Here is a 144,179-nt window from a genome sequence, read left to right on the forward strand (position 1 = left end):
CAGGTCTTCGTCAACCGATGTTTGCGCCGCATTCTCGGAATTTACATACTCAGAACTGTTGGAGAAATGCCGCGAAAGCCCCATTGATCGGCAGATTAAACGCCGCAAATGGGGTTGGATTGGCCACACACTCCGAAGGGATCCCGACCACATTCCCAAGCAAGCCTTGGATTGGAATCCTCAAGGGAAGAGGAAGCGTGGCCGTCCTCGTCAAACGCACTGTGATGGCTGAAGCGGCGAGCATCGGTATGACGTGGAGCGAGATGAAGCATGAAGCTCAAGACAGATCGAGATGGAGAACCTCTGTGGACGCCCTCTGCCCCATCTAGGGGACATAGGACTTTAAGTCAAGTCTAGTGGTAGGTATTTAAAAAAGGAAAAATCTTCAAATTTAATCTATAAACAATATTGGAGAAATTTGACAGTTCCTATGTGGTAACTTGATGAACTTGATAGTTCGCCTAGTTGCTTAGGGATAAATGATCCATACTAAAATGGAGTCCTCACACTTAAGCGGCCTGACAAACTGCATTCGTCCCGTGCACCCATTTATTTTGACCGCGCGCTTGCTATGGGCGCTAGGGTAAGATTCGCACACGGGCGCCAAATGGGCTAGAAACGGCCCTGTATATTAACCAAATTTAGATTGTTATTGTAATATTACCTTTAATTATAACCAAAACTAGATAGTAAGTATGTTAGATCATAAGTGTAATATAACCTTTAATCAAATCTACCTTTAAAATATAAGTGTGATATTAAAATTATCAATAAAAAAATCTGCTTGAATAAAAGTACGGTATTTTTATTCACCTTCACACAACTAACCCGCAGTGAGCTAGCGTAGTGATCAACGCTCAAATGTTTCCCTATACCGGAAGAGCCTTCTGCCCAACAGTGGGACAAATAGGCTGGTATTATAACCTAATTTGCTCCGTACAGGTAAATAAAAGGTCTCATTTAACTCAAATTTGTATTTTCATTTCATCCTTACCTTATAACAATATTAAATAAGCTTAATTTAAGTATACAATACAATATTCATAGATTATTTATTTAGGCGTGGCACTTAACTACGGATTATAAAAATTACATTCCATATAATTTTGAATAACGTGGCCAATAAATGCCTTCATCACAAACTTAGGTGTAACTGATAGTTCCTACGTACAGACACTTCCTTATTAATACGTGGACTACAGCATTCTATCTACTTGTTTCCTATTAAATTGTCTTTTCTGAGCACATAATAAATTTTTGAGAGGGAAATAAAAAGACGACCGTCACGCGACACATGGACACGACTAACGTGTGTATTTTGGCAACATTCTTTTGGCTCATACACCAAAACAATTTATTAAATTAGGAATATCTACATACATACTATAAAAGTTTTTTTTTAATATATATTTACCACGACAACAGCAAATAATTTAAAATGACTTTAGTATCTTTTTAATTCAAAGACTACACTAGGTAGGTACGTTCTGAGCTCGTAACAAATTGAATTTGAGTTTTAAATTGAGAATGTTAAAAATTAAAAAATATATCACAATCGGAACTATATCTAGGGCACGTGTTTTGTATGTACTCTTACACATTATACTTAGACTAATATTACGCGTAAACGAATGTAATGGACAATTTCCTACAAATATAATTTAATATAAGGAACGGTAATCCTACTGAGCCAATACATTTCTCCTAGCGCATATACATATAATATATGAGTTAGGTATACATATACACCAACAGAATATACAATAGATAGAATGATACGACTAGACTGCCGACACAGTGAGCATTGGGATAAATATTTCCACCTTATTTACGTGACCGTTTCATACAATACGTGATCGGACCTTATTTGCACCCACACAATACATTAAAATACAAATATTACCCAACATTTGTCCAAGAAGGTTTTAATAGATGAAAAAATGTTTCAGTTTATGATTGGATACCTTAGGGAATTGGTATATTAAGTTACACAATATATTATGTTATTAAATATTTTATAGTGGCATTGTTATTCAATGTAAAACAATAGTGCCTATAAATATGAGTATGTGCCTAATGCTAGTGCTATTGATAAAGCACGTACGACGTATGTATGTGGAAATAAGTAAAAAGAAATAAGTAAGTATTCTAATTTTATGAGCGAAACTTCGTATCCTCAATCAGTTCACGACTCTTGGCATCACGTAAATAAGGTTATATTAATGTAACATGCATTAAAATAAAGGAAATGCTCTGCTCGGTTCCAAATAAATTGGAAGCAAAATAAAGTAAATAATAGTCCACCATAACATGACATAGACATTCTCATCCATCCCTCTCTACACTTATGATATTTGGCGCAATATATTGCTAATAAACATAATTTATATGTGGGTTAAATTTTTTGTAAATGAACTAATTTATATCATATTATTACTTATATTTATTTCTGAGGTGACTCTATGTTAACCGGATACGGTCCAAACTTTGCATTCCCAATGTGTTATTAAATATAATAAATTGCATTATTGAAGAATCTGCACAAACATAAATGCAGCAGAAGTTGTGATAACAAGGTGTCTAATGAAGTGAGCAACAGCGGAAGACGAACCGTGATCGATTGAGCAGACATCGAAAAATTTATTAAACAATAATAGGTATTGTGATTCCTTAAATTAAACAATTTATGTACATTACTTTATATGTGAGTGCGGCCACACTAGGCGTATCGTGGCTGGCTCCATTGGCTCACGACAGACCAAAACAAAGAGCATACAAACAAGAATACACACACATACGCCCAATTTGGTCGTTGCAAACCTTACGCCAAATATTCCGAACAACGCACTCTAGCTCACTTTTAAACAATTTTAATTAAAAAATTATCTAACCTATGTCGTGGCGTTAACCTTTGCCTTCGTCCGGTATCGTTATTGAAACTGTGTTAGGTCTTATTTGTCTGTTGTCCGCGCTATGAACACTAGTGTTTAGTGGGGCACTGCGATGGATTTCGTCTGTAGTAGTTAGTTTACACTCGACCACTCGATAATTACACGTCGGGGATCCGCAGTCGAAGTCTGGACGCATAATAACTGCATTCGGGATATCTTCGAGGCACTTTGATTCCTCTTTGAATGGTGGACAGCTGTGGAGATAAGCAATTGTCTTAAAATATTTTATTGGTCAATAAAGTAGATAAGAGAAAAAGTTATTAAGAACTAAAAAGAAACTACTCTTTATCAGCGAACTACGCAAACATTGAGCAATATGAATGTAGGTAATTCAAAGTATCTCTATAATAGAGATTTTTCCTTCCCCTTTTTTCCTTGTGTGAAGTCCACGATATTAGACATAATATGACAGAAAGAAGCCACATAAGTAATCACATATGACAAAGTCTAGACTTGATAACAAGTAGGTTTAACATTTACCTCAATGGTGGCGGTGTCGGCGAGCGTGATAAAGGAAAACTGGCAACCTCCCTCGATATCGCGAGTGATTTGATCGAGCCAAAAGTTTGTTCAGGACTTAGAGGAGCGCCCAACACTGACGCCATGCCTCTGTGAAAAAAAAACAAGATTTAAAAACCAAGAAACTGATTAAATAGAATAAAAATAAAATAGAAGAAAAACAAATTGTGGATCATCATCGGCCTAGCCTTTTACCAACTGTGTTAGGGCCGGCTTCAAAAAAAATGTGGATGATATAACTATTTCATAAATCTACGATTAACGGAATAAATATGTCTACTTACACAACAGAATCGGAGGGCACTAAGAAAGGTAAAGGTGGCGGGCACGGGGCGTCAGCGCGGGCCGGTGAGGCGGGCTCCGCGGAGCGCGGGCACCGGGCTACCTCGCCCTCCTCCACCAGGCCCAGCCAGCTGCGCAACCAACGCCACAGCCCTGACGGACTGCCTGCAACGCAAACGCAAATCCCTGCATAAACATTTAGTACATATTTAGATAGTATGAGGCAGTTGATTTTTATAGTGTGGGCGGTATGTTTTTGAGCATCAGATTAAGGATTTTTGATTTTGAAGTGCCCATAGTTGATAATAATATCAGAAATAGGCGATCTCGGTGTTTGAACATGTCCTGTTACATATCTTTGTACTTCCACTCCACCGCAACAAAAAGTTTCAAACCCAAGTATATATTTTCCACATTAAATAATTTCGGCTTAACAAATATGGTGAAAAACAAATAAATCAATAATTTATCTTTGCACGAAATGTGTATGTATATAATAAATATTGATACACGAAAAGGTTGTGCGTCATTAATACAAATCGATTGACAATTCATTTATAGAAGTCGTTTAGTAGTCTAGTCTAGACTCTGGGGAGCTATTCTATGTATGGTAGTTGAATATTGTAGCAGGTTACGGCTGTTTATTGTAGGATTCATGTCATATTAGAAGTCTATTTCGAGAACAAATACTCCTTGGACACGTTGGTAGAAGTAAATCTGATCAGCTAGATCACACCCAAACGTAAATACATGTAAAACTCATCATTATGTCGATTATCATGTGACTTTTCGAATTAAGAAAATAATTCAATATAAAATAGGCTGAAAAGATCTTAAGTTGTAATGGGTTAAAGTTGAAAATTAATTACTTACGAGAATATTTTCTGCTGTTTTGCGGGCTTAGTGGATAGAAGTCTCCGTGTATGGGACAGTGGAACGCCAGCCTCCGCTGTCGACGTTGGGCAGCTCTCATTAATATGCAGAGCACGATACCTGTAATAGACATAACAATTCTTTGAATTCCTGACCACTATCACCTGTGTCTCTAATCGCATTAGTACCTAAATAGTATAAGGCATTGAATAAACAAATTTTAAACGACCTAAATCCTAAACCTTCAAGAAGCTTTCGGTTGTCAAATATATTTTCATTAATAATTTTCATCAATAAAGCATGTCTTAACGAGATTATGTTCTAACTTAAAGGGAATCGATACCCTTATTTTAATTGCAAATGATCTGTCTATGAATTAGTCATAGATGTTAATCTGGCTCTTAGTTCATCGCTTACAAACAAAGCTAATACGATCAATATCTGACGTGTGACCCTTAAGCCTTATCTCGACCTCGTATTCGAGAGCTCTCGCGTAAACTCCACTCTGTTCAACTTACGGTTTCTCCAAGTTTTATCGACAAAGTTTATTGTGAGATGTATTGTTTTGAGCACCTTACGTAAGACAGAAGACATGCTCCTATGTAGTCTATAAATATATCATCATTTTGGTATGGAAAAGTTTAAATTGTATGCGCGAAGCAGTCACCTTTTTGTAATTAGACTCCTTGATTTGTACGACCGCATTTGGAAAACTAGGCCAAAATACTTTTCATTAATGTCACCCCCAATTCTATCCAGAAAGTCAAACTACAAAGTCCTCGATAAGTCCATGTAACTGTGTAACAGTTTGTTGTATTCGCTTCGTGTCGTTTGGGGTTAACTGTTCGGATTCTGCGGGCCTAATGACGTATTTACGTGCACTGCGTAATCAGCGACCTAACACCAATGTATTATTCTGTCCCCTGTAACTCCAGTAATGGCGCACTTCCGACAATTACGTGTAACAAGTCACAAGCCTGTTTTGTAGTTCCTACTTCGTTCTTGCTCATAAAAACTTGATTTCATAGATTCCATATAAACTGGTGCAAGTAAACGAGGCTGATTCCCAAGGTTGCGAATTCAAATCAAAGTATCCATTTCAGTTATTTTTTAAACAATACTGGTTGTCGACAACATACCCCCAAACGTGCTGAAGCCATGTACATCATCAACTCTTAAATGAAAGTTAAGTCAGTTATATTAAACCTTCAAAGAACTCCACATGTTGATTCTTCAGTAACGTAGAACCTTTTTAATTGTTCCCGTGAGTACTTTTATAAGGTGTAGCAAAAGTATTTTATTATTTAAGTACTTCATAAATATTATGACCGAATACATTCAAACAATACATTCTCATGTCGAAACGCAGGTATTGTATGTGAATATATTCGCCGAACCCTGCATGCATATAAAGTTATACATAGCCGCCTATGTGTTTGACTCAATACTATTCATGTACTTACTTCGACATTCCTATTTGCCAATGTATACAACGGGAACTATACTATACATTGAATAGAACATGGCAGTTTTTATTGCTAGAGACCCGCATAAAAGTTAGGAGTGTACCCATGTAAGTAGCTCCGTGGATTTGTTACGAGTCCACAACATTTAATTTGATGGATTTTGTTAGAAAAAGTGGTGGTATTGAATGATTTTAATACCGGTTTACTAACGACACTGGTCTAACGTTTCTTGCTTTTTTAGGGTCTTAGTTTATTTTGTAGCATACGTCTTTTAGTAAAACGTGTCTACTTGGTAGAAATATAGAAGGAATAAAAACAATCGATTTTTACAAGTGTTGTCTATCCCAAGCATTATTATTTTAAAGTTCAAAAGAATATTATATATTATAATAATGCATTTATTGCTTTATGTTTTATTATATTCTTTTAATATAAGAACAGGGGACCTCACACCACCTGTAATATTGTTGCAGTAATGGAAGCGAGGCAGCGCACTTTTTCACACACACAAATGTTTGTTCTTCGTGAGTGAGAACCCGCGACACGTCCCACACATTGGGTTTGGCGTGGTGCTCACTCGGCTACACATACTTATAGGATATATTTTAAGAGGTGATAAGCGCCTGCTCTTTGATAAAAAAAGACAAAGAAGCCTGGTTATAGATCAGTTACTTACCAGCAATGGTCATGAGAGCACCAGCGACGATGCAGACAGGGCCCAGCACACGAGAGTTGCCGGTAAAAGCGATGCGCGCCGCGTAGTGGTCCGGCTCCTCATTTTCACCGCAGCCACGATACGACGCCGCTGGAAATGAAAAAAAAATCTAACGTCATTTGCTGTAATCATCGTCATATCAGCCGTCCAATGCTGAATGTAGGCCTAAAAGAATGCCCACCATGCCGTTCTCAGGCATCTTCTATCCATACACTGCAAGCCCCTGTTAATAATCGATTCATAATGTCGCAAACTGTCCAACACTTATACTATCACTTTGATGTAATTGTGATGTGAAATGTAACAACTTGACTCGGAGACACTAATGTTGTAACGAGTGATGAGTATTTTATGAGGTGACCATTACGTGTGACACCAATCGTAAGTTATGAAGATAGCAAAACTTCAAAAGTGTGAAAAGAATTAGTGAGGTTATAGATACTGTAGTTATAGTCTAAAAAATTAACAGTTCGCTTCTCAATAAAGAAATAAATCAGTTTGTTTATGAACCACAAATCGTTTCACTCATCACACTAAAATTACAAAGCACTTTAGTAGATTTCATTAGATGCCAAGATTTTGAATATTGAGAGATAGTATTAACCATTCGCAACCACAGAGGTTTCAGCTGAATAACAGACATTTACATCGGTTACTAATACGTTCCCCTGGTCTGGACGTAATTAATTTTGTTCGGGTAAAGACGCTCTAGGCTAATATCATAATACCTAATACGATATTATCGGTAACAGATATTATATAACAGTTGTATTTTGTGTTGAGACTAGCTTGAACGGGAAGCGTTTTTGTTTATGTTATCTACATAACATTCTGACATTGTATAACGATATTGATGTAAAACATTACATGGTTTCCTAAAATCTAAGCCATAATTTAAGAATATTCTTTTACAGATACGGTTCTGAGTAGAACTATTATTAGTATTTCGTTCATTATAATTATCGCTTCTCTCCATTTTGCTTAAATTACGTTCATAATATCGAAAAAATAACTTTAAAAAGCTTTTTTTCAAATAACCTTTTCAATTCAATTAAAAGTCTTTATTTCTCTCATATTACATTACATTACTTAATTACATCCCCGCAAAACCGTTTATTTTAAACGGAAAACCATTTTTTTATCTTAGGTATTTTCAATATAAAACTTACCGGTTAACACGCATCCGACAAGCATAAATAAGAATCCAAATATTGGCAGGACTATTTGACAGTTAGCTGCGACGACCACACCGGCGACCGCCAGGCCTCCTTCCACCTTTTCTACGCGAAGGCGAGATATAGCGGGCGGACATCTTGGCTTGCCCACCGGGGCCCGTACTAACGGCTCCCCGGGCGGTGACGTAGTCCTACAACAATAAAAAAACACACGTTAGTAAAACAATAAAAAAATAAATGTCAATAAAATAAAATAAACAAATGAATGACAATGACTGTGATGCGTTTTTGTTTGATTGGTTTGGCTTGAACGAAACTTTTTAGCTTTTATGCATTATGTGATCTATGTATTGGCTGTATAAATGAGTGCTTTTGGATGATTAGCATATTTGAATTGGTATTCAAAATGTGAATATTTTATGAAGATTTTTCATAACTACCGTTGTGATAATGCTTTGTACTAAAGGAACTACAAAGATACATTTTACTGTTACCGGTTATAATTGTGTGCGTTTTGGGATTAAATGTCAAGTAAGTATAAACTCGGCTCTACCTTCAGATTACAATTTTGTCCAGGGAATTACGTTATTTTTGTTACTGTCGTGTTACTCGTAATTGGTACTATCCTTGCTTATTTGTTTCTTATTTACTTTGCGTCCTATTAACTACGTAAACACACGCCTATCCTATTACAGCTTTATTTGTACCCACAAAGAAAGTTGAGCATATGTAAGTTATGCAAATATGTGCACTATATTCCTAGAGTCCCCTACGTTACTCCGCAGGGATATAAAATCGAGTGCTATTTTCGAATGTAAATGGAAAGAAATGAGAATTCCGTTCTCGCTTTGTACGGCGAAACCATTATAATGATATTCTACAAGTATTCACGAAAACGCGATAAATAAGCAACTTTATTTCGACGGAAACCTTCCAAATGTGTTTGAGTTATAAAGGTGGGCTTAAAAAAAACATGCGAAGCCTTAATGTACAGGTGGTAAAGTAAACTGAATTGCGTTTGCGTAAGAAGACCACGTGAACGAATTGTTTAATTAGATAATAAAAGAACAGTCTGCCGATTACACAGTTCAATGCTATTTAAAAACAAAGAGTAACTACAGACAGAATTTTTTAATGTTAACGGCGTTTAAAATACGACAAAACACTGTACCGCTAATCTATCAACGTTTGGTTTTACGAGGCTACGCGAATTGCTCGTAAACCATGGCCAGATGCAATGAAGACGTAAAGAATAAAAAATGTTGTAAAAACTCATTATATTTCGAATTAAAACTATATTCTGTTTGAATTTCGAATAGTTTCAAATTAATAGTAAATTTAAAGAACCGTTACATATATGGCACGAGAGACAAAGACGGATAGATGCAAGGGGACATCTTGGTTTAAATAAAAAGTATATAATGTGTTTTCCAGCTTATAGCAATTGAAAGGGTATCTTAATATTTTCTAAAAGGTACGTAATAAAACTTCAAAGAGACTTACACATGTTGTTTCCTATAGTGAATAATTTGTGTAATTATGTTTGTAGGAGTATGAAACCAAGAATGTAGAAATAATGTAAAAGAATAACGATAACGTACGCTAGCTATTTTAAGTCACCGTGCAAAGTTTGACAGGAAATTTTTACTTGTTAGTTTCCGTAATCAATTTACAAATATTGGTTCCAGTTTATTTGGCCGCGATAAATCATTGATTCGTCTTAAGTTTGTAATTTCAACTAAGAAATAACTGCAATTTAGATAGGGACCAACCGTGACGGTCTAGGTTAGTCTAAACAGATTTACTTAAAGTTTACCTTTGTGGAACATGAATCATGGTGTATTCTAAAATTTATAATTTGGTATTGCATCAGTTATGGAAAATTTTATGGAAAACCGTTAGACCTGCTGTTGCAGTTGTTTAAGAGAGCCTCTATTCTCCGTGTGGCTCCCGTATTGCTTTCACAGCTAAACGGAGTCACTTTAAGAGGTGATGATTAAATTCTTGTTTCCGAAGATTTAGAGGCGAGTTCCTAGTAGGTATCGGCAGTTCTGGGCCATAGGCCGACTGATATAGACTTCTGAATGTTTAATTGTACTTATAGGTCAAAGGATCCACAGTTTTATAATTGTAGGTTAAGTAAGAGAAGTCTAGATTCTATGACAAACAACTGAAATCATTACTTTTTAAATTGTTATGGTAGGTGAGTATGATACATTAAAGTACAGGAAGAATATTATTTAGTAGTGTTGTAAATACAATCATTAACAAACCGTAATGACAGTTTAAGTGCTTTTTGCACAAATTACAGAAAAATATACATTTCAGAAATAGCTTTTACGTATTTTAATACAAACGTGATAAACACGTTTTTTTGAATATTGTAAACGTTTCAACGTAGGTCTTTGATGTAAGTGATTACTATTTAGTTATGCAACTATGTTAATATGGATAGTTTTAGCAGATCTGGTATTATGTTACATCTAATCTTCTAGAGTCAGAGTTTTTGCGTGTTTATCTCGAACTGCAATATGAATGAAGTTAATTTATTTCTAGTGTTATCAAACATGAATAATATTTTGTAACACCTAGTGTATTAATTTATCTTAAATACTCTTTGAAGCTACATACTTATTCAAGAGTCACATTTCTGTTGACATGAAATAGTTGTAAATCATACAGTTTTAGTACAAAAAGAGTTTTATTAATTCGTGAGGCACGAGCATCAAAACGTGAGCATGTGGTATTCTGTGACGTATTTTTGGCACTAAACCTATGTCGCATAATTGCGACCTATTGGCCAATATAACGGCGATGCGGGCTTTAAAGCTTGTTACAATCTGCTTTTGAATTATGTGAAAGTAATACAATTCATATATGACACGGAAATACGACAACTTTTTGTATTAATTTATAACCAATTACAAAAAAATATGAGTGCAATAACTTTTTGTTTAAACAACTCTATCTATTTAATTGTGGTGTCGCTCGGGTCTTACCCAACATTCAAGTCAAATGCACAAAAACACAGACTCAGACCAAGCATTCGAATGTTCTACACGGGAATCGAACACGTGACACGTCGCGCATAGTGGGACCTTAATATATCCATATCTATATTTAAACTAAAAAAGGTAAATTTTTCATATTGAAACGTTCAATTACCTTTTGTAATTGTATTAATACAATTTAGAAGTAAACATCGTCATGTCGCCCTATTACACTTAATGGGAGAATACACTTTTTATTTTATTTTTGGTGTTTGTCTCCAATTTAGTCATTTGAATAATTGATATCATTGTGTTATTTTATAAAGCTATCGTTTTGTTCAAGGTTTCATGAATATTTAAAGTGACACGCATAACCATACCATAACCAAATACGTGAAGGTATGTGCTAGACATGTCTTAGTCAACTATTTAAGGCTAGGTATTCTTAAATCAATTCAATACTTTCTAAATGGCTATGATTATTATAATTATCATTGTGTTCATACAAACTATTAATTTCAATCGTTGAATGATCGTTTTGCATACAATAGATCAATAAGTTATCAGTGTTTTTACATATTTTGCTCGCTTATATGAACTTGTATTTACAATTGACTCTTCTGAGTATTGGACCAAAGGAAGTCGACTATACCTTCTGCTTTTTAAAGCGCTACAGAGGTTAGAGATGTGTACTATTCCACACTCACGTAAAGGACCAAAATAGCACTTATGTACAGGGGTGAGTTTATTGATATTTGTCGTAGGTGATTCCACACCCCAGACGACTCGTAAAACTTCTATGTTCAAAGGGTCGTGGAGAGTCAATCATTTTATTATTCCCCCGGACTTGAACACAAACAAATAATAAACGTAATGTTTAGAGAAAGATGTACTTTGTGTGTTTTTTATTAATAGAGGCTGAAAACGGGGTATTGTTTTGGCGAAATGAGCATTGCCAGAAAAAGTAATAAAACTCTATCGCCTCTATGCCGTTGTTGTTGCGTTAAACACCCATTAAAAAGGAAAAAGATCTTTTACAAGAGCAAATCACGATTTCTTATCAAACCTTGCATCTAAATATCTTTGTCATTTAATTCTAGATCGATGTGATTGTCGCAGTTGTGGGTAGGACCTTCATTCCTTGTTACCAATTTGGAGAACAATACAGGTGTAGGACGCTTAATAATGTTAGCAGTGCACGTCACTTCCGCCGCACGGAGACGGACGTCAGTTTAATGCGACTTATACAAATTTATGTATTCGTTCATTCCTCCTGAGCTGTCTGGGTTTTTGTCATTGACAGGAACACGCTATTTTCAGTCCTCGCTCCGCATATAGAGATTTTCTCAATTATTTCTACCCTTGCTTGTAAGATGTAAGTCCTACAGACTCCCGACACGTCCCTAACCTAAATTTATGAGCCCGCACAATTGTGATTTAGTGTAGACGCGAGATTTCGCAAACAAATGGGGTTGTTATTTCCTTTTGTTGGTGTTGAGATATTTTTGCTTTTGTTATTGAGCAGCCCTTGTGATTTAGTGATGGACGTAAAATTATGTTGCAAAAGTAGGTTGTATTTTTAGTGGTATAACTATAATATAGATAAAATGCAAAATTTGTATATACATGAATATTTGCGAAATTATGTGAAATCCTGACTTTGTCATGATTTAATTCTCAGTGTTAGTACTAGGCTTGTAAAAATTTCGGGACCTACGATTTCGCCAGTTCCTAGTCTATTAATATATCAGCGAAACAGTGTTCTAATTGTTTTCAGGACTCATAGAAAAATCCGACGAATTTTCCAGAATAAAGTACTGGTTTATAACAAATCAATTGGCGGCCATGTTGGTGACATGACAACAAAGAATGGCGGGAACTTAACGGTGGTTCCGTTTCGGTAATGACAATTAACTGTGGTTTCCGATCCACTGGCCGTAGATAAAACTCACTATTATGATGGATTCCACATAGATTTAAATATATAATCTACTGATAGGAAACTCAGTAAAAATGATGGTTCAGGTCAAAATGATTTGAGCTGGATATGATTTTCAACAAATAATGAATTTGCTGATGAGGAATAATATGAAAACTAGTGTGAGGTATATTTATGTCACTCTTATTAATTAACCTGAAATACAATATTTCGGTCAATTGTTTTACTATCACTATTTTACAAATAACTTTTTATTTACATACCTAAATTAAGTATTTTCAAATACCAAACACGATAATATATAGTCAATTCAAGTACGACGATTCTGTTACTTTAATAGTCTTTAAAATCTATATAAAGCCATAATTCGTCGCGTTGATTGTTCCTCGCGTCGTTGTATATCTGTTAGTTTATTCTGGTAAGCGAGGGGGGGCAATTTAGTGTCATTAGCTGGAGCAGTCTGTTCAAAAATAGTAACTGGCGTCCCCCACACGGTCAAATGACGGAGGACGTGCCGGACGGCCGCATCCTGTAGGTACACGACCACGGCTAACAGACAAATGAAACGGAAAGAGAGTTCCTTATAATCTTCGTAGTTCTACCATCAAAGCAAATTAGGTCACATGAGGTTATACTTCTATAACGTGATGCGATATTGTTTTCTTTCTCATAGGTTATAGTTGCCTGGGAAAATTATACGAACAATAATAAAGCAATTATGTTTTCCAAGGTGACCTTAAAGAGACGATAGGTTGTTGACTTAAGTGTTACCATGTATAACGGGTGTTGGCCAAAATCGGGAAAATTTATAAATAAGATCTATTTTAACGTCCTGTTTGCGTTATGTCAATATTTTTACGCCTAAAGATAACCTCGTTGGTAAAAATCTGTATCGTCGGGTGACGCACTTGGCTCATACGAGAATTCGGAGTTTGGCTCAAAGCGGGAGTTCTTATGAATATTTTACTATAGTATCTACCTTACGTGTATTTTGCTTACGTATGCTTATAAACCGATGTGTTTAAAAGTGTCTTCTTTGAAATCGTTTCTCGTATAAAACTTTACGATCAGAACAGCGGAATCGTTTATATTACTGGGAACAAATCTTGCAGTTACGATAGGGTTAACACAAACCACGTCATAAATAAAAATAACCAATTTTACAGCGTCGGAATTTATGTGTCAGTAAATAAATCGTGAAATACATAGCGTTAGCCACGCAATTTGCATCAGCTGAAATGGAGAACATGATTTATTATATTTTTAAAGCTCAGTCGTTATATTATTGTCTCCTTTCTCGGCGAGTTTTATTAATGTTATAAATTAATCTTATTTATTGCATTGATATTTGTGTTTACTGTACGGATAGCCGAGTGGTATAGATCACCGTGGCAAACATACTGCGCGCGACGAGTCGAGGGTCGGGTCGCGCATAGGACTTGACAAGCATTTGTGGGAAACACGAACTCTTGATCTGAGTCTGGGTATCTTTGTGTATGTATTTTGAAGTTTGTAAACTGTGGGAGTCCCCAAGAAGTCGAGAAAAATATAAGTAACAACAGTACAGTAGTTGTGTACCTACTCGAAATTTTGTTTCAAGCATAAAAGTGTATTTTTGCATGTGTGTATAAATGTTTAATACCGTGTAACATGAACGAAGTAATTAAGTTTTAGCACCCATGTTGTCACATCGTATGTAGCAATTCCAATCTCATGATACGAAAGCACTTAAGCATCAAATATGCAGACTCAATTTCAAAGTCAATGTTCAGTTTCTCGAAACAAATTAATTTATTACAGGGTGTAATAACACAAGACGTGTTAAATTCAATGTTAGGGGAAGGTGGGGTAAGACGGGGACCTTAAGGTATTTCATAAATAAAACCCATCTTTTTTAATTGCACAACGTAGGAACTTTTATTAATTAAATAATCAGTCTTTCTTCTTTTAATAACAATCAGTCAAAACAAAAAAAAATACGTTCTTCTCATAAAAATATAAACTTTTAAAAAATAACTGAATCACCCCATCTTACCCCACCTATAGGGTAAGATGGGGTATACCCCTGGGGTAAGATGGGGTATAGACTATTTAAGCGCCGTCATCTTCACAAACCGGGCAGATATGTTCAGCTTCGTCATCGCTGTCTTCCACTCCTGCACAGACACAATGCGCTCACTTGCCTCAAGTACGATAAGTGATACAAGTATGATAATCGGAATACAAGCCGCGACAGTATAGACATTCTGTATCTTCTTCTTCTGTGCCTTTTCGCTTTTTCAAGTTCTCTTTATTGTTATTTTTGTCATTTACTTTTTGTTTGTTACATGTGGTTTTAGTTTCTACCTATTTTAGTTTTCCTCTCATTCTTTTTTATATAGAAAAGCAGTAATAATAGCTGCTTTTCCCCTTCTTCGAACTTGTCTTGGTCTTTTTTCGGCGAATCGCGAATAAGGCATTAACTTTTTCGGGCTAACCAGATGGAATGCATCATTATCTATATAATCATTTACTGTTGCCTGCTTGAGACATGAGGTTGAAGCAGTTGGTGGAGGTGGAGAGTTTGCTAAATGATTTACGGCGGTGTAGCCATTTAAGCATCAGGAAATGACAACATTACTGTTTTTGGAACTGTACTATAAAAAAATAGTTAATGTTGAATGCAATCTCAATACAAACTGAATAACAACTCAGCGGATAAGATCGGGTACCTACCCCGTCTTGCCCCACATAAGTGTCCCATCTTTCCCAAACTGGACTTAAAAGTTGTATTGAATTTTTAGAGGTTATAAATCAAAAGAAACCGGCATGAATTAATGAGTTTACAATAGTAAAATAAATACAAATTAACAAAAAAAATATGTCACACATTATGTTTATCATACATTATAACAGTCATGCACTTTATATGCTTCAATAATTAGATAAAACCACTTCAAATTTTAAAAATGTACTTACCATGAAGAATCGTGCGCTCCTTCGAACAAACTTTTTGCGACTCTAACAAGTACTGATAAATACGACTAGATGGCGTCAAAATAACTTTTCAATTAATACTGTATTATATATTTTTGGAGGGTCCCCATCTTACCTCGCTACCCCGTCTTACCCCACCTTCCCATATTGTGATTACAGTGTGGTAGGTACCTACAAATATTGTTATTTTAATGTTAATCCTTTATTGAAATAACCGATAAATCGCAAGGGACAACTTATACAAATTAACTAATTGTAAGTATACTATGTCAAAAGACAAAACGTAATACGTAATTAGTCTTGGTTCAAGATCTAACATAGCGTACGTATATAGAAATGACACAATTAGCAGCCATGCTGTCCTTTGTCATTGTCAAGTAGCATGCAGGCAAATAGACATTCCATAATGTCACTTAGCTAACCATCATTCTAACATATGGCTGTTAGATCTGATCTCAAAGCAACCCTCCACACTTTGGGCCGATTTCGAGACTACGTGCGGAAAAAGGAGCCCTTCTTCAAAAACCAGTATAAACAGTAGATCTGATCCCTTATATTAGGTATATAGGTACAGTTTGGGGCTCAACTTGGTATTATTTTATACCTCGAAGCCATCCAAAAGGAACATTTACAACGTAATCTACGCACGTGGGACCGCGTTCCGAGTTATAATTAGATTAGAGAAGGCATTCCAAATGGTGGGCAACGCACAATGAAATAGCCACGAAATTCATCTTAACATTGTGTAGGTAACAACTATTTATAGGACCGTATATGATGATATGAAGTGCCGCATCCATTATCTATTCAATTAGGATGCGAAAAGCCTGGTCACCATTTTCTTCTTTTTGAGATTGCGTTAGTTATTTGAGTATCAATGAATAGGAAATCGTACAAAATATTTCAATCTCGGATTATCAATTGGTATTGTAATCCACAATATGATAAAACCATACGTGTATCTCGATCTTTTTTCGGCTTTTTAACTTTGTTATTATTGTGGAAAACCGCAAAGAAAGGAGACATTTGAAGACGACTGAATAGGGATGACGACAATTTTTTTTTGCAGTGTCCGTCTTGTAGTTTTTTGTATAATAATGGATACGTTTTTTTAATTTGTCCCGCAAACATAAATTGACCAAATTACAGTGAATGAAACTTACGCGTGACGTCACGATTGTGTATAAATTTTACCATATCGTTACGTCACAAGCCCCCTCTCCTAAACTTTAAAACAGTTAATCTTTGTCAATTCTAGTTTTTCTGAAAAAGGAAAAAATACGTATCTAATACTTTTCAATTATCCAACTGAGGTACTTATGAGATTTTTTCTTTTTATACCCAGTCGCCATCCCTATTACAAGAAGCCGAAGACGTTCACAAACTCTTACAAATACAATTTAACTGTTATTTAACTTTATATCAGTCGCTTATTTTCCATAGCATGTCGTAACAATTAAATCATAGTGTTCGCAAATTGCTATAACAGTAATATTTAAAAGCTTTTACTACGACATCTCTACAAAGCTATTGTCACGAGACGTTTGTTTTATTGGTATGTTTATAGCCTATCGTTGAAGATGATGGGAAAATATATTTGCAAGATATTTCTGTCTTCTTCCTCTACTTGTAGCTGGAAGAAGCAGATATATTGAAGACTATGTTAAATCAATCACTTAAAACATAGGCTTTAAGATAATAATAGCATTTATTATTTAGTCAAGCCTTTTTAATAGCTTCCTGTTAAATTATAATGGAATATACGGCACTACTTTTATTGAAATTGGATTCTAATTGATTGGGTCCCATGATAAGGACTCTTCAAATGCATATTTGATTCATGAATTATTGTGACATTGTTTTAATGTTAATCAATTACATTAACATGATTGTATTAAGTAATCGATTACTTTTGACATTACAGTATACTTCATGTATTTGTCAATGTCGCATTAAATATTTACGTAAGATATAATATGATTGATTTGGAAAATTTAATAATATCCGTTAACACAGACAAATAACGATGATGTATTTGTAGATAGTATTTATTTGATTAACTCTATTCTAATATTTTTATGTTCATTGATAGGAGTGATACATTTAAATAAGTGTGTTTAAATATGTTTTTGTCAGCCTAGCTAACTTAACTTAACTTAACTTTTAACTGGTTTGAACATATTATCACTCTTATAGGGCTGATGTATATCTAAGCTATTAGATAGTTGACCTTTCTTCTTAACAGGTTTAAATTACAGTAAAAACACTTTACAGTCAGGATTACTATTTGTCGTATAAAAAAACGTGTCCCGCAGTTATCATCGTGTCGTGAGGGGTTTCATACATTCAAGTCACATGCGCAAAAACACCCAGACTCAGACCAAGCATTCGTGCACTGAGGTTTGTTGATGACCTCAACCACTTGGCTGGAAGTTTGCACATAACCACAGTCTTGACAATACCTATCTACTTCTATGTGCCTCTTATTTGTGTCTCCATGAATGTTAGGAATGCACTCTTCGATAATAATGTAATTAAAATAACGCGGACATCACAAAGCATTCTCATTTGTACCATAAACGAGCTTCCTCCAACAAGCCGCGTTACAAAGAGGAAGCGAGTGGCAATTAAACACAATTCACTTTAAACGGAACACACAATAGCATTGTAATACAGATTTCCTTTTCTGAGCGGAACTTTCTGCGTTATCTGAATTCTAATGAGGATCCGTGACTTCACGATCGATGTATTAACAGCGAGATCCGATTTGAACCGTGACTTGGTTTTATTTGAATCTATAGGAATATTAACATTCTTTTGTTTCTATACATGGATTCCTTATTTATTTTAATTATTAGTTTTCATTTAATTGATATGACCAGCTCAAAAAAAAACATAACCTAATCGATTGCTTTATAATGAATAGGCTCTTTTTTCTTGTATTCTTAACGGTAAGTCTAACATCAGAGATTTAGAAGTACGCAAAGGTTACGTAACGGAAGATAATTAGGTATCTAAGAAACCATTACAGCGATTTAGAAATGTTAATGTTAATTTTACAGATTGTAAGCTCTATTGTACTATAGCTATTAATATTTGTAAGCGAATTAAGCGAGCGGCTATTACATAGATTTGGATATAATTATAAAATAGACTGGTACTGCATAAAAACTCCTTACATAAGAAGCTTCTGAATAACCGGTTTGCATCTATGAGATAAAAGTAATCGAACCGATCTGCAATATTCTAGACACAATATTATCTTATCGTCAGCTTTATCTAATATTGATAACAAAGAAGCAGTATTTTAGGAGATTACGTAGCTTTAAACTCATTAAATCTGAGAACTGTGTTATCTTTCGTCGGTTTCTGTTTACCGTGTAAGTTTCCGTCGGCCATCTCTGTATTTATTTATGGTAGCTACTAGGAGCCAGACAGACTGATTTGGCACCTGCTGGCACGTAGGATGTCGAATAATGAATTCATTACCGTCAAGGTTGTAAGGTCAAACCCCTGTCCTCTCACAAAAGAAACCTCACCTTCTCATAATTGAAAAAAGGTCTTACTTGTTAACAAGATTGACTTCACAACCAAGTAAAAAGATTACATCTAGTATTTATATATCGAACAGTTAACAGGTTATACAAAACACATGTTTTACACGTACACATGACGTGGTTTCATATGTCAGCACCGAAATTATATTATGGACTGGAATTACATTCAAATCTGCGCTGGTACCGCGTCTCTACATTGCGTTTCCGAATAAATCTTTCACATTTGCATTCAAATGTTGGACAGATTTCATATAAGGGTTCACTTTATTGCGACATTAGATAAAGTGAGATAGATTTGATCTATTTCTTACGTTAGGTGCACCTTTAGGTTTAAACAAGTGTGTTACTTAAAAAAAAAATCAATGTAATAATATTTGCTAAATTTTGTCTCTACAAATATAAATTACTAATCGAGTTGTGGTTTCCTACTTTTCAATATATCGAGTTGAATATCGGGATGATTATCGAGTGCGGCAGGTGAATAAATGGCTGCAGACGTGCGGAAGCGGCGATGTGGAAACCAGACAGGGTTCAATGTACTTGTCCCGTTGTGTCCCGGCTCGGCGCCCGCGCGTGTTACCAAGCCGTACTTATAAATATTACTTACACACTACAATTCAACATTGTATACGATATGGTAAACAATAGTTATGTAACATAAAGTTCATTGGAAGTATTAGTTTTCAACTTGAAGTATGTTGTTGTTAATTTAATAACAGAAAGAGCTTTTTCTATAAATGAATCGTAATTTTTATATTCAGTGATTCTCTATAGTGTAGATAGTAGGGTATTTGTTTTGTTACTAAGAATTATATTTGTTTAATCTTTTAATAATAATCTTCCTACAAAGACTAGTTAAAACTATAAAAAATCTGTGTTCGAACAAAAGAAGGTAAATCAATCGACACACATTTAGGGTATAAGTTCCTTGCACACATTTCCTAAGCTACGTTGTACGTTTTAAGAATGTAATAAACAATGAAAAAACTCTAATAATCGTTGGATGGTGTTAGTGAGGTAATTTATCGGAATCAAAAGCAGGTATTTCTATTATTTTTTGTACAATAAAATTCCTTTCGAAGGCGATAATCTATAAGTTCACGCGTCTTTGTAATGTCAAGGGTAAATGCGTATAAATGCGATCGTTATTAAAGAAATTTTGTAGCGATATGGTTAGGCACGTGAGTATTAAATCACTGCTTTAACAATGCCAGGAAAAGTTTTAGCTTCCTCAATTATGCGACGTTTATTCATATAATATTTTACAGGCAAAGAAATTTTTAAGTGATGGTAGAGAATGAATAAAATGTTCCATCAGATTTCATTCCTTTTCTTGTAGTGAGTAACAATGTGACAAATAGATGCAAATTGGCATTTCAAATACTTAAAAGTTAGCTTAATAGAACAGTCATACTGTTAGATAGTCATTTATTGGACAGTCAGCTGATATTACGTAGATAATATCTGACTAATATTATAAATACAAAAGTATGTATGTGTGTTTACATTTTGTGTATGTTGCTTCTTCTTCACACCCAAACGGGAAGAACAATTTTGATGAAGTTTGGAATGGAAGTAGCTTGGACACCATAGACTACTTTCCATCAGACCGGTAGGTCTCATCTCTTTCACATAATTGAGCAAAAAATTTATTGACTCTACATTACGGTCCGTCGATTGAATAAAAACAAAATTACTATAATATTTATGTAGCGCACATTGTTACTATTCTTACATAATAATATAGAACATATGTAATATATCGAATAGACCCATTTTGGCGATTTAGTGACTGGCAAATAGCCAATTACTGGGTAACTAGTTCAATTATAAAAATCTTGTTATCTATTGTTACTAGCTCAGTGATTGCCTAGATATTGGTGTATTATTGTATTATGACATGATTTCGAGGACCTATTAGTAACAATATGGGTAAGGAGTTTTTATGTTAAAGCAGTCTAGATTTGTATTGATAAGCTTTAGAAATCAGAGAGGGTTTAAGAAAAATACACAGAGTTTTCAAATAGTTCCTAACCTACTCTCGGTTAGTATTTCGAAGTGAAACCTTAAAATCATGCCATTGTGAACAATGAAATGACAATAACTTTGAAAGGTAAGACGAACAGATAAAAGCAGATAAAACTCAAATCCCACTTTTCAAACGCTCATAAGTTAAGTCAATTAATTCGTTTCATGAAATACTGTGATAAATTTAAATTAGGAATACGACCTGAGCCTCTTGACACTTACATTTTTACAAGCAATAACGATGATCAAATCGCTCAAATGTATGAGAATGACAAATATGTCACTTTGACTTGTTTTACTATCTACGGGTTCTGGTCTTTTATCCAATTGGTTTTGCCAGTATCTAAGCTCATAAAACGAATCGGTTGCAGCTCTTCCTGCAATGAGTGGAAAGTCAGGAAACGACACTAGACTTTCCACTAGAAGTGACTCACTCAAATGAAAGGATCTTTTCCTTTAGTTTTTTTTTATTTGAACCTTTGTAGTAAAAGTGAATCGAGGAGTGTGACTGCAGTAAGTTCAATAATTGGGATGAGCAAGCGCAAAATGACATCATTAAAGTCATAATGCATGAGTGAATCAGATTGTAAGATTGAAACTTCGAATATGCGGAATTATATATTGATGACAGAGGACTTAATAGAAACCTAGGTGACTAACACAAAGATTAACATTAGATTTCAAAAAGCTCTGTGTTTGTTAGCTGGTAATTCAAAGACATATGGATGACTATCCTTAAAATATAATAATTGCATTATAAGATATATTATTATAACTATAATAGATAGTCAACGACAAGAACCCATGTATTGACGTCGCACACACACGCAATCGTGACGTAGACGTATCGCCACATCAGACTAGTATTATTTCCTTAGATATATTATTTATTTTGACGTAAGTCGGACCACAAAACGTGTGAACTTGTGATTTACTACTTACGATTATTTAGCGTCTGCTGGCGGGTTTAAAAATACTATCTCTGTCTGACGTGGACAATAAATGTATTTGACTAATTTGCATGTGAGTTTGTTGGTCTCATGTTACTTTTTTAACAGCGAAATATCTTTAAAAACAATCAATGACTATATAGTATGTACCTGATTTTTAGAAGGATTAACACTACTAAATCATTTCAATAACCTAATTCACGTGTAGGTAGACCAGTGGAAGTTTCTGAATCTTAATATATGCAAAAACATGAACATAATTTAAAGTATTTTATGTAGAATTTAAGGATTGTCGTGATCGAATTTTAGTAGAGTACTAATATGATTGTGTTCACTAAAGTCTTTCACGATTTCTAACACGAAAATAAAATACATGGTTTTGTCGTTGTGTAAGTAAGACGGCGCGCTATATTGGGTGTGGTGGCATCTTGCTTCCACACAGTTGACAGTTTTTCTGTAGTCCGCAGTAGGAGCGTAGATCATCTGACTTATTTCGCTCACTTGATTTATTCGATTGAAATTGATCAAAATACGCTGTGAGACATTTTATTGAAATATATGATTCACTCTCTGTGTGTAACTTTCTAGTGGGCGAATTTTAATTTTATTTTATTCAGACGAACCTATGTATATAATAATATTTTTTTAAATATATGTACTTTTATTTTACTTTTGATAGAATTTTCAATAGGAGCTATATCAAGTTGGAAATAAATAATGAAGTCATTCTCGTATCTTATTTCAAGAGTTTTCCAAGTATGTGGTTTTCCCTAATATTTCTGAAGTAATCTAATAAAATGATATGATGAAGGGTATCTCCGTTTGCCTGTAGCATTAATTTTAGGCAACACTGGAAAAGAGGTTGACTAATATTTGCTGAGATTTAAAATGTAGAGATAGTAATGTAACAAAATTTACTGGTTTTTGTAGTAAAACAATACATAATATTATGACGTGGAAACCTGGTTTTACCCAGTTCTGAATATTAATGGATAGTGCTAATTTATTAATATATCGCCGTTCGCTGAAAATATGCTCTACATTCAGGTGACAGTCTCTATATATTATAACTAGCTGTTGCCCGCGACTTCGTCCACGTGGTTAGAATTTTACCCGTTTTTTCCACATTTTCCATTGTATCTTCGCTACTGTTAGTCGCAGCGTGATGCTATATAGCCTATAGCCTTCCTTGATAAATGGTATAATAGAATTTTTCAATTCGAATCAGTAGTTCCTGAGATTAGCGCGTTCAATCAAACAAACAAACTCTTCAGCTTTATATATTAGTATAGAAGTATAGATGAGTATCGTAGAGCGATATTCGATAAAGTAGGTACTTAACAAAATGATTAGTACCTGTGAGAATAATGAACCGTTAGAGCACCATACACGTCGAGAGCATGCTGAACTGTCAATGAATATCAATTACATGTGTAATACGTACGTGGAGTGTTACGAGATAGTTTTGACGAGGGTTGTGAATGTCACCTGGCCTATTTATAGCCTCACATTCTTGACATGAATGTATGAGAGGCGGTGACGAACCTACTCGGTACAGCTATTGTTAAGCGCGACTTCTAAAGTTTCGTTGCGAAGGTGATATTCTGACGAGAGAACGCTCGAAATATACTTTTTAATTTTACGTTGCCTCGTCTTGGCTCTTAAAACTGGAAGTGGTTCTCTTGTTTACCGATGTAAAGCCAATTGGCATAAACTGATTGTTGAAAAAACCTATTATCAAATATAAATTATTCGTTTCTCAGCGAAGATTAGCTGGTTTTCGCAAATCGTCGCATGTTTTCTGATAATCGTACGTTTTTCTTGTTTTCTAACTATATATCTCGTGTAGAGACAATTATATAAATTTGCGAAACTACTGAAGTTCTGGCAGGTTCGTGTTTACAAAGTTTCTAAGAGTAACGGATGTACACGATTACTAACAATGTTATTACATGAGTCTTCGTAAGCAGACGTAAGTATGTGCTGCATGCTAAGATGTAAACGCTTTGAATCTGTTTTGTGGATGGCGTGTTAGTACTGTTCGGTCAGGAATACAAGTTGCTCTTACTTTGTTCTTCTGTTGCGTGTTGATCAGTGGCATTGAATTATTATTGAAAACTAGTCAGACATGCTGACAGCATCTTCTGTACAGAGCCTTGTGTTCACCTCACCTCATTAATATAGGTACTTTAGTTGGAAGTTATTTAATTAGAGTAGAAAGTTTTAAGCTTAAATAACATATTGAACCCTAATAAATAGTGTTCGTTCTCTACCCGTACATCTGGAACTCTCTATAACGAACAGCATTTATCCGCTAACGTGAATAGTCATTCATCTCGCGTTAATAACATCTTCCGGTTCATTAAAACGTTGCAGCCGCGGCGCGTCAGATGATTGGCGTTAAGTGTACTGATGATCACTCTACCGGCTATATATTATGTACTTGCTTGTACTGCGCATCAATGTCATGTTCACCTAAATGTACAAGGTGCTACAGCTCGCATTGAGGAAGATTTGTGGTCGATAGTCATTTGTTTTCTTTTAGTATTACTTTACTCCTGGTGCTTACACCTGATGTATGATGTTAGCCGTTGCATGACAAAGGAAACAATATAAAAATTATAATATTATTTTAATAACAAGAACATACAACCGACTTCATATAAAAAAAAAACTACTGAGCCAAACTTGATGAAATTTTCACCTGCCAAAGACAGCATTTGAAGTTAAATAAAAAGTAAAACAGCATTGGTTCTAAGGAAAATACAGACGAAAGGAGATAAGAATCTCCCTTTGAAGTTGGTTGAAAATAGACATATAACCCAGTAGTATAAGACCACTTTCTTAGGTTATTTACAGATGACATCATCTCCGCATTATGGCACATTGCTGAGAATCGTGATTCGCAATAACAGGTAACGTGTCTTGCATGCAACTGTTCATTCCACTTAGATGCCAGTAGCTATTCTAGCTAACTGAAGCTCAATCTCGATTTAGCTGTTTACGAGATACTCTGAAGTCTGACGATTTATTTCTTCATTCGACTAAATCAAACATGTTTCCTTAATAAAGCTTTGATAGTTGAGCATAGTTTAGCTACTCATTTGGACACCTACCGAAAAATCGATTGTTAAATTCTGTACGTGTCTTAGCATTTCAATAAGCTAACAAATACGTCAACACGAAATCCTCTTTAGCTCGTTAAGCATACTAAATAGTGCTCATGTATAACGTCCGTTCATTATGGGGCTTAGCGAAGCCCTGCAGGGTTACGGTCGGCTCGAGGTCGCGCGTGTACAACAAGAGTGAATGCGTCACATGATTAAACTTAAAACACTGGGATGTAAACGAAGCATAAACCTTGTTTGTTTATTTTCTTCCTTATATTTTACGCTCTCTTTATAATGTGTGCAAACTGTTAAGGTTCGGCCTGTTTGGTGAATCAGAGATGGATTGAGGTGGTGTCAAAGGTAATCATTCAATATAAAATTTATCCAGAGTAGAGTCTACTCTTAGACAGTTGGAGTAACGTAGTACGATGAATAAAAAAAGAACTCTACAAAACATTGAAAATAACATCAATGTTGACGTAATTATAGAGCTAAAGCCATAAAAGCATTAGTTTCAATTTCGTTCGTTCCTGTCAAGTGATCTGACCTCTAACTTATTTGTTTAGTTGACACTATCGTTACTATTTTCACGGAAAAATATTATTACGTGACATTTATATTGTAAACTTCACGTCGAATTGGTAATACGAGCCTTATTTTATAAATACTTCTTGATTGTTCGTATCACGTGTATAGAGTTGAAGTCAAATCATCTTCACAATGAATATTCGAGGCTACGATGCTCATTTCTTTTATAAATTCATTGGTGGAACGAGTGAGCAAGGAACTTTATGTTTACCTCTCGAGGCGCGACTCAACACTTTACGATCTTCAGAACTGAGTGACTGAGAATACTTTCGGTACCTGCGACCAATAAACTCTAAAGCTCTTCAGAGAATTGGGAAAGCATTGAAAATTCCTTGTACCGCTTTGGGCCGTTTGACTCAATTTAATCCTTCAATTCAAGTACTTTCCTTATTCAATCTTTAAATATACTCAGTGTAATCACGAATGTTTACAAATTATATCGACCACGAGTTCATCACGTGGACGCTTAATGCATCAAAACATTTGTTTTATGATTAGATGTAACAACAATCTGACAGAAGATTGATAGTCAAATGCCAAGCTTATTATTATACACTTAGTCATGGGCTATGACAAGTTTTTTAAAGTTTCCCTTAAAAAGTTTAGAGATTTATATAATGTTTTTGGAAATATTCGATCCTTTATATTAATCAAAAATGTTGATGTAACATATGTGTTTTAAAACAATGAGGGCGGTTGTCCTATGATGACAATCAGAGTTATTCGAATTAGCTTCGTTCTGCGATTTTTACTAGAAGCAAAGGAAAATCTCTACATCAGGGACGATTATTACGAAGTAACTTTCTGTTTAAGCAAACTTGAAGTAGATTCTAATAGGTGTCTTGGCTACGTACTTTCAATGGCTACTTTATGCGAAACCGCATTAGAAATCTAAGTGACAGTGAAAATACGTATAAAGATATGCATTTACGATATATTATGCATAAACGCAGGTACGCGTTATGCAGTTGTAGGTAACATTAATTTAGCCAAATGTCCTAATAAAATTAAATATAACTCTGGCATGGCTCAGGGTCAGAATGTAGGGCACATTGTCTATTTAAAATGTAAATGTAGAGCAAACCCCGAAACCAGCATGCAGCCCCAGTCGGTCAGATCAAAACTGGTCGCTTTATTTAGATGCAGGTGACGTCATGGCATATTAATATCTTATGATGATATTGAAATATTATATCGTGACGTAGGTATATCCCTAGAAATTAAAGTAAGCAGGGTAAACGGCAATAGAAATTGGTTCACACAATCCCATTAATAAAGTCTCATGTAAAAATTGGTGTGTGTTTTTACTCTACTAGGTATCAAGTATTAAGTCTATTTTGTTACCTAATAGCGCAAGAGCACTCATTGATGTGATTGCAATTCCATCCATCTTCTACTTTATTTAGTACTTAGTTTGACAAAGGATGATATTGTTAACTTAGAATTAAATAGGGTTCGATAAGTACTTGTTCTGCTTTTCACAAGACTGATTGCCTTAAAAATAAAATTAGCCTATTTAATCTCCTTACAGTCAATTACTCTCATTAAATTCTGTCCGGTTTAGAGACTAGGTAATCAGATTGGCCTAATTTTTTGATCAAGAAGAATATTTTTACCTTTTTTTATAGATATATTTAAATTATCAGTTGCATGATTTATAAGACAATTTGCATACATTATCATGTAAGCAAAAAAATAAACGAGAATGTTGAATAAATTAGAAATCTTTTCTATTTAAAAACGTTGTGAGACATTATTAAGGATACTAAATGCCATTAATCTTGTAGTGTAGGGCTGCTTCATCACGCTACGGAATGAATAAAAGAAGAAAGCTTTGGAGTTACGCATTCGGGCAAATCGTTCAGGGTCAGGCCTGGCGTGATTACGTCTTATTAGAAGCCGCTCGTAAAAATTACTTGGCAATAGATTACTAAGGGCTCACGACAAACTAGACTTTAAAAAAGGTTTTAAATTATTTAGTGCATAAGTGCACACAACTCTAGATTCTATTTTATAAATATGGTAAATTTCTATTGTTTTCTAGGTAAGAAGGTTAGTCGTTAAGTTTTATTAATTTTGTTTATGTAAAGTAAGATCTTTGATCTTTTGAGTGTACTAAAAAGCCGAAAGCGATACATATCATAGTTATACAAAGGATGCAAAGAAATTTCAAAGCATAATCGAGAAACATTCTACAGAAATATGTTTACGGCCAATCGTAACCTAAATTTTCCAATTGTATATTTTATTTGAGTGTTGAAAAGGCTACATCTGGTAAATGTAACACAAACATTGATTTTATCTTCAAAGACACGTTTCAAACGTATCGAGTTTTCGTAGTACGAGTAATAGATATTCTACGTGTTCTGCAGACATTATACGTTGGGTTATAAGAGTCGTGTCGTGCTAAAGGAACAGTTTTAAATGGTGGTTCTTCCGAAATTAGCCGTTTTGCGTGAAAGCCATGACCCTTGGCTTGTGAAGGTCGGATCCGTGGCAGTCGGCGACGTAGCTAAAAGGAAAATTACACAACGGTACACAAAGACTGTGTCAACCTCTTTTATATGCGCTTCGTCGGCTGTCGAAGAAAACCGACCATGAAACTGCTCCAACATGAGACATCACCACTTCTAGTTCTAGTTATAATATACAAGTAAAACTATGACATAATATGTTATATCAGAGACAACAAATAACCGAACTAAAATTGTAATTAACTTAATTCCGGTCGACTGTACAACTTTGAATATCATAAATTAAGTTTTGATTACGAAACCAATCGTTCGGAGCCCAGGTTTCGCTTAAATAATGAGTTTTGAACAACACGAAAATATTATCTCATTATATAATTACCACGTGTAATTTGTATATCGCGTGTGACTTTGCAAAATGTACAAGTATTTATCAACACTTGCTTTAAAACCTGACGAACGATTAGAGACATTTACATAATTATTATGCAAGCAGAATATTATCTAACTTTAAGCTTCGTATTTATCAAAAGAAATATTAATAGATACACCCACACAGTTTTAGATTATCACACATTTTAAGCTCTGCTTATTTATAGACAGTTTGACCTGATTCAGGGGTTACGCGGCCTTAGGTTTACATAAGAAACTTATTTAAATGAATCCACTGTATATTTCATTCATATATTTATTTTCATGCGTGATCTATTTGTGTGTAGTTTATCACGGTTAACATAAAATAAAATGCATTTGTATTGAGATGGAAAATTGTGTTAATGGGACCGAAAATGTATTTTTGTAAGTCTGTCCGTCCGTGGAATATTTTTTTGTAACTTTAGAGATTAGGTTTGATTTAATTTTCTGTGCAGATAATTGGTTTCTAAAAAGAGCGGCATTTTTTTCCACAAATGCTACAGACAGATAAAGTTAATAATATAATTTGAATTACAAGATATATCACTGCAGTGCCCGTATTCTTGTCTGCAATGATATATGTACTCCCATAGATATGATTCAATTAGCTGTTTTCGTTTTTATCCTCTAAAGTAACAAAAGTAAATGATCTCAGGCTCAAGTTATTCAAAAACAGATTTTGTAATAACGATAATCACAATCCCTTATACAGATAAGTGCTATTAAAGCCCGGGTAAGATCTCTTTAATACCTTACGGCTCACAATAACCGTGATCATAAAAGAAAATCCTCAAACAATGATAAAGCCGAACCGTCTATTTGCTAACCAAATTGCTACCGAAAAAATAACCCCAATCAAAGAAAACAGGTATAGTCAATTCATTTCTGCGCACGACGCCATGTTTGGGGATTCCTCGTAAGTATACAACGACGTCTATTGCTGACAAAACTTTCATTCATGTGTCACTGTCACACATATTAAAGCTGCAATAATAGACAAGCGTTGTCAATCGCACACACACATTTAGTCGCGCGCACAGATGAATTGAACTATCTGCGGAATCTAAGCATTCAATTAATTGGTACTGTTTAATTGTATTATGTAAATCGCGGCTGTATTCTGTAGTGTGAACGAGCCGCAATGCGATGTTCGATGCCGCAAAGGGCAGATTTCACCGAGTTTAATTGCACGCGATTTTATTTAAAGATTTCCCGACGGTTTTCTCGCACGCATGTTCTTAATCATCAATTGCATAATGTGGTTTGTACGAGTCGAATTACTGAATACAGTACAGCATACAATTACTTATGAACTACGAAATTAGATCTTAGTGGAAAAGAAATAGTGTTTATTATCTTCTATCAATGCAATTACAATTGATCTTAAGTATTGTTTTAATAAGAGATATCTTCATAGAATCAAGTTCATTTTGCTTTAATTTGATCAGTGTCTGTTACACTAAAGGCAGATAGCGCATCGATCTGTTCCTATTCGATGTATTACGGCAGCGCCATTGTTTCACGGCCAATGCGGCTTGCGTTAATCATTGGCTTCCTCAGGGCATTACGTAGGTCACGATTTCTTTATTAACTACAAGTTTATTGTATAATGTAGATATGTACTTAACACCGTAGAATGTCTTGTGGGAAAATAACGCTTATGATTTTATAGTAGACCTTGTCAGTCATTTGTCGCTATGAAAGTCAGTCAATAATATTATGCCCATAGTGAGTAAATCCTCGCTCTTCCTATAAAGCAATAAAAGGATTTGTTGAGAGTATTAAGGTATTACGCTTACCTAGTGAGTGTGCCCCAGTAATACTAGTAATTGACAGCTGGGAATGTCACATAATTTTCTTCCCACGTTTTTATACAGTCACTTTTCTTGATTAGCATCATACACTTTTACACTCAAATCATTTTGAATAAAAATGAATAATCAGCTTATTCTTACCTAAAATAAATTAAAATTAAAACACTGTTTGCCATTAATTAATATAAAGAAAGAAAAATAAAGTTCATAATTTATTTAAAATTTCGAGATAGTTCGGAAAAATAAATAGTATTGCAAATTAATTAAAGAAATATATACCTATATTACCTATGTACAGAATTAATAATTGAAAGAGTTTTTAATGAGTCGTTTAAAAAAAAAGCGATTCTCAAGAACTGAATCTTTTTGATACTAAAGATAATTGGATGAAAGAGACTTGTTTGCTAGGAGTTATGGCGGCAATCGCGTGACAGACTGTAGTCACTCCCAGCTATTATTCTTGTTTGTTTGTTATGCATTACAGGGACTTATGTTATTTTTTGTACAATTTTCTTCATGAAAAATAAGAAAACTTAACTAAAATAAATGCATCGTCTAATTTTGAAAACGCATTTGGACAGGTTAGACGGTATAGAAGTTAGCGAATATATGCGATACACGAATTGCTGAAATCGATTCCTCTTGAGTAACAATGTAGTTAGTCTACAATAGTCTACATTATATGCGTAGTTAATGCACAGGGAAAATAATTATTAAGAAAATTTCTTTAAACATTTGTATCTGATATTTCCGAAGTATATTGAAGTATATTTACTTCAATTAATACTAATAGTAGGTACCTTTCTAGCTAAGTACCATCGTAAATGTTAGACGATGAGGGCATAAGACAGTGTTCAACAAATATCTTCCAAAATCAAATCACCTGACTCGTTTAGATATTTCACTTGTCCCTCTATTAACTGAAACATTTTACTGACACGTCACTTGGCTAAAGAGGCAGGAAGCGAATACTTCAAAGAACTATTTTGTCGCTATGAAAAATTATTGAGTCATCATATATGAAATGGGAGCTTTGCAGTTATAGAAGCGAGATGGAGTTATGACATGGTGTCTCTCTTATAAGAAATTGAGTAAGTATTAAGCATAGATACGCGAAAATTTTCAAATTTCAGTTTCGGAAATTTAACTGTACCTATATCTAGACAATATGTACAATCATATTATATCACTATCCTTCATTATATAATTTAATTTATTACTTAGCTCAACCTTGTTTATATTTTTAATAATTGAAATGGAATTCATCATTATTATCTTGCTTCGTAAGTTCGTAAGTATCTGTACATAATCTATTAAATTGGATGAATCTTTTGCCAACTATCAGAACAAAAATAAAACAAGTTTGACGTTGCACAAAAAATGCCCAGGTCAATGAACTCGAATTCATGATAGTCAATGTTATAACTATTACCTTTTTTATTGTTTGGTTTTTATAGAAATAAATAAATATGTTGCTATTTTAAATGGGATAAGTCTGAACAATATTACAAATATTTCTATCGAAAGTCCGAAAAGACTTTGTTTTAAGCTGATAACTTTTTAAATCTCTTATTTAACTATTTATGGACTTTTTTTCATTGCTTTGAATATGTTTTGCTAAAAGTAGCTTTAAATCTGATAAATAAGGTTACATTTACCAACCAACGGCACACATGCAGCGGGTACAGCGTGATTTAATTATAAACATGTAAACTAACCTATTTAATACGTGTGAGAAGCAAGTCATCAGACTCGTTTATAGAATCACTGGCTTTCTACGAACGGTTATTTCAGTCAGAAACGCAATACTGCGGCTGTGCGACACACTGGAGCACCTGTACCACGAGACTGCGTAACAAAATAAAAAAGAGATGGCATTCTACAGTGCGCATAGCGGCGTCTTTCTTCCACAATATAAGGCAAGCTTTATGTCCATAGTAACCGCGCAGGCAGGTGTCCAAACAAATTGAATTTCAATTGGAATCTGTAAGTGATGTTGGGACTGTCACCAGGTGTTGCCCCAACATTATTTATTTACAACGTACCCTCAATTTGTATTGTTTTGTTTTGTTTAAATCGAATGTACTCGTAATGTAATCGTGCGACACTTATGCAAATACAACCAACACTGTTTATAATTAGCGGGAGTAAATTTATGGTAAATGGCAAAAGTTTTTAATTACGGTACATTTTAACTATGTTGACACTGATGTGAGTAAAGTTAAAAAGTGATTTTATTACAATAGCATAGGCTTCAACGTCTGCTACTGTTTTTAATACGATTTCAATCCTGACAAAAGTGAAACGAGATAAATATGAATATTAAACGTTTGCTTCATTAGAATTGAAATAGTAACTTCGTCTTTATTTGAAGGCTATAAGATTGAGTTTAATTATAACGATTAATTTATAATCCATTGTACCTACTTGTTCTATAGTATGCATCATCTTAAAATGTATCTTTCAGTTAAATGATCCGCCACTAACTACACTTCCAAACGCTTAGAGTATGAAGTAGGCTGACCTAGAAATCTCAATCTAACATTTCGACGCACTTTTCGAATGTCTACATTTGTTAAGGGTAACGGTATCTCGGTTGTAGTAGTGACGTACGTAAACATGAACTAGACGAGCACTCGCGAAAACTAGGATTCGAAAACGATGCTAAAAAAAGTTTATGTTTCATTGCGGCTTCCTGGGGCATATATCTTGTGGTGTGTTATGTAAAGGGAGCAATGTACTGCGTATGAAAGTTCAGTATAGGTAGTTGTGTATTGCTGACTCCAGGCTCATGATTCATAACATGAACCGTTGTCTCGACAAATAATTAGCTTACTGACCTGCGCTAATTCCATTGCTATTATTGTTTGCTTTTCTTACTAATTAGCAACGGTATGAGAAACTCTTTAAAAAACTTTTACTCGAAGTCCTTCCTATTGAAATGCTTAAATAGAGCTTGAACTTTGCACCGTTGACGGTATTGAGCATGCAACTTAAGTAGAATGAAGGTCAATGCCATTTGTTACAATTAACTACAGGCAACACACGTTTATTGTGTTTAAACTTAGTTATAAGTCATTTGTTTTGATATTCTCCTACTTTTTCGCGCCTACTTCATGCGTTATACCAAGAATGTTTTATTTTTATAACATAAGTAAGAGTTAGCGGCCATGACCACTTCCTACGTGCACCATAGATAACTTTCGCTTCGATTTACGAATTCTAGATTTGCGCGGGAAGTTTACACTGTTCTATGGAATGATTGACATTCCTACTCTGAAGAGAAATTTGAATTTAGAACACTGAGTCACTGATACATTAGACATATTTAGTCACTTTATGAGGTTATGGGAACATTTAATTAGTAATACATAGTCGCAGTCTTAGTTCGTTAGTTCTATTCAGTAAATTGCTCCCAACGAGTTTTTGTGGTAAAGTTGGTAAGTTCACCGGCCTACTCCAATTGGAGAATAGTTCCGTTATGACTGATAGCCTACTTGAACAGTTCTAAAATCGATCTTAACTATACTAATCATTTTTAGGGTCATCTACAAATGATAATGTACTTGAATAACGGTGGACTGTAATGGTTTGTAACAGTAAACAATTGTTTATGACTACTACCACGATGTTATTAATGTACCACTAGCGGTCTTAACAAAATATATTATATGTATAATATATTTTCATGGAAATTGCGCGACTATAAATGCATGTGCCTGTATATTTGTTCTTGAATTAGCATCGCAAAGTCTTTGTGATGCGATTACGAATGCTAAACAAGGCTAAAGGTGAAATCTTCACAAATAAGTACCTATTACGTATTGTTGGCATGTGCACGTTGCATGAGTGCATGTTGCACTCATGGGTTCGGAGTACTCTCAGTACATGATATGAAACAGTTGAAATAAAAAAAAGACAAAAAATCGTCACGTATTCACGTTTAATTACGATAGCAATCACACACTGTCAAAGCCTTCGTGAATGATTCTTGTAAATAGGTGAGTTTGTCAGGTCAAATGTTTTTTAGGTTCAGTATGGCCGTTCGACCGACTAATTAATTGGATGCTATATGATTACTTACATAATTTCGATGATTAAATCGCTGGAGAGTTTTTATAGTACCGATATTATGCCTATAGAGTACGCAGCCATTTTAGGACGAAGCATATTAAACAGTTCACGTTCTTTTTTGTCGTTTGTTTTAAACATCAATTCATCATGATGGATTAAGTTTGAAGTGTTACTTACATTTAAGTAAGTACCGTTGCCTTTTTTGTCATAACTAAATAAATGAGTATTTTGAACCTGAAAATTAAGAATATGCAGGTACTTATGTAGCGTAAGCCAATATAGATTCCTTACTCGTAATACTTAGTGGAGAGCCCTTTTTTCCGCATATAGGCTCCAATTGGCCAATTATACGAACAAGATTGCAGTATAAAGATTATTTATTTTAATTACCTATAATGACACGTTTCATATCTCTAATAATATTATAAATGCGAAAGTAACTCTGTCTGACTGTCTGTTACGCTTTCACGTCTAAACGACTGAACTGATTTTAATGAAATTTGGTATAGAGATAGAGTTGACCTTGAGAAAGAACATAGCATAGTTTTTATCCCGGGCTTTTGAAGAGTTCTCTTGGAATCGCGATATAACCGACCTCGACGCGGGCGAAGCCGCGGGCGAAAAGCTAGTATTTAATATATTATGCTTTTATCAAGTTTCTATTGTTCACGCCATGTTTACAAGTAGATAGTTAGATTACGCCAAGGAAAGCGGTCACATCAATTGACCTACAATTGTATCGTCGACCCCTTATAAAGATTTTGATTTTATAGTACCTGAGACATTTACGTAAAATCGATAGGCATTGTTTATTTCTTTGAAACGAGAACTTTTACATATCGAAGGAGTTCGGCGAAAATGAATGTTCCCAACTAATTCGTTCACCACCTGTACTGAGAGTTCTAAAGCAGAAATCATTCTGTTTGGTAAACAAGATGCTAATACATTAATGTTATGCTATCTCTCTCCCACCACGGCAAATGTCCTGCTTTAAGAGCAGAATAGTACAGGAACATGTTTTGAATTCGCAACGTGTTTAAAGTGAGATTAAACTCGACATACTTTAGAAAATAAGCTTGATATGTGAAATCAGCGTAATAATATAGCTGGTAGAGAGGAATAATGATACACTTTTGCCTATCATCAGTTGTAATCAACTTTATTGATTAAAGTAGCGACTTTCATGGTAGTAATTTCTATTTCGAAAATTATAACCTTGACACAAGATGATATTGTTCAAAAAAACGTAATTACCATCTAAATACATATATTATACACTACACAGGTTCGACGACTTATGCTATTTAGTTTTGGCGAGTTGTATATTTTTCTATTGTTTTTTTTTGCCATAATTTGATGATAGTGCAATCGTAAAAAGTTTGAATGCCATTGAACTTCAAAAACTAGTTTTGTTAGATGTTAAATGGTTTGTTTTTCAAGTAAAACGTGATTCTCAATCCTACGGTAGATTTTCCGGTGAAAATTTGCGTTTCTTTAATAAAATATTTCGGTCATTGCACTTATCTTTGTGTGCGAAATCAGAGCTATAGAAAAATATTTTCGATTTTTTTTTGTTATTCCCTGTCCTTTCAAATAAGAACCATTTTAAAGGTTGTAAATTGAGCAAAAAGTGAGAATCTAAGCAAAGCTGTAAGATTTGACTCAAAGTCAATTTCGGGGCAAATTGTAACTTAAATGTAACTTTTCGTAGTCGCTCCACTTTTTGGCCAATGACGTTTCATTAAGTTATTCTTCTTTACCGGATAGGGTATAGATTCTCCTCGACATTTGTTGGGTTCCCTCTTATTAAAGTGCTATCGTGTGCTCACAGATTAAATGAGCTTAACAATATGATAAAAGCCCGACCCGGCCCGCCTTTGGAATGTTTCATGTCTTTTTTGTGGTCAACACGAGTTACGGGATTGGTCCATCCGACGATATTATAGAGGTCACGACCTAAAAGAATTACTGTATAATTTAGCCAACACAAAGGAACTTTATACAAAATATTATTCGGGATTAAGGATCTTTGTTGTTGTTTCCGCGTGTGTTTATCTCTGTAAGATACTTTTATGTAACAACACATCTCCGGAATTCTAATTTGGATGAATACATAAATTTTGGAGACCTCGTTCGAAACAGGGATCAGCACTCAAATCAGCTTGGGTTATTGACACTATTTATTAGCATCTATATTTGGAATATTAATATCCTTCTAAGTCAATTAGAGGCTCGCGACTGCGCACTGCAGTTTTGCCATCAATTCAATTTATGCGATAGAGTCGGGCGTCGCGTCGGTCGGGGACATGCCCTAAACATCGTTAATATTTATGGCGACAGTTATCTGCATTTAAATTCCACTTTGATAGCGTTGGTGACGGCACTGGAGCAGTTTGGACAAAGCTTAGATAAGTAATTTGACTGCTTGCTGCTTAGTGATGTAACACGTCTGGTCGTCAGCTGTTTCAAATTAAGATTGAGGTTGTCTTGAAGTTTGTTAGGAATTAAACTTAAAGCTGGTTGTCTGGAGTAGTTACATACATGAAGAGGATTAAAGTAAGATACTTGATGTGTTAAGACTTGTTATCTCTTTGGAATTGGTAGTTTATTGGGTACGGTATAGTAATAATAGTAGAAGTTAGTACTTCTAGTAAGTAAAGCATGAATTATGATGTGTAAAATATTTTAATAGCTTGTAAAATATATTACATAGCAAACATCTTCTGATATAACAAGTAAAGACATGTGGTATCATCTATACAACATTGTTATCTCCCTAGAACGCAGTTATTCATTCAAAATCTTCCGAATTCAAAAACAGAATCAAACTCAACATCAACCTCTTTCGTTTTCAAACAAAAAAATGATGAAACGTGTCTTTTCGCTACACATTGCGTAACTATAGGATTTCTTAAGAGCGAACAATGTGCTGCCGGCTAGTGTAATGAGAGCCGACGTAAAAGGGTACGCACACAATGCCCCCTTCCTGGTACCGTTTAGATGATGACGATTATGTAGCCTTTGTTATAACGCTTTATTTCTCTCTCTCGCCTCTATATACGTGGGGTGTTTACTTGATTACATTTTCAACATCATTTGTTTTGAATGAAGAAGTATTGAGTTAAGTTATTTCGACGTATAAAGTGATTGTCTTCCTTCATTTTTAAAGGTAATTAAATTTCTGTGACTATGCCTTGCAATGTCTAGCTTATACAGCAGCAGCTGAATTTGCTAAGTTAATATCATTTGACACTACATAGTTCAGAATTCATTTCCTCTTTTAAAACTGGTTGCATGCATTTTAATTTCAAAGCTGTAATCACTAGAAAAGTTCAATTTCAGATTCGAAATTTAAAACGCCCACACATTGTCCGATGTCTATTTATATTTTTATGTTTTACTATAAAATTGAATATGGTGCTTTGGATGAATAATAAGTCTACGAAAAATAAGTTTAATCATGTTAAAAGATCTTTTGATCATCGCCCGCGGACCACGGCCTATGTAAGGAGCCATCCATATCCATCCATTCCTTACTCTTTTATAATATCCTTTGTGACGCATAGGTTAACATACGGTTCACGGCCGTATATCTCTGTATCTGTGTATGTGTGTGTGTGTAAAGCTATCAAGGAATGTTGACAACGGTACCGATAAAAGGGAATATTGTACAATAGGGACTCAAAAAAGGTTAAATAAGGTTAGGTTAGCTTTGATCAAAGCAAAAGTCATTAATAATATTATGTATTATTGAATAAGTTGCATAATTTATCAGTTGGTTAGTGCAATAAAATATTGGACTGCCTCTGTATACAACATAAACTAAAGGGATTGTAGATGCTTACTGTCATAACTTTGATATTCGTTCCCTAGATGTCATCGTAAAAATCAGTCACAGCTATCACATTTCTCTTAAATACATTTTCTTATTTTTTACGTCAATACTTTCGTACCAGCTATTCACATAATCAAATAAGCTTTTCAAACATAAACTTAAACATTAAAACTTTATGTCTTTTCAATTTCTACGTTTAACTATTGTTAAAATATTATGGAAAGAATGTTAAAACAAATGAAAGCAGTCGATGTTGGCAGTCGCACAAGTTTGTACAAACGGACTTACAAATGGCCGCCGGTTTTGTTGTGACTACAGACTACAGCTGATCAATTTACAGTAGTTTGTTACCACGTAACAGGGAATTTGAGATTGATACTGGCTATAAACATAGCATCATATGCCTTTAAAAACAGAACACGTTTATTTTTTATGTACAAATAGCCGAATAAATTCTTATTTAGGTTTTAGCCTCTTTCCGTTCATCAAGGTAGATTGTATTTTATTTTATTCTATAAAGTATATTTTTAAACATTTCGAAAAAGAATCTATTGTCTGTCTAAATGTTGACCGACTTCACATTTTATTCCCCGAAACGCGAAAATATCCTAAAAATGTATTATAACATTATGAATAGTATCAAACTTTTTGTAAGAGGTAACAATCAAAAGTATATTTCTTTGCAAATGTAACTGAATCCGTGTCGAAATTGAGCTGTATTATTGTGATTAAAATTTCATTGTTTTACTTTTATTTGTGTTTGCCACGTGATGTTGTCGTGTGGCTTGGATCTGAGGGAAGTGGTTAGGAGCGGTCGTGACCGCAAGACAGGAGAGTCACATGCAGCTCCCGTGACGACACGAGATCTCTTTGAACGATCCTCTCAAGTTACGTCCTTGGAATTTCTGATTATTTTTTCCCTTTTTTATAGTTACTTATTGAGTATTTTTTTCTTATTGTGACAGTTGTCCCTCTGCAGTTTAATTACATAATTATGTAAATCAGACCACGAATCTTAAGTTTAGAATAATTGGGTATTAATATTATAGAATTTAAAAAGTAAAAATTCACCTATTAGATTAAATGCAACATTGTGCTGTGTTGTGTTTTAGAAGTCAGTTGCAGACGTAGTTCAATATGTGCGCGGACACAACTATACGAACAACGAATTTGTTAGAACAAGAACAAATAAATATTATTTCGTAAACCATTTTATAAAACGAAGTGCTTTTATTTATATATCCGGAACGCAATATCACGTTTGCAATATTGCGACTTAAAATTGGTTGCCATGGAAACTGAGACAATATTGAAAGCGGAAAACAAGTGCGACTCTTGAGTTGACTCTGTAGTCTGTAATGTCTACTCACGCCTCTTTACTTAGCACGGACTGTCTCCATACTCTTAACGAACAATTATTTAAAGGAGCATTGAGGATGAGTTTATTAACCTAAGCGATAATTACGGAATGAAACTTGCAGTCAAAGTTGAAAGCTATTAAAAGGTAAGTGACACGGTCCGGGGTCCCATGTGTCTTTCATTAGTTAATGATCTCTTTGTATATGAAAACAAAATCGTATTTACTACTGATACTTCAAGTATTGGACTCTAAAACTCGTTAGAGTATAATCTAAATGCATTATTTCATGACGCTACTTTTTAAACAAAACACGCCCGCTATTTCTTCTTAGTTTCAAACCAGGAAGAAGATTATCCGAAATATCCATCTTCCAATATTGTTACACAAATTGCCCTTGAGTGTAAGATTGAATTTAGCACCAGGAAATTCTCATTCAAATCTTCTTAAGTGAAGGATCACTCGGAATGTTAACTCAAGCGTTTATCGAATAAACTCTAAGTTCTCTCACGAGATTTCTTTCTATATCTGTTTCACAATTCTTCTTAGTTTTACAAATAAATTGAGCGTGATAATTGTATGTTGTCTAATGTACTAAAGTCATAAAAATGTTGCGGCAACACTACCGAAACTGTATGATCAAAATAAACATTCCTTAGATAAGAATGAAATATTAGGAAAAGCAAAGAGACGTCATACGTTATGTTGTCGTTAAATAGCTTGAGATATTTCAATCAAGCCTTTAGTATTAAAATATTTAATTCTGCTGCAAAGAAGACAGCCTTGTCTTCTTTTAAAGATTAAATTTTTGTAATAGACAGTGCAATATATAAGTAGACGCCCTAATTAAGGTAAAAGACTATAAATTTTGAATGACTTTATTTGCATCGGGGCGGCAAAATAGAGGTGTGTTAATAGTGCTTAATGGACATCGATTAATTCCGATTATTTATTCATATAAAAGAACAATTCGAAGCCAATCATGGATAGTGAATGAAAACTATTCGATTACCTACGTCTAAACGTCGTAGTGTCGATATAATTGCTGCAAAGCACACGATAGATGGATAGAACGGTTCAATATGACCGGAATATTGATGGTCTGTTAAGAATAATTTAATAGTGATGCCCATTTATATCGCCGCCAGTCTTTATAATTGTATTCCGACATTTCAATTCTATAGAACGGTTGTATGGGAATGTATAAAGGTAATTTGGTATTTGGAAAGACCCGTGTCCAGGAGCAAAACTCTCTAGTTGATAATTATCTAATTATAAATAAAAAGTTATTTCCGGTAACATAAAATGATAAGGGATGATGACGATGATAACATCTATAAAGCATGCAAACAATCATGTCATAAAAAAAATAAAAAGCTCCACAAAAACGCTACGTTGCAAACAAAAAAATGTGCTGAACGGTTCACATAAATACTGTGTTTAACGACGTGATTCACAAACACAATGTTATGACATTACTTCCTCAAATGATTTGGATATGCAAAAACAAAAATAAAGCCACACACACGCAAGACATCTGATCACAACAAAAATGGTTCAAGCTAAGGGCTTTCTATTCTACATGAGTGTAGATCGGCAGGAGATCTCACCAAACCGGTTGGCCCTTCATGCCGGCAGTTGTCCGTTCAAGTGAGAGTAGAGCACGCAAGTGCATCTCTCCTTTCAGCTACGCGCACAAACTATCGCATACCATTTTTGGTTGCAGCAAATTTCACCGGTCATCTTCTTTATCAAACACTGCACATGTTCAAATAAAACGGATGTCACACAAAAAGTCGACAGGTTTAATATACGGAGTACCCGCGAGCGCGCCTCCTCCGCGCCGTGGCTTACGGACGACTAACCGAGCTGAGCGAGTACACCCATCTCGCTACGGAAAAATAAACGGGATTGTGCGCAGTGTGTATAGGGCTTAAATGGAAACAGTGTACGCGAATGTGAACTCTATTCTCACAAGAGTAGAGATGATGAAGCCAATATGAGCAAAAAAACATGTGTTGTTTTAGGCGCTAACAGCATTGGTGATTGTAGCTAAAGCCCGCTAGATGCAGTAGAAAGAAAGTAGGTGCATTTCCCCGAGTTGGATGCTGCAGGCTGCGAACTAAAATGCGGTCAGTGTCGTTGCCGTTTCATGATTTAATAATGTGACACAAATTAAACTGCCGCTGCCTTCATCGATTTTGTTAGGGCGTAAGCAAATGTGGATTCAACGTCTTGCATATAAACTAGATCACGTTATTTCCAACGCTCAAACAATGTCATGTTTACAAAATAAGATTTTGTTTGAATTTGGAAGTTCGAATGTTTTATTCACCAGAATGGGTGCTGCCGCAGAGTCATTGAATATTTACCTGCGAACAAAAATAGCAACATTAGCAATGTCATTGTACTAAAATTATGGCTTAAAATAAAAAGGAAAGTAGATTTGTTTGTACCATGAACCGGTTCCTAGTCTAACAGTCGTGGGTTCTTAGCGGTGGGCTGCCAAGAGCCAAACTACTATTACGACATGCCGGCTGATCGTTTGACTCACAGATTATAAGGTACTTTAGAATCTATTAAAACTAAATAGATGAACATAAAAACAAATTTACTAAAGACCTAAAATGTAGAGTCAGTGTTAAAGTCAGTCACTTTTCTTCTGCCTAGCAAAAACTGATGATTTCATATAAGATTCTTAAACGAAAATTAACGAATTAATCAATTAAAGACATTTAAATCTTAGTTAAATGCTTGACAATAAAAAAAAAACTACCATCAATTTCATTCCTCCGGCTGTCACTATCTTAATTTGCGGAATAACAATGCATGAGCTTGCAGTAGTTTGTTTATTTCTCTACATGAAATTATTTGCCTTATAATGGGCAATTTTTTTACGGTAACAACTAATTTACTTATTACCAAAAACTGCGAATGCACAACATAAATAATATAAGCTGTTTATTTGAATAAGCTGGCTAATGCTGATATATGTAGGTTGGTATTTGTATAATATATTTTCATGTTTGTTGGCTTGAATGTGTCTTTTATACAGCTTTGTTGACAATCCTTTCAGGCTTATTGACTGAATGGATGGCAGCAGTAAATGGCTAGGAGCGGTCGAATTACCATTGACAAGTATCATATTGTAATATATGACGTCGACATCAGTATTTCATCCATCTCATACAAAAAGACCAACAAGTTGAATGTTGTAAAGTATTAAGCAGAAATTGCACAATTATTTCGAGTATTTCCAAATATATGTATTCAATCTTCCAAAAACTTCTTGATAAATTAGGGTCTGTTGATTAATGATGCATCTGTGTAAAATGTTCAGTTAAACGTTAAAATACTTGGTCCACAAGTTTGCATGAATACGATTAGGTACTTAATTAGCTCTACAAGTTTTTTTGAAGCTTTTTTTATTGCTTTTAGTTTCTTCAAATAAAATCTCGTTTACGATCATATGTTTTTCTATTCATTTAACTATGTAATTATTCATATTTTTTCTTATCTTATCGTATCAGTCTATTTGTCTCTACATTAAAGTCAAAAGTGACATAGACACCATAACACATAAGCCCTTAGCCTATTATCCCTTGGGCGACTGTTACTTACTCTCATTTTTGAACACAACAAAATGTTTATAACTTTAAATGAGATATTCTGAGAAACTCCAGAAAAATCACAGCTCAAGATATAACGCCTGTGGCAACGCAAAAGTAAACTACAAAGTAATGACGCACAGAAAACCAAACTCCGTTTTGTTTTAACAACAATGTTCAGGAAACGTAAAAAATGAATGCAGTAGTATCTTTGTCTGTACCACACTTGATGATTTACAAACACAGCGGGATCGTATAACGCTTGACGTGTTGACTTGTAGCCATGTGTTGTTTCGTCTATACATATCTAAACTCTACCATTATAGCTTCCAGTAATACTATGGCTGTTGCGAAAGAGAGACGGCGCTATGCACCGTGTGTTGTGCTGTCTCGCTTCCACAATTGCTATAGTTTTTAGGAGGAGGTGGTAAGTTCGATGAAAGTGTGTCTTGCTGTGAGGTTACACATGTTTCATTCGACTAGATGTGAAATGATTTGTTATTGTTGTTTGTAACGGTTTAGCTTTTGTCATTTTATACTCGTTTGGTAAAAAGTGTAAAGAAATGTGGAAAGTATAGTTTTGGATACGATACATGCGATTACATGCGAATTAAACTATTTTTGGTTTAGGTTTAAGCATCTACATCGTAGTTCCCCTCGAAGACCGAATAAATAGTACACGAGATGTAATATGAAGTCTTCGAAATTAAGTAACATTTAGTAAATGTTTTAAGAATTGAGGTGATAAATGCATCACCTTCGACGTAAAGCCACACACGATTGTGTCTAGTGAAATATTACGCCAGTCGCCTGCACTTTACAAAACAATGTTACAATAGATACGTTATTCAGTTTACAAATTCGCGATGATACACCGAGTCAACACGAACCACAAACTTGCTCATTTCAATTCAGAACCAAATCAATACGAACTCGATTCCTCAACCTTGTTCTTATACAAGCAAACACGCGATCTCCTCAAACAAATCGAATCATTCTTTGTAAATCACTCGGGTACATATTCTACAGATGTTTGTTTATTAAAGTAGGTATATTATGTAAAGGTAAAATCGAGTTTTCCGAAAAACAATAAAGTCCCACGCAGTCGTTGAGATTTATGAAGGAAACAAAAGAAATGCAATCAAAACAATACATATTGTTCATATTCGAGCAAGAATATTAAAATTCAGTCGCTGATTTTCATGTTAGTAAAATACTGCACGTGCAAAAACCTGTTGGGAGATTGAATACTCGGATTTCATTAGTAAATGCTATTAGAGCACTGAACGATATTTGATCTCGCACGGGTTTGTTGCCTGAGGCACTACCCATACACATATCGTTAATTGATTACTTGGAACAGAAATTGATAATAACGCACCTATGTTTAAAATTGAAACGATTTTAATTGTATAACAATTTAACGTTTCACAATAAATGTATGCTCCAATATTGGATCAAAATCAGCTGTGTACATGTTACATTTTAACAGATGCATTTAATTTCACATTCCTTTAACACCTGCAACTGACTGGGTCAGACAAACATAACTAACACTTCCTTATGTTTGGCGATAACTGATGGACCGAAATAAAATTATAACAGATTTTATTTTCGGAGATCAAAACAAAACTCCTCTTAATAAAACCGGTCCGCGTTATATAAAACGGATAGCATATATCGGTGTCAGAAACATCGCAATGCTTCCGTCGGCGTCGACATAAAGACAGGATCGAGTTAACGATTTGTCGCTTTCCAAATAAAATAAAAGTGTGACGTGTTAGCTATCGAGTCGAGCCATTTCCCGGTACGGGTGGCAAGCCTGGGGCGGAGCGGAGAGGAGGAAACTCATGTACGGGAATTGGCGAAAATCGACGAAAATCCATTTGTTCCGCGAATGTTTGGCGTTCCGGAGTTCGCCGCTGGCGATGGACACATATTGAGTTCTGAATCCGATGGCTTCGATGTGGATGCCGATGTTTCGATCGCAATATTTGAAAGTAGATTCTGATGTGATCACATTCACATCAACCGCCACAAAGTACATTCGAATCGCAGTGATTTGTGATTCTAGATCTCTCTTTTCATGATTGCTTTATAGTTCTTTGTGCTATTATTAAGATGTTTGTGTGATGATACATTCGTTTTATTTGATTTGGCAATTAAAGTCAAACTGCTGGAGTTTGACTTTAATTGCTTTGAGATAGAAACTCATATCAGAATAATTTGTTATGAATATAGATCGTTAAGAACTATCACGCAAGTAATAAATTAGTGATTAAAATTATGTTGCTGCAATGTGTAATACTTTAAAGTTGTTTTGGATAACATCTTTGTCTAAATTTGCCCTAAATATCGTTGTTGAAAATAAAAATCAATCAAAACTGAAATGATTTACTTGCAACGTGATGGCACTAAATGGTTCAAAAGTCTGCCTAATGTTGTCATAGGAAAATTTCGCTCTGGAATTATTATAGTATCTATATATACATATTAACTATTGGACGATATTTCATTCATGAGTCCCGATACTTGCAGGCAGATTTAGCAAAAGTTCTACTGAAGTTTTGTCATTGTCGTTTATGTAATACTAAAATGAATAGAAATTGATAAACGGTGCCGTTGACTTCAGTTTCGTAAAGGCCAGTACAGACTGGAGACCTGAATTAGACGCCAGGGTGACTAATAGAAGTGAGTTGTTGGACTTAGTGACGATGCTAGTGTGTCAATGCTTTACGTTAAAATTAACTTTGGCATTGATTAAGTGTCGTCGGATTTATCGTAGGAGTTGTCTAGTTCGCTCGAAACGTGTTAGTCAACGTGATGTTGCTATAGTTATCCGGATAAAATAAAATGTGTAAACAAATCCGCGACATCTGTCTTTATTGAGGTTGTATATCACGTTCACTGTGTATCACGCTGTATTTTAAAAAAAGACGAAAGAAATTCATAAATGAATGTGACCTATCGCTACAATTTCATCACATTAATGTTGTTTAAAGGAACAAACGTATTTGCACGTATAAAAGGTTCGCTAAAGCTGATGTCTCCAAAAAAGCTTTTATTGAGATATATTCTAGTGCGGGTCAGATCGTATTTCTGTCATCTCTTGAGCCGTCCTCACTCACACAATTACTTGAGCCCTAACTTAGTACAGACAATGATAAAAGGTGAACGACCTCAATGACTATGACCATAGGCTTTTTTGTTGCTAATGCCCTTTCTTCTGATAATGTGCTGTAAGTGAGATTTTACATTAATCATTTTAGAATACATTAGCTCATACAAAGCATCTTCTTTTTGCTCCGTTATCTGTTTAAGTGAATGAGGCTTAGGATTTACATGTTAATTGTATAATATTTTCTCAATGCGTTATTTTTATAAATGCAATCAACACGTTAAAGAAAAAGAAGGCGCTCTACCGCGTACCAATGTCTCGTTGCTACATCGGAAACCGTCTTACTTAGGTTAGTAAGCTCCTTATCACGTCCAATCAGTTGCTATCAGTCTTTATCCTCAAGCAGTAAGGGTGATTCACAAGACTTTCACAAGAAGATTAGGCAATTTTGGACAATTATCGCGATGAACAAAGGCGAAATTGACGAAAACCCAAACCTATCTCCGATCTTGGGTTCGATAAGACTTGAGTGTAACGTCAAGAGGACCTTCGATCCCTTGACTACCAATGAGGCCTGCTCCATTCAATAGCCTGCTTATTAGTGACCTTTAGAAAATTAATGTTTTTAGAAATTTAATAGGACGCTACAGAAAATTGAACATGATTTAGCAGATTAAGATTGTCCCTCAGGTATTACATAATAAATCGATTCAACGGGGCTTTAAAGCTGGCAATTAAAATCTTGAATAAATTGTCGGTATACACAAACAATGTTTTGCCAAAATCATTTTGTTTCGTGCCATTTTACATAAAAAATAACCCTCATTTTGAGAACGCAATTTCCATTTCCACGCTGTTTTCAATGTACTTGATAAGAATGTTGTCATTACAAAAGATTATGTAAATAACCGTAATCCGAATCAGCTAACGTTTTCAAGGAAATAAACCTCGTTTTTTATTACCTGTTAACATCCTTTTGAGACTGAAAACCGCAAGGTATATTATTTTTCTTGGATAAAGCTCTTCCCAAATGCGAAAATTATCTTAAGTGCCTACGTCAATTAACATTCTGCTTCTTGAATTAAATTTGGTAAGAATTTTGTAAATTAAAAAGGAGGTTGAACATCACAGACTTATATTAAATGGGTTGCTTTGAATTTCGAATTACATGAAAATATAAATTGTTTATACCACTACATCGTAAGGAAGACGAAGAAGTAAACGCAGTCTTATATCAACAGCTTGTCAGCAAACTGAATTCAATCGGAGTTACCTACAAACAAGATCGAACAGTTAACACACAGGTACACTAGTACTTTCTCCTGACTTCATGAATACGTAACACAGCTTGTACCAAGATCCAAGGTGTTCCGGGATTACAGTATTACATAAAGTTGATTAAGAACTGTTTGGAGGTACCCGGATCGAGTATAAAAGGCAACATTTCCTCGGTTTTTGCTATTTATTACTCTACATTTTACATACTCGTTTGTACCTACTACTTTTTTAAAGATACGTGCCCATAATTTTGCATGAGAAAGGGTCGGGAGGATCCTGCAAATAGGTAGTTTGTATACAGGTTTTACTGCAGGCGAGCTTACTCGCTGTGAACGTAACCTAGTTTTTCTGGGGCCTTGTTTTTGATAATAATGTTTCACAAAAATATTCATGAAGTCTTCAAAAACTGTTTTGTATTTACACTAAGAAGAAGGAGATGGTTGTGTGGTTCTAACAAAATGAAAGGAAGTAAAGCAGCTTGATCTGAAGCTCAAGCTGATTTGAAGTTTGAACTGTTATCTTCAATACACTAACATTAAAATGCATTGATCATAAAATTATTCATCGCTGGATGCGCTAAATATTTTTAACAGATTACCAGACCCACGTTTTCGTATTTGTGTAGCATGTGGGTGCATATAATGCCCCGAATTCCAAGGAAATATTAATACGATATTTTGATCAGTGAATCAGTATAATAGGTAGGTTAGGACGTCACAGTGAGTCAGTAACATATTTTTTACTATAAAACTTGATTTTAATACTAGAACAGCTTGGCGGACAATACGATTACAAGAGTTTTATGACGCACTTGTGGTAATTATCTTGTTAAAGTTCTGTTTTTTTAAATCAGCAAAAAGTAGACGAATATAACAAGTACCTATACAATTTATTGTGAAAAAAAGACAGGATGGATGGGTCCCCAAACGTTTGTTTTAACCAGCTCCAAAAACAAAATAATTGTTATGTACAACCTCCTTCGTAAACGTTGTCAATAAAAGCAAGTATGTAAATCCTTGACAGACTAACAACTACGTGTAACTCAATCTCGCATCGTTATCGAGCACTCGATTGGCGTTTTGTTACAAATTGTTTGGAAGCTAATTGACTCGTTTGTTATAAATATGGATGAAGTGGGCTATTATTTTATTATGACCAGTATTACTCGTACATAATAAGTTTAAAAGAAAGAGAAGTTTTAAGCATTTTTTTGGTATCCATCAAAAAGGTAAGGTAAGTGGAACCTTATTGACTCTCCGTTTTGTCCCAGTGACCGTGACAGTTGGCGTATTTCAGCTGCCAGAAAAATAAAGTTTGATTTTAAGCAACGGTGATTACGGTAATCGATTTTTTATCAATTAATATGTTACCCCACCAATTTGTTTATCGCCAACCGACTTGCTGTTATCCAGTTTTCATTTACTCACATTTTTTTTACCTATTTTGTGTCACCACAGTACGAGCAAAAATACAGAGTCATTGAAAGTTTCAGTCAGGTAAGTCTTAATAGAAATACTCGACATGTTATGAGTTGAACGACCTCCAGACGTGTCGTAGGAACATCTATTTATAGAAAAGCTCTATTTTATAGAGTTTCGTAACGTGATGAAACGTGGCCGGCGTGGCGTATCAATGGGAGTTTAAAAATAAACAAGTAACTATCTAAATATGCAATGCAACGTTGAGTGTATTTTTCTACGATTAGATTGTTATTTTATCTGTAAACCTAATGGCATTCGGCATTTGGAAGTGGCTATTTTCAAATTTAAAAGCAAGATAAGAACTAAATAGTAAACTTTATTTCATTTGATCAATTTGAAATTTCAGCTTAAATAAAATCCGTTTAAAGACTCTGATATTACTAAATGGTACAATTAAAACACAAATTTTACCATTTCGTAATTTAGGGTTTTATTACATACCAGTGAAGCTTTTATTCGATTTTTGAAGACTTAAAGCAGTATTACCTATCTGTGATTTAAACACAATATTGCAAATGGCTTAAATCAAAAACTCTCTCTCTGAGTGTCACTACAAGTCTAAACCAAAACATTAAAATTTCCATTAAAACTGTTTTCGTTCTTATATTCATTGGATCAATGTTTTTTTTTGTAATATCGTTATTTTCATAAATGTAAAAACGACTCCCGCACTCTGGAATTATTTCCGTGTATCGGGTGGGCTTTTAAACAATACGTTCAAGTCACATGCTTAAAGACCCAGTGGCGTGGTTACCTCAACCACTCAGCTAGCTATCCTTTCAGTCATCGTTTCAATCTCGATGAGTACTAGGCATCCCTACCAACGTTCATCAGTATATCACAAATTATTACTGTTTGTTTACTCATGTCTGCGGAAATAGAAAGGAGTAACCGAACTTAATCATCCAAATTTATGTCATGTTATTCTCGTTTCACTTTTGTGTAAATTCTGAGTGCGTTAGTTTTGCGAATGGAATTTCCGAATTCTGACAAAAATAATACATATATTATTATCTGTATACTATATTTAGCTTTTTGAGCGGAATTTCGTGTCGTGTTCCCTATTTTTCAAACAGAATATTCAACTCAAAGGATTGTCGGAATTCAAAAAATGCGATTTACATACGCTTTTCTTTTGCATTAAATGAGGGGTCTTTGATGTTTGAATTATTTGTAGCCCGAAATAACAAGATTCGACACAAAATAATAAAATTACCACACATGTTGTCAGCAACATCTATAAGATGAACGAATAATGAATTCGAACTTTTTAACACTGGTCTAATAGAGGTTGTCGCAAAAACATGATAAATGAAAAGTATATTGCGCCTCAGTAATAAAGAAACGTCTTTATTGAAATCATCTAAGACCCAGAAGTGAGCGACGGTAGTCCAAAAAGCACCCCTCACGTAGAGGGTCCCAAACTAGATTCAAATGCAAAATCCGTAATTTGTATGCCCGCAACCACAACTGCGCACAACTTTCAACCAGAAACTAGATAGTCAACTGCTTAAAACTGAGGGGAAGTTTTAAAGAGTGATTTGAGAGATGTGATTAAGAGCAAGTTTCCAAACACGGTTTAAGTTAAGAAAACTGGTTTATTTATTTTGTCACATCTTCAGTTTAACATTGTGAGATTTCAGAATCATGTTGACGTGATAATACCGAATATTCTTAGTCTAATATAAAAGTTCAAAATAAATCCATTTGATTACAAGTATTACCATTCCTCGTTATTTCTTTTCATCAAAACCGTGAATGGTTCTTAATTCTAAATATAATATCGTTCATTATTTCATTAGCTCTGAAAAAGGGAATTAACTTAATCATTTTTCAAATAAACAGACTTAATGTCTGTAATATTAGACGTTATGATAACCATTCACTCCCTTCAGTTTCTTAGAAGCTTTTTACTAAGTACCGAGTTCATTGACCTCTAAGGGTATTCAATGTCTGTACGTTTAAAAGGATTAGCTTAAGCGGAAGACGTTAACCCTTAAGTTCAACGTTTGAAACGAAGATGGCGGGAGTAATTAGGTCCTTTTTGTACCCGTCTGTCAGTTATAAAGGAGGAACTAAGGGAAATATTATTTTACAGATTTGGATGTCAGGCGTGGCGGTTCTTAGCACAGATTTCGACAGTCCCGGTTGGTTAATAATTTAAAACAACTTATTTTTCCGAAAATTATCTGAAAAATATATAGCCGGTTGTTCACCTTAAATTGAAGAAAAGCTTTACAGTTTATTGTTGTGTTTTCTGGTATTTAAAGGTATTATAAGTAAATTAAAACTAATAACAAGGTACACAAGTAAATAGAATGTAATATTGTGTACTACAAATCTGATGCTTGCAACTTGCGGTGACCTAGCGAGTGATCAATGCACAGTATTAGAAGCCTTTGCCCTGCACTGAGACAGTTACAAATTAGTATCATGGACATCTTTATCTAGGGATCTTACCAGCACCCCTTAAAGTATCAAGACTGCTGATGTGGAAGAGAGAGGCAGCTGTATGTCCGTAGTTCGCTATCTCGCTTCCACAGCTTCATCGTTTTACTTCAAGGGGTAGTAGCTATTCATAATACCATGATTTTAGTACTTGCGTCGTGTGCAGTTCTTGTATGTAGTAAATGTTGATATTTACCATCTGTTCGTGCGTTTTCTCTGACTAAACTTTATATCGGTGTGATAGACGTCATTGATATGACCTCATACTGGGTTATACATAGTTTGAAAGTTTTGGATATATGATTAAGAAATGTTGTGAAATGAATAAGGATAATGTTTAGAAAATTACAATAGGTTAGGATATAGGGATACGATTTTGACGCTTCATTTTGAATCGCTTTGATCGTTGTGAAGCGGTTGTTTTTATTATTTCTCAGAACGGAAAAGCTGGTAATAACAAAGCTTGATTTTACTGCGTAGTGTAATGTAGTGGATTAAGTACTTCCGAAATATTTGATTCACTTTTTATAATGTCGCCCGCACGTTTTGGCAGACGTTTTGTTTTATAATTAGGTATATTGAAACGATCAACAACCCTTTACGAGTGGAAACACGTGTTTGTTTTATAACTCGAATACAATAAATAGCGAGTAATCAAATTCACTTTTCGTATTATTTAATTAAATTTACGAGTTTATCAATGTGATTTTAGTGCAACGTTTCAAATATTATGTATCAATTTAGTTAAGAATACAGTAAAGTACACAAAAATTTCGTCTGACTAAAAGATTTGCCTGATTGACTTAAAAAAAATCTGTTTCAGTTACACAGATGCGTAGTTAAGTCTTCGTCTATCGCCTTTTTACGTATTAAAACTAGCCCTAATCGCAAGTGAATACCGATTGACATATTTAATATGTGAGTCAACACTCATCATCAAATACCGAACAATAAACGTGTTATAAATAAAACATGATAACTTCATGGTTTAAACAAAGTCAAAGAAACATCCATTTCGTAATATTACATTTTAAAAAGATGATTAACTTGTGAGCAACTTGTTTTAAACACGCGAATGTTTGTGATTATTGTAATGTGATTCAGAGGGCGTTACAGTTCTCTTTAGGATACTTGGTGGTGAGCCAAACAGACCGTAGTCGATGATAACGAGAAATCATCTTAATCGATCACTGAAAGCCCGGGGTTTCTTGGAAACATTGTCATTTGAAAAATAATGAATACAGGATACATGTCTGTGTCCTTGTTTTGTAATTTGTAGGTTCCAGTATAAGTATCGTGATATTTTTAACGGCTAAGCTAAATAAAATATCGCCTTTAAGTAGTTCTATTTCCGTCATAGTTAACCAAAATGTAGAGTTCAAAAGAGTACTAATACCCCAAATTCCCTTATATTTAAGCAATGTTTAATATCTTCACGCTCTTATAAAGGTCAGTTGTATACGGGGGCAGCCAAATGAGCTGGAACGTCCCTGAAAGTACCTCCATCTCACTGATTGCCAATATCAAGGAGCGGCTCCGCTTTTGGACGATTCGCATTTGTTAAATATGTTTCAGAGATGCTCATAGGTTCACATACATTTGGCATCGGATGAATCATATGTCCATTTGTTGGACAACTTATCGAAGTTGCTGTCATGGTATCAATTATGTCTAAGAAAATACTACTTTAATACCTGAATCACGTTCAAAATTAGATTATCAAGGCAAACTAAAAAGCTTCTTTTTTGTCGAAGTTCAATGGAGCCGATAAAGTCGAATAACTCTTTAATATATGATAGGGCTTTCCACTATTACATCACAAATATATTTTTTACTCGAAGGACATGTCAAGCACGTTTGAGTTCGGATATGTATGGGAGTCAGCGTGAACATGCAGAATTGAGTGTCAATCAAGATAATGTCGCTAATGTGTTGTGCAGAGCATAAAAGGAAAACAGCGGTTACTAAAAAAAATGTTTTATTATTTAAGGAAACACCTAAATTAAGATTAACATTGGAGGTTTTAACCTTAGCATGGTAATATTTATATGGAAATCAAACAGTGGGCTTACTGTACTGGGTAAAACGACCCCGAAACAGCGAGGGGGAGCCGTGGTAGACAACAAAGAAGATGGCACGATACTTGGATGTGTTAATTTGGACTCTGACTTAAGTGGCTCAGATCCGAAAACGATGGAAGAAAGTTAGAGTGAGACGCCTTCACCCATTTGCAGGATAGTACTGGCTGACAAATAATAGAAGCTACCTATTTACGGAGAGCCCCTCAATATTTTTATAATGTAGAAAAAAATACTACTTGAAGCGCTGTCCTCACTGAACGAAAATTGGATGAGGAAAAATGTTTAGTACTAGTAATAACAACTTTTCAAGTAAAAGAACCGAGTTTATCACTGGAAAATAGTCTTGCAAACAAAAAATCACGAATCACGTATTCCCAAAAATTATCAGGTGTTTTGCGAACTACATTAAATGGGAACTTGTTATTAGTTGGAAGCACATGTTTTGTATACATAGACAGTTTGATAAACTGTGTTCCTTGTAAAAATAAATGCAGTGTTAGTTTCCTTGAATTAGCTTTCAATATGTTTCCAGAATTTTCTCGTTCACGGTGATTCATACAGATTATAGCATAGTGTTTTTAATCTTTCCGTTTGTTGTTGCTTAAGGTATCATATCACAAGGTTTTATTGCGTTTTTAGTTTACGAGGTTAATGTTTATGAATGTAAAGTACCTGAACAGTGGGTGACTTTTCCTTCGCACTTAATCTGAAACAGGCAATCTTGTTTTCTCATTTCTTATCGTTGGAAGTCAATGACCGAGAGTAGGCCACACTGTGATTTTATTACTAAGTACTTATTGTGCTATTAGAAGCATGTAGCAATAACTCTTTGGTTGGTATGGGATCGTATTGAGTATTTTTAGCAAATAATAAACAACCGTCTCATGTTTTATGAAATGCTCTACGAAACTAAAACAATGAGTTAGTTTAGGTTAAGGATTAGGGTCATAGTCTTCTACTATAATTTGTTTAGAAATTTCTAAATTGGGGTAAGTTTATGTCAACGTTAAGATTGTCAACCGACTCCAAAACGGAGGAGGTTCTCAATTCGTCTTTTTTATGTATGTCTTGTCAGAACTTCGGGCTTGGATGAAAGGATTTTGTATATATTTTTTTTCATTTTACGTGAAATAGCAATCTTTGGTCCCATCCAAATTTCATTGACTTTTACTCCACGTAGCTTTTATTGAAAGTGAGTTTTATTTTTTCGTTGTTAAATTAATATTATGCATTTTCTAGACGATTGAACTCAGTTTTACTCAGTATTATGTAAGCTCTACAGAGAGTAAATATAAAAGTCGCGTTGTAACAGAATCATAAACCGCACAAGTATTACGTAAAGGTCACAATGAATAATATACTTCTTTTGTTTTCTTTAGTTTTATGCATTTGTTTATGTTTTGACGAGGATCATGAACCGTGTCGTCACTTTGTACTTTTGTCTTGCTATTTCAAGCTCTTTTTGTATAGAGTGTTCTAAAATGTAAAAAAATACTCGTTCAAAGAGTATTCTATTTTGTGGTTTTATGGAGGGTTTTGCTTAGCTCATATACTGGACTGCCGAAGCACAAAACTTGTCGAAATTATAACTTCTAGGGTTCACGGTCAGTTATTTCTGCCAATGCATCGTCTACGTCTATTTAACATGTTAACAGTTCATTCTCAGTATAATAGAATGATGATGTAATAGAAAAATAGACTGTCGAATGTTCTTTAGTATACCCGTGAGAGGCTATGAGCTCACATTAAAAATAATATCTATATACAAAACACCGTCACATGTTCATAATATTTTGATGAAATTTTCGCACGTGATTCTTGTAGACAGTCTAGTGAATCTGTTCGATGCAAGGCCGGCTCCGACTAGTCGAGAAGACGTCGGTGACGTATCCCATACTTTGTTGTACACCACCTACCTACAACCAGGCTCCAACGCAAAGTCTGAGACTGTTAGAGATGGGGAAACGAGATGCCGCTCTACATGTAGCGCTCTCTCTCGCTCCTTCAACTGTAACTCTTACATTAAATGGTGTTTGGTGGTAGGCCCCATGCACTCGAATACTGTTTTACAGATACGCCCATTATGATAACAACAATAACTATTTACTTCACGCTTATTTTCCATAACTAATTCAGCAGAATGATGAGAGCTCGTCGTTGTTGTTTTGTTTTGATTCTTATCTATACGTTGACTGTGTTTAAACTTGATCGAAAATAGCGATGCTTCATAAACCACCTCTAGTCTGAATAGATATTATAGTGTGTGTCGTTTTTTTTTTAAATAAGTGTTGCATCTACTTGTAAGATCCTTATCAATCAATTATTCATGCATGTGGTCCGATAAAACTTGTATGTAAATTGCATTACAACACTCATTTTTATTTTGACTTATGCTTACAGACAACCTTTAATGTGAAATAAAAATCAATTATAGGGTATTATAAATTATTTGTGGCAACCCAGAATTATAACACGTTTATTAGGCGTTGTAGTCAAACGCATAAAATTAAATGTATCTTCATTTCTAAGCCATTCACACCTCATAATTCACAAGAAACAATTTACCAAAGTTTTAGTGTTATTGTTATAACATACTACACTAAACCTCGGTAACTCTGACCGCAGATACGTAATAATATAGTACATAGTTATATTATCTTAGCTCAATGTTACGTATAGCAATAGTAAATGCATTATGCGGTTTGGCTGTCCGGGAGTGTGTCCGTGCCTCGGGCATTTGGCAAGCAACCAGATGCGGTACTACTGTGAGTAAGGTCACTGCACACTGCAGCAGGTGCTGTCAATAAATAAATTTGTCGTATGTAGGCTGGTTTTGGCGCCTCACCACACAAAACGTCATGATTTGATTGACGTTCGCTTGTTTCGTATTCATTGCTTGGTGTAATCGCTTGGAGTATGATAACGTACTTCTTCAACACGCAATGAATGAACTAATTGTAATGACTCGGAAGTTGTGTGGTTAATATGAATAATCAAAGGGATTATGCTTTGTTACATTACCTATTTTGCAGTAGTGTGAAATTTTACCTCTTGAATTTCGTTTGGATAATACGCTGCTCAAGATAGCTAGTTCAAAAACCCACGATATCTCATTTGAATGTATAATAGGTTATGCAAATTCTAGTTAATCTAAGACACCGCTGTCAGTTGACTTAATCTGGACTTAAGTCTGAAACACGCCAAGAATTAGAGTCATAGCAAAAACGAAACTAATTAATTACTGTAATACTGCAAGTTTAATTAAGTCTACATTTCAACAGCTTTAATTGTAAATATTGTAAACTGAGATTTAGCGAAATCCCACAACAGCAATCTTAGCAGAAAGTACAAACAGCATATGCGATATCTAACCTCTAGAACTAAACACAGTAGACCACAAATGTTCGGCTTTATTTAACACGAATTTAATATGTTGTAGAATATTCTCTACTGAGATTTATAATTATAAAAATGAGGGGTATTTGTTTCAAACAAAAACTAGACCGATTTGAAAATGTTTCAGCATAACATCGATTTAAATTTAAATCGAGTCAGGAGCGTACTGCCTGTCACTTCAAGAACAATTTGACAACCTGTGATACTGTGACTGTTGCTTCAAATTCTTTTAAAATTCTCTCCTCGCTTTTCTGCTGGAAGTAATTTCTTTTAGACATATGCAGTACCTTGGTAAACTGTTTACATAAAAAGCAAATAAATAAATATTTGACATAGTCCGATAGAGTTATAGGTACAGTGTACGCGTTCCTTTACACTGTGCAACGTAGACTAATGTCACGCTAGTAAAAACGTACTAGTGAACACGTGAGCCACGCGACCGCTATTATGTAAGTGGCGCACGTCTTTGCGTACTTTGATCTTTGACTGCCACAATGCTTTGAGCATACCATATACCAGATACAAAGTTGGAGCTAGGGCTCGGGGCTTGCCCGTGTACCTAAAATATTTGGCGCCAAATAGAATTCGGCGCTTGGCATTCTGAAGACAGACTTGAGTAAAGTCGAGTTTAGATGTGTGTATTGGAAGCTGTAAAACTGTATGTTACAGTCAAAGAACTAAATCCGGATATTATTTATGATGTCAATTTGGATGAAGTGATCAATTACCCAGAATTCATCACATTTGAGTACTAGCATTTAATATATTTAAGGCAAAAATGAGCTATAGGTAAAGTCATAAAATTTCTGTGTTTATTGAATTATTATTCAAATGCTTATCATAAGAATTTTTATTGATTTTTCTTCAATTAATTTAACAGTATCTAAGAGTTTTTTCACATTAATATACGTAGAAAATGTTTACCAAGCAACAACAAAAGCTATTTAATAACAAGATACCTCTTGATGTTTCCCTCCTTTTGTTACTTTCAGTCACCAGTTCAATGCACGTTTGATTACTGAATTAATTCAGCATAATATTCCAATGTTATACGTCAATTTATCGGTACCGCAAGTATAAAAGGTAAACAAAACAAATGCTAGTCGATAAATATAAGCATAACTGTTTTAAAAAAAAACAACAATGCAGTTTTTGAACGTCGGCCTAACTTTGCGTGATAATTTAACGCTATTAAAATAGCTTTAATGTTTAGACATGTATTATTCAGTAGTTGAAGTCTAGAATGTCTAGATTTTTGCATGGAAAGGAAATTATACGCATTAGGACGATATTAACATATTATAAGTAGGTTAATTTGATTATTATTTAATGTGGCTGGTTTGTTGATAGCTCACTAGCGCCACTCCATGAAAGTGATTTAATTATACAAGTTGGTAAGTTGGACCTGTTTTATTACTCATTTTAGGGTTTCGTAATCTAAGTTTAAAAACGGCACCCTATTATTGAGGCCCTGCTCTGTCCGTCCACCCGTTACCAGGCTTGTACCTCATGAACTGTAGGTAATTGATAGACGGTTGAAATTTACACAGTTTATGTGTTTCTGCTGCCGCTTTAAGACCAAATACTTAAATAAAGATCAAGGTAAGTAACGATTGTAACAGCCAGAAATGTATTAGTGGATTACTAATTAGAAAGTGGCTACAAATTTACTTGCCACTTAACGATTGTTGCCAATTGTACGGTATCTTGAAATTTGCCTGCCCGACTTGCACTTTCCCGGTTTTCTCTACACACTTAACAAAAATAACTCTCACGACCGAAATTTTAAAGAGTAATAAATAACGTACATATTATTTAACGCAGTATCCGGACCCTTACCCGGTCTAATTTTAATACGTAATACAGCACGTTTTATATTGGGACCGCGTTACAGAGCGATAACCGCACAGTGTACTTCGGCACTACTCCAAACCGCGTGCAGTCATAACGTTTTCATAACACCAACTACATACCTATAAATTTTGAATTGTGAGTTGTGACTGCTTTATAATACAAATCGTAATAATTTATAGCTTACCACAACATTTTAAACAGATACAATAATATAATTAGGATTTTATGATATGTGTTTGTAGTATTATTATAATGATTGTTATTTTAGTAATGCGTGTATTCAGACTGAAACTTAGGTGGTAAGATAAGCTCTATTCTGTAGTAAGAACGAAGTCGATCGATTTTCATGCATTATAATTTATAGAGTTATGGAACTTCGCAAATTAATGAATGAATTCGTGGGTATTCTCCTTATAAAACGTTAATTTAATAAATTGTAATCCCTCGAATTGAAATCGAATGACTCATAATGTCACTATTCGTTTCAATATTTATGGAATTTAAATAACTTTTTTTGATATTGTTGACTAAGATACATGTTTGTATAAAATAATGTTTTTTTTTTGGTAAAACTTCATGAATAGATACAACTTATCATATTTTTCAAGACGTATTTTTTAGAGTACGATGGCCTTTCTCAGAATTATGTTGTTTCTAAACATTATTATTTAAAGTTTGTAAGAGTTCATTGTTTGATACAAAATAATCTATACATATAATAAAATTGTAGAAAAGTGAAAACTGTACATTGAATATTTTTAAAAAAGAATAATTTCTGGGTGGTCTACGAACGATTCCGATGCCGAAAATATGATTTTTAGAATTTTTGTCTGTTTGTCTGTTTGTCTGTTTGTCTGTATGTATGTCCGGAAAGATCTCGGAAAGTACTGCATAGATTTGATTCAAATTTTCAGAGAATATCAACAAGAGGTCCGGTCAACATACTTTTTACTTATTATCTCACTTTTCGTTACAGGGGGTGAGCAGGAGCCTTTTATATCTATAAACAAATATCAAATTATCTCATAAACTACTAAATATATTTCGTTCAAATTTTGCATGAACCTTATCGTACACATGATACAACAAATATACAAAAACCATAACGCTTCTATGGAGGGGGCATGAGCAGTTAAGTTTTAAATTTTTGGACTCACCCGTGACATTGTGTAATACACTTATGAGGTGTATTTTCACCCCGTTGAGTAGTAGGCAGCACGGTCATCAATTTACACAAAAAAAAGATCACGATTTATCTTAAGACTTTTGGCAGAGCAATAATAGGATTTTTCGAAAATAAATCATTTTCACAAAATTAGTCATTTTATTCTCTTTCAAGTCTGATATAGGCCTACCGCGACTATCTCACAAGTAAAATAAAAGAAACATAAACTAATAAGTTTTTTTTATGCAATTGTTAACGTAATCTTTGAAAGAAAGGAACTTAAATTATTTTTATTTTTATTGATGTAATAAATTTACTCAAGTTCAAATGTGGAATATGATTTTATATTTATTTACGATAGGTGTATATACCTATGTTTTTAGCTCGGTAATGTTGGCGATGCTACTCTGACACTCAACCCAAAGTTGCATGTAGTTCGCATTGATCTCATCTATAATTATGCATAACAATACATTTCTGAACGACACAGTTAATTATTACCTTGGTTCATCTTTAACAACTAGCAACAAAAATATAAACTTTCAAACAAAAAAAGCCTTTCAAACAATGGAATAATGTTTTGTTAAATTTGCAACATTAAACAGGCCAAAAGTATTTCGGATAAAAAAGCCCAGAAAAATTGCATAAAAACTGCATAATAGGTATGCAATGTGAAAGATCTATAAAACCAAAGCTATCAATGAATAAGAGCGTACTTTAGACGGTTTTTGACATTATGTATCTATTGATAGAACAATGTCTACTGATACCTGGGATTTTTCAATATTTTAACGATTTCATCGGTCTACATCCGCCATTACAGAGACCGTGGTCCTTCCAAAAATTCCTTTAACAACTTTTTGCAGTCTCTACTTATTTAAAAAAAAAATCTTTCGTAGCCTGGTAAAAACAGGGCAAGGAACGAGACTGAATGAGTTTCTGAGATCCCAAAGCTAAGCCGACGATGAATAGGAACATATTTTTAGAAATTTCCCCAATAAGGCTGATAATAGCGTGTAGCTATCAGCACTTAAATCCGTCATACAATGTCTATAAAATTCATTTTGGCTGTCGGTATCGACAGCGTAACCTCATAACCAACCTGATGTAGTTTTTATTTAAGTTCCATTTTAAATGCAGTAGGGATGACGGTATTTTACTTCAATGATCGTCAGGTAGGTTAACGAATAAAATACGTAATGAAGTGACTTTTATGTTCATGTTTTGCTTTGTCGCAACATCACAAATTACACATATCCTATACTTTAGATTTTTGTCACTGTCAATTTTAAAAAAAAAGGGGTGTCTGATTCTTTTTTATTATCACGCTGTTTATTTATCAGCAATTTAAAGGCAAATCATGATCAGGGGGCCAAGATAACACGTTTACCAATTTTTTTATTTCGGAAATATTCTATTTGTTTGTGAGGAAGATCAGTTTTAATATTAAGAGGACAATCAAACATAACGTGTTTCAGGAAACCGTTTATCTCGGCGCAATTTTGCAAAATCTTATATCTTATGACACTATGTAAAATCCACAGTTACCGAGCCCCACTCTCACTTCACCAGCTCCGTCCACAAAAATAATTTGACATCTTCTTTATATCGTCAGAAAACATCGTGTGTGAAAATAACAACTGTCTGTATCTCTGTTCCTAGGAAACAGCCAGGTGACAGACAGACGAACGGACACAGGGGCCACATTTCAGGTGTAGGCCGACCTAAGAACAGACGTGCTCGAAAATCATAACCCACCCAATTAGAAAATGACAAACCCTCGAAAGTAAAACATTTTTAGCAGAAGTGCTAAGACTGAGTTATACCTTCTGTTATTTTTTCCTACTTGCATCTCCCCCCCCATTTTCGCTGATATGTCAAAGTTATAAACCCCTCTTTTTGTTTAATATTTTTTCAAATATTTGACACCAGGATAGTATCGTAAACGATGAAATTTGTTTGATTAAAACATTTAATAGTCTTTGGGCCGCTCAAGATTCATGTTAATTTAGAAATAAAAATCAAGTTTAAAATGTTAAAAAAAGTGTTTCATTTTCAATATTGCATTACATTTTTGCGATGATCGTTATTATTAAACTTCATAGTTTTTCACATCTTTAAAACCACGCAGACAAAGTCGCGGGCAACAGCTAGTTATCTATAAAACAGTGTACTCATTAAAATCAACTAACTTTTAACAATGTTGCTTAAAAAGTAATTTGTATGGTGAAGTTTCATGTTACTCTCACTTTTCGTAAATTACAAGGTTATAAATGTTACAACTAGAAGGTAAAAGGTATTGTTTGTTTATCCTGAAAATTATAGTATTTTACTATAACAAGGTTGCATCTATAGCATTTTACTTTTTTTTTATTACCATTGTCTTTGTCCCTCTGAATAGGAAACGCGGCGTTATGTCTGTTTAATAAGAACTCTAAATTATTTATCCCACTTTTGAAATTAAAATTGTTTTTTTTTGCAAGATTTTTGATTAAGAAAACCTATATGCAATACTCGTAAGTAAGTAAATAAGTCGGAAATCATGGTTTTCGAGGCTGGGGGTAAAAACACTAGTGCCATACCACCTGTTGCACTCAATGGGATACCATTAAAAAGAGTGTATAAGTTTAAATATCTGGGTCACTCATTGACCCCCAGCCTTCACGACGATGACGACATTGAACGGGAGCGGAGAGCGTTGTCGATTCGAGCGAACATGCTGGCCCGTAGGTTTGCACGTTGTTCCCTTCAGGTAAAGATCACACTCTTTCGAGCTTACTGTACTTCTTTCTACACGTGCAGCCTTTGGGCCAGATATACTCAAAAGTCGTACAGCGCTCTCCGCGTTCAATACAATGACGCGTTTAGGATACTGGTGGGGCTGCCTCGCTTCTGTAGCGCATCAGGAATGTTTGCTGACGCACACGTAGATTGTTTTTATGCGACCATGCGAAAGAGATGTGCCTCTCTGGTGCGCAGGGTGCGGGCCAGCTCCAACAGTGTCCTGACTATGATTGCTGGGCGTCTGGATTGCTCATACGTAAATCATTGTTGTGCCGTCTCGCATGGGATAAAGCAGCGGTGACCCGTGTGAGTTATTCGAATTAATAAAGTTAAATTAAATTATGAAATGTTACTAACAATAGTTTTAAGCAAAACTAACATTATTGAGTCATGGTTACTTGAATAAAGAAATGATATTATAATACTGCATTAATCTCTTCATTGGCTTGAATCACAGCTACAGCCAATTATTATCCGTCGGTTACATGAATACAAAATATGCATTTAATATCGAATATTCGCTTTTCCTGCACCGTGATTAATATTCCTATCATTTGCATACACTTGTGTCATATGAGCTGTCTGTGCAGATCCTCACTGATTTATGTCAATAAAACGAATCTATTTGAATACGAAACAGGGTGAAGCTGACTTTAATGTTGGGTAAAATGATTTATTAAATTACGTTGATGTCTGTTTTGGTGTGATAAAAAGTAAAGTTAAAGAGAGTAATTATGGATTAATAACTTCGAAAAGCAAAGTCCCTTAACCGGTACTCCCTATCGCTTCATCTATACTTCTATACTAATATATAAAGCTAAAGAGTTTGTTTGTTTGTTTGAACGCGCTAATCTCAGGAACTGCTGGTCCAAATTGAAAAATTCTTTTTGTGTTGAATAGACCATTCATCGAGGAAGGCTTTAGGCTATGAACCATCACGCTGCGACTAATAGGAGCTAAGGTATAATGGAAAATGTGAAAAAAAACCGGGCAGGTATACCTAAATCATAACTTATATCTTCTTCCCACGGGGACGAACTCGCGGGCAACAGCTAGTTGTATATAATACCAAACCACAAATATCATGAGAATAACATACTTTATTAAATTACGTATGTACCTTGTTATCGGGAGTTAGTTTTGCAGCGACGACTCCGATACATACGCTTGACTACATCCTTCTTAAATTTATAGTTAGTCTCACAAAAGTGATTTTAATTAACATTGCCTGTCGCAATTTCATTATCAGTTGAAAACCTTTAAGCTCTCCAACGAGTCAAACTGAAAGATAAAACTGTAAGAACTCATAAAGTATAAAATTATTTCAAGAGATAAGAATAAGAAATAAGTCCATACAGTAAATATTAAAGCCGAAAAGACATAAATAAATGAACACGTTTAGCTTAATTAGCAATTTAATTTAATAATCTGGACCGTGTCCAAAAGTAGCGTAACATTGATTCAGAAAACACAGTGCCGTTTGGTTTTGTATCCATTTGTGGGCAAAACAGACGAAATATAATCCAGAGATTAGTTAGCTTATACGAGAGCAAAAAAAAAATTAAATACTTTTTCATTATATATAAGATACAATACATACATACTACGTGGTACGTATTGTATCGGTATACCAAGTATTCGTAGTTTTACCTTATTATAGAAGTTTGAAGCGTTCGAGAATTGCATCGTATTATAATCTGTTTGACAGTAAGCACTAAAGTTCTAAACTAACCAATAAGGCCAGTATTTGTGGCTACCAATATTATGCACTGACGCGTGCGTGCAACACGTGCCTGCCCTTATCAATAAGCTATCAGTCTAACAATTCTAACATAACTCACTTACTAGCGACATCTGTTGCTAATAATAGAAACTACAATTAACAGAACATTCGTAGTTCACGACTACAAAGGAAATCAAATAAACGACGTTGTTATAAACGTTAATTAAGTTTCAACGGATTTTTCACCATATTAACAACTTACAATAAAAGGAAGCTCTTTACTATCCTGAAGTCGAATATTTATTTTATATTCATTTCTGCAGTAAAAAGTCCATAATCAAAGTCAACTGAACTGTGTCTGAAACAACAATGAAGCCAAATCAAAGTAAAAATATAAGTCGTTTCCTTATCAGGTAGGTCCATAAAGAGTTGTAATATGTACCAACCTCTTTAGAAAGGTGAGGAAAGGGATTATGATTATGCTCGGCGAGTTCCCTTTTGCCAGTTACACAGTGCATGGCGTAAAGTAGCGGGTCACTGGATCCTTTACTAAGCACGTAGGCGGAAATCATACGGTGTAGTGGTCAATCATCAGTGTAGGTGTTTAAACAACAGTATGTGGAGGTATAGGAGGTTGTATATACGTTTTTGCTTAAGGACTGTTTGCAATTATTCAATTAGAGTAAGATTTAAGGAATAAAGTTCGTTAAGGGATATCGGGGATCGTAGAAAAACTGTGCCGCCGAGCTACTGATTATGAGTGCTACAACAAGCTGATCGCTAATATTCACATTAATTCCATACAATAACACCGCTAGAAAAAGAAGAATATTAACTTGGACAATTAAAAGTAAAAAGTCGCATTTATCATGTTTTATTGACGGTTAGATAATAAGTCCACTATACACACTAAAATGAAAACTACTGCACTGCACTCTGACTCTCACACTCGTTAGGTACCATTCCTAGTGACCTCAGGTACACTAGGAATGGTACCTAACATAGTGAAAGGTCAAACAGTTGTTGATGGATGCCTCTATTCGTCATTGAACAACGGAACTATTGGCAGCTGACACATTCCCGTTAGGGCGCAAATTGAATAACTCGATCAAAGGTATCATTAAGCACACGTAAAGGTCACTTTTAATTCGCTATGAGCTAAGACTCAAGGAGCATATATACGACTTTAAGAACTTTTGTGTAAGTCTGTACATAATGTGACTCTTTAGCACGATTTACTCAGTAGGTATAGTTGTTGACACATTTAATAACAGGTTTTTGATAAAGCATTTCTTTTTTCTCTTTTCAGTATGAAATAACTTGCTACTAATAACTTTGTTTGTACCAGTATAAACTTAATTATAAAGTAGACAAAGCAATCTTCTGAAAGCAGACAAACGAAAAATAGCTCAACTCGGAATAGAAAGCTTCACAATAACAAGAACCCATTAATTAATTCTAACAAGAACATCTAGAAACAGTTAATTAATCAAGAACTATTCGCTTTTCTGTGATCCCGGCTCAAAGCGAGTAACTATAACCAGGATTATGTACCGCTAGCAAAATAGTCGATGAAAAGAGATTTAGGAACATGTGAACATAGGAATACTGTGCTACAGATTGTGTTTTATTTTATTAAATTTTATTTTCATTGGGTACATTAAGTGAGTTGTTGGAGTAGTAAAATGTAATACTGTAGATGTAAAAACGGTATTCAATGAGATGCGTTCAGACTGACAATTGAACTCAACATTGCCTCTTTGGCAAGAGGAAAGTCGTTGTTGCAAAGGACATAATGCCGAACGGTTAATGCTTTCTTTGCAACCAAACCCGCTACACGTTGTGCACATAGGGTTTGGCGTCATGATCATAAGCATAGCATAAATCGGAGTGTTCATCAACTTCTCCTGCAGACTGTACCAAGGGAAATGGGCCAGGGTCTCAATCAAAGCCTTAACATGAATAACGGCCGATTCTAACCGCACTGGGGCAGATGCTCCAATGATTACCTATTAAGTAATGTAAATTTTAAAGCTGCTGTTCGGGAATGTTTGGGAACATGATCCAATTAACTTGTTTGAGCTGTGTTGAGCTCTTGAGATCAGAATGTAGTTTTAAGTTTAACGCTTGTATTGGTTCAATATATGGAGTGTTGTTGTTTGTAGGTTGAGATATATGTTTACGTTGGTGAGTGATTCTGGTTGTAAGCTTCTTAGCCAATATAGGATAAGATAGATACATAAGTGAAGGTAGATAGGGAAGGGTGAAGCACTCTAGTAGTTATAGCGTAAGATACATCTGAAGCATATACTTTATACTTTGTTTTTGTTGGTTGAGATATTCCACAAGGTTTTCCCTGGGTAAACACCTTTTTTAACCAACTTCAAAAAGGAGGAGATTCTCAATTCATCTGCATTATTATGCTTGTTTTGTCAGAACCTCGGACTGGATAAATCGATTTTGTTGATTCTTTTGTCATTTAGGTAACATGAAATAGCTGTAATTTAGTCTCATAAATCATTCTTTTTAACAAGGTGAAGAGTAAAGTCTAAGTACTGTCACGTATGACTGGTAAGTACTTCCCAGACCTAATAGCGATATATTTATAAAACATTTTAAAAACAATATTGACATAAGTTGAAAAATGCCCGATACTGATATATAACACGCTTGTTAGTTAAGGTTAACCAAACTCATTACCCGTGACCTTTCCCATTACCATATTAATTGAGTCGCTAAAAATAGGCGTTAAATTTTTCAAAGGCTGTGGTTATGTATCGGCGTGTTGGCTCACTCATTAGCAGGCACAGGTTGAACCCGACCTACTTCGGGCACATTCAGACGGCTGTTGATTCAACCCAGTTCCACCCTTTCTTGCTTTCTCATTTCGAAGTTCAAAAGCTGTATTTGAATGTTTGTTACTAGGCGTAAAATATGTAAATAAATTCATTGCTTTGAGTTATTCTTTACCTTTGAGGGCTGTTGTGGTAACCTTGCGACCTTGTGAATTTAATTAGTGATACAGGTAGCGGCTTCTAGACATTGAGACTTTATTTATGCAAGTTGTTTCTATTGAGATTGAACTACTGAGATTTTTCATAGTAAATTTCGTAGAATATCTCATACTTAAAATACGCAACAGTTTACTGACTAGTAATTGTCGAGATTGCCCGACTAGTTTTCAGCCTAAACGGACCTTTAAAATTTCAGTAGTTTAAACAAAATACATGATTCAGTCATGAAAAGCCCTTATTTCTGATTTAAGTAGAAGGAATTTATTAAACAAAATTCCTCCTAATGACTTATTTGTCTTAAGAACTACAGGATTAGACTTTTTTCGTTTTTGCCACAAATAAACGTACTTTTATGACGTACCAATTATTATGTCATCAGGTGTATAAGTAAGTATTACATCCAACAAAAGAAACAATTCAACACTGTAAGTAAAACTATCTCCCAAAAGGTTAAATAACAATACAGTTTAGACAATTTACAACAATATATATAAGTCCACGTGATTCAGTGTGGTGAGGTGTAGCTTGGTCCAGCTTCCTGCCGCTGACAAGCCGGCCTTGGGCGATCATCCAATCCACTTGTCGGGATTGAGTCCCCCCTGCCGAGCTCAACGTATTACCGTACTGTTGGACACGGAATTAAAAGAAGAGGGAAGTGACAATACAGACTCGTTGCACTGTGATGTAATAGAAGAAAAGTTTATTACAGTTGTGAAACGGATATGTTGTATGGCGGTTCAGATTTATTCAGTAAGAGTTTGATACTACACACTTCATCCCCTGAGGATTAAGATAAGATAAAAAAAGGAATTTCTAGAACCGTAGTCTCATTATTCGCTTTTTAGTTCTCGTCGTTTCTTGTCGTCTGTTAAATATGAAATTAAAATCTATGTTCAGTTGCTTGGTTTTGACACACAGTGACAGGAGCAGAAAGTATTTTATAATTAGACGCCTAGAGTATATCGGTCGTTTCAAATGTGTTTTGTTTTAAATGCTGAGGATAATCGTTATCTCCTTATAATGTGACTATTGTTCAGCCAAAGTACCACTTCCACCTGCTTTTCTCTGCTCCGTGTTGTTGAATGTCGGTAATAACAGACGTTTTGTTACTTTATTTTTGTTCGTGTCATTCTGTGCCAGTCATTCGAAACCTTGAATGGTATTGGTGTATTATATTTGTGGATGCTCTTTGCACTTTTTGATGGTAAGTTTGGGTAAGAAGGGCACGTCAAGTTAACTAATTTAGAATTTGTATTAACCTTGCATAAAGAGAGTGCTAATTTTGAACTAAATCATTATCATTCATGATTGGAATCATGAGTTCGTCAGTCCGTTTAACAACAAAACTGCGTTAAAGCTGAAGCTGCATTGATAGTCATAAAAAGTACCATGTGATCTTAACATATGGCTGAATATTGCAGTTTAAAGACTACTTTCCTTTAATAAATTATGTATGATAATCGGCAGATGTGTAGCTGCTCACGGGTATTCCTATAAGGGATAAAGTAGTATTGTATATTGAGAATTGACAAGACAATACACTTTATGTGCCTGCAAAGCGAATCGAGATATGGACACCCTTCTTGTAAGCCGGAGGGGCTATAAAATGTTGAGTACGACTTAAAAAGAGATCATTCCTCAAAAGAATTTTCCAGGAGAAAAATCTTTAAGTTATGTAGTTTTTACCTGTAGTGAGTGATACCTTTTTTAATAGGTAAATACATATTTTTTTTATCTTCAAAAGAGGTTACATGCTACTTTATTATCATATCATTATTTTTTCCAGGTATCCCTTCGTATACGTATTACTTCGCCTTCAAATAAAGAATTATATGCTACTTATATTTAAGTGTTCATATGTCACGAAGCAGACCACTTGTGAATCTTTGAAATATGAGATATCAACATGAGTAACTTTTATACGTTTTCAGATGAGTTATGTAAATGTGAGTAGGTAGGCTTACATCCTATTTGGAGACGATTCTCAAGTACCAAGTCGATTTGTTGGAAATTATATTTTAACCAAACCTCTGGCTTATATGGATTACATAACACAAGGACCCAACCACATATAACAGTACAATAAAAATGCAAAAAACGTGTACAAAAGCTTTCACAATATTATCTTATAGCATTTTGACAACAAACTGACAATATTCGTAACGAGATATTGGCAGAACGCCAGACCGCTGAAATTAACAGGTCGGCTGCTTTCACACCATCGCGAGTGACGACTCGACGAGACCTCGCCTAACATGTAACGCCGTTTCATTAAAACGTTAATTACGGTGCAAAGAGTTCCTTTGAGCGTAATTACTGACAGACGTCTCACGTCTTGCGACTTTATTTCCAGGGTTCAGGCTGGAAAGATTTACTTCGAAGTATTTATTTGACCTAGTTTTCTGAATTGTTGAGTAGATAAGTGTTCAAGCCTCGCTCTGTAGGAACTTTATATGTCTGGACGTTCGTATCAGGAATTTAATGTGCACTAAAGGGGTGGTGTTTAATTATAGTAAAAGTTCTAGCCGTTGGAAACTAAAGGATTTCTTTCAAAAGCTTCTTATCACACTTGGTGAAAAACTTCGTTATGAAAGATTATAGAATAAGTCAGTATTAGTGATTTTGAGGAAGGTAGCTTGATATTGCAACAAGAGGTTACATGCGGACAAGGGTTTTCACCCCCAAAAGCTATGGTAACATTCTTATCTATGATATGAACTACGTTGCCTACATAATGAGCTTAGAACCTTCAAGATTCAGTAAGAAAATGCATATTTTTCTTGTCGACTCACGACTCACTTTGATTCCAAATAAAATTGTTCTAAAAGGATATAACACAGATATAACCTATACAATAGGTCTAAACATTCCCAATGTACCTATGTAAAAGTAGAATAGCAGGTTGCTACCGCAAATGCCTATTTTATTCGAAAAACTTTACGCATTTAGGTTTTTTTAATTAAAATTACCCTGCCCCTTTTGCGCTTGGCTATTTAAAGTCTAACGAACGTTTACGAGCTTCGCAGAAACATTAAAATATTTTACATTCTGGTCAGTTTGCTGCAGGCTTAGTGCAGTACTGAATAAACTAGTTTAATATTAAAACTTCGGCTTAGCTTGTTTAAGAGAAGAGTTTGTTCTTTGTTTTAGGCTCAGTTTTGAAACACAACTGCTTTTACTGGATAACGAATTTCTTCAGAAATATTGTTTTCATATTAAAATAATAAGAGTTTACTTTAATTTTTTTCTGTAGTCAGAAAAGGTATTTTTTCAGTGTCTGCCGAATGTAGAATTGAGTGCTGAAGAGTGAATAACAATAAATACAATCAGAGACTTATCGTTAGTCTTATGTCAGAACCAGTTACATTGACCAAATTACTTAGATACTCTGACTTTCTATGTGTTTATCATCAGCATATACAAAGAAAACAAGGATTTTAGTCAAAGAGTCTATTCCATTTTTCACAATCTTCAGTTCGGTAATAAGTTAAGTCACACTGTGTTAACGTTTATAATCTTGTTCTGCAGCTTTATGTAAATTTGTTGACACAATAAAAATAATATGAATCTTTTTAATGTACATAATAAAAAACAGTCAGTTTCCGTTATGTTGAAATCAGAATATTATGAAGTTATTTATCGGCACGTACAATGCCAGCGCCTCGGAAACAGGTTTCAATTTTGCAACCTATTGGAATTCAACGATAACTCTGTTAACGTCGGACCTAAGTCAATAAACGGAGGTGTTGCAGACCAGTTTACAATATTGAATGTAGTTACTATGAAAATGGATTTCAAGCTTTACGCGAAGGGATTTTCCGGGAAAACAGGTAAATAAGTAGAGATACCACAAAACAAAATTAAATTTCACTTAATAAATCATGCTTTCATACCGAAGATAATCTAAATTTCCCTTCATGAGCGTTTATTTCCTTGTGCGTATATATGCAAGTGCAGTTTCTATATCTTTAACCGTATATGTGATGCTAGCCTGGCTTTTTGTTTACCCTCAAATACATACCATTATGATAGAGTCGCATGAGAAGACCAGCAGCGATTAGATAGAATGCAAACGGGCTAAGGACGAGGATGATACGTAATTCTTGTCACAAAACGATGTCCTGAAATCGTTTGATAAGTTGCATATTAAAAGTAAAGCGTGTTATCAAAACAGGTTGTTAGGTTATCAAACTAAATTAGGCCGATATTTAATAGTTGCTGTCAGTTACTGGGTGACATGTGTAAAAGCACTTTGATGTCATTAAATTCATGGCCAAAGTTTGTCATAAATCAATCTAAAAATACCTACGACAAAATGCTCTCCTTTTGAGTCTGTCGAATAAAATCAAAGTGGATTCGAATGCCTCTGACAATCCTTCACATCTAAGCTTAGACTAAGCTGTCTATTGTGCGCTAAGCTCCAAGCTCAATTACAAACGGCTTAGTCGTATCTGAAACCAACCGAAATTCGACGATCAAATATTTGCTCTACATATAAAATGTCTTGCTTAGTGTCTATTCAGATTTGGATATTAAAAGCTTTGGGATTAAAGCTAGTGTAGTATAAACAGTTTTTCTTAATGATCCCTATGATGTTTCCAGACGATCTAATTAATGTGTTACTATAGTCGTCCGCCCATGATTATCACTCCGGTTGCGTCCGAAACTAGTCGGGCAATCCCGATAAATATGCGTGAGTACATCATCATTAATAATGAATCATTCTCACGATAGTTACTATAAAAATAATAAAGAAACCTTAACTCTCATATCCTTGTTCAACTTACCCTACTATTGCCTACTATTCAGCATGTAATATAGAATCTGCAATACATATACAATGAAATATCTGCATGACGTCCATAACCCTACGCGCAAACGACGCAGTATGTGATAACACAGCTTCTCATAAACAAGTCACTCACACCCATTGCAAGCGCGAGATAAAGAACACTTGTTCCACTTTAAGACTATTGCTGACAGACCTGATTCTAAATAAATATTAGAATGATTTAGAAATAATAAGGGGAAACGTAAAGGTAAAAATCTGTCTGCTCTGTCTATCAGTCCAGTTGTCTGTCCGAATGTCATCAGTCCGTATCTCCCGAACCGTCAAAAGAGTTGTGACAGATGATGTAGATTATTGCAGTAGCAATAGTAGGCACTATCATAAAATTAATGAGTGTCCAGTTTCTATGCCTATTTGCTTTTTGTTATAATATTGGTATGGGTTCCATACGAATAGAATCAGTTTTGCAAGCTTAAAATACATTTGACAGGTTTTCATAAAGTTGGAAAGTGAGAAATGTTAGTGCTTGGTTTCGGAATGTAAATATTTATGTAATGCTCACTTTTTTACTGTTTCTAAGGACGAAGAATGACCGATATTTACCACTATCGATGTAATGTAAAATTGTAACTTATTAAACAATAAATTATTCTATTCTATTCCGTACTTCAAACTCCAGTATAATTAAAGACAAATAGGCAGAGAAAAGTAATTGTAGATAAAAAATATAAGCTCAGTATTTTCGCCAGTACTTTATTTTATATGAAATGAATTCATTTTCATTCATTAATGTTAATTTTCCTGCATTTTCCTCGTCCGAGGCTTTTGTTAAGGTAAAACTTAATGAATGCGAAACGTGAAAAGATTGAAATACATTTTTTTAACTTACAATTTGTGCGTACATTTATAAAAAAAGGTTTTGTTGAAAAGTCTCTTTTGATCATTTTTCTTAAATGTGGAAATAACGTTACCAAACTGAATTTAATGAGTATATTTTGACGATTCTTATTTGTAGTTTACTTAAATATAAATAATAATAATACTTCAATCCAAAAAATATTTGTGAGAAATCTAAATACTACTGTTACGACTATTCGAAATTGTTTAACATAGCTTTCAACATTTTCAATTGTTTTATAACATGACAATAAAGCAGAACACAAAAGACATACTGTAATTTCTAGGTAGTTTAATTCAAGTGTTTCTAGTGAAATATTCAAAGAGGATTACAGTATAAAGTATTTATTCGGCTGATCAAATTCCTAGAAGCAAGCTCTTTGTAGTGGTTTCCGATAGTTGCTTTTCGTAGTATTCGAAATGTAATTAAATAGAGCGGAGTTTGCTAGTCTTCTTGGGAGTCTAACGACAACGTCTGAAAGTAGTTGTTAAAGAGAGACGCCGCGATACAGAGAGCAGTGCTCTGTCACGTTTCCACAACTGAAAATAAACTGGTTTAGTAGTAACGTGCCATCTGATCCTCTAAAGAGCCTCAGTAGTTAATTGTTCGTGAGGTGTTTTGATCTAGTCATAACAGACTTCGTAGACAAAACATTCGATTAAAATATTTTCATTAACGATATTGAAAGTTTGTTCTAACCTCGTTTCCGTTCTCAACTATCATATGTTTAGCTAATTTCGTAATTAGTGAAATTTACAGTTTAATTAGCAAAAAAATTTTGGTTTTAGCACTGGTTTTACGTGTAAATATCAAGTGATTCATTGCCCGTTATCCTCCCACGTGCAAATGTTGTGTTTTGATAGCTTGCATCAATGTTCCAATCGTTCCAATTTGTTCGCAACGCGTTTTACGACTTTTCAAATGCGTATCGTTTTGGACAAGTTTTGTCTAGTGTTTGTGATTGTATGTATGTGTGTGTGCCCCAGAGTTTATCACAGTAAGCTTTATTTAGCTCTCCGACGCAATACGATGTAAAATTGTTATCTAACTTACGTACGAACGTTAGAAATATTGTTTAAGCTTTTGCGTAACACAAACATTGCAATGATTTGACGAAAGATTTTTTGCAGCTGCCGAGTTATGGTTCTTTGGATTCGGGGCTGAATTTATTTCTGCCATTTAGCATCAAGTGTCACTTAGTACGTGTCTCATTTAAGATAAGGGTTGTTTCTTTAGCAAACGACGCTTATCTTAAAGCAAACGATGTTAGCTTTAATTATATTTATTGAACTAAGAAGTTTACACAAGATGTAGATTATGATTAAAGTGTCATTTCAACAACAAAGGACTCGGTTAAGCTTATCTGGAGATACTCGGAATTGAGTGTCAAATAAAATATAATGTGTCATTCTTGCAATAAACAACTACTAAATTGAGGCGTTGGTGTTTAAAGTGTATTTACCATAAAATAATCGAGGTAATTAAACTTACTTAGTAGCATTAGAATGAGATAAAAATATATATTCACAGAAATAACTTACTTTAATGTATAAACAAGATAGCTTCAATAGTTTATTGTGTCGTACATTACATACATATTAAAAAGAAGCTAACTTATTGTAATGTCGAAACGAAATATTTTTACATAGTGAATATTTTACTTTGCTTCAGCTGCGAGGTACGATAAAAGTTTCAATATCCTAATAATAGTTGCTAAAGAGTTCTCTATCTTTTAATATACCTAGATATTTCCTTTCTACAAAAGTGCAGGTTTCCAAAGTGTTTGACGTCACTCCGTAGCTGCATTGTATTGAGTGGTCGCTGGCTCGATGCCTACTTGTTCCAAGCTGCAAGCCTTTCAGTAACCCAGTTCTCTGCAATCAGCATTTATGGAAAACAAATAGGTTGCAAGATATGTTATCAGGGAATCAGATAGGTAGTCGGTTGACTTTGTAAAGGTGACCTGAGATATCTTAGAATACTGGAACGTAATTTAAGTATCTTAAATGCTAAATCAGTTGGTTCATGCAACAAAATTAACCTGGTGTTTAATATTGAATTCAATCTTACCTCTTTTCTAGAATGATTCCTACAATATGAGTCTCTACAAATAGGATAAAGCAACACCAATTAACGAACAAAATTTTGATAGTAACTGTCGTGAGAATGATTCATTATTAAATGTATAATAATAAATACGCGTGAGTAAACCGTTATACATTTAATAACGAAAAAAATTGATCACCCAATTTTGGAAAATAAAAATTAAATGTGCCTTGTAATGAAGGGAAAATTAATGCTTGTAATTAAATTTCGCCAAATTGATTCAATAAACATAGGACTATTCAAAATTGATTGATTCATTTATTTTACTGTAAATGGTAATGTATTACTTACTTAATAAGGCACTGTTTTGTGTCACAAAAGCTGAATTATAAATGTTAAATTTGCTCATGATATTTTGCGTACACTAAAAAATGTTGCAAATGTCAATTTTTTATTTTTATTTCCCTAGAATTAAGAAGTAGTCTAGGATAAACTAGATTTCCTTGACAAGTTCCCTAAACTTTTCACTTTATGATTATAATGCATTTTAAAATAAAAAAGACTACTATTACAAACTAAATAAAGTCGATATTCGTTAAACTCAGCGATGTTTTACACATTGGTGTGTTTGATACGTATTTTTATTACCAATACAATACAAAATATACTATTTCCAACATCTCATCAATGTCGGCAGTTATAACTATTTGTTAGCGTGGGATAAGTTCTAGAAAAATCTTCCTTGTTTATAGAGATTTGTGACGTGAGCCGTTAAATAGTAATTTATGGTCTTGCGTAGTAGCGGAGCCTTGCTTCAGTAAACATGACCTATATATTTACTACAATAGTACGTTTAGGAGGATAGTTTTAAAATTTGTTAGAACATTGCAATAAAACATTACTTTACTATTTGCTAAGCAAGATAATTCCTTGTTATCTTTGAAAGAATTTATTCTATAAGTCAAATATCAGTTTAACATGCCATTTTAGCTCGCTGGAGTCGATTTTTCCTGTCTACCCGGAGAAGAAATGTTGAAACAAACACTGGGGCATTTGTTTTAACAAAAATTCTAAATTTGTATTATAAATGTTTGATTAAGTAATAATAATCTAGAGTAATGAAACGTTTTACATCACGTGACAAGTAATTATGCTATTTCGACGTACATTAATTGATTTCTTATATTTGATTATCTTGCTTTATCGTGATTGACTTTATTAATCTCTTTCTAGATTGATATTATTTTACTATCCACATTTTATGTTAAAGTATAATTTTTATTATATCAGCATTTCAGCTATGTGAACTAAACTTGACATTCATTTGCTTTTGGTATTTCAGCGATAGAATTGATAGAATTTTGTCTGTCATTCGCGATCAAATTATTACAATACCGATTCTCTAGACACTGTTAGAGCATCTTAACAACAATTTCTACGAAATACTGAAGATGATAAAGGCATTTCTCACTGATAATTACCGACCATTTTCTTACTAGGAGCAAGGATAACTAGGTATTGCATGAAAGCCTATAAATGCTCATATTTAATTATAAAAAATAACAATTAAGTTATTTTAAGGTGATTTTTAAATGTGGTTAGGTAGTTGTTTAGGTGTTTGCAGAAATGAACCAACCTTAATTCGCAATTATAGTGTTAGATGAGATACTCAAATATCATACCAAGTTAATTAAGTGAATGATAAAAAAGAACAGAGGTACCTACCAGCGAAATCAGTAAATTCAGAAAAGATTTCTGATGGCGTTTAAAATGTGAGATAAAATAAATGAACGAAATGAATATTATTGCATTCTGAAAAAAAAAACATATTAATCCACTGCCAAATGAAACCGCAAGATTAAATAATAAAGGTGATTTACGAATAAACAAAACTTCATGCGTACTCCGGATTAGGATTTACTTAAACGGCTTCTATTGGTCTCCATTTCACTGGTTCATTTTATCGAATAATTTTCTTATAATTACTGATGGATATTTTTTTAAGTTTCAGAATCCTTTGACATGCATAAAGCTCGCAAATTCGCATTCAACTCCAACTAAAACACTACACCGCATTTGTTTATTACAATTGTCCGTATTTGTCTATTATGAAACACGTTACTCTTATCAGATAAACCAACGTAATGACGGCAATTGACAAGAATGTAGCTAGATTTGTATAATTTAAGAATTATCCTAACTCATAGTAGGTGGGTCAAATTATCCACTTAGCTAAGAATGGTACGTCCTACAAGTTATAAACAAATTGAACTGATTAGTTCGAACTTGGTTCCTTTGTGGAACTTGACTTGCTCTATCTATGAATGGAATGCTTTGGTTTGAGGTTGAACGTGATTTTGGAAACTTATTTAATTATATAATGCTTGGTAAGGAAAGTCCACAGACCTCTATAGTTTATAACAAGTAGTTGTAGAGGTAAACTGTTGGGTCAAGTCGAGAGGTTAAAGAATAAAGTGTATACTCCTATTTATCCTCCACACCGTTCACACAACGCCATCTAGTCTTAATCTAAGCAAAGCTTGTATTATGAGCAGTAGGCAACTGATAAAACCACTTATGTATTTGATTGCGCTCATCACACTAATATTTGTCCTGAGTGAGAATCGAACCCACGACCTTCGGTATACCAGTCAGGGTCAGTTTTGCCTTCTGATCCCAACCATTAGCTCCTAAAGGAATATTATTGCAGATGTGGTAGAAAGACTTACTCTACGGCGTGCAATACAGTCCTCTGTCAGACTTCATTTTATAGACACAATAAACAAAGCATTGTACTTTGATATATTACGCACAAAGGTACATCGATATACACATAAACGATTGATAAAATAATATCTTGTTTATTTTCAGATAGTAAAACGTGAATAGCGATTGATAAATATAATGATGGTAAGGCGCAAAAACGTGATCGTAGGTGAGTGGCATTATATACCTTGTATTACTCATTAAGTACCTTGTAGTCATAGGTGGGTCCTCACTTCCATGCTTACGTCATTTGGTAAAAGAAGGCCAAGCTGGAGCCCTCAATGAGCTGAAACTAGTCGGCCGATCCCTCTATGATCATTAAAATGTAAAATGTTTCCTTATCATTAGGTCCTGCAAATTAAGACCATGAATTCATTCACTCATCAGGTATGTACATGATCCTACCAAACGTTGCCAGATTGCAGCCCGGTGGCAGACGGAAGGACAGGTAGACAGACAGCGGACTTAGTAAAAGGGGATCCGTTTTTAAGAATGAATCCCAAAATACTATTAATTTAAACAAACGACATTTAAAATATGTCTGTTTAATCCTTAAATAAGTTTGTGAGCTACTTTTAGCAGTATTTACATCATCATTGGCCTAGCCTTTTCCCAACTATGTTGGGGTCGGCTACCAGTCCAACCGGTTTCAGCTAAGTACCAGTGTTTTACAAGGAGCGACTGCCTATCTGACCTCCTCAACCCAGTTACCTGGGCAACACGATACCCCTTGGTTAGACTGGCTGACAGACTTTTTCAAGCTTCTGACTACCTGTAACGACTGTCAAAGATGTAGGAATAACAGCCGGGACCCACAATTTAACGTGCCTTCCGAAACACGGAGGAACTCGTTATGACAAAGATGGTCACCCATCTACGGACCAACCGCATCAAGCATAGCTTAACCTGTGATCGAATCACTTATGCGGTTATAGCTTAGCCATGAGCTCCTCCTGAACCTCCTGAGCCTTTTAGCAGTATTTACATACAGTATATTATATCATTATTTCCACGCCTGCTTATATTATATCTCTATAAAACATATTGTTATCATTAAACAATAACGTGCAGCACGTGTTATCTACCTACTTAAGACTTATGTACCTACCTAGAAAGTATAACAGCTCAGATTGCCTTTCTAGATAGAGTTTCCATTTTATAAATAAACTGCCGCAAGTTAAGATAACTCGCTTAAATCAATATTTACAATTTAAATATGTTTATTTTTATTTCATTTTTTTATCTGTTGTTGTTTCTCCTACGAGTACTTTGTTTATTGATGCTGCCGTATCTATATAGCGTACATAGTATTCTGGTCGTTTCCTAGTCTATAAAAACCCGATCTCATGCGCGTTGCGATATTATATGATATCCTGAAGGGGTGCTAACGAGGAAGTATCAGATTGGAACCGTGACTTCCCGAAATCTAATTGCAGTGCATTGCTCCTACGAATAGTTTCAAAGCTGCGATAGCTATGCAACTATGTGGCCCATGCTGTATTTACTTTATTTACTCTACATTTTCTATTGTACAAGTAAAAATCTATTTCGAACTTAATCGTTTCTCATTCGCAGCTTTGGATAAAAATAAATCATTTTACAGAACCTTAATCCGTTTAACGCAAATATAGACAAGTAGGTCGCATGTCGGCGAAATCGGCTGTATGTTTAGCTTGTCCGTGCCTGTTCGTACAATATTCGGTAATGTGGCGGTAAATGGAAAGCTCAGTGAGCAGGCACACTGGGAGTCTACCACCGCCTAGCAGTGGAAGCGAGACGGCATGTACACAGTGTAGAGCTGCCTCCTTGCCCGCAACGTACCGTAACCTGTAATATACTTTGAAACACGGTGGTAGACCCCCTGATCGAAAGCTAGAATACGAGTTACGTCATAGACATGTAACGAGTATAATCCTAAAATGGCGACCGCGGCACATGATTGAGCATTTTTCCTATCATATTTGTTTAGGGATAGCGAGTGCCGGATAAGATAATGCTGTATTCTATTTAATACTTTTTTATGAGTACGCCTGAAACCTTGAATAAAGTGCTTTCATTACCAATGAGGCGGAATATGTATTTGTATTCCAGGTCTCTTGTCACAAGGGTGATGAATAAATAACTCAATAACAATCAATATCCGAACAATTTATATTGAAACAATCCCATTCTAGATTCCATTGTCTTCTAATACTATGTAATATACTACTTCTAATATATAGTACCTACGAATGTTTGTTCCTCTTTCACGCAAAAACCACTGAACGGATTTAGACGAAAATTGGTCATCCACAGATAGTTTATAACCAGGAATAACACATAGAACAGTTTTTATCCCAATTTTATATTCCCGTGCAACCACCAGTAATTAATAAGTACCTATTACATAAAACAGTTCTACATCAATATCTTATTTTAATAGTTTACTTTCACTTATTATGAGGTCGTCCATAATTTCACCTTTAGTATGTTTTCGAAATCAGATCTCCTGAAGTTCTGGGATACAGACTAGGCATCATTATTTTAAGTTTGTTTGGTTTCAAGACAATGGCTTAGTCTAGAATTAACTATCCCGCTAATATAGTTACAACAAAGGCAGCACAAGACACTTATGTACAAGTATGTTACATTGTCCGATAAGAGAAATACTTAACAGTACTAACAAACATTACTAGCCTCTTAAAGTTCAACTTCTGGGAGAAGATATTGATATAATATATTCTCTATCATCGTCATCATGCCAAACAAAACTTGTACATTTTGTTTACTAAATAAAATTTTGTTAAACTTTTTTTATATAGAGAACACGTTCCTTAAGTATTCATAATTTAAATATTAAACGAAAAAAGTTCGTGATGGAAATAAAAGTTGGGCCTACCATAAAATATTTTTTATTTTTGCCATCAACGAGTTTTAAACTCAAACGAATGCGTTAAAGCCTCGATATTTTCACGAAAAGACTTCATTAAAAAATGTAGAGTCGAGCTGGAACACTTAACGCTGGTTTTCAAGAGCCGTGCTGGCTGGAGACTTTTGAAAAAGTTTGGCTGCTCTTGAAATTATTCGCCATGGAATAACGGAAGCAGGTTTTTTTTCTATAAAAGTTCTTAAAAAAAGCTGAAGCCAGTCATTATAATACATGGACTTTGAGACACATAATTACGCAATGTAGAGTCAGACAAAACCTTCTACTTTATAAGTATGGTTCCTACTAAAGTTATATTTAAGGGTTCAAGTAGCTCAGAATTATTCACTTTTCTAAAACACTAATTGAATAATTATTAAATGATGTAACGGTTTACTCACGCGTATTTATCGGGGTAGCCCGACTAGTTTCGGACCCAACCGGAGTCCTTAATCATGAGCAGACGCGGCGGGATCGCTACTAATTGAATAAATTTACTTCAAAAAGCAATGGTGCTACTGTCAATATTTTGCTTATCATTCTTAATCACGGCCAATGCTAATATGTGTTTCATTAAAATTGAAATTTTAATTAAAAATATCGAACTACACTGATTTTAACCCTAGATCACTAACCATTCGTCAAAATTACGACGCTCACTTCACGCATTCAATGTTTCAATAAGTTCCCGCCCCTTCCCGCTGCTGCCGTTCTTTTTACCTTCCTAAGTCGCATCGCCAGTATCCCGCAATCATTCATTGCGGATGATTTTTTTATAGATTTGGAGATATTGCGGAACCGTCGTAAAAATTACGAAAGGTTAGTGGCAGCGTAGTGCTTTTTTTCAAGTCATATTTCTTTTTTCTGTTGATAATTTTAATCTTTTATTATAGATATATAATTATTTACGTATTTTATGAACTATATTGTAGTATTTTATCATTTACACCTATCGGTGTCAATATATTGATCTTATTATAAGAACTGATACTGTAGATCAGAATATTTGCTCGGTTATGAGTGTACCAGTCGTAAGACCAACTAATGGTCATTATTCTCGTTTTCTGATAGTCTTAACTTGTCTATTGTGAATATTTATGTTGTCCACGTGTCTAATTCGATCAGAAATGGGAAAACCTTTTAAAAAAAGAAGATCTTTTGCATCAGAAATGGCAGACGAACCAATGAAGCCTGGTTGCATAAAAGATCAGATCAAACCGTAACTTTACCCCGTATTTTGAAGCAAATTATAGCGGAGATCCTAACGATTGATACTGATACAAAGCCAGGTCTTAGTCTGGAGCCTAAATAAATAAAAACTTATAGCAACTTCCCTGCAAAAAAACGCCGGATGGCCATCAACTTCTGTAACAGCTGCAAAAAAGCGATTTGTAGGGAACATTTTGTTTCAATGTGTAACGATTGCACTAATTAATATATTCTAATTACAGTTCATGTTATTTCATTGAAATAGCGCTAAAAATGGTCAATAAGGTCATTTTAGGTTATTACTAAAGTTCTTTCTTATAAATATTTATGTTTTAATTTGTCGTAAAATTTACGAATGGTTAGTGACTACGTTACTCTAAATTAAGGTTAGTGAGCTAGGGTTAACGTACCTAAATACACACCTAATTAATTATTTTGTTTTTCAAAAGGTTTAAGGATAAAACCACTTATTAAGTAACCTAAATTACGTGCTTATCTTATATGTGTTTATAATTAATTATGCATAGTTTCATTGCACGTCAATACACGTGGTTTGGAGTCAAAGTGCGATTAACGAGAGTCATTTGTCCTTATGTTTATGTAAAACTCTTTACATAAGGCCAGGGCTGTACTGGTATGGCGATAGCAATAACGTTAAAACATACACCAACATGTACTACCTGAAACACGTTCATTTCGTTGGGTAATATTTTTCTGGTCGATATTAAGACTTAAACTTAATTTTCAATTTCGTTTCGATACATTCTGAGATTATCTCCTAAAACGTTACCATTAACTTATTAGGTATATCTTGTAAAATGTATGCCGGTATTTATATTGCAAAGACGACAACCAATTTTTTTCGACCCTTAATAAAGTCCTCAATATCGCTGTACCAGGTTCTGGAAACGAGTTACATTTCTATACCTTTTACATTTCTCTGTAAGATAACTTAAACATTTTAAAATGATTATTATTTTAAATTGAAAGTAACGTCACTTGAAAAACGAATGGCAGGTCCTGAGTGCGACCATGGCCTAAGTCTTCAGTAAACTACTTAGTTGAGTCAGATGCGGACGTGTGCAGCATTTTATAATTATAATGAAGATATTAAATGTGTTTGGTTATAAGATTGCACGTATTGACAACGTGCTTAGCTTTATGGTAGTTCAGAATTTAAATGTTGATCTTCGACCCTTTGACATATACTTTTTGTTATGTTAAGAACAATGAGACAGCTGTCGTATATTATAATCAAATAATGTGAATAACTAACTTATATAATATTCTACAAAAATGTTAGAAGCACTTAACACAAGAACATTTGTAGCTTATTCTGTGTGAGGTGACGCTGGGATCAAATAAGAGACAGAAAATCTTAAAGCAGGATTGTCGTCATTGTGGCAACGACATGAACAATACAAGCAAACTCTGCGATGCTCCAGTGTGTAGATCCGCTGAGAGCTTGTTAACCAGAGTACAGCAGGTAGAGCTAATCGTCTAGTCAATGTGGCGCAGAGCATGCGCGAGCGATCCCACGCAGTTAAAGTGGGTTTTTTAGTCGGCGAGAGCTCGAGACATCCCCTCGCTGTGTCCTCAGCGTGAGATTAATTCATAAGCAATTCATCCCGGAAACAAAAGGTAGAGCAGAATATAGGTGCACTGATTTTACAAAAAACTATACCACAGTTCGACCAAAACCAATTCAGACACACAAAACCAAATAGCTGAGATGAAACTCACTTAAAATTAGATTAGATACATCTGCCCACACTGCTCTGACCGAGTGTCCATTTATCGATAAACTAATTAGTGGGCTGGTTATCTAAACGGCTACTAATTACAGCCGTCACGTTGACACCGGTGTGTGAACGATAGCTAATGAAGACAAGCAGTATTTAATGCACCATTATAGAAACGTCAATCTGATGGTCGAGCATAAGTAAAGTATAGATTAAAATATAATAGTAATTATGATTATTTTTATTCGAGAAAGTAGGGGTTATTGACCGGTAGGCTCATAGGCTTGCTATTGTTATGTACTCGTCGCTAAAGGACTATCCTTGATAATCCATTTCTGTCAGTCGCCGATCCACCCGATCGACATTAGGTGGTATTAGCCATGAAGTTACTTACCAATGAATAGAGTGATTTATTTTCAAGAGATTAATCCCAAATACAGTTCCCCGTATCGTCCTCGCTTCACCTCCCTTGATACCTTTGAAGGAGACCGGCGCATAAAAGCCAGAGCAGCTTGAAAACACTCTTTTTGCAAAACAAATAACATATCTTACTTAATAAGCTAGTGTTCCAATAGCCAGTGTCTCTTTAATATTATTATGCATTCCACATAACCTCAATTGATATTGTTCAAAGTTACGACATTACTCTGCAAAGTCGTACGTTCTACATAGTTAGAATACCGCCCAAACTACCGTTACCTCACTAAATTCTGATTCATCAATTTATTGGCGATCCCAGCGCATTGATTTGGCGAGTTGCCTCTTACAATTACTTCCTAATTGGACTGGTTTCGTGCACCCAATAATCTTTGCTCTAGTGGTCTCTATGTAGTAAATAGTTGCTACTCATTTGATAGGACCACATAATATGTAGGTACGTATAGATTTCCCTTGTAATAATGCCACGCGCTTCGGGTGAGATTTGGGATGGCTGGACTAAAGACCTCCCAATACCACCGTATCTGGAGCTTTAGTTATGAAAATACATCTTACAGTACTGTTTGAGCTGCTGACCGTTTAAAGGATGACATTTGGTTTGTGATCAAAGAGCCCTTTGACACCCATTGTAAATGTGGTGTTTCTAATCAAGCTATTATGCCTTACTTACTAGCTAGCTCCCATTGCCCGTCCGGCACGTTGAACGACTTACGCTAAAGATGCCAATAGCCAACGGTTTTGAACCGTTAAACTGGACGTTTTTGGTTTCAATTATTCATGAAGTCTTCCAACATGGAGATAATATGATGCAGTTTATTACAATATAGAATTAGCTAAGTCAGTGCCTGACTCAGTAATGTCTGTTTCAAGTGATTTATCATAGTTTTGTAAGACGATACGTGTTCGTATCACTATGACGTCACTCTTGCACACATCTTCACCTTTCCTTTGTTCCTTCATTGTTACCGCTTTATTCAATTAATGCGGGTTTCTGTTAAACACGGTGTTATCTCGTATTCGTAATGAAGACATTGTTCAATTAATTCCTACTGAAATATGTACATTTTAGATGTATGCTTTGTTGTGTCTAATCGTTTTTTTGTCGTACCAAAATTTAATGGTTTTCGTTGTGTGTAAAACTAATGTTTAGATAATAGTAAGTAATTATTGTCTAGCATAAACAAAATCTCTCCGATCTTATAAAGTAGCTGAAATTAACAAAAGATTTAAAGGACAAGTTATATTCTTACAAGCAATTACTCTTCTTCTCATTTTAAATTCTGACAGTGTTGTCTCGTCTATTCTTTCACGCAGGTGCTCAGGCCGCCTTGACACATTTCATTATATTCTGAGTCGGCAGAAAGTTTGGCGCGTGCACCCTTCGATTCCGATCTGTTGCCATCGCTCGGCGCTCGGCGCTTTCCAACTGACAACAACTTTTCTAGGCGCGCGCCAAGTGTGTTAGTCCAAAAGTTATATTGCAAGGTCGCAAATATTTGTACCAGATCTCCAACAAACATGTTACCCTGAAATTTAATTCGGAGTCTTGTAATAAATTGTCTACTTTGGAAGTCGATTTTAAGGAAAGGAATAGTAAGAAGTTGAATATATTGAACAAGAACGTATTCCTTTTTCAACGCACTTGTGACTCGTCTGGTGTTGCGTGTCCATGGACGGAGGTAATCACTTAACATCAGGCAAGGCATTAAAAACTTCTTATTTCTTTTTTGAAACGCCTTTAAAACCAGTTTCCCTAAGTGGTTTATTACTTACCTTAAGATTTAAATAGTGATACGGTTTGAGTATTAATGCACAAGATTTAATTGCTATATTTCAACCGAAATTATAGTACCTAAGCTTTTAGTAAAGACTCCTTTCATTTGTCTTTCACACATCATACAATATTTCCATCTAGGCATTGTTAGCGTACCTTAAATACTAGTTCTTAGAATATGTAATAATCAGCTTATGCAAACACTAAACAATCTAGTTGATAATAGCACTACCTGGTACTAACTCATAACTCATACTTCACCTGCACCTATCTATACATATGTATAACATAAACAAGTTTATTCATAAGTATGATGAAATTAAAATCTTCATCAATGGTTTTCCTCATTTCGAAACCGTGACAGCGTAGACGATATCGAGGGTCTACCACCATCCCAAAAAGTAGATATTGTAATATCCTCTAGCGATTTCAACCACGGCGATCTTTTCGAATCTGTTTTACGATGCCATTCGTAAATTATGTCCTCGTGCATGGCTTACACAACCGACCTCATTACTAAACGTTCGGGCACATAGGGGGCAAATGTGCACACCATTACAAAAAATATAAGTTTTAGCAGAAGGTGATCAATGCTCAAAACCTTCCCTATACGGGAAGAGGCCTGTGCTCAGCAGTGAGACGTTTAGGACGTATATATTAACTATATAAATAACATTCGGTGGGTATGATTTAATCTCTCCGCGCACAGCATCCAGATCAGAGCAACGGTTGTCTTTAAAACCTTTGAATGTGGTTCCTATCAAAGGCCTAGAATTTTTACGACGCTGCAGCCTTTTATTCCAATCTGAAGTCTCTTTATACATCTGGACATCTTTAAACCTAAAAATTGCCATGGCATGCTTACGCTTGTTAAGTTATTATATTCCAGGTGTCAAAGAGAGACACCGCTCTACAACGTGTAGCGCGTTGTCACGCTTCCACAATGCTAACATTATTACTTTAAAACGTGGTTCTAGATTCCATAGATAATCTTTAAAAATAAAGCAAGGGCAATTAAGTAATTATATATTCTATGTTAACTATATTTGTCATGTTTATAGCGGCTCCATATCTCTGGCTTCTGTGAATTGCATGATAATAAAATCATTCATTTTGTCTAGAACACAGGAATTATATTAATTCCTTTGAAAAAAAACGGAAGATAATATTATACCTATAAGTAGCTTAGTGTTCTTATTTAATAACGTACTTTGTAATGAGTGATTAGATATAATTTCGTGTCTAATGTTGATGTTACTTAATTATTTAATAAGTTTTGAGAAACTTCGTTAAAAATATGATAGATACCAATAATATTGATGAAAAATCTATGTTTCATATCAGATATAAAGCATTTGCTCCTCTTTGTCATTTGAACCTACTGTCAAGAAATCCACTTTAATATTGCTATATTACGAAGAGAAATTCAATATGCTAGCTGTAGCTACAGTTTTTATTCACAAAGATCTGAAATACTATATTTCTACTCCTTGAGATGATATAACATACAAATTGCGCTGTTTTAGTTCAATAAGACGTAGCGAAAGGAACAGCTGACTGCACTCATTTGTTTTTCTCCTGCAATAATACTCACTGGTCATTGATCTTCCTTTGTTTGTTAATATCATAATAGGTAGTTCGCATACGTTTTATTTTACGCTTAAGATAAAAGATTTTGAAGTCATTATTGAACGGAGCCTGTAATGACGTATGTATGTACCTAAGTACCTAAGAAATAATTAATGAAATAAAAAGTCAGATTAGCTTATCCCAGTTTAACAGATTAATTGATTATAATTCTAAATGACTGTCTCAAAGGCGGGCTATTTTATACGTAAGTATAGCTACCTACGTAAGATTTTTTATTTAATATATATGAGGTTAGTGAGGTATCAGACAAATGTAGTATAATATAACAAGTATAATCGTAAAAAGGAGGATAATTAAAACACTGCATTCCTTATTCAAAATTTGCAAAACCTGCTACACAAGTGGTTTAAGGTATCATAATAAATTACTACTGAATGGAAGGTCCTGACTTTAGCTCAGAATCCTGCTTAAAATAAAACAGTTTCCTTATGTTCATCACTAATTCATACATTTATTTATATTATTTGACTAATTTGCGTATAGAGTAAAATTATGAATATGAAGCTTACCCAGTATCTCGGTTCTCTAAGGAGTTGTTGGAAGACCGCGGCACGAGCGGCCTGTAGCTGGATCTGGTCATGATGATCACTGCACCAGCTCAACAGTCACACAGAACATCACTAATCACACGATTTATAGTTAATTGAGCAAACGACACGCCTGACGTACCGCGAGCCATGCACTCGACTGATTAATATGTCACTGTTTACAACCAGCTAGCAGCTCTTGATAACTTATCTACACATCGAGGACGTATTTTTAATATCGACCGACTAACATGATAGCAATAAACACGACAAATACAACTATATATTTACAAGAACATCGGTGCTTTGAATAGCGATCAATAATATTAAAGCCGGGGTGAAAGCTCTTGGAACCACGCCTCGGGGGGCCGGTTTCGCGAGCTTTTGTATCATTTAGTTTAGTGCCATCTATCGGTGGGTTTTCGAACTTCAATTTCGAGGGGTAAGCCACGGGCGAGCATTTCTTTTGTGCCCGGGCGAGTTACTTTCGTCGTTATTGATTGTGCGGCCAACTGCGAGACGCTTACTTATTTGTATAATGTCTGACGTAGATGTTATGTGAAAGAAAGAATTATTCCAATTGAATTTTAGGCATGAGAATATAAACATTAAAAAGAATGTTAAGTTGGATGAACTGCCGCTCATTATCACGTTTAGGATACAATTTACTGATACTAAAACATATTTAATCGAAATAAGTAATTTATAACTTTAATTCTATAACGTGAAGTCAGAATAATCAATGAATGAGTTTCACGCTACTAGTGCCCACTAGTGCCACTACGGTATAAGTCTACTTTCTCGATTTAGTTATGAAACAGCAAGCAATTGAACGGAAGTAGAAGTTTCACAATAAACAGTACTCAAACACCGGGGTACACTATTGACAGGTGTCATTCATACTAATGATTCAATAGGGCTATTTATTCGCCGTTGCAAATTTAGACTTTCGTGAAATTACGTCCTAAACTTCGTTTGTTAAGGAAAGTACTTGCAAAGGGAGAACTCATACTTATCTTGCATTTGATAATCTGTCATTTTGTTGCATTTGATGCAAATATCTACAAATTAGAAAATTAAAAAAATAAATGACTGATTTAATTTCAGTAGCATAGGTACCATATTTAGTCATCTTTATTGATGGTATTTTTTTGGCCTTTTCGTCAAAAAGACACCAGGATCGTTTAAAGAAATAAAGTTTTAGCCTCAGCTATTAATGAATTTCAAAACAAAAGACTAAGGCATCACAATTCAAATATCACTAACAAATATTTAGTAAACTAGTTCAAATGTTAGGAAATGAAAAGATACGCTATCAGGGATTGCTTTGTGAAGTGTGAAAGCGAGTATTGTTTGTTGTAGAGATGCTACTATCACCATGTTTCCGTTCTATTAAAAAACCTATTTTACATGAATAAATCTCCCGAAATATTTCTGTACAAATTCCAGAATTAGCGCTATTTTTCAAATTCAAGAATTTGTAATAACTTTCAGAGTAAGATACTTTCTTGTGATAATTTTAGTGGCACTTTTCATACAATTGTTATTCATTGCATTCGCATATTTGTGTGTGTAATTTTGTTTATTTAGAACCAGTACTTATTTGTCACAGTTATTTGCAAGGTTTTTCTCTATAGCATCGCTTTGTTCTTTGAATTTTTATTAATAAATAATAAGCATGACATTAGCATATACATATATGTCATTAATTTAACACAAAGGATTAGTATGTGGTGAATGAAATGTATGGCCATCTACCAATCTACCATCTCACCCGCGACGTACAAGACTTCTTGCCTTCAGTCTCTTTATCCTTATCAGAAATAATTTCTACGTCTCGTTATCATAGTATATTGTCTTTAGTTGCAGTAGGTATTTGTGGGAGGAACTAGTTAAGAATTAATTATTCCGTATACCTGGAACTTGTTAGGTACCTGCTTAGTAGGCGGACGAGTTCAGTTCAGTGGTCTTAGAATTATTATCGCAATTGCCCAAATACAATGCAATATGTCTTAACAGGGATGACGTCATCATTACGCCGCCGTTCTGTTGAATATGGATCGATATGGTAACATGCTGAATAATTATTATAAGGAGGTCTATATTATAAAGAAAAATAAATATAAAATATACTAAAAATAAAATAAAGCCCAAGTTATATAAAATTGCTGTTAGTAAACATCTGGATTAAATTAAGTATTTGGTGCATTTTTGCTTGTATTTGTTTTTTTTCTATTACTGGACCATTGCTTTTAAACAGGTATATGCACATAAAAAGATAAATGACAGATTAGCATCATGAGAACTCATTTTCTTAAGATTAGAATTCTGATGGAGACAGATGGATAAGTCATACAATAAACTACTAAACATTAATAAGTCTGTAAATTATAGTACGGAATTAGGAAGGCTTTATGACAGGTAATAGCAGAGAATGACTATCAACATTACAAAGAGGTTATTTCACAATTACCAAAGAGCTGTTAACTGCAGAGGGATTAACAAAGCTTATCTTTATGTCATTCTTGACAGCATAAATGCTTGATTAGACCAAAATAAACCAGCACACTTTTGTTTTGAAGAGATCACTATTAAGAAAACACCCAGGAAAATATATAGTCACCATGATCATGATCTATCTGCGAAGAGCGATACGACAGAGAGAAAAAACAAAACAATATAATTCCGTAAGAAAATTGCGACATCGGAATTTAATAGTGAATCTCTATATTTGTAATAAACACAGTGTAAATATTAGTTACGGTAAACGTGATTATTATACCTAATGCTACGTACTCGGTACAGGTATATCGCTATTGATTGCGAACGACCTTGCGAATTGCAGCTAACTATTTTCTTACTGTTCATATGGATTTCTTGTCCTCCTCAACAGCTGGCGTTGTTTCAGCATTTTCATTGCCATCTTCTTTCATTTTATCGTCTATTTCTTTACTCCATTCTTCTAGTTCTTTTTCAGCGTTCTTTATATCTTCTTCCGTTACATTCAGATCGGGATAACGTCTCTGGAATATGGGGAAGATGATTTGTTTGAAATGGATTCGCGAATAGATACAATGTTATAAAGCTGTAGAATTTAGGAGACCATGACTTCAAGTATCACCACATCGTGATCTATTTGGATAGGTGGAAGCGTGAAAGTGCACTATGCGGTAAAGAGCGGCGTCTCTTCTTCTACACTCAATAATGTTTCTTCATGACCTGGCGACTGACCCTGAACATATATTCTCACTACTTCTACCCCGTCATGTTTTATTTTTGACATTTACTATTCGATTATTATTCGACGTTCTTATAGTTTTGACGATGATAGCAATAGGTATCTTATTAGCTTATTTCCTATAAGTCTCGTGAAATTTCCATTCATTTGAAGTTCAGTGTTATCTTTGTGGAAATCTCCCTAGACTTGAGTGGAGTGATATGACTGAAAGCCAGAGCTAGTATGATTGTCTCAAGTGAGTGATTTGGCATGTAAGGAAATCAATAATAGCAACGGGTTATAAAGCAGATAAAATGTAGCTATCTTTAGCCAAGTTACATGTGCCTATAATTTAAATATAAATTGGCTTAGAGGTAGGTGAGAATGCTAGTACTAATATTGTCCTTTGTCAAACGTGAAACCGTGATGCCGAAACGTGGGGTTAGATAAGATGTTGACGAAAGTTGGGCCATAAGTTTCATTAGATTCAGGAAACGGCTTGCACTGTGATTTTTATAATTACTCACTTAACCAAATCAAATTGATTCAATTAAGGCAAAACTTAATTTCCAAATTGCGTTTCAAGAAGCTTCTAAGTGTCAAACAAATGAACATTGGAATGATATTCATATCAAAATATTTACATTAATTGTACCTCCGCAGACGAGATATTATTGTTTAATACGGAAAGAGCTTGCAAATATTTACTAGTCATAAGAATAGAATGAGAAGGATTCATGAGTTTGGTGAGGCTTATTGGTTACCTACTTGTGTATTTGTCCATTTCGTTATTGTTGTAAAAAGCCTGGAATAGGTCTCGTGTTTCTAAACGATCCTTGTCCTTTTCTTGTCAAGGTGTCAAGAACAAAGTGAGTTCTATACTCAGCCGTGGGTGAAATATGATGATGACAGTATGTGTAAATAAAGAATAATAAAAATCGTACCTGAAACTCTTCTAAGGTAGCCTGTATGTTCTGCTGTTGTGTCCTCAACCTCCTTGGTAACGAAAACACCGCATTAAAGAGCCTCAACATCATCCATCCCGCTAGAGTTAGAAACCCATACATCATCATTGATTTGGCCATCGCCCAAAAATCCACGCTTACTTGCTGATTTTTCATTTTGAGTAACTTTTCAATCAGTTTTTGTATTTTTATCGTATTATTCTGGTAATACCAGTTGTGGTACTAAGTGGTATAATATTACGTTCTGCTTTTGTGGACACCTGTGTAATGGTCCGTAAGAAACGGCTGTGTTTATGACAGTGACCCATTTTGCTATCGATTCTATATGGACACGACTCCACGAATAATTGATGCGGCCAGACGTGGTCAACTTTGACATGCTATGGTCATGTTCATTATTTGTACTAAGCAGTTGTAAATTTTGCTAGGACTGGAACTATCTATTTGGCCTTTATGAATCTAAAGAACTCAATTGAGATGAAGAAATAATATATTCTATATATAGGTAGATACAAAATACCTGGCCTGCAGAAGATTCTCATCTCATTTTTTCTGTATTTGTACATTCAAATGTTATCATCGCAATCAGATTAAACACCATCACAAAACATCGCAAATCTCAATTTAAAGAGCAAAAATTTCGTTTTAAAACCATTTATGATTTAGCAGATTACAATACAATTTACAAAGTCGTTTACTGTCAAGTTTATAGTCAGTAAAAGACGGAATTGCTTTTAAATTATCTGGAGTGGAAGAGACTGCGAGGTCAATGCCCGATACGTACTATTGCTCTATTTTTAACGACAGATAAATATTTCTCGGGGAGATCTTTTAATAGCGACCCGTTGTGCATGTCAAACATGTATGATAGCGATTGTAGCCAAAAGTTATTCTCGATGGTATGACGTATATGAGTGTATGAGTTGAAACAAAGTTGCAATTTGCAATTAACAATGAAGAATATCTATCAATTTCTTATTGGTCATTTTTTTTCATTAACTACATATAAAGATATATTTATATAGTTGCTCAGTACAAAAATTAAAAAACTCCTACAGTAAAACCTATGAACACTCACGCATAATTCACCTTTAATACAAAACGAACCAAATTGAAATCGCTCAATCCGTTCTCAAGCTATGATTCCATACACATACAGACTTGCTAAACTAATACCACCATCTTTTGCTCCGGGGGTAAAAAAGATGCAGCTCTACAGGACCGGGTAGTGCATTGACACGCTTTCACATCTGCAATAATAATACTTTACCTCTCATATATACCAATATTACAAAGCTGAAGAGTTTATTTGTTTGAACGCGCTAATCTCAGGAACTACTGGTTCCAATTGAAAAATTCTATTTGTGTTGAATAGACCAGTTATCAGGGAAGGCTATAGGCTATATAAAATCACGCTGCGACTAAAACGAGCGAAGATACAATAGAAAATGTGGCAAAAACGGGGATAGTTATTATTCATCTTTGAGGGCTTCCGTTGCGAAAACGGTTCAAGATCTTCTAATCACGTGGACGAAGTCGCGGGCAACAGCTAGTTTATAATATGTAGGCTACTTTGGTCGATCATTGAAATCCTCATCGTCAATGGCGTAGGCAAAAACTACCTGTCTAGGCTTATTTTTTTACCAACTTTTTTATTTCAAACTCTATAAAAGTTGTCTGTTTGACTTTTGATGATAGAACAAGAGCATTGCATATCGTATTAATCGTATATAGGATTCCTTTCAGAATAGATCGTAGACGCATTGCCAATGTTGACAGTGAGTTACAATGAAAAACGATGCAACGGTCTGTAAATAACTCTGATGTCGTCTGTATCTATTATTAATTGAAATAAGTGTCGAAAGGTTTGTCTGGCCAGAGCAACCCGAGCCAGCATACTAGCTGAGTGCTTATGAATTTACATAATCATCGGTAAATTTTACGAGTTTAATGTTTGAGTAGTCTGTTGTCATATTGTCCATATTTTTAGTCTGAAGCATTTTGCCCCGATAAAAAAATATAAAAATATTTATTCACTGATGGGAAATCTGTAAAAACCAAATGTAACGAGTTTAGTCACTGATGTTGTCTTGTATAGACAGTTAAGTGACTGATCTTCAGAGAGAGAGAACCGAATTTTATCGACATAGCTCCAGCTGTTTGAATGTGAAGATCTAATGAACAATTAAACAAACATACTATGTTTGCAAAAATCATGAAACTTATCCGAGTAGTCTAAAATGCCACATCCTTGAGCTTATCACCGTATCGACAACTTAATGATACAGTTTCTTTGATTTTGTTGTTGCACTTATCGAACTGTGTCAGGGATTCAGGGATAATAGAACTTACATACTTAGTTTAAAAAAGAGTTTTGTACAGGTAAGATAGTCAGTCGTAGATATTTTGAAAACCAATGCCATCTATTGAGACTATCGGCCGATAAAAACGTAGTGTAAATGTCCTATTTTCGGAATTTAGTTAAAATCGGCACATATGACATAAATAACATAAATTCAGTGTCACCTGAGGTTTGAAGCCCATGGAATCAATAAATTTATCGTTAACTAGTAAACGTTAGGGAGGTAATTACACACGTGTGAACTTGCTGGTCGCTGGCGGCCTGTAGGCTCATAACATTAGGGTATCACCCTTAAATGATAAAGCCTTTACGTGTAGTTAAAAATGACCTACATTATTGTCTAGTTAGAATAGATCGTGAAAGGGGTGGTAAAACTATGTTACGTACAATGTAATCTTACTTCAAAAAGTAGCCTAATTTGAATAAATGACTTTCGATTTTGATTGATTCTTAGATATCCATAAGGCACTTTAGGTCAGTGCCAAGGGGCCCACTATGACCAGGGGCCCACCACTATGACTAGGGGCCCAGGACTCCTGATGAAATAAAAAAAAATGAAACCAAGGTAGACTTATTGACACTATGCATCTAAAAAAATCACGATAAATTTTTCACCGAATGAAAATAACTTAAACCAAGGGGGCCCCCACTCCTTTGTTGCCTCGGGGCCCCTGGGCCCCTAGATCCAGCCCTGACTTTATCCATTATCCAAGAACTTACAAGAATCCATGTACCTAGCTGGCGCGTTACTGACCGCTTTTTAATCCTCCTTACTATCGCAAGACATTAATAATTTATTTATCAGGGACTTTCTTTGTGTACATGGTCTACATCGTGGGAACTCAGACTTTTTATTGCAACTCGTAACTAAGTGTCGCCATATTGATGTATACTAAGTTAATAACGAGGTTTTACAAATAAATAGTGTTTGTATTAAATTGTAGAAGATGGTAGGTATATGTGTGACAACTTACTGTTGCTAGCAGCTCGATGTCGTTTATGGCTGCAAACTCATTACCCTCAAACACAGTCGGATAAAAGCCTGTATTAATCCAAGGTGACAGCTACGCCCATTCTAAACTTCTTCGAATCGGTCCAGCCGTTTCAACGTGAAGAGGTAACAAACGTATACACATACAATTGAGCAAGGTTGGCACGTCCGGCTTCCCTTTAAGATAGTTTACCCTTCACTTCTACTGTACCCAAAAGGTTAGTATCAGTAATATCGATTTATTGGAGTAAAAAAACCCTTTTATTGTAGCCTTTCTTGTACTAATAAATATTGTAGTGCAACTTCATTAGATACTTACCTACTTTATCAAACTGCATTTTCAGCAAGTTGGTACCATCTTAAGTTTTGACATTTTACACTTGAAGAACAAAAGGTAAAGTAGTCGCCTGCTCAGGTTCCCAGCAACTTGTAGCCTCCGTAGTACTTCAGAGCGCCTGTCGCCAATTATATAAATTGAAACACGTGTAAACTTACTAATTGCACGCTTTCAAAGTTTACTAGAGAAACTTGAGACGTGACGGGGAAAGTAGAAGGGCAGAGACAAAATGGAGGACGCAAAAAGGGTTCTGTTCGAGGGTAGATATTATAATTTAAGGAGGTCCATGTGACCTCAATATTAATCGAGGTAAGGTTGTACTCTGCTGTGACACTCGGCCTCTACTTCTAGGTAATAGCTTATTTTTAAAACTTATGTTTTTGGCTATTTATTATGTACGTTAACTTGTAACATGTTGTGTGCTACTACATACTTTTATTAATTTTAATCTGATATGTCGATCCGAATTGGACTTGTCCTAACAAGCTACTTAATTAGGATAAGGAAATTGGTAATTTTGGTATAGAAAAAAATGTTTAAAAAGTGTTGTAGTTTATTTAAAACTGATTCATTACTGAATTATCTAATCAACATAAATAAACGAAAACTTATTGACAAACAATGTAATAGATATAATTTTACAATATAATACAATCACAGAGTTATAATCAAGTAGGGGTAATATCTATAAAACTGACGGCTATCCTTTCAGAACGGGGTTATGAAGTGAAGATATCGTAAGGCTAGTTTACTGATTTCCTTTGTAAATATCTGTTACCCGTAGCTTTAATTAATTAGTTGATATGAAGTTTACGATAAAAGTAATTCCGAGATAATTTTGAGTTACCTGAAATGTTAATCCAAGGGGTCACGTCTGCTTTTATAATTCATTAATGTTTTTATAACATAACTAGCTGAACTGATTTCATGCTCGTGGGGTCTCACCCGTGTACAAAATATGTGAAATTAAACATTGCTAATTTTTATATGCAACCGTTCTCTAGATAAAAACAGTGTAACCAATCCGACTTTAGTTTAAAAGATTTTCTAACGTAATGGTATCTGTAGCTTATTAACATGAAAAAAGGTTAGAAATATTTCTTATAAATTCCATAGACATCATTGTTGGTAATATCGTATTTGCATCTCTTATCAATTCATTGGACAGATACAGTACGTTATGATGAAGAATATATTATTATGAAGAATCTTGAGATATATTTACCACAGGTATGACATTACACTATACGCCTTTGGTTTTCTTTGCTAACAAAAGTAAAAATTAATGTTATAAAATGTACCATTTATATTCTGTCATTTTCTGTTACTTTTTATTAGTGTAACATTATTATGTCTTTAAACTTGTATAGTAAAAATGTATTTTTCAGAAGTTATATCTACTAAACATTACAAATATCACTGAGAATTTAGAAAGTTAGAACACTTTTTTATTACAATGCTATGTACAAAGATTTAGTAAGACGGTTCATATACGAGGCAATGCAAGTCTCGACTTTGTCCTTTCCAATGCAAGCTATGTGCGAACTGCAAACATAATCGCCGAGATCACAAACCCTCGGACACAAGTCGTCGTTTAGAGATTCTGTCTCTATCCATCTCTGTCGTTGTGACGTAGAATCATACATACATACACAAATTGTACACATACAGACATAAATTGTGAACATGGAATTAGAATTATTGAGTGTCTGTGACTTTAATTGCCTCGTCTATAAACAGCCGAAGTTATTAAATTGTTATCTAACATATCTTTCGCCAGAAATTTACATTGGCCCCTAGAACTGAAGTCTGAACATACTTTATTAAATTTGAACATTTAGGTGTCAATTACATAGGTACATAGAATTACAGTATCGTAGGAAACGCACGATTATTAGAATCGATAAATACTATTTGGATTTTAATCACATCACTATACGTGTTTTATAAGATCTGCATTGATATGGAATGAGTTACGATTTATAGTTCGACGCAAGTAAAAAGAGCTCTTTCTTAAGCGCAAGAAAAGGGGGTGAGCAACTAATCGCCGAACCAATAGGATGAAAGTAAAGCACCGCTAAGCCAATGGCATTACTGACAACCCCTGCCCCTTACTTCTTAGTAAGCCCTTCGAAGCTCTTTTTACATTTGTCAATTTATCCAAAATTATATTTGATTAAAATATAGAGATTATATTAAAACTTTAATATATATAGAATGAAATCTTTAAAAATCTCTTACATACTATGTTATAATCATCGTTTTAATACGACTTTCGATGTTAAATTTAAAAATATTTATGTGATTTGACTAAATTATTGCGGCCAGTGACATCTAGACGAAATAATAATATATTTGTTGAGCTATAATAAGACACACTTTAAATTTATAATGAGTAAAATCCACATAAATCATCACGTGTGAAAATATTCTGGTCAATATCAAAACGGCGTAAGTCGTACGCGTCTGAACCATCAAATTCCAACTTGAGAGCAAGCTCTCATTATGCGTATCAAACTTTTGACATTTAGTAAGTCGAAAATACTACTATTAAGCACCTTTCTGTAAAGTGTAATTCACAATTCCTAATTCGAATCAAGCCTAGCTATTATCCTCAACAATAAATATTGTTATTTCTACGGAATAACTAAATACACTTACGCCGTTTTGAAACTAAACAATTTCTACTTATAAAGTGAGATAGAAAAGTAGTTAGACTAACGCGATTACGTACAAAAAGGTAGGTACATTTGGTATAAAACTCCTTGGTGGATCTTAAGGCATGTTCTGCAGGCATTCTTTGATCTGCGTCCATGCTTGTAAGTTCTGTAAAAAATATAACGCGTTAAAAAATTTAAAAAGCTATATTTTGGATATCAGAATAGTTAATCAATTTAATCTGCTGTTTATTAGTAGGCATAATTGGATGGTAATATTATCTGAAAAACGATTACGAATTTTGAATTCATATAAAAAAGCAGGATTTGCTTCGACGGACATAAGAGGCGAGAAGATCACTGTGAGAAGGCTTTGCTTAGCGGGGAGTTATTATATATAGGGCCGATGATGATTGGGCGTCAGCTTCTAGTTATTCTTTAGTTATCAGCAGACAGACAGACACTTACACAGCAAACTTCACATTAAATAAAGTTTACTAGTTACTAAAGCATGCTTAAACTCACCTTTTTCGCAGCCTTTACTTGTAGGGTTATAAAACTAACGAGTGACTCGTGGAGATCTTTGTCTTTTTGTTTTTGGAAAAACTCTATTTCCGTCAATGCCTTTTTGGTAAATTCTCTGTAAATAAATGAAAAGGAGAATTAAATAATAAATAAATATTCCACAACTTTCTCATAACGCCATCTAGTCTCAAACTAAGCAGAGCTTGTATTATGTATACTAGACAACTGATAGGCATACTTATATATTTTTAAATACATACATAATATAGATAAACCTCCGGTATAGCAGTCAGGGCCACTAACTACCATCCACTTGCCATCAGGCAAGTAGATGTGTCAAGCGTTGTTTTCTCGTTTAGTAAGTACTTCTACATGAACAGGAGAGACCGCTAGAGCCTTCTTCTTAAATAATTGAAATACTGATTCACTTAAGAGGCCTGCAGTGTATAATGGCCTAACCATTATACACTTCTTCGTAACTCACAAGCACAGTCACCGAAATCGATTCGACGAGCAGAGGGTCTACCACGTCTTTAAATAATACTTTATGGTTGTTGAAGCGTGATAACGTCAACGTTGTATGACAATCTGTCTAACCTATCCGCAATAATAATAATTTAAGACGTGGCAGTAGGCCCCTGAACATAAGTAGTCATTGTATTTTCAATGATCATTAACATAACCCATTATCATAACGCGTATTTATTGAGATTCTACTATTTTAAACGCGAAAGTTTGTATAAATGGATGTTGGTTCCTCTTTCACACATAAACCACTGAACGGATTTAGACGAAACTTAAGTAGGTAAATAGATTTAACACAGGGTTAAAACTATCGTAAGTTTTTATCTAGATTTTTGTTCCCGTGGGATAATTTTCGATTTGTAGCGGAAAGAGCAATTAAATAAATAAATATTACGAAAGTTATGATATGAATGATAAATGTTATAATAGATAAAACTGTATTTTTTAGCTATATAATAAAGCTACGTACTCTAGATCAGTCTTGGACTTCTCGATGGCGTCCCTGTCGGAGAGTATCTTGGCGTCGAGCGCGCGCGTGGTCTGGTCGCGCACGATGTCGGGGTCCGTGGTCCCGAACAGGCGCGACATCAGCCCCGACTTGCCCGCCGCCGCGCGACTGCGCTCAGACACCCTGACGACATCGTGGGAAAACTTTTACGTGTGCATAGGTTTCACTTGCGTATGTAGGAATGAAAAAAAATATCTGTATTCAAATTAAGATATTTAACGCATTGCCATACACCGACACAAAAACGCGGATGACGTAGCACGGCGGTTCGGGTTTAGTCAGTAAGAGTCTGACACTACTCATGTCCTCCCCCGAGGGAGTGGGTGTCCTGTACGGGGTACAAAAATAAAGCCTACTTTGAAGCACTTTTTGAATGTAGAATTGCAATGAAATAGCACTCATGATTCGTCCACCCATCACCGCTTCCTAAGTTCGAAGGGCGAAGGGTGTATTTCTTTTATTAGCCATTAGTGTGCACTACAGAGTAAAGGGTACCCTCCCTTACCTCCTTCCAATTGCAACGTTCTAAGTCTGAAACGCTGTTTAATTAGTAATGATAGACAAATTCACGGCCATGCTAACCGTTTTAGTTTATAAGGTGAAGTAATGTAGTGTGCGTGTGTACCTGTTGTTGAGCGTGTCCTGCGCGTTCTCGAGCGCCCGCTGCAGCGTCTCGTGGTTGCTGCAGAGCTGCTGCAGCGCGCCCGCGTAGAACAGGTACTCCTTCAGCTGGTCCGCCAGCTGCTCCTCGTCCTCCGCCACAGAGTCTATGCTATCCGCTATCGAATCTAACAACATGACAAAAATCGAATTATCATTCTCCTGCCCTTATCCCAATTATTATTTGGGGTCGGCGCAACATGTCTTCTCCTTCCATACCTTTCTATCTAACGTCATCTCATAAGAAACACTCTTTGCAGCCATATCGTCTTTCACATAATCTACCATCGTTTCCTTCTTCCCCTATATCCATCCACAACCAAACTCAACACAAAAATCAAATGAACAAAAATATATCACAAATTTTGCATTTGTAAATTCTACTTTTATTAGTAATGCCCTTACTTTTGGTAACTATACATGGTGATTTTTAGTCGTCTTACAAAAGCAGCCCAGTTCATGTATCCGACGTAAAATACCCCTAGGCGCGATTTTTTTTTTTATCATCAACTAAGATAATAAGTACGAAGAAAATTAAACAAGAGAAATCTGAAATATACTCTTAAAAATGATAAAATTGCCGCCCGCGCCCCTCACCATTGTTACAAGGCTCGGACCGCGCTCGCAACAGAGCTGTGTTTCTAAAAAACTACGAATTGCATCATAATATTGAATAAAATTTGCATTTAATTTTTTTTCAAATCTCATAAATACCTATTTTTTTATCATGAACGTGTTCTAGTCATTGGATACATGAACTGGTCTGCTTTTGTAAGACGACAAAAAATCACGGTGTATAGTATTCGAGTCTGTGTGTTAAGATATGTTATATGTTGCTACAGGTTATTGTAGAATCACATACGCACGCACGCGCCACTCGCACATGTAAAACGTGACGAGACGAAACAACGAATGAGAGTTAACAGGTATACTTATTTATTCAGTGTTACTTTCTCGATACAAAATTTTGTTTCCTCTTACTTGGTAAAAAAATATTTTACTATTATACTATTTCAAGCTGTACTCAAATATTGTTCTGATTTACCTACCAAAATAATGTCCCGCTTTCTGCAGTCCGTCACCCATGTCCTTCTCTATGACACTCCACTCACTAAACAGCTTTCCGTAATTAGCATGGAGTTTACAAAGAGCATAGTTCTTTTCTATTATTTTTGACCTGGAAATAATAACAACATATAGTAAAAACTTATTCTTACCAAAAGAACGTAAATCGATATTATGAAGCAAAGATACGCTCCACATCACAACACTCATTTTAAAATAAACGAAAAAAACTGTTCAAAAAAGCTCTGTGAAACAGTGTACTTGTACAATTGTTAAATATTGGTGACAGAGTTAGAAACATACGAATTTTTAAATAATAAATTGCCGATATATTTAATTTCGTAGGCAACACTTGACCATTGCGCGAGCCAGTTCCATGCCTCATGTTTGAAAGATGGAAGCTTTGTAGTATCTGTAGCCTTTATTGCTAGCTGTGTTCTGCGACTATTTACCTATATATAATCGATATTTGGTCTCCATCGAGTGTTGTGTTTGTAATGTTAAGTTTAGGCAATATTAGTATAGTAAAATATGTAAAAATGGTCAGTTCTGTTATTCAGCTTATGACATAAGTTGTTGCTATAATTATTCAGAAACTTTAATTTTATAACAACTCTTTCAGTCGTATTTAAACATTCATAGTAAACTCACCTTGTGTAAAGAAAGTTTCCTAAATTAGTTTCTAGTTGCTTTCCATAATTTTTTACACTTTCAATTTCTGGATCAGGCTTTTTTAGCCTGATTGATACTGACAATGATTTTAACTTATTTTCAGCTTGCAGTATGTACCCTGAAATTAAACACACACTAATATTAAGCAAATATTGAATTCTGAACTATTTTAATGATCCAATTGTTTCAAAAACCCGAATCTCCTAATTGTGTGAATATAAAGACTTGTTTGTTGCATTTTTATCTGCTAAACAAATATAAATTTTTGGGCTTAAATAAAAATATTGATCATTCAAACTCTGTTACATTGTGTGATATGCTAATTTAGATCCTTAACACTAGTTCTACAAAGGATAGGTTTACATATCGAAAGTTCCCCACTGCAAATAAAAACTACTAAAATGGTACAATTATGGTGTTTATGGCGTTAGTTTTGTTTGTTGTCATAAAGAATCGGCATCTTTGTAGTTCGCCATTCATTTCGTGTAATACTGATAAAACTTGCCACTATCCGTGATCGTCTCTCGCCAGCCGTGTTCCTCCTGTAGAAAGTTTATGAACTGGTCGTCGAAGCAGAGGCGAGGGTGCGAGGCGACACGCAACAGGAAGTTCTCCAGCCCAGCACGTCTCCTCTCCACGAATTCTGGATCTGTAGTGTCTGATTTTCTCCACGCATACAATACCTGTAAGTCATGAGTGGTACTTAGCTGGTGTGTGGTAATTGGCTGCTTTTTATTTTAAAGGATGTATGTTATGGTGTAGGTATGACGAAATTTTAATGATTTCAAATATAATATATAATCTTTTCAAATATATTTTTAAATGCTGCTTTAATAACAGGGTGTTAAACTTAGTCAGTTAAAGGTATTACATCATATCAAGGTATTACATTGGATAATACCTTTTGCTTCCTATTGGATACAAATGGAAATATAGACTAATATCTGAATGTTGTATAATTAATAACTGTCTCATTAACACTGTATGTTACACTACAAATTATAAAAAGAAACTTTGCAAGAATTCATGTTGATCTTTTTCAATTGGTACAATTTTTATATTATTTTTACCCAACACCATCATTCAAGTACTCAGAATCCTTATTAAAGGTGTAGTATATTTGGTAGCCTGCGATGAATTAGCAATGGTGTATCTCTTGTACCATGTGCATGGCATAGCGAGTACCGGTTACTGTACAGGTTGGCCCATTATGTGTCAGGTGGCTTTCGGAGGCTGTCAGCCCAGCTATCCCAAGCAGAAGTCTCCTGGGACATTCGCAGGCATAGAGAGTAGCTGATATAGTGAAATGGTAAGAAACTTACCCTCTTTTCTGGTAGTGGTGGTATGATAACGTGTGGATATGTGACTAACAAGTAATCATGTATCTGTTCAAACTCTGTATATCTCCTCCATATTGTACTAATCTTTGATTGAACTAGCTTGTAGTCTGGATCTGTCACTCTGGAAAAATAACATTAAATAATTAAACAATTGCTATAAACAAACTATTTCTGTTCAAACTATAGCTGTCTTGAGCGTGTTGAACTGTCATGTGATGTTTGGTATAAAATAGCCATGAAAATCAGTTGTAGTAAACAGTAACAAAAAAAAACACACATAAACACTTTAAGTTCAAAAAATACAACTTGGAAAATTGCTTTTCTCTATGATTTACATTAACAACAAATTGATATAGAAACTTCTTATTCAATTAGTTAGTTGCAAAGTAAACAATTGTAATTATACAAATTTGCAGCAACAAGTCTGTACTACAGCAATACTTTATAGTAAAAATATTATTGTATGCATTGCATTATGCATCTCCTAGACTTTTATTCCAATAAATGTAGGTGCTAGAACAGCAAAAACAAATAATATTATTTCTTGTAACACAGTTAATACTGGTATGACCTCATTATTCGGAAAATTTGAATCATAGCCTCCTGATACGCTTTAAAGAGCTATTAACTCCACAATAAGCCTAATTGACACATAATGGACGGCTAATTTACTAAGAAAACAATAGAATAAAGATACTTACTTGAGATCGATTAAATACACAGTGTAGTGATCTCGAACGTGTAATGTGCCATTAGCACGTTTCTCTGACTCAACGATTGATATATCAACATGTTTTAACAAAGTATCCTGGAATATACAAAAGAAAGTAATTATTTTTAATCGAAGAAAGGAAAGTAGGCGTAGGTACAAGACGACAATACCTGATTATCGAAATCTTCCGCTGTTTCAATGATGCTTGACGATCTTGATGCCTTAACCGGCGAATTTTGTGCTGACATTTTTTATTCACTTCAGATTAATTCTAAAATTATGAAGAGATATTGAGGTATATTAGAGAAAATTATTTAAAATTTTCAGACAAGAAAACAGTGATAAACTGACAAATGCAAATGACAACACAAAATTGTGGGACAGATAATAAATTATTTGTAGCTTGACAGCAGGACAGGCCTATTGCGAATGTTGCTAAGTAAAAAAGAGACAGAAAACTGGTTCGTCATTGCATTTTTTTGCGTAAAATGGAATATTTCAGCTTCAGGACGGTTTTTATTCGTTTTGTGCTAAACTTTATGGTTATTTTTGTGATTCATAGTTCTAGCACAGTTTAAAAATTATAACAGTCTTCCAACGAATTCGTTTTTATGGACGCAAACGGGGCAATCGTATCGTGCCGGTTGTGATTTTTTCGGTACATTAAGTAGCATTAAAAGGAGGAGCTCGTGGGCCGTGGCTAAGCTATAACCGCATAAGTAAAACGATCACAGGTTAAGCCTTACTTGATGCGGTTGGTCCGTAATGAGTTCCTCCGTTTTTCGGAAGGCACCTTAAATTGTGGGTCCCCTCTGTTATTCCTACATCTTTGACAGTCGTTAAAGGTAGTCAGAAGCTTGAAAAGTCTGACAACCAGTCGAACCAAGGGGTATCGTGTTGCCCAGGTAACTGGGTTGAGGAGGTCAGATAGGCAGTCGCTCCATGTAGAACACTGTTACCTACTTAGCTGAAACGGTTCGACTGGTAGCCGACCCCAACATAGTTGGGAAAAGGCTAGGCTGATGATAAGTATCATTAAAATAAAATATTTTTGCACAAAAAAAGGAGGTAATTTTTTTAATAATATAATTTATATGCTGAGATTATAGTCTCAGCATGAAATGAAATAAATATTTTTATAATTATTATTTACTTGTGACAAACCTGGCCGACGCGTAACGTTAGTGTTGTATTTTTATAGTCAATAGGACTTCAGCGTCTATAGGTCTGTAGGTGTTAGTACCCAAATAAATATTTCGAGTTTATGAGTCTCCAAACCTAGGCTTCGGCCTCCTAATTTGGTTGTATTTAGGTAAATAAGATTTTAACTAATTACATTATCCTACTATCATTGGTGTATTTTAGGTTTAAGTACCTGCTCAACTATTGGTGATTTATTGTGGATACTCTCTACTAGATTGGTATCTTCTTGGATACCTGGGATGATGTAGCTAGGTAGTAGTAGCTGCGGCTCTGTATATATTTCTATTAGATCAATAGATATTAATTCCTGATATTGTGGATGACTTAAAATCTTTAAGACATTATTAAATGATGTAACGGTTTACTCACGCGTATTTACCGACTTTAAGACATTATTCAAATTCAGTTTTTGATCAATTAATCTTTGTGCAAAATACTTGTTTTAATGCTCAGAATAGCAATTAATTTTGCAGGGAAAAATATCCTTGAGATGGGGATTGAAATGAGCTGGTCACGTGAGCCGCATGGACAGAGTCACCACACTATGGGAGCCAGCGGATGGACGGCGTCGACGTGGGAGGCATAGGAAGGGACGATCTTAACGCTTACCGCACGGGCTGGTTCCATGAGGCCCAGGACAGAGAATCGTGAAAGGATTTCGGGAGGCCTTTGCCCAGCAGTGAGACACAGTGGGCTAGATAAAAAAACCTTTTAAATGTTTTATTAGTCTAATTATTTTATTAAGGTCTCTAACAAGTTTATTTGGAAACTTTTAAGGTCCAAAACGAGTGAGTTATCTACTAAGTTGCTTTTGGGAACAATCAGCCGACTGCCGACCCGATGTTGTCTATTTACATCCCTGCGGAGTAATTCGTTGTAATAATATATATCTTCAGGGTCTCAGGGGCGATTAATGGTTTACCTACACAAGTATAGACTATTAGTGAGTATAATAGTTAAGTGAAGGGGTTTTTCCTATTTGATTGTGTAGTGGGAAGAAGGGGTGTAAACGTTTAAGGCCACATTTCAACAATCCTTCTAAGAATAGCTGAACCCGATAAGCATTAAATCTTAATCAACATTATTTTTACCTGAAGTTCAATGTAATTAAGGCTCCTACCGACTGCTAAGTATAGAATTACATTTCCATAAGCGCCTAGATGGTCTTGGTTGGCCGTGACTTAATTGGGACTAAGTCCTGTTAAGTATTATAAATCTCATACATATTTTACCAAAGGTAACTGATTTTACTACCAAATTTTGTGAAAATACAAGCGTTCCGAATACAACTTAAACGTTTCTATGCCGCAAAAAAAAAAAACAGAGCGAAGCAGGGGACAGTTTACGCAATATTATTATTTCAAAAACAAGTTTTCGAATGTGGAACAATATGGAAGTACCATGATAACCTCCCACTGCCTATAAGTTTCCGCATGAACTGCAACCTCGGTAGTATATTAACTTGTCTGACGCAAAAAGCCTCGTCAGGAATGTCAGAGTTATTATACACAACAAACATGCTAATGGCGACGCTCACGTCACGGGAAATACGAATACATTGTTCGGTATAAGTGGTTTTTGACACGCCCGCTTTGCTTCAGCACCAGATGTTATATCAACTGAGTCTAGGCATTAGAAGCTTTATTCGCTACCTGACAAGTGACATGTTAGTTTTGTAAATTGCTGTTTGTGCTGTTGACGTTCCTTGTTGTTAGAAATTAGCCGTTAGTTCAGATCTCTGAACGTCCACTGTTCAGCATAGATTAAACATGGCGGCAGTGATGTGGTAATTGACATAATCACCACGCTTGACAGAATCGTTGGTAATTACCATGTGTTGTTTAACTAGCCCGAAGTAGAGGCTCTAGCTAGTAGGTAAATATGCTAACGAAGGAACTGCAATGTTCTACATGTCTCAAAATATTCAAAACGTTTTCCCAATAAATTTGGATTCTAAGCTTAGATGCAAAGATATTTAGAGCCAAAGAGGTTTTATTCGAATGCATGTAACGACCGTATGACGAACTAGTTTTCGCTTTGATGGAAGCCTACTCTAAATTATTCATGAACTCTTTGGTGACGTGCGCGCATGTTCCATTAGGATTTTTCAGTTTCAGTTCCATTAGGTTTTAAAAACTGCATTCCTTGATTTCCAACGAAAGAAATCTTGTTCAGAATGTTGAAAGTTTAGGTTTTGTTTAAAATCCTCTCTCATATGCAGTATACTAAATATTTCAGCACCGGAAACTAGTTGCTCACAGACTGCGCCAGAGCTAGACAGGGAGTCGATTTACAGCGGTTTATGCAATTCAGTGGCCAGCTTAGACTTTATTTACACCCGTCTTGTATTGCTAAAGCTAGAAATATTTACTGTGATGTCTTTTTTTTATTTGCACGCACAGATAAGATAATAGGTATCAAATAAAAAAATCCTACGAAAAAATCTAGACAGTTATCGTTCGAAAGTTTCTGTAAAACTATGAAATGATATGAAAGTTGGGAAACACATGAGAATGAGGACGGCTATGTATCGGAATACAAAACTTCGGCCCGCGAATGCCTCCCACCTCGATACCAGCTGTTCTCGAATATTTAGCCGAAGCCTCGAATTACGCAGAGTTATGTTCGGAGCTTACTTGCTTCGGAATTTTAATGAATGAATAGTTGTTCTGAATATCTTGCGAAATACTTTTGCTATCTATATTTATATTAGTTAATGGACACTGAATGCCTACGTTGTTTTCTAAGACACAGTGGAATTGGAATTTCTAGATTATCTAATAAAGTAAAGGGTGATTTTTTTCAAATTGAATATAATAAAGCTTGTCATATCATTTGGTTATAAACTAAATTTATTTTATTTACAACTTGAACCAATTTTGAAGTTAATGAAACTTGTTAAAAATTTGCAACTGCATGCTTTTTGTAGCACAAATGGTTGAAAATGATATAGGTACTTATTATGTAGCATAACGAGGACTGTCAGAGGATTACACCATTTTATTATAAAATGAGATGAGACAAACTGACCCGAAGCTTGTTAAGCTTAATTTAAAACATTTTGCGGGAGTCCAATTCAAAGAGCATCATTAATAAAATTCGACTATTCACCGAGAACTTTTAACAACTTTCGAATGGCATTTTCTGAGCCTGTATGCGTGGAATTCAGAGAAGTTTGTATAACGGGAACGATTATTAGGCTTGTAAATACTCGTATTTATTGTCATGTACAATAAGTATTTACAATCGTTTAATCATTGTCATTTCTTCATTTATAGGTAGGCAGTACTACACTGAACTTAAGACGTAGGTAAGTTTTTGTCGGAGCTGGTACAAATAGTTTAGATATTTGATGATCAAAGAAGACTTTTATACCTTTATTAAATGTTTATACCTTTTGTTAAGTACATAGATATGTCATTTTCTTGTAATCCTAAAGGTTTTTGATCCAATCAAACCAAGTCAATTCCATCCGATGTGACGTATTATATATTAATATATGTGAAAAATATGCAACACGACAGCACCTTACATACAATGAAAAAAAAACGGGATATTTAAGTGTAAAAAAAGCCCTGATGTAATACTACAACTAAATTGTTAAAAAGTTTAAATATCTCTTTAACTTTTAGTACTTGAGGGCCAGTATAAGCAGCTTTAATTTTCCAAGTTTATTAAGTAATTAATAATAATAATAATAAACCCCTCGGGGCTAGTCGTTTTCTCTCTCCATGGGAATAACGCATGACCAGAGGGTACATTAGTATGCTTTTTCAAACCTTGAGATGTAAATAAAAAATGTGTCTGAAGGTATATGTAGGAGCATACATCCGCAGGGCAGCTTGTGGCGAGCTGTTTGTGAGTAGCGACACAACGGAACCTGAATGCCCCAGGGGGTCACTCTTTACGGGGACTCCCAGCTCTTTCTTGCCTTAACTGGCTGGCTAGAGAGGGGTCGCTAGAGCTATATGCTCGGGGGTGGAAGTGTCTAATGGCGTAATAACGAGGAAACCCACTCCGGGTCTGTGACCCGCGATGGTGAAATCGGTGTCGCACCTCTCTACACCCCTAGCCGCTCGCACTGGTGTTGCCCACCTGCTGTCAATCGTGACGGTATCATAGGGGGCCCATCTAGTGAGTGGCGAGTCACCGCCTGCCAATTTATTTACATTACCGTGTGTAGAGAGACAGGTGTCATAGTTTTCTGGAAAATCCAACTAACTGGTCCACATAACTTATCCTTACATATTATAAAACAAAGTCCCCCGCCGCGTCTGTCTGTCTGTCTGTTCGCGATAAACTAGAAAAGTACTGAACGGATTTTTATGCGGTTTTCAACGATAGATAGAGCAATTCTTGAGGAAGGTTTTAGTGTATAATAAGTTTAGGTTTTGTGTAAACTGACGATATTACAGCGATATTAGTTAAACGTGTCGGAAAAAATTAAGCCATTCGAGAGCTTTCATCGAGAACGCTGCCAAAACCTTTTGAGTTACAACAAAACAATGTATGGCGGGTTTGTACCTCTTTAATAGATCTACAAAAAAGTCCGCGGTGGTATATGTCTATCTTCCAAGGATAACCCACAATAACCATTTTTATGTGTTTTCTTAATACAGTAAAATTATGGATTATTTACGAACCTCTTTTTAACAATACAGTATTAATCCTTATCCAAATAAATAAGTTAGATATATTATGCATGTAATGTAGAACAAAATTGCCTTTTACACTACGCCAAAAATGTTAATAGGTAATGAGTTATCGTAATATTAAAATCTCCGCGCGAGAAATTAAAAATCGATGAAACGTAGCGAAGATATCGTTGGCATCTATATACTAATTGTACTATATATATACTAATTACTATGTATATACTATGTATGTACTATGTATATACTAATTGTTTGTTTGATTGTTTGTTTGAAAGCGCTAATCTCAGAAACTACTGGTTCAAATTGAAAAAATATTTTTGTGTTGAATATACCATTAATCGAGGGAGGTTTTAGGCTATATGTATATCATCACGCTGCGACCAATAGGAGCGAAGAAAAAGTCATAACTTATATCTTCTAACCCCGCAGACGAAGTCGCGGGCAACAGCTAGTCATAATATAATAGCCTAATTGTTCATACACACATCCTTGCAATAGTTTTGTATTTACTTTGGATTCTTCATGTTCGTTCTCCCATAGAGCGGAGATGAATGATCCCTAGTAGATACCCCATCACATATTAGATTAAAATTCTCAACAAGGCCTCTACATGTTGGACCTGTGTCCCCGTGCAAGCCTTTAAAAAGGACCGGGTCTCTTCACATGAAGTGATCCCGTGACTATAAAGAGATACAAATAATAATAATAATAATAATAAACCCCTCGAGGCGAGTCGTTATCTCATCATGGGAATAACGCAAGACCAGAGGGCATATTAGTATGCTTTTTCAAACCTTGAGATATAAATAAAAAATGTATCTGAAGGTCTATGTAGGAGCATACATCCGCAGGGCAGCCTGTGGCGAGCTGTTTGTGAGTAGCGACACAACGGAACCTGAATGCCCCAGGGGGTCACTCTTTATGGGGACTCCCAGCTCTTTCTTGCCTTAACTGGCTGGCTAGAGAGGGGTCGCTAGAGCTATATGCTCGGGGGTGGAAGTGTCTAATGGCGTAATAACGAGGAAACCCGCTCCGGGTCCGTGACCCGCGATGGTGAAATCGGTGTCGCACCTCTCTACACCCCTAGCCGCTCGCACTGGTGTTGCCCACCTGCTGTCAATCGTGACGGTATTATAGGGGGCCCATCTAGTGAGCGGCGAGTCACCGCCTGCCTAATTGTTTGCATCACCATGTGTAAAAAGGCAGGTGCCATAGTTCTCCGAATAATTTTAAGGAACTGGTCCACTTAACATGTCTCATTTATATAATACCCTATTTAGTTTTACATACATATTGCAATAGTTTTGCATCTACTTTGGATTTTTCATCTCTGTTCTCCCATAGAGCGGAGGTGAATTATCCCTAGTAGATGCCCCATCACATTGTATATTAAAGTTCTCAAGAAGGCCTCTGTGCGTTGGACCTGTGTCCCCGTTCACGCCTTTAAAAAGGACCGGGTCTCTTCTCTTGAAGTTAACCCGTGAATGAAAAGAGATACATAATAATAATAATAATAAGCCCCCTAAAATCCAGCCACACGTCCTGATTGACCATCTAATCACGTGGGGGGCGGACACGCGAATGAGAAATTACTGTCGTGGCTAACGTGGCTCTGGTAACCCATTCAACATGGAGACTCGTTCAAAGAGGAATCGTATAGGACCGCTGCCCGGGGGCGATCGCCGGGGCACACCTGGAGCTGACGCTGGGTGTCTCAGCATGCGAACCGTCAGCGGTGAGGAGTTGAGCAGGCGGGCTCCCACCGATAAGGATACTACAGCCGATCCCTTCGACGAAATTGACCGACTGACAGACAGGACAAATAGTCCAATAGAACCATTTAGCCCTAGTACAGTATCTTACACACCCTCTTTGTCATCTTCACCTATTAGTAATACAGCTATCCCTACGCCTACCTTGAATGTTGCGCGGGAGGTGAATACCTTTTTGCCCGCGTCCACCAAGGCTGGCAAACCTAGAGTACGCATGAGATGGAGTAAAGAAGTGAACCTTTTTATCATGCGTACATACTATTACATAACGAAATTAGAAACAGACATGACCATTTACCGTAAGCTACTTCACGAACTTTTCTCACAAAAATACCCGGAAATTAACGTATCTGAACAGAGAATCTCAGACCAAAGAAGAACAATAGTTAGAAATAAATTGATACCCCAAGTAGAGTTAGATAGGCTTAAAGAAGAGGTCCGAGCGCAATTAGAAGAAAATACTAATGCTAATACATTATCAGATGTTCAAAATCAAGATGTAAATGTTTTTTCACACGACCCGTTTAGTCAACACCTCATAAACACTCAAACCCAAAATAATTTAGCAACAGATATTGGTACACAGACAGAATCCTTAACAATAACTATAGAAAACGATATACATACCTTGGCTGAACCTGATCCATTACCAGACTCATGGACTGCGAATATACTAGAAAAGTTTAGAACAACCCTAGTACTTTACTCTGGAATGGATCCAGAGTCCCGGCCAAGGTTACCTAAACTTAAATACAGTCCCAAACTTGTGCAATTAGTGTCAGTATTTAACAATAATATATTAGGTAACATTATTTCGGAGGATACTCAATTGATAGATTTAAATACAATCATATACTGCACAGCTCTTGCAATTTCTGAAGAATTAGGTTATAAAATCACCGATTACTTAGGAAATACTAGATCAAAGCATCATAATAAACCGGCGTGGCAAGTTAGATTAGAGAGGGACATAGAGAAGCTGAGAGCAGATTGTGGTAGGCTAACACAGTTTATTAATAATAATAGATCAAGGAAAGTTATTAAAAGAGTAGAAGCAATATTCAAAAGTAGGATAACACATACTAGACATGAAGATAATAATAGGAAACCGGAAGAATTTTTAGATACTTTGAAACAGAAACTTGCGCTTAAAGTCCATAGATTAAAGAGATACAAAAAAGCACAGCAGCGTAAGAATGATAATATAGTATTTAGTAATAATGAAAAAATGTTTTATAGAAATTTATTAAAACCACAAGCAGAGACTATCTCTCAGAGTAATCTCGAGTTGCCAACGAAAGAGTCGCTGGAAACATTTTGGTCTAGAATATGGGAAGAGCAAGTACAGTATAACGAAAACGCAGAGTGGATTAATGAAGAGGAGGCTAAGTGGCTTGCGATAGAAGAAATGAGTTTTGCTGAGGTTACCGAAACAGATGTTTTAAATGTTACAAGTAGGCTTCATAATTGGAAATCCCCAGGGGTTGACAAAATACATAACTATTGGTATAAGAAATTAGTTTCAATACACGGAAGTTTAGCAAAGAATTTAACAGATATAGTATTAGGAAAACAGATAATACCGGATTTTTTAGCAACAGGAGTAACATATATGCTACCAAAAGGTAAACACTCAGCAGAACCTTCGCAATATAGACCGATTACTTGCCTTCCCACAGTTTATAAAATATTAACTTCAGTAATTACTTTAAAAATTAACAGTCATATTGAACAACACAATATTATAGCAGAGGAACAAAAGGGGTGTAGGCGGAACCATATGGGATGTAAGGAACAGTTGATCATCGACTCCGTAATCCATAAACATGCATCTACAAAAAGTAGGAATCTTCATTGTACTTATATAGATTACCAGAAAGCTTTTGACAGTATTCCCCACTCTTGGCTAATTAAAATTTTACAGATCTATAGAATTAACTTTAAACTTATAGAATTCTTAAGCAGTATAATGACTCGATGGAAAACTACATTACAATTAAATTATAACCGCGACACCATTATTAGCAGGCAAATATCTATTCGGAAAGGTATCTACCAAGGTGACTCCTTGAGTCCCCTATGGTTCTGTCTCGCGCTGAACCCTTTGTCCTCTATGTTACATCGAAGCCGGGTTGGGTATTGCCTCAGACATGATACACATGACGTTGTTATCTCACATCTAATTTATATGGATGACATTAAATTGTATTCAAAATCTGAAACAGATATGAAAAAATTAATAGATACCACAACATTATTTAGTAAAGATATTAACATGCAGTTTGGTTTAGATAAGTGTAACACTACATATTGTAAGAGGCAAGATCAAACCCGGTGACTATCTAGTTAACACTGCCGATTGTATAACCGCCATGGAGCCTACGGATTTATATAAGTATTTAGGATATAAACAACTAAGAGGTCTTGATCATACAGCCATTAAAAACACATTGGATACCGAATATAGAAGGAGAGTAAATGCATTATGCAGAAGTCATCTAGCAGGAAAAAATCTTATTAAAGCAATAAACACATATGCAATACCAATTTTAACTTACTCATTCGGAGTAATTAAATGGTCTAAAACAGATATAGAGCAAATAGAAAGAACTACACGAACCACGCTTACAAAACACAATAATTTACATCCAAAATCTGCCATAGAAAGATTAACCATCAAGAGACAAGATGGCGGAAGAGGCCTAATTGACATCCATCATCTATGGCAGAAGCAAATTAGTAGATTAAAATCATTTTTCCTTACAAAATCTGAAACTAGTGATATCCATAAAGCAATAGCCCAAAATGATGACAGTTACTCTCCTCTGAATCTAAACGATCAAACCGACGACGTCCTAAATATCTGTAATTCCGATCCTCAGACACAAAAAATGGATACCTGGAAGAGAAAGGTATTACACGGCAGGCACCCTCATGATCTTGAACAACCCCATGTAGATACAATAGCTTCTAATAAATGGTTAAAAGTAGGTAGTCTATTCCCCGAAACTGAAGGATTTATTTTAGCGATTCAAGATCAGATTATTAATACGAAAAATTATAGAAAGTTCATTATTAAAGATCCAACGATAGTTAATGATAAATGCCGTAAATGCCAATCTCAACCGGAGACCATTCAGCACATAACGGGTGCATGTACATCTCTCACCCAGACAGACTACACTCACAGACATAACCAAGTAGTCAATATCATACACCAGCAGCTTGCTCTGAAATATAAATTAATAGAAAATAGTAACTTACCTTATTATAAATACACACCCCAAACTGTCCTGGAAAATAATACACACAAGCTCTATTATGATAGAGCAATACTTACCGATAGAACTATTCACTACAATAGACCGGATATAACTTTACAGGATAAAGTAAATAAAACCACCTACCTTATAGATATAGCCGTCCCCAACACTCACAACCTACAGAAGACAATAGCTGAAAAGATTAGTAAGTACGCAGAGCTTAAAGAAGAGGTCGCCCGAATATGGAGACAAGAAAAAGTCTTTGTCGTTCCTATAGTGCTCTCCAGTACTGGTGTCATTCCAAACCATCTCCACAATAGCCTAAAAATAATAGATTTAAGAAAGTCGTTATATATTACCCTACAGAAAGCTGCTATTTTAAATACCTGCCGCATAGTGAGAAAGTTCCTATCATTAGACGATAGTTAATAACTTATCATTTAACACCACACGCCGCATTTACTTGGTCTTGACCCGTAAATGTGGTTTAAACCAGCCAAGGGCTGAGAAAAGAAAACACTCCCGATAATAATAATAAATCTTTATTTCAGAATTTTACATTCCATATTTGACATAAATTGAACACAAAAAGAAAGAGAACCAATAAACAGATATTACAAACTAACTAGAAAAAACAAAAAAAAAAAAAAATCAAAAATCAAAAATAACTAAACAAATAAAAAAGAAGAACTTTCTTACTATTAATCTTTACATGTATTGTTACGCTGCAATCTGTAACCATTTGTTGTACATTGCAGTCGTAAACAGTCTTTCAGACAGTTCTTTAATAATACTATTCTTACACGAACCAACCCTCGACATGAATCCAGCGATTCGTTTTCTCTGGATGGCATTAAAAGTGTCCAATCTGGCTTCTGCAAACATGCCCGACGCGCTACAATGCGGCGTAAAGCCCATTAACTGCCTAAAGATGTTATTATACTGGACACGAATACCATCCAGAGACCTCTTCGTGTAACGCGTCCAGAGTTGGCACGTGTAGAAGCTCTGACAATAGGTTCTGAAGAGATGCACCTTTGTCTCAGTATTGGCTTTAAAAAATCTCCTTGCTATCATATTACCCACAACTGATAATGCTCGGCGTTGTCTATCTATATCCGCATCATCTTTTAAGTCAGACGTTAGTATATGTCCAAGGTACCTGAAACTCTCTACTACCTTGACTGGCTGGCCTCCTATCCAGACTGGCGGGACAGTATCCGGACCTCTTCCGGACCTAAATATCAACAATTCTGTCTTCTTTGCGTTATACACCAGGTTATGATCTTTAGCATAGTTCTCACAAATCGCCATAAGTTTCCTTAAGCCCTTAATTGAGGGGCTGAGTAGGACCATATCATCAGCGTAGCTCAAGTTGTTGACATATCTGTTCCCAAGCCTGAGCCCCACCGCCGTCCCACTCAGCTCCTCAATCAAATCGTTCATATAAATATTAAACAGGTCCGGAGAGGTCAAACCACCCTGTCTAACTCCACAGGATAGTTTATAGCTATCTGACCTAGCAGAGCCCCACCTGACGTTGTTCGACTGATTACAATACCAATATTCAATCAGTCCAACAACACCAGGATCGATATTAGACTTAGCTAGTTTCTCCCATAGCAGGTTATGACTAATTGTATCAAAAGCACGGCTTAAATCAAGAAAACATGCGTAGACACTTGTATCCTGTTCCACGTATTGTGATACAACTTGTTTCAGGGAGAAAATAGCCATGTCCGTTGACACTTCCTGACGAAAGCCGAATTGCCCATGATTTAAGTTAAGTGCAGGACTTAACTTTTTGTGCAGCAGACGTTCAAGCACCTTGGCCACAACCGTTGCCAGCGATATTGGCCTATAATTTGACATGTTGGTAGCATCACCAGTTTTATTCTTAATTATAGGCACAACCAAAGTACGAATTAGTTCTTCCGGTAAGTACTGGTGCTGAGAGCAAAGATTGAATAATAAAGCTAAGATGTCAGCAGTATATCTACCCGCGTGTAATAAATGTTCGATACTTAAACCATCGTGCCCTGGGGATTTCCCTCGTTTCATCGCCCTAAGAACTTCAACAGCTTCTTCAGCTGTTACCTGAAAGGCTTCCTCCTCACTTGTACAGGAACTTGACTGTGTAACAGATAATACCGGATAAGATATAGTCTGTTTTATATTAAAATGCGTACTAAAGTTATTAGCAATAGATCTCGAATCAGATTCACCGTCTACACTGACCGGTACGCTGGTTTTAGGGTTAAGCTTTTTAACTTCCTTCCAAAACCCAGCAAAATTTTTAGATGAGGCATATTGTGCTAATATATTCATTTTAATCTTCTCCTGATTATTTTGGACATGTTTTAGAACGGATTTAAATTCTCTTCGTGCTTTACGCATTAGATCATAATAATATCCTGAACGAGGCCTACCATATGCATTCCACTGCAAGAACATTTCCCTAGCCTGAACGTGATACTGTCTAATGTGGTAATTCCAACCAGTTATATGACGTTTCCTTTTATCTTTACATGTGAACGTACGTTTCGCAGCGTTTTGTAAAACCTTAATTATACTACAATAAAGCTTGTCAATTATACTTATATGGTCTATATTTTTACATGTTAATGTATTACTCTGGCATGATAACTTATACTCCTCACATCTATATAGTAATTCTAAATTTTTAGTACAGATCTCACAGTATTTATCACATTGTTCCTTATTCCTAATACCCCATTTATATTTAATATTGCAATCAGGCCCACTATCTACTATCAGTCTTTTACAAATAATACTATTAAATTTTACCTGTATAACTAATGGCAGATGATCTGATAGAAACGCATCATACAAAACATACACGTCACTTACCGATGTTTCTGCCGCTGCAGAGACAAGGCAGTGATCGAGCCATCGACGTGAACCCGACCCATCACTTACATATGTATACGTGCTTATATCTAGTAGCTTAGAGTCTATACAAGTTAACAACTCTTCAGAACAATAGTCCATTAGTTCCTTGTAGAAACGCGTGTCTGGATGCGCGTTAAAGTCCCCTAACACAAACACACTTTCAACATCTACACTTTCAATCACCGCACTTATATTGGCTAGACACTGTGCCATTACCGGAAAATTGTCTTCACAGTCGGTAGGCATATATACACTAAACACAAGAATACACCGGTCATCGCGCTCTAGTTTTACTGCAACTATGCGATCGTTATTACAATGCACAATATCAGCACGCGGGAATATGTTTCTATCCCACAGGAGAGCTACTCCGCCGTACGGCCTCCCTCGCACCATTCCTTGCTCCGTGTTGACGGCAGATATGCCATGGCTACCAAATTGCTTGTGTATTGTGTTTAACAAACCAAGATCGTGTGGAAACAGCCATGTTTCCTGAAGCGCTATTATGTGATGGCTATTGCAGAAATGGGCTACTTCTTGTAAAGATCTTTTAAGTGATCTACAGTTATATGAGATGAGCTTGATGTTCGAAAAATCCATATTAATGTTTATTTATCTCAGCGTTCACCGTTATCCTCAGATAACGTTCACCGTTATCCTCAATTAAATTCAGTTACCTATAGCTGGACGTACAGACGGCCAATACATTCGTGCTCGTGGTCAAGGACGGGTTCCAGATGTCAATGACAACTCAGAACATATCTTAATTACGGCATAACTTAGGAAACACCAGGATCAAGAACGTGCTGAAGTGATAAATGGAAGTTAAGAATGGAGGTCATGAAGTACTTTTTGGATAAAGCTCCTAAGCTAGTACTGATTTGTTTGTAGTATTTGTAACATTTTAGGAATAGGAATACTTACGTGTGAGTAATGTATCGGAAATATCCTACAGAGAGAATCAAGCCTGTTACTAGAATAAAAGCTGCAGGAGCGGCAAGAATCAATTCTATCACAATGGGGACTGATTGTGTCCGCCACAATAACTAGGCACTATGGATTGCGTCCGGAGCATACAGGTTGCATGCCAATGAATATTACGCAGAAGTATCAACTTTATGTGTATTGACTTGGTTGAAGGTACTTTTTGTGTCAAAACGGTAATCTTTAAAAACCACGCTGACAAATCTTGTGCAAACGATAACACGTTACGTTTCATTTAAAAGTTTTATTTTTAAATTTATATTTACCTCTCACTCATTAGGTTTCATTAGAATCAATTCAGACGGTCACTGTTTAGATAAACATGCGTGAGCTGTGCATACCATATAAATCGGCGAGTATTTTTACATCATTATTTATAACGACAAGCGTTTGACAAATAAATGCAGGCACAAGCCTTGAGCATTGATCACGACGCTGGGCCCCTTCTATCAATGCTCAAGGCTTGTGCCTGCATTTATTTGTCAAACGCTTGAATTAAATGAAATAATTACAGTACAACTAGCTAAGAACTATACATAGTGATTGGACGTTATTTGGCATATTACAATAAACGGTAGCTCTACTGTATTGACTGCACAGTCAGCTAAAAGATAGAGCACACTATAGATGATACCAATTTCACGCCGACGTCGACTGAAAAATTGTGAAACAGACTAAGGCGGGTGTTCACTGTACAGCAAAGGGATCCGGACCGAGGATTTAAGGTACGGAAAATCAGAAAAGCGTTGCAAACTTTTTTGATCCATCAAAAAGTTCAGTATTATTGATATTATAACAAGAACAGAATTATTTTAGTTTAACTAGAGCATTAACACACCGTAAAATATGTTTACTCTTATAGAAGAAAAACACACAAAAATGTTTAAGAATAAAATTATAATTGATCATTAAAAGATTTATAAGTTATCGTTTTTGTGAAAAATTGAAAGTATCAAAACCCAAAGTTCAAATAACGATATCCCGAACCGGAATGATGCCGATGCACAATCAGGCTTAGGCGGTATTTCCTCCACTTTGAAATATCTCAGAGATATTGTCCGATGTGGCTTGTCAGCTACGTTTTATTGAAGTCTGATTTCAAGTTTATTTGAAAAGACGACGATGCAGGAAGCCTTTTGAGAATTCCAATATGTCACACGTGTAAACATTGTTGCTGCATTCAAATAACTCTGTTAGATACTTTCTTGCCACTATTGGTACTTGCGAGGAAAGTACTTTAGGACCAACTTTCCGTACTACATTTTCCGTAGAATGTGGCTCACGCAAAATGAATGAGATAGATCTAATTTGAGTTGTGTGTTGTGTAAAATGCTTACTATTGGTAATAGGCACAAATAATCAGCCCGCTAGACACGTGACACGTGAATGTTTTTTTTCTAGTGATATCTGAACTATATTTGTATTGTAAGGAGACGAACTTCTTAAAAAAAAAGTCGCACACCGACAAAATGTATCCGGTATTGTTTTATTTCTACTGACCATCACTATATTTTACGCAAATAAGTCTAATGGCTGTAATCTCTTTATATTTAAGCGTTTCATGCCAACGCTAGATAACTATAGTAAACATGCCACTATTCAAGACGGGCTGATAATTTTCAGAAAATAAATGACAAAAGACTTTTCACCCTTTAACAATTATAAATAATAAAATGGAACAATTACATGCTTCAACTCATAATCGAAATACGGTAATTTTGATATTGAAAAACGGTTAAAAATACGGCTAAAATTTCTCCTGAGCCGTGAACTATTATTTTGACAATTTGAATGTAACCAAGCATTTCAGGAGGGCGGAAACTTTAATTTGTTACATCTTTGTTTGATTTGATTGGATCATATTTATTACACTCGGGAGGACACATTTCCATGGACTCTGAATTATTAAATTAATTCCTCGGTATAATTATTCATTAAGAACGTTTCAAAGACTTTAAATCAGGTATTTAAGTAGTTCGTTTAAGATCTTTGACGCCTTGCCACGAAGGATATTCAAGACTGATTCGAGTTGGTGAGGAATCGTGGAAGGACTTGGGAAAGCTTTTGTGTAGTATTGGGTAACCATAGCTAAAATTAAAAAGTGTGAGCCATCACGGGAAGTTTGACACCGTACCTATAGGCACAGGCAATGAATGCAAAACCGCGATTTTAACTAGGCGCGAAACCAGTAGGTTACTAGAAAAAAAGTAGTTACCTAGTTCAAAACAAGCTATAACATTTACAACGCTAAAAGTCCTCTTGCCGGTGCAAGCAATAAATTAATGAATCGATTTTCTGAAACAAGAAACATTCAATCTAAAAAGTAGATTACAATATAATTTATATTTGCATACCCAGCTTAACGGACGACTCGATATCAAATTCAAATATCGCTATCAGCAAAATTAAAAAAGATTTTATATTCGCATTCCGATTTACCTAAAATAACCAACAAAGAAGACTTGAAAGATTCATCCAATCAAAAAAATGATTCATCTTCAAGTTTAGTACAAAATTAATTAAGCAATCTTTCATTAGAACAGGGACTTCAAAGAATCTTTTATATCTCGGCCCTTTGTGCCTGGCTGTTAAGAGAGGGCGTCATAATTTCGTATTTGACGTTCATTACCCGCTAAGTATACATTACAGAGATGATAAGATCAGTACAGCTATCGATGAAATGGATATAGGCCATGCGATCGTCAAATGTTGAAGTTGATCGCAGTCAGTGGAATTTAAAAAGTAGAGGTTTAAGTAGGTTGTGGAATACTAGGTATTTTAAAGACACGAACCAAAATTTGACTGCCTGGATAGCCCTGTGTTAGAGGCCAGCACACTAAATGCGGGTTCGATCCTCGCGTAGGACAAGCATGTTCTAAGTTTAAGTGTTTTTGTGCATGTAACTTGACTTGAATGTTTGTGAATCTAACGCGACACACGGACGAATTTCCTTAGTGTTGTTTCCCATTAAACAAAAAGTCGTCCTCGTGTCATACTCTCTTTGTCATCTTCAAGTGGAATGTAGAGACAAATAGACTTTTGAGATCTGCACTGAGCTGAATGCCATTCTTGAATGCAGCCGTGAACTACGTTATAGTTTATTTGAGCAATTAAATATTAAATTTATAACACATCATGAACATGTGTACGTAGTATAACTTACAGGAAGTAAACACATTTGTACTAAAATTCATTTAACAATCTCTGGTAGAAGTTTGTACTAGATATCTAAGTTGTGTTACAGAACTTGACTGCTGTTACGGATGCATTATACGTCTGTAACTTTTGATTCAAATGAAAATATTTCAAAGTAAAAATTGGATTAAGCAACATAGTATATTCCTTGTAGGTAATATATGTTCCTCTTTATGTTCCTCTATTTCAAAAAATCTATTGTTTTGAATCTCGCATTTGGTATAATTCGAATTCGCGAGAGAGATCGAGATTTGCTCCTGAATTCAAATTTTGTTTAAGCTAACGATCGCATATCTACGATACTGTCACTATCTCCAATGCAATATGCATATTATCGACATTCAGACTATTTGCATGCACTTCAGATGAAAACAGAATAGATATCTCAAGCGTTTACGTATTATAGTGTCAAGGTAAGCATTATTCGATGCAAGTTTCATAACGCAAAGGGATAGAAGGTTGTATTATGTGACATAAACGACCTGAAGTTGAATAATAAAACAACAAAACGTTATTTCCATTTTCAAGTAAATGAGAAAGTATATAATTCATCGGTTTTATTAGCTCATGATTAAGGATCGCGGTTGGGTCCAAAACTAGTCGGGCAATCCCGATAAATACGCTTGAGTAAATCGTATTATTTCTATACGAATAATTCTCACGAAGTTACTATACAAATAAGAAAAGTGTAAAGCTACACACATATACATAGTTGTATGTATAGTCAGCAGGTTTACTCAGCAGCCACACGTTTTTTACTGGTTAACAGGTGTCATAAATCCTGAATCCTATGTATATAGCTAGGTACATATATGTAGGTCTAAGTGGGCAGTCAGTTGGAAACTTCAGTTTGGTATTGGACCCACGCCTCCTGACGAATTGCGGGTCTACCGGCCTTATGATTTATACGATACATTCGGTCCGTTTCTTTCAGTTGCGGTATATAAATGCGTGCCTTTTAGTTTTCAAATAATGATAGATAAGGAATAGATTCTGCAATTTATCGTGTTTTTTTGTGGAGATTTTTTTCTTTTACATGAAACTTTTTTGTATCCAACGATTTTTGAATATAACTTCATGGAATTGAAGTGGAGTCAGTTCATGGAACAAACATGAAAACAGTCAGAAAAATTGGTGACTATTTTATTTTTTGAGCCATTCACGTAGTGGAAGTCAGTGAATAGCTGGGAAGTAAAAAAATAAAGCTTCAGAAAGATAGTCGATGAAATACGACAAACACAGTGCAGTGTCAGCCACATAGAGCGATGGTATCGCGGGATTAAACAATTAATCCTAAACCGCAGCGAGCAGCGAAGCCTCTCCTTTATACACCAATAAATAAACTGCTGGACGAATCTAGAACAACAACGTAATTGAAACTGGATAACATAACAGACAAGTGAAATGTTTTAGATAAAGCAAGAGCTTTTTTCATACGCCACTCATTGAAAGTTTTGAAGTTACGTAAAATTTTGTGTTTTCTGTTAATGTTTTCTGCTCGCTGGGCCTCGGCTTTTCACCTGCGAATTGCTTTTCTAAATAATTGTATTACCCTTATTCCTTAAAAACCAACCCATGCTTCATGACCCATCATTTCAAGAGATCAGACCACTTAAACAAAGTTTGGATTATAGGTAACGACAAAATTAGCCTTAGAATAAAATTTACTATCAGCTTACCTAAATATTTCCTTCCAAACCTTCCTTATATCAAAGGCCCAAGAGATTCAAGTGCAACTGAACCAGTGAGAGTGTGAAGATTTGTGTAATAAATAAACTGGCATCGTAAACATGTCGGTGCGGCTCGGTGGCGCGGCGCACGGTTCAATTTCCTACGGGACCATTTTGCAGGCGTCTGATGTCCGCCGGCCCGTGCTAGCTGAATATCCAGCCTTTTTGGTTGACCTGGAACCGTATTATGAAAGCGTTAAAGCCACAGTTCTGTTCTGAAAGAGATGATGGTATTTATATGTATAGTAATGAGGTATACCGCTCTCGGCCTTCAGTTTGTAGTAGGTAATGATCTTGATGCGGCTATTACCACAGATTTAAAATAAAGCTTTTCAAACTATTTTATTGTACTCTGAAAAGTTTTCAGCCTTTGACTTTTCAAAGGTGAAAAAGATGAAAGACGACAAAAACAAATGTGGCGCAGATAGCACTTACAATTTTTGGTAGTTTTATATACCTAAAAGAAACAAGTGCATACAGAAGCGATTTAAGTTTCAATTTCATTTTATTTAAAAGCATTATTTGATGCATCGCGGCGCGACTTTAAGTATTATGACTATAATAAATTCCACGCTACTTATTCTTCAGAATACTTTGTTGGGGTTATATGTTCAATATTAACAGTTTCGATGAAATATCCCAAGTTGCAACAAAGTTGCCCTTATATCGCTCATATTGTTTAAAAGTTGATTATTATTGAACTTTAGTATTTGCTACAATATTTTCAGAAAACGGACATTTAATGGCTAGTTGTCTGTGATGAAATATTTTATATTAACTTTTACACAATTTGTCGAGGTCCACTGGCAGGATTCTTTGATACTCGGTACATATCCTAGTATCAAAGAATCCTGCCGGGGCAGTGGAATTGACCAAAAAGATTACAGTGGTCCCTTCACACGTAATGCAAAGGAAGGAACATGGGTAGGTCTAAATTAGTAGAAGTCTGACACTCCCTCGAAATGAGTCATATGACTGTAAAAAAAGAAGTATCAAAGAATCAGACTAGATCATTACTTTCAACAATGATATTGTTATAGTAATGGAAGGCTACAGCTCACTCAATTAATCTTTTGTTTTTTGAACTAACACCATTAGTTCCCCATATAAGCTATAATTAAGAGGTCGCTAACATAATGGTTGATGGCAATTTCCTTTCCCATTGTTTGTCTTTCAGAAACTAGTTTTTCAAATACCTAGTTCGAGTTTCGGGGTTTTGAAGTCACGTTGGAAGGGTGGAAGGACCCTGTTCCATATTGCCTGTATTGGAATACTTTCGAAGTTTCGGCAACATTGGCTTGCAGTATCTGTGTTCTGAGTAATCACTAGCCTTCAGTTCTTCAAGTATTACGTTTTTACGATAGTCCTAAGATACGTATCTAATCTCTTAGCGAGTTTAGGGAAATCCAGATTTTTACGAAAGTTCTAGGCCTTTCAGATTATTGCTTCGATTAGAAGGAGATTATTATGGCCGCAACGCTCGCGAATGGACTACTTTTGTTAGATTACGGCGTTAGGGCCATTAACATACATCAGAGTTAATCACCTATTCAAACACGACCTCTTTGAGATTAGTAAGAAGCATTTCTATTGTAATAAATATGAAGGACTACCAAGTGTAGGTAATGTTTTATTAAACCTCTGGAGTCGTTTTGAGTTTTACTTACTTGGTTACAAATAACACAATGTATTGTGTTACAAAATAAATAATGATAGTTTTTGTAAACAATTTAACTATGATTTAGTTTCAACTCTAAACCCTAGATAATATTAAGCAAATTTTATCGATATGTTACAGAATATTGGTAAGTGTCGACTTACGAATATTCAGTTTAGTAACATATCGATAAACATCAATAATTGAGATTGTCCAAACGCACACTAAATACCGTATTAGAGAGTCCACACTGTACCATGGTGCCTCAAATATTTTATTGTTTTCGACATAGATGTAACTGAGCCAATCTGGGAATTCCTGTAAACAGAAAATGCACATGAAGGTTTATTCGACATTTTAAACCTTACATTCTTAGCATAAAATAATTAAACTCTTAATCGAAAGTCTCGCGATCAATTCTTTTCAATCAGTGATCTGTCGTCTGTGTAGACTTTTATGTAATGGATTTACGGAAGAGTATGCTGTGTGCTTGTGTGGTTAACCTGATAAACTGTCGTTGTATTATCTACGTATGAAAGTGAGTCCGTTAAATTATACAGCTTTATTCCGAGTTTATTCCACAAAGTTTTGGACAGTTTAGATACTTTAGATTAGGTGCAAAGGCTAGAACTAAGTTTACCAAGAAATGTCTTTATCTTTTGTTTTAGGAAACAATAAACAACTTCGTGCCAAAATCAAAACAACAAAAAAGCTACAAGAATTCATAATTGTGAATACAGATTCCGAAATTCGAAAATTACAATGAGGTTTTAGCGAAAAAAGCCAAATACATGACCAACTTAATCGCCATGTTGACAGTTACGAGAGGGATTAATCTTGCCGAGAAAATAAAAATAAGTTGTGATTTATGACGTTGGTATTATTGTTACGGAATACATTTCATGGTTCATTACTCATCCCCTTAATATAATAAATAGACCGCATGATTAGTCGCTTGAGTATTCTCGATTCAATCACGCGACGTGTGGGTTGGACATGAATTAATTTAGTATAAAAATAGAAGTTGTTTATTGCTTCAATAGGGTTAGAGTATTAGACGTGAGAGTGGGAAGAATTTGCCGCCCTACACGAAGGTCAAAAGCGCGGCAGACAAGGTTTGAACTTCTTACAGTCGGTTCACACTTGGTTTACGTTATATATTTTTTTTATCGATGAAAAACGTTTCGCGACTTCATACATGATTTATGTTTCTGTATTTTGGTATACAATATGTGTGTATGTATCGTTTTAAGGAACAATACCTAACAAAGAACAGGCTTTAAATAAAAACTACTTACCGATGTGAATTTGCGGAAATTGAAATGAAAAAAACAACAATATCATCGCATCTGTACAAATCACGGTAACATACACAAAAAACACACACTTCCACCTTTAACCCTGTATCCTTACATGATGTGGTTTGGAAAGCTTGTTATAAAAATTCCCTCGACCGTTCTTCAAGTCAAGTTCTCAAACTAGGAACAACCTCAGCTATGATGTTGCAAGTCTTCGTTCTGTTTCATGCACCCTTGTAATAAGGTCTTAAAATAGAATTACTAATATTTACATCACATAGATTATGAGAGCTTTGTAAAAGATGTAATGTCACTATTTATACTTAAGCTTTTCTAGTTATCGAGGTTTACTTTGCAATCTATACTAATATATAAAGCTGAAAAGTGTGTTTGTTTGAACGCACTAATCTCAGGAACTACTGGTTCAAATTGAAAAAAAATTGTGTTCAATAGACCATTCATCGAGGAAGGTTTTAGGCTATATACCATCACGCTGCGACTATTAGGAGCGAAGATACAATGGAAAATGAGGAAAACAGGGAAAATTATTTATCTTCGAGGACTTCCGTTCAAAAATTAATAACTTATATCTTCTAACAACGCGGACAAAGTCGCGGGCAACGGCTTGTCTTATATAATTCTCAATTAATATAAAGTGCCAAGTATCGTATCCTAGCTCGAAGCGAACATGACTCATGATAAGCTTCAAAGGCAGTCCTCGAAGTACCATCAATAGAATTCCATAACGTTCAATTAAGTCTTCCCGGGTCCATTTCCGTATCGCTAATTTGCATGCAACTAATTCGGCATGCTAAAGGCAATCCCGTTAACCGCAAACTGACTCCTGTGTTTATGAATCCATAATTAATAGATGTATCACTACGCAGTCGTGCCTAAATGTGTCAGTCTGAATGTGCCTTAATTAAACCTTATATTAGATCAGTACTTCGAAGGATTCCGAGCTAATTTCCTATTCAAGGATATGTATTGACGTCGGACCTATATCAATAAGTCCTTGAAGACAATGGCGTTTGGAAGTGAAATGTGTCATGTTATAAATATGTAATAGAACTTCTACTTCTATAGTTTACATTATCTCGAGTTTGAATGGACTAAATATTTGTTGCGTCTTTGCTTTTGTTTGTTTCCTGGTCTTTTATTTAAAGATTATTTCTTGCAGTAATATGCGTAACTTTCTTTTGAAAATTTTGGACACAAATTTCTCATTTTAAATGAAAAACGGTTTTTTTTTTAAAGTTTACGAGTAAAATTTTATCTACTTTTCGACCCACTACACGACCAAATATGCCATGCCCACAACTTATCACAATAAGCCCTCCAGAGCGTATTACAGCGTATTACCATCCCTCCCACCTATTGTTTACGCTACGTATAAAAAAATACAATTTTCCTCCAACATCACTTTATCCATCCAAGTGTTATGTAAAGGGAAAGCTTTGGGAAAAGATATATTCGACATATCCGATTGTGTGCGAGGCTTAAACTAGAAACATTGACCTTCGAATTTAACACCCTACCCTCATTTATTTTAGGTCCTATTTCGAATGGATTCAAAAATGAGATACATTTAAAAGGTTATTCAATAACTGTGGGTGTTTTGTATTATTCTCTGAAATAGATTGTAATAATTTGGTCAGTTCTACTAATAATAAATTGGGAATCTTTCGTTGTAATGATTCTCTGAATAATTGATTTATACATGTAGGAATTCTGTTTTGTATTTAAATAAACAACAAAGAAAGCCTACGCTATCCTCACAATACTATTGCGAACTATTGAACATTTTATAGAAGCTTGAGAAACGACACAACCTGAATTTACATAAACACGTCACTTGAAATCTTTTTTCAGAGATCTAGACGTGACCTGTAAGCTAATTATAGTAAAGCCTCCTTCACAGGGATCTGTAACATTCCCGCCGCGTCGCACCATCAAACTGCGTAATGGAACAGAAAGTAAATAAATTTAGTCTATTCTTCGCGAACGTAGATTTTTCTTAGCAACGGGGAATGTTAAAATTATTCATTATTCCGAGCGAGTAGGCGACACTAAAGGGATAGGTACGGCCGCGCGAAGTCATGACTTGGGCAATAAACAAAAAATGTTTGTCCCTCGTGGTGGAATAGGATCAGTGTGTGAAGAGGGTTTTCTGGACTTGCATAGGAATGACAGAAAATAGTAATACATAAAATAGTACAAATGTTAAAAATGCAACAGAAAATAGATGAATAAAATTCTGACATTTCGAAGGTGGAGTTTTCGCAGCTTACAAATCACTAACATCTGTAAATAGCTTTTTATTAAGTGTTTTACTTTAAAAAAATGGAAAACGTTTTTAATAATGTGAGTAAAATGCAATCTTATTATATTGATGCATGACTAATGAACCACTCAAAGTATTAAGTCAATATTACGATTTCGTTCGGGCGACTGTGAGTCAAACAACGAATTGAGTGACAGAAGAATATGGATAACTCGGGATAAATCAATATACTAAAAATATTAGGAAGAAAAAAAGGCTTGAAAAAAATACTCAAGTTCAAATTATTAATCAACAAAATTTGGTCACTACTATGGTGTTGTCGGTTAGGTCGAATAAAACTTGAAAATTACAGGTAACCACTACATTTATTAATTAATTGTATTTACTTCAATTGAAATGAATAGAATTTTCCTACTTAGGTAAAGACTACTTCTGTCAGACTTCGAATCTAATCGTGGAAACTAGATGACGACGGAATAATTCACCGAATAAACTCAATTTGTACAACAGGACAAAGCTACTTTCTACGTGGGTTTGAATGATAAACCACCTGACCTCGATTATTCGTAAGGAAAGAAAATGTTTTAAAGGCTTTCAAGAAAATAGTAAAATGGACTATGGTCTTGAAGCCTGAAAATAAATTAGACATCTTTAACGTTAAGTCACTTCAAATCACTTACTGAGACTTTAATCAAAACGATAGCCATTATCTTGGCATTAAAAGTGAGTGAAATGTAATTTAATTAAATATCATCATGTTGTTTAACTTCAGTTTGTAAAATGATAACGCTTGAAATAAATATGTAAAGTAATGTAAAGGTCTTAGAACTCCCTTTGATGTTAAATTGTACAAAAAAGTAGGACGAATTGTAGCTCGACTGATAAATGACACAAAGAGTTAGACACTCATATATGATCTAAAAATAAAGTCTTACCTTTCTAGCACAACGAATAAAGGTAAATTAAATTAGTTTCGTAAGTCAGTTATAAATTAATAAAGCCTCTTCCACCAAAACTGTTCCGTCAAAGCTTTACAAAGGAGGTTGTTAACATACGAGAAAACTCTTAGTGCTTCCTTTAAACGAAATTAAACCTAAAAATAAAAATAACTTAGTAAAGTTCGTGGTACCATGAGAAATAGTATTTCAGTGCTATGAATTCATTAACGGTCGTCGCAGTCTGTGGCGTGATCAAGCCATGAAAGCAAATGAAACGCTCAATCGCAATTTACGAACAATGAGAGATCATAATCGACCTTATTAATTTGTAATAGAGGTGATGTGTTTTTGGAAAATGTCTGACCACTATTTTCACAATACCACGTACGCTATGCAAATATTTTATATTTATAGTAAGCCAAAACGTGCTTATCTAATTTACTTTATATTCAATTTAGATTCATGCTACGTCACGGAGTCTTTCCCAGAAAAATACAACGGTTTCAAAGTATTAATCGCTGCTAGACACGTCACAGAAGGTTTGTTGATAATATTAACAAAGGAATTGTATTAAAAATGTCACGTGCTCTACGCTTTCAGTCCAGACAACAATCTAATAGTCCTGAACAGAGTACGAAAAAGTCATTGTAGAGGTCAACGCAGGTCACTTCGTAACAAAGAGGTAATTGAAGAATAAAGAAAATACATAATTGAATTATGACGATCATTGGAATGACGACTGAGTACGAAAAATTTAAGTATTTTAAATTGCCCTTTTTTGATACTCCGATAGAATTTTATTTATTTCATTAAAAAAATATTTGTCACGTATTTTTGCTTTTATCTGAACAATAAAAATTGACAAAGATAAACGTTAATGGAGAGAAAATGTCGTCATTCCTATTGTGGACACTTTTTCTTCTTAATATTCAAAGCGACGATGATATAGATTAGATAAACACTTATATGTATACATGCACACGTCGGTACATATAGTTTCAACATACCTACTTGTTATTTAAAGGAGTCAGATGGAAAAAAGGTATATCGTCTTTTTTCTAAAAATAGATCCTTCAATACTACTCGCTGGAAAGTACAATATTATTCATCAAAGAGCCAGCTAGAGGTCAGGAGCCAAAATATTCTAACAAGCGACGTTGACCCTACAACGTTGGAATCCCTCAAATAATTGAATTGTGAGATGCTTCAACCAAATACTCGTTCATTCGAATTTAGTTAGTAGGTAAAGCTGACTTTAGGAAAGTTTCGTTACCTGATGGGCGTTTCGTTTGGAGGTTCATATTCAATATTCAAACGCTTGGAGGCATCTGATGAGACTTTGGTCGAGAAAAAAAGCATTCGCGTGTGGGATCTGCAAAAATAGGCTATAAAAATATAGTCTCAATGTAATGACCGTATCAACAGTTGTTTCATCTCGATAATAAATCATTTATCTCTACAGCTGTTTGTTTATGAGAAAAAGTCGGATAGAATTCCGTACTATTCCGTTTTTACTCTTTGAGTATAAATACCTTAAATTGGACCATATAGAGGTTGTTGCAACAATAGATACTTGTCATAATAGATAATTTAAAATAAATGCATGTCTAAATCTAAGCTAACTGTTAATAAATCAAATAAATCTCTTATTAATACGGACGTATGAAAGCGGTATTACGGACGGCGGGCGGTTAACCGCTGCAGGACTAACTATGTCACATCGGATTGACAATAAATTTCATAGCATTTCATGCGAGTAGATAGCCGTCCGCGGTATATCCTCATGGAGTAGCCAAACTAACGAATAGTCAAGATTAGTGTCACAAGTTAGTGGAAATTTTAATAAATTTATTTTAATACTAGCTGTCCCGGCGAACTACGTACCACCTAACAGTCGATGATCACAGTGGAGACAAAATATTAAGGGCGGACAACCCTTATCACTTAGGGTTATGAAAAATTGATAGCAGCCGATTCTCAGACCTACTCAATACGCATACAAAATTCGGTAAAAATCGGTAAAGCCGTTTCGGAGGAGTACGGTAACTAACATCGTGTCACGGGAATTTTATATATTAGATTTGTGAACTTGGCTGGGGATTTTTTGTTTTCGCTATGAATTTGTAATTTTCCTTGCGAAAGTAAAGGAATATTATTAAAGGCATTTGGATGATGGATATTATCTAATTTTAACCTGTTCGCTAATCGCACGTAGTGCGCACGCTTAGATTCAATAATCAAAAAACTTAACATCGAAATACATATCTAACATAAAAATCGAGTTAATGAGTTCCAATCAAACTTGTTACAAAATTTCTATAAATAGAAGACGATCCCGAATTAACATTTAAATTATCGTAAATGATCGAAATAACAGAAATGTACTCAAAAATTTAAAGTAAAATTGAAACGTCTTTTAGTTATGTCTCGCTTTCTTAATCTGAAAAACAAAAGTAAAATATTGTTTTTCACAACGCTTAAGGCTACACACTCAACTATAAATAATTAATCATCTTAACTGCTTTTTTTGTACCTACATCTCCTATTTTTTACGAAACAATGTTCCATAATTCAATGTTCTAATTTTCCGCCTAGCTGTGGGTAATTTAAAAAAGTTCAAGCAAAGACAAGCGACGTACAGCCAAGTTTTGTATAAAATATTTCGTCGCTTCTCCGAAATATCTTCCATCTTGGCAGCCGGAATAGTTTTGCGGAAATACTACTGACAGTGATTTGTCAAATATGCGAAGACATTCTCTTTGTAGAAATTTCGAAGTAATTCATAAAAAAAAAACTGGTAATGCTTACTTATTTTAGCTGTGTTTCAGACATGTATTTTGAAAAGTATTACATCGAAAATCCTCATACACGTTGTCCCATTATTTCTTCTTTTATGATAAACACTTTGGCTGCACTTTGGCTGCTGGCAGCTTACAAAGCTCAATAAAAAAAATCAAAAATAAAAAGGAAGCCTAGTAAAAACATTCAACAATAACTTTCAAAATTTAAAGATTGTCATAAGAATATAGTTTAAATCCACGTTAATATTACTGAAAATCCGCTCAACAATAAGCTACAATATTGCAGCTACGCTAGTTACATTTTATTTTATTCCGTTACAAAGTCGCCACAGTGGCATAAATTCGCAATTCCAGCATCAAAAGCCACAAATATTTAATTCATATTTCTTTTCAAATGCAACTGCAAAGCAAAAGGCCAGTGGCACAGTTGTATTAAAATTAAATGATGGAAGAAAAAAAACTTCAGACGGTTTTGTATGCTGAAGTAATAATCGGCACTTACGGTTCGTAATGTTTTGTGTTGTAAGAATGATTGTGGCAAAGTAGAGTGCAAATTAAGATTTGAGTAAATATTTAAATTAAGTATTTGGTAGGTAGTCATACATTTAAAGCGTGCTTCTATTAACTAGGATATATAACATATGCTTAATCTGTATCCACGGTTAAGACTCTAATCAGCATTATATAATTAATAATGCCTGGAACTAAACTCTTTAATAGATATTATTAACAGATTATTAAACTATGTCGTGTGTTACCGATATCGATATCGTCTCAATACTAATATCTATTGTATTCCAAAATGTAACACCTAATATAGTTGAGCTGTTATTGTAATTTTGATATTAGTCACTATATCAGAATCTTATTTCTAAGAACGTAGACAATAGGAACTGTGAGTGCTTAATCGAATGCATGCAAGTGTTCTCGATAGCGATGTTCCCGCTACTGCAACAATTGATAGTGGTGGTTGGTGGTGTTTCATGTTGACTGAACGGATAGACGAGTGGCTGAGGTTCCTACGTCAAAAAATTAATGTGTTACGTGTTTTGGGTTCCATTCTCGAGCGGGGCAAACATTTAGCTAACTATAACAGACGACCTGCGTGGTCGAGTGGCGTACGCACCGGTTTCAAGGTGTCGCTAGCTCTGAGGTCCCGAGTTCGATCCCCGGTCGGGTCAATGTAAAAATTCATATTTCTACATTGTCTCGGGTCTGGGTGTTTGTGATACCTTCGTTGTATCTGAATTCCATAACACCAGTGCTTTAGCAACTTACTTTGGGTTCAGAACAATGTATGTGATATGTTGTCCGCATTTATTATAACATTAAAGTTTATAAGCATAATCGAAGGTAGTAATTGCTTTTTCAAAAGAATAAGAAAAAAGCCTCAAAAATCGATTCCACTATGACCAGCCAAGTTTACTTTCACACTCTATTTACCAAACTGACACGAGTCAATATATTTGCCAATACTCTCTCTACATGAAAAAATACATGTTTTATAAGCACATCAATCTTCTGTGTCTGGTGTACAGGAAAATTGTAATTAATTACTGTCGAACAAGTTACTGCGATTGCTGTTTAAATATCATGGTACATTTGACATAATCAGTGCTAGCTTGAGTTAAGTAAATCTTGAAATTCAAGCTTAAGAGCTTACATAATTTAATAGACTCTCAAAATAAATTGTATTGTAATCTTCAAAATAAGGTTTTTCCTTAAAACAACGATAAGGCTACCAAATTATAAAAAATATCCATCGTGTCGAAAAAAGTGTTCTACGGCTTACTCGTAACGTAAAAACAAATAAAATCAATAGCGTTTGGAATAGTTTCGTACACTTAGACTCTCTTCGACAAAGTGAAATTACAGCAATCAAAATCTGTTTAACGTTAATAGAATAAAGCCTAGCCTTGAGAACTACATACCCTAACTTGCCTCACTAATAATTTGATGTATCCTTCAAATGTAATATTATGGGTGTATGCATGTTTGTTACTCTTTCACGCAAAAACCACTGAACAGATTTGTTTTTTTTTGACACAGATTGTTTATGACCTAGATACACATAGAATAGTTATTTATGTTCCTGGGAGATTAATATTATTATCGATAAATACTATGGCAATGTGTCCTACTTCATTTAGACGTATTTGTCTGTTATTTGGCAGACAGTACCTCTAAATGAGATTTGGGAAATGTCTAGATTTTCCGCCGGCTTCTGACTCATTAGCGCCAGATGTCTACTTAATTAGGCTAAGAGCTTGTCGTTTGGCTATAATATCTTTACATAAGTGAGATTCTAAGGAATGTCCACTTATTTTGGTACAGTTTTTCTATGCTATCTTTAAATAGATCAACCTAATTTAAAATAATAACCACCAGTTTCCTTACGAGTTCATTCTGAACTTGGTAAATATGAAAACTAATTTATTTTTGTGGTCTGTGCGGTAGCAAAGAAGTTTTTTTTTTTTTTTTTTTTTTTAATTTATTTAAGAACTTTGTCGCTTGGCGACAACACCGTTCTAATTGTTACAAGGAGCTTAAATCTACGACACAAAAATAAAATAAAAAAGAACAAATACCTACGACACGAAAATAAAAAATAAAAAAAACAACAATTAACTTCTACCTAACGCCCTGTCCAATATCTTATATAAAGTTTTTGACTCTTCGGAGAATGGACAAGCCAAAACACTATTTACAAAGCCCACACAGCAACCAAAGTTATTTCGCCTATAGGCTTCACCCCGGACACATTCCACCAAGATGTGTTGCACATCCTCTACTGTGCCACAGTCAGGACAGTTGGGCGACGGGACCTTTTTCATGAGGTGTGCAAACTTTCTCGATGGAACATGTCCAGAACGAAGCCTAAGGGCAGTCGTCACTATTCTCCTGGTAACCAGATCGGAGTCAAACCACGGAAAGGAAGATATCCGTGGATTAACAGTCCGATACCAAATGCCCTTATATTTAGAGCGGTCCTCGAAGTATTCCTGCCATAAACGTAAACATGCTAATCTAAGGGTAGCAAAAAAATCAGAATATAGCGGAAGAATATTCAAAAGAATACCTTCCGTTATAGCTTGTTTTGCCAAAAAATCAACCTCCTCATTGCCCCTCACACAAACATGCGACGGAATCCACTGTAGCCGGATTTCGATAAAAGGCTGCAGATCCAAAATTAACTTATAAATATCATACGCTACAGGTAAACCACCAGCATGCGATGTATGGCGAAGCAAATGCTGCAAGGCACTCTTAGAATCAGTCAGAATGACCACCTTACTAAGCTGACAGGATTTAATGTATGAAAGAGCTTCCGCTATTGCAACTAATTCAATATGCATTATCGAAACATTTGAACTAATTTTGAATTTAGCACCAATTCTGACCATTGAATCTAAAAATGCCGCGCCACCTATAGACTGCTCCTTAGATCCATCAGTAAAAATTTTGTAAAAATCAGAATAATTATTATTTATAAAAGACACACAAATACTGTTTAGATGATATTGATTATAACTACGCTTAGGACGATCTATGGCAGGAATACTTGGGTGGATTACATCTAGTAAGTCTATATTACTTACCCAAGTATCTAAGGAAAACATTTGGACTTGGTTACTAGAATAAACATAAATATCACGATAATGTGATACAAAGGAGGATGTAAGTAAAGGTGGTTTTTTATTCGCCCAGTAACTAGACTGACAGTGTGCAGTAAGGTCATTTATAATACAAATAGTTTTGTTATTAGTCACTGATTTAGTCTTTAGAACAAACTTTGATGCTAGGTACCTACGGCGAATAAATAAAGGCGGGATACACAATTCACTTTCCATAACATGTATGGGGGTACTTCGTATAAATCCACCAACAACGCGTAACAACTGATTTTGTATCTTGTCCAACTTACTCAAATTACTATTACTAGAATTATCATACAAAAAACTACCGTAATCAATTCTGCTACGGATAATAGAAATATATAATCGCCTTAAATGCTTTTGATGGAGCCCCCACCCTGGACCAGCTAACACTTTGAAGATATTAACATACTGAAGAATCTTTTGCACTGTTTCATTAATATGTTTACCCCATTTTAAAGACCTATCTAACCACATGCCTAAATACTTGACATGATCAACAAGGCCAATTCTTTGATTGTTTATTGAAAGACTAATATTTTCCGTGAATCGACCTTTTTTAAAAACACAAACTTTAGTTTTTGTAGGTGAAATAGAAAGGCCCAAATCATTAACGAGATTATTAAATACGACTAATGCTGACTGCAATTCATTTGCAGCTGAATGAATATTTCCATTAGACGAATACAATACAAAGTCATCTGCATATTGGGAAATATTAACATTATGAGAAGTTTTGCATATTTTAATCGTAAGTATATTAAATAAAAGCGGAGATAAGGGATCGCCTTGAGCTAAGCCACGATCAGTAGACCGACATAATTCACCCGCATAGGTAGAGACTTTTAAATTTCGTTGCCCAAGAAACGACCACAAATAGGTGCAAAATTTTGAACCAGCTCCCATTTCATCCAAAATACGAAGTAAACAAGATACATCGACGTTGTTATAAGCACCATCGATGTCAATAAAACTAGCAACTGTACTCATATTTTTAGAAAACCCGAGCTGTATGTGAGACACAAGCCTAACCAAATTATCAAGGCAGGACTGCCCTTTACGAAAACCCACAACATCATCTGAAAACATACGGTTTTTCTCAAAATACCATTCAAGCCTTTTGTTCAAGATTGTATGAAATATTTTACAAATGCAAGAAATAAGAGATATTGGACGTAGGGACGAACGTCCACTACCTCCAAGCTTTGGGATAGGGATAACCTTAATATCACGCCATTGTGCTGGAACAAAACCTAAAGAAAAACATTGATTATAAATAGAGAGTAAAAGTTGTTTGGCATTTGAGGGAAGATGAAAAACCATAGAGAAGGATATTTCATCACATCCAGGAGCAGTATCCTTTTTTTTCAAAGAATTTTCAAACTCCTGCATAGTAATGTCAGCCTCCAACTGCCTATTACTAGATAAAAACATAGGGCGAGGTAAACTAACAGAATCAGGAGTAAGAGATTGAAGGAGGGTCTCAACCATATCTCTATCCGCAGTAAAATTCCGATTCCGCTGACCTTTCAACCACCGCATCTTCCGCCACATTTCTGAAGAGGTAGTCGTCTCATCTATAGATAAGCAGAATTCTTGCCAGGACTTACATTTTGCAGCCCGAATGAGTTTTTGAGCAACACGAATTTTTTCTTTAAGAATTATTAAATTTGAAGCTGAAGGGCACCGCCGCAAATTTGCCAAAGCTAATCTCCGCTCAGCCACAGCCTTAGATAAATCTGCTGACCAGTAGGGTTTAGGAGAAAAATTAACACAGATACCCTTCGGAGTTTTTACAAATGGAATGTGACTATCTGCAGCTTTTTGTATGGAGTCCAGAAAGACGTCATACTTTCCCTGGGGGCTATCAGGAATACAGTGATCAGATAAATAATTACTGATGAAATTTGTATAAGAAGGCCAATTTGCTTTTTTGAAATTTCTTTTCTTAGAAAACTCTTTATCTGAAGAAAACTTGCACGATAATTTAACTATTAAATGGTCACTACCTAAGGACTCATTCGTCGTATTCCACGTAAATAACAAGGCTAAATCAGAGGAAACAAAGGAAATGTCTGGGGAAGACTGCTGTAAGCACCCATCAACCATCTTAACCCTAGTAGGTCTGCCATCATTAAGATATATAAAACTGTGTTCTAACATGGAATCATAAATTTGACTTCCCCTTATGTCGGTTTTGTACGACCAGCTATTGTGATGGCCATTAAAATCTCCTAATATAATGGACTTTGATTGAGCTGAAGAAAAAATAAAATCCCAGTCACTCTGAGTTGTTTGAACACTAGAAGGACAATAAACGGAAAAAACGTTTTCTATATGACGACAATTTAAAATCTTTATGTGCAAAAGCTCGATTCCAGGATTGGAACTTCGAGTAGAACAAAAAATAGCCTGAACAGAATTATGTACTAATATGGCTACACCACCATACCCGTCAATTCTATCATTGCGAAATGTCTGGTAACCACGAATTCTAAAAGCAGAATCGGGCTCCAGCCACGTTTCTGAAAGGACGGCTATGTGAACTTTTTCGAGAGCAAGAAGTGCATCTAAAGAGGTTACTTTAGGCCTCAAACTTTGACAGTTCCATTGAATTAAGGACAGATTATTAAGAACTCTATCCATTATTTACAAAAAGGTCGTTAAACGAAAACTCGGAGAAAAAACTTATTAGCTTCGGAAACCATTCTAAACACACTAGAAACAATGAATTGATTTTAACAGATAAAGATTCTTTGCCTAAGAAAATATCCTTTAACTTAATAATTAATTGCATTAAACCCGAAGAGTCTTTCTTTTGCCTCTTAGGTGGCGCCTTCGGAGGAGGAGGAGCAACCGAGCACTCTGACTGCGATGTCAAAAAATTATCCCAATTTATTTTTGGCTCTTCTGGAAGTCCCCGCTTAGGGCCTTTCTGAACAGGCTTTTTCCGCTTCGGCTCCTTATTGGATGAAGGTCCAGATCGAGCTACTTCACTATAAGACTTTTTGGATTTTGTCAGAGAGCTACTTTGGTCTTTATCTACCGGTATAACCGACGTAGGCTCACAATATTGTGTTTCCACAAAACCACCATTCAAATCCTCTGAATCTTCGAGTTTTATTATGTCCCTTTGTTGCGGCTCGGCCTGGGCTAGAATAGCAATTGCCTTGCTGAAGGTGCAATTCTCCTGTGACATTATCTCCCTGATCCTATTTTCTCTGCTGTAAGCAGGGCATAATCTGTCGAGTGCCATATGATTTCCACTGCAATTCACACATTTGTACGACTCAGCAGAACAATTTTCATGATTGCCAGAACACTTTGGGCAAACAATACTCTTAGCCTGACACATTCTCATTAAATGCCCAAACTTCCAACATCTTGAACATTGGGTCACAGGAAACTTAAAACGGTCAACTCTTACTTTTAGGTCATAAATCGATATATACTCTGGTATTTGATTTCCTTTAAAAGTTATCCGAATTGACTCACTTGGAACCCACTGCGCCTCTGTCTTGTCATTCACATTTTTTCGTCTGTTAAGCCTTTTAACAAAAATAATTTCAAAATTACCATCACATGACAATTTTTTCTTTAATTCTTCCTCCGTTATATCCAGTTCAATGCCTTTTATTATGCCAAAAGACAGCCCCACTTCCGAAGTCTTCTGGCAAAACCAATCCTTCTTCAATAAAGCTGCACAATTGATGAAAAAGTCTGCACTAGGTTCGTCTTGGAACGTAACCAACATTTTGTAGCTGTTGATATACTTCACCTGCTCAACATGGGCTACCTTATTCTCCAAGAACCATCGTGCTAAGCCAAATTGTTTTGGCAAGGGAGTTTTACTGGAAACGCTTACTTTCTTATTGTCAGTCTGCACCGCTTTTCGACCAACCTTACTGCGTCTAATTGTCTTCCAACTGTCTTCCGACGAACATTCTTCCCGAATCCTTTTCCTTCCTTTCATGCTTTCTGTCTCTTCCATTGCAATAATTCTCTCTTCTTCCTCCTCTTCTAAGAAATTGCTGCTGGAGGCATATTGTTCGGTTTCGTTGAGTGACATTCTCAAAATTTGTTAGCGGACGCAGAACTAACCAGGCGGTCAGTTCTGCGCCAAAGGTAAATCTCGGCAATAACTGCTCGAGGCAGCAATCGCCACTAAACAATTCACCTGTTTCCAATAAAATTATAATAAATACGAAAAAACATTCACAGAAACGTCCGCCCTTGTCAACAACGACACCTGTCAATGAGCAAAGAAGTTATGAGCAAAATTTTGAAATGCTTCAGAACTCCCTTGTTTTATTAATTAAAAATATTAGTTTTGTTTTAATTTTTTTAAAGTCACGATTAAATTTAAAAAAGCCTCTAATTTTTTTTCAGTCATGCTTGCTAACACTTGAAGACGAGCATCACAAACTACTCACAATGTTGAGGGTATTTTCATAGTTGTATTATCTCCAAGAAGAAGCAAGCTAGCTGAAAGAAGGAAGTTTGATAAAATGCACAGTATTTTATGTGCTGAGTAAACAAAAGTACAACTGTCCGATAGGCAGACTACGAAGCTGATAGAATTTCAAATTAGTTTTAAAACAACAAACCAGACTGATTACCATTAGATGCAAGTTGTGTGCCCGAAACTGTTGACTGTTGACAAATACTGGTAAACAAAGAAGCCTTAGTAAAAAGGTTAAGTTTTTACCCTTTTAATATAGATCAGTAAAAATAATAAGGTAATAGGACAATTGGATTACAGTAACCACGTGTATACAGAATAGCAAGTGCTAAGAGCCTATTACAGCTATTCTAAGATTTGGACTTGAATCACAATTTGCAGTTCAGTAAAGATATGTATGTATGTCTTATCTGACACTAGTATTACTTTTAATTTATTTAATATTACGAGCCTAATTGCTAGATACAAACATATTTAATCCTTCACTAGCTGTACCCGGCATGCGTTGCAATTTTTTCTACCATCTACCACCTACCACCTAATTTTTCGTGAATTTTCCTTGCTACATCCCGAGCTCTTTCCAACGAATGCAATACCGTGGATATCAGTTCGCGCGTTCTGGAGTTATAGCGTCAGGAAGGAAAACCCGACTTTTTTATATATAGGGAAGATAACACCTACACATACATTGGCTGTATTGATACAAATCTTGGAATCCACAAAAGCTTCTTAATCCCAACCTGTTCTTATGACAGTTGATGATGACGGTGAGACGTTTTCGAGTCTCGGACTGACATGGGAGGGTTTGTAGCGACAGATAACACATGCTTAACTGAGGGATTGACTGAAAGTCATGAGATTTACACCTTGAACCTTCGTTATAATGTAACTCTATATGGGACGTGTTGGTTGCCTAAGGAAGGTTGTTTGTAAAGGGATCGAGTGAAGAAGAGAGTTGAAGCGAAACGAACACTATCGATTAATATAAGTAATATTATAAACGTGAGATTTCGTGAGTATCGGTGGATGTTTGTTACTCTTTAACGCAAAAACTACTGGAAGGCATTGGAGAAAATTTGGAACACAGATAGTTTATAACCTGGATTAACACAGGGTAGTTTTTATGGCCATGCAGAAGACTACGTACTTTTAGCTTAATCATACCAATTACCTATTTAAAGATTCAAAGCAAGTCCAAGCCTAACCTCCTCTAAAACGGAGGTTAGGCTCCTTCGAAACGTCTGGAACTAAAATCTAAAATTAAACCGCGATAAAATCCGTAAAAGTAGTTTAATTTCAACGTCGTTTTCTTACAAAAATAGGTAAACACGTATTCAAGTAATTCCCAAACTTGTTGCAAGATTGGACTTTAGCGATATAATAACAGTTATAATAATGTCGTAATAATATTGTGTTCCATAACAATCAATTGGAATACGTGACCGAAATGCGTTGCGGACTGTTTGTCGTCGAAAGAATTCGGAACGAAGTAAGTAATATTATTATTCCTTCCATTATTGTTGTTTTCTATCATAAATGGTTTGGATATACATCTTGAAATGTTCATGTTCATGTCGTTTAGTTCACTAATGGTATTGTATTTAAAGTTTTTTATTTGTTTTATATTTGCTTTTCTGTTACAAAGGATTCTTAGTAAACCTCCAAAAAATCTAATTTGTTGTAGTATTAAAAGTTAATATTAAACGAAATGAAAAACAAAGTGATTGTTAATTAAAGCAAAACCTTTTTTAATTACTTATCTCATTATAATTTTGTTATTAGTTTTACTCGAGTCTTGATTTAAATTGGAAAAGTATACTGAATTGTTAAATTTTTGTACATAACGAGATTTACAAGATGTACTAGAACATTATTGTAGGTTATCAACTACTATTTTATCTACAATTATTTCTTAATACAAACGTGTACTGAATTTAACCGAATTGATTTGTCAGCTACCTAGTTACAATACTTTAAGTGAGGTAAACATAAGAAAAAAGGTATTTAAACGAAAAAGGGTCAAAATCACTAACAATACTGTTTAAAAATATCGC

At 35.1% G+C, this 144,179-nt stretch overlaps 4 protein-coding genes across 7 annotated transcripts; 1 reads left to right on the forward strand and 3 right to left on the reverse strand.

Annotated features, from left to right (window-relative positions):
* Window positions 1-1,316: 1,316 nt before the first annotated feature.
* Window positions 1,317-88,948, reverse strand: LOC113500836. Of its 4 annotated transcripts, none has more exons than XM_026881733.1 (7): window positions 88,761-88,948; window positions 7,976-8,172; window positions 6,768-6,896; window positions 4,626-4,745; window positions 3,755-3,917; window positions 3,432-3,560; window positions 1,317-3,145 (listed from the first exon to the last, which is right to left on the reverse strand). In XM_026881733.1, the coding sequence occupies exons 1-7, from the start codon at window positions 88,829-88,831 to the stop codon at window positions 2,905-2,907; spliced, it is 1,050 nt and encodes a 349-aa protein (XP_026737534.1). In that variant the 5' UTR covers window positions 88,832-88,948; the 3' UTR covers window positions 1,317-2,904. The 4 variants fall into 4 exon arrangements, with proteins under 4 accessions (XP_026737534.1, XP_026737532.1, XP_026737535.1 ...); XM_026881731.1 differs by having other exon boundaries at window positions 3,755-3,938; XM_026881734.1 differs by lacking the exon at window positions 88,761-88,948 and adding an exon at window positions 41,796-41,959 and having other exon boundaries at window positions 3,755-3,938.
* Window positions 88,949-91,461: 2,513 nt separating this feature from the next.
* On the reverse strand, window positions 91,462-93,602 carry LOC113500904. The gene is made up of 2 exons (XM_026881827.1): window positions 92,940-93,602; window positions 91,462-91,801 (listed from the first exon to the last, which is right to left on the reverse strand). The coding sequence occupies exons 1-2, from the start codon at window positions 93,114-93,116 to the stop codon at window positions 91,643-91,645; spliced, it is 336 nt and encodes a 111-aa protein (XP_026737628.1). The 5' UTR covers window positions 93,117-93,602; the 3' UTR covers window positions 91,462-91,642.
* A 3,659-nt stretch (window positions 93,603-97,261) lies between these two features.
* On the reverse strand, window positions 97,262-105,697 carry LOC113500540 (sorting nexin-4-like). Its single transcript, XM_026881370.1, has 10 exons — window positions 105,485-105,697; window positions 105,304-105,410; window positions 104,585-104,723; window positions 103,768-103,945; window positions 103,242-103,380; window positions 102,575-102,702; window positions 101,491-101,653; window positions 100,827-100,988; window positions 99,833-99,947; window positions 97,262-99,476 (listed from the first exon to the last, which is right to left on the reverse strand). Exons 1-10 carry the CDS (start codon window positions 105,560-105,562, stop codon window positions 99,426-99,428), a joined length of 1,260 nt encoding a protein of 419 aa, XP_026737171.1. The 5' UTR covers window positions 105,563-105,697; the 3' UTR covers window positions 97,262-99,425.
* A 6,982-nt stretch (window positions 105,698-112,679) lies between these two features.
* Window positions 112,680-115,282, forward strand: LOC113500810. The gene has a single exon (XM_026881708.1). It carries the CDS (start codon window positions 112,802-112,804, stop codon window positions 115,280-115,282), a length of 2,481 nt encoding a protein of 826 aa, XP_026737509.1. The 5' UTR covers window positions 112,680-112,801.
* The last annotated feature ends 28,897 nt before the right edge of the window (window positions 115,283-144,179 follow it).

This window comes from Trichoplusia ni, chromosome 14 (genome assembly GCF_003590095.1).
Source record: "Trichoplusia ni isolate ovarian cell line Hi5 chromosome 14, tn1, whole genome shotgun sequence".
Classification (NCBI taxonomy): Eukaryota; Metazoa; Arthropoda; class Insecta; order Lepidoptera; family Noctuidae; genus Trichoplusia; species Trichoplusia ni.

Excerpts from the sequence above, each read along its gene's own strand:
- LOC113500810 (XM_026881708.1), top strand. The coding sequence starts at position 112,802 with ATGGAGACTCGTTCAAAGAGGAATCGTATAGGACCGCTGCCCGGGGGC.
- LOC113500904 (XM_026881827.1), bottom strand. The coding sequence starts at position 93,116 with ATGAAAAATCAGCAAGTAAGCGTGGATTTTTGGGCGATGGCCAAATCA. Across the intron at positions 91,802-92,939 it reads CTACCTTAGAAGAGTTTCAG|AGACGTTATCCCGATCTGAA; the intron begins GTACGATTTTTA and ends CCCATATTCCAG.
- LOC113500836 (XM_026881731.1), bottom strand. The coding sequence starts at position 88,831 with ATGACCAGATCCAGCTACAGGCCGCTCGTGCCGCGGTCTTCCAACAAC. Across the intron at positions 3,939-4,625 it reads AAACAGCAGAAAATATTCTC|GGATTTGCGTTTGCGTTGCA; the intron begins GTAAGTAATTAA and ends ATGTTTATGCAG. Across the intron at positions 3,561-3,754 it reads GTGCCCTCCGATTCTGTTGT|AGGCATGGCGTCAGTGTTGG; the intron begins GTAAGTAGACAT and ends TTTTTTTCACAG.
- LOC113500540 (XM_026881370.1), bottom strand. The coding sequence starts at position 105,562 with ATGTCAGCACAAAATTCGCCGGTTAAGGCATCAAGATCGTCAAGCATC. Across the intron at positions 102,703-103,241 it reads GGAAACTTTCTTTACACAAG|GTCAAAAATAATAGAAAAGA; the intron begins GTGAGTTTACTA and ends TATTATTTCCAG. Across the intron at positions 99,948-100,826 it reads AAGTCCAAGACTGATCTAGA|AGAATTTACCAAAAAGGCAT; the intron begins GTACGTAGCTTT and ends ATTTATTTACAG.